Here is a 144179-nt window from a genome sequence, read left to right as displayed (position 1 = left end):
GTGTTCTTGGAAACTGAAGTGCATGAGTTTGAATGTCTGCGGCCCATGACCAGAGGCGAGGTGCTCCCCCATCAGGAAAACAGCTCCCACGGAGCTCTCGGCATGCTGCCCACGAATCCTGAAGAAGGGTCCCCTCGTCCCACACGCCACAGGAATGGAAACCAGATCTGAAAGCGAGCACAGGCCTGCCAGCTGGGTGCCGTTCAGACATCTGCAGGCAATCAGAGGCCTCCTCCTGAGTCTGGTCCTGCTCACGACTGGCTTTGTGCTAAGAAAAGCACATTTCTTCTGTGACCATGGGTCTGTCTAACCCATGAAGTGTGCTCTGGGACTCATGGGGCTACTGCGTGGCTAGGATGGGTGAGGAGAGTGGCCAGGAGGCTTGTCCCCTCACTCAAGCCCCAGGGGATATGAGAGCATGGAGACCACCCACAGTTATTTTCAGGCAAGTCTCCGGAGGAACTCAAGCCCTGATGCCATTGGGCTGTGAACACCACAGAAATTCGGTCACTGGTCAACCTGGGTCACAGAGCTCCTGTTCCTCAGCCGTGAGGCCTCTCATTTAGCTGCTGTAATCTGGCCAGTTCTCAGTACGGCCCAGCAGTGTCCTCTCTCGCCATCAGGAACATAGGAAATTTTCTCTTTGCTTCCACTTTTCCAGGCCAGTGAGATGGTTTTAAAGTGCTTCCTCACCCATCATTTCTCCTCTGCGATAAGGCTGTTCCCGTTAGCCTCCAGAGACTGAATATGCAAAGGGACAGTGGCCAGACCAGAACTAAAAAGAGAACTCTGCGTGCACAGTGTGCCACCTGCCTGGGAAACCACCCCCCTTGTCTACAGCGAACAGCCCAGGAGGCCAGCCTGCTGTACATCAGGCTCGTAGGAAACCAGCTTGCCATCTCTCCTGACAATCCAGAAAGCTGAAGAGTAGCTTCTCTAACAGTCAGCCCCGAGTAGCCAGGACTTGATTAGTAACTTCAGCTTCCCTGATTTTTGTCCCTGCTTTCAACTTAGGACCAGAGAAAACCAAATAGGCACCTTAAACCGATCACACAGGATGCCCCGCTTCGCATTCGCCTGCCGCCGTCTTCCCCGTGCCCTCAGCCTCCGAGCAGGCACACCCGAAGCCGTCCCTTTTCTCCACCAGAAAGCTTTCCCACTCCTCTGCCTGCCTTTGAGTCGCTGGCAAAATGTAAGTGACAGTGGTTCACTCCCCGACTATAGAAAGCTCTGAATAAAGAGCCTTCTGCTTTTTTCACTGGCTTGATTTTTATTTCTGTAGCCATTTATGAATTTTTTCCTTTATAAATTTCCAAAGAAGTAATTTAATAGTACATTTGGACAACTGTAGTGAGTCCTGATGTCATTGTTTAGGTACAAATGAACCTGCTGTAGCAGGTCCCAAAATACTGTGGTAATGTCAATACCGAAGTATGACAGAAATTCATGTCTCCCACATACCATACCTGTCTGCAGTAGGGGGTGGTCAAGGCTTGGGTGGGTAACTCTCTTCCTTGATGCCACTCAGAACCCAGATTCCTTTTTCCTTGCTGCTCTACCATTCCTTGTCCCCTTGGCAGAGGACTTGGTCCCCTGACGTCTGTGTTCTGGGCATAGAAAGGAAGAAAATCTTCCCTTTCAAGGATGTGGTCTGGAAGTTACACACATCACTTTACCTTACAGCTGGCCAGAACGTAGCCACATAGTCACACGTGGCTGTCAGGGAGGCTGGGAAAGATCATCTCTACAGGTGTCTAACACCTGTACGGTGGGAGAAATTGGGTGTCAGAGGACAAGAGACATTCTTGCCCACGTTATGTGGGTGAAAAAGGATACAAAATCAACATAGTTTTTGTCCTCGAAGGTTAGCCAGTAACATTTCATGCGTAGGGTAAAGAATCGATCTTCTAGCCAGGAATTCAAGACTTACCACACTCTGGCTCTCCCCTCTTTCTCCAAAAAATCCTTCTCTCTCTTCCCTCCCATGTGTTCCTGCCAAGGCAGTCATGCCACACCCTGCCATAATAACTACTTTTAAATTCAAATTAATTCCTTTGAACATTTGTTTGATCAAATGGTTCAAAAAGTTTGGAAATCCTGCCCCGATGGCTGGTGAGGGTCAAGGAGAGGGTGGCACAATTTACCCCCAACCCCCCACTGTGCTTGCTGGACTCTCTCGTCATTAACTCTGTCTGCTCTGCTGCGCAGATGGGAATCCAGTCAGGGACCAAGTCCATCTTCTCCATCATTACCTCCCTAGCACCTGACCAGGACCTGGCACACAGAGTTTATGTTGGACAAGTGGACTGGGTCACAGCCCTTACTTCTTAGGTCTCATCGTCTGAGGAATGCACTTCATGGGCTTTACCTGGCTCTACCATTCACCTAGCAGCAACCCCTGTGAATCCAGACCTCACATTAGAGGAATAACAGAGTTTTAAGCTCGATATCATTACTGAGTGATGGTTAATTTTAGGTGGCAATTTGACTGGGCAAAGGGAGCCCCAGATTGTTGGTGTGTCTGGAAGGGTGTTTCTGGAGGAGATTAGCATTTAAATCAGTAGACAGAGTAAAAAAGATAACCCTCGCCAGCACAAGTAGGCACCATCCAATCCATTAAGGGCCTTAATAGAACAGAAAAGCAGAGAAGGGCAAATTTGCTCTCTCTGCTTGAGCTCAGACATCCATCTTGTCCTGCCCTTAGACACTGGTACTCCTGATTCTCAGGCCTTTGGACTCAGACTGATAAGATCTCTGGCTTTTCTGGTTCTCCTGCTTGAAGATGGCAGATCATGGGACTTCTCAGGTTCCAAAACTGCATGAGCCAGTTCCTGTAATAAATCTCATCTCTATCCATCTAATCTGTGGTTGGTTATATCCCTCTGGAGAGCCCTGACTAATACAGTCATAACCTGCTTGAGCAAATACGAACAGCACAACTTGGAGAAGTTGCTTGGAGAACCCATTCACAGGTTAAAGAGCTTGGACTACTTCTCCCCTCTAGGGAGAGGGCAGTTTTCAGGCCCATGTGGTCTGGCCACAGGCAAGTGACTTTGATCTACGAGTCTGTATCCTGGCCCAGCATCTTATGTGGCTCATTTTGACCAGACACAGACAAATCCCCCCCCCACCAGCCCCGATATAGATTAGCAGACATTGCAGGTATCCAACAGGCTCTGCTTTCACTGCATCCACACAGAGCCCAGGCCAGCTGTCTTAGACCTGTGGTGTCCAGAGCCACAGGAAATCATCTCATACTGGTGAAAGGTGTATTCGGTATCTATTTAGAGAAGAGGCTGAAATAGCAGCTTTATGTGGCAGAAGGGCTAATCTAGAGACTTCCTGGTGGCAGCATTCTGCCTCTACTCTATTGGTCTTGGCAATTCAGCTCTGACCCCAACTTGCATGCTCTGCTCAGAGAAACAAAAGCCCTGTGTGACTGGCTCGAACAAGCCCCGTGGTCTCAACACTTATACTGAAGCAGCTCATCTGATGATTCCTTCCAATTCTCTCCCTGGAAAGAGGTCTGGTAAATATAAATTTTTCTGTCCTGTTCCATTTCCAGGAACATTTTAGCCTTCCTTACGAACGGCCACCATGCCCCTAACCCAAATATCATTTACAATAGCACCTCATGTGCCAGGCAGCTCTTCCCATCAGCAACAGCTCAGCCAGTGACCCTTCTGTCTCTCGCACTCCCATCTCCAAGCGAGGATGGGGTGGGCTGCCTCTTCTGTACCATTCTGGGATACTGACAGGGAACAGCATCAAGTCACTGCATTTCATGCCTCCAGGCCTCCAAAGAAGCACATTAAGGTTTTAAAATAAGATGAACTAGGCTTGCGTGGGAGTGGGAAGACCGCCAATTACCATCTCTTAATTCAAGGTTGTTAGCAAAAAGGCTTGAACTATTTCCACTTTTAAACAAAGTGAAACTTTGATGTTAATTCTGACCTAAAAAGGGGGGGGCAGGGATTGGTGGGTGGGGAGAGAGAGAAAGAAAAGAGATGGCTTTCTTCCTCTGATTTCAACCAAGAGGTGTGTTATATCGAGCCCTCAGAGCTGCCGTAGTGGGAGGCCTTTTTCTGTTTGGTGTTGGACTCCAAGCCCCTGTCCGGCTGCCAAACCCAGGTGTGTTCCATTGTTTTCTGCAGCCACCAAAGTCACAGACTTCTTGGCTCAACCTTCCAACAACTTTCCCCAGCTTTATCCACAGGGGGCTCAGAAACTGGGAATAGAAGTTATCTAGTGGTTTCTTTACATTTAAATGATTACATTGTTCATGTTTCAACATCCGCAAATACCTGAAACAGACCCAATCTATTCCAATTATCTGGTCATTAGCATTTTTTGTCTTCCTTCATCTGCTAGTAAGAACGGAGCTGTGGGTTGAGGTAACCCCTTCAGAAAGTAAATTATTTTGTATGCAGTAACCATCCTGGGATTATGGCTATACTCACACAACAGATGCATCAAGATGATGAAGAGAAGCTGCAGACTCTGGGGCACCTGGGTGGCTCAGTGGATTAAAGCCTCTGCCTTCAGTTACGGTCATGATTCCAGGGTCCTGGGATCGAGCCCCACACTGGGCTCTCTGCTCAGCTGGGAGCCTCCTGCCCCTTCTCCCTCTGTCTGCTGCTCTGCCTACTTGTGATCTCTGTCAAATAAATAAATAAATAAATAAAATCTTTAAAAAAAAAAAAGCTGCAGGCTTTGCCACCACAGAAAATAATTTGGGCTTATCCTTGTCTCCAAACAGGTTATACATTCTTTACTATCTGAATTTTAAAAGCAAGGGCCAAGATGGTGGTGAATTTTTTAATGATTTAACGTATTTAGTGTAAGTACCGCTCTGTGAATCATTGTGCCGGTAGAAGCAGGAAGAAGGGAGGGATGGATAAGAGAAAACTAGGGAGTAGGTGGGAGAGAAGAGGAACGTGTGGGCTGTTCCAGACTGTTTCAGGCAAACGCCTGGGATGGGGTTCTTCTCAAACCACCCTGATTTTTCATCACCGTGAATGGTGTTGACAGCTTTTCCCTCTTGCCCACACCCCTCACCACCTCACCCACCAGTCCATGGAGATTTCAGACTTCCTTTGGGATGGGGGTTCCTCTGTCTTCCAACTTGCCAGGAGCTCTTGAAATATTAGACCTTTCAACACCGGTTCTACAGGGGTAGGCACCTTGCAAAGAGGGAAGGCGGGAGGAGTGACTCATCCATGATCAAGTTTTCACAAGTCTAAAGTGATAAGAGAAAAACAAAGATAATTATATACATATATATATAATTATAATCATATGTACGTGAGGGTATAAGATTACTAACTCATTTGGGGGGAAGACTATTCAGTATACTGAAATTATGCTTTTATCACTCAATTAGGCCAGGATGTCCTATGATGAAAAAGGTGTGTCAGAGCCTGCTAGAGTTTTTGTGTTTGGTTTTGGCTCATCTGTCATTTGACCAAATTAAAAGTTGACCAGCCTGTGTAGGTCTCCCACCCTCACACCACTTCTTAAAATTTTACTAATTTGGGAAATTACAGTTCTGAGAGCCCCCTAGCCCCAAGCTCCACGTCTATGAGTCCTGACAAGGATGCCAGCACCCAGATGCCCTCTCCACTGCATCTAGTGCCCCCTCCTCTCTCTGCTTTGCTCATTCTATGTGAAGCCCTTCCTTTGGGTCCTCTCTAGCTCTTTAAGGGTTTCCTCCCAAGCCGGAGACAGCATTAAAAAGTCAGGGAGATCCCTTCTGGGCAAGGGAAATGTTCATGCTCCAGGCCTCCCTCTTCAGGATTGACACCATGTCTAGTCAAGGTTAGAAATCCCTACCTTGGGGACCTGGCAAAGGGTACATATTGGGAGCGCTGTTCTTCCAGCCCCTTCCCCTGTTTCCCCGACATTCCCCTTGCTCTCCCCAGGAATCTACACTGCCCAGTCTGCCCCCAGCCAGGCCTGGCAGGGTTGGCCCTCCAGAGGTCCCTGTGGGGCCACCAGGAGAGTGGCCACGACCACTCTGAAGCTAAACAAGAAGGACTCTCTCAATGATCATGCCCTCAAGAGAGCTGTTTATCAACCTAAAATGGATATTCAGTTTTCAGCACATAATTGTAAACTCAGTCATCAGAAGGCCACTCAATCCCTCCCTTTATTTTGTAGAAGAGAAGCCATTTGGCATTCCTCCCAATGGGGGTTTATTCACAGGATAAACCGAGCTCTAGGGAAGTGGACAGCCCTCGGCCACAAAACCACAGCTGACCCCTCCTACTGCGCATCATGCCAGAGAAAAGTGAAGATTCTGCAATTTCCCTTTCTTGAGCACAGATGGTGAATAAGGATAGGTGTATCAGGGAATTGCTTTTTCTATCTGATCTCCTTGGGGGGCCATCTAAAGTGTTTTATAAGTCAATCAGATGCTTGCCCAAAGAACGCCTCACAGTGACCTACTGCAGATACAGTGATGAATCCATTAACTATTGCCGCCATGCTACTGCCCAACAACCCATCGGGAAATCCCAGGGAGCGTGCAATGTAAGTGTTTACTTAGCTCGGAGTCTGCAGGTAGCTGCTTTAGGCTGCCCTGAAACGGGCAGTTCTGGTCTCTGCTGAGCTTACTCATGTGTCTGGGGTTCAGCTGGCCGGTGGCTGATCCAAGATGGCTTTGACTGAGGTCACTCAGGTCTGATGCCCCTGGGTCATTTTAGTTACTTTGGGCATGTTCTCACAGCACCTGTGGAGGAGCAGGAGGGTGAGCAGGAAGGCACAAACACTTGTTCAGATCTCAGCGGACCCTACATTTGTCAGCGTTCTATTAACGAAAGCAAGCCATGTCACCTAGCCAGAATCATAGGGACAGAAACTGCAAAGTTACCTGCTAGAGGATGCGGATCCAGGAAGGGTGGCCAGTGGGGACTCTGACAATAGCCCACCGCACTGTAGTTGCCAGGTTTCTATTAACAGTGACCCTGAAGATAGAGAAAGAAGAGAAGGAAAGGTGGATGTATCTTTGAAACACCCCTTATCTTGGGGACACCATCGGTTAAGGCATCCCACTCTTGGTTTCAGCTCAGGTCGTGGTCTCAGGGTCGTGAGATGGAGCCCCATGTTGGGCTCACACACAGCACAGAATTTGCTTGAAATTCTCTCTCCCTCTCCCTCTGCCCCTCCCTCTCGTGCTCTCTCTCTCTCTCTCAAATAAATAAATACATCTTAAAAAAACAAAAACACCACCACTCTTCTTTCTTTCATGCCCACACACCTGTGTTCCTCCAACATGTAGACCCATAACCCTTGCATTAGGTGATGGAGGTGTTTGTGGATAATTTTTAATAAATAACAGCAGGCACCTCTCAGGCATCCCTCAGGATGTGGAGGGATGATGTAACCTCATGTTGCCATCTGTATGATTGAAGGTGTGCTTCCCACACTGAAACTCGCCAGGAAGCGTGGACAGACAAACCCCCCTTCAGCAGCCCATGTGTAGTTGGAGGCTTCCACAGCTGTGCTGATGTAGCGGTGAAGTCCTCTCCTGCTTCTACGCCCCTTCCCCTGCCCCCAGGAGGAGTTGAGGGCCTTGAGGCTGGGTGACCCCATTTGTGAATGGAGATGTCACCGCAGTGGTGGAGGGAATAGCACAGAGGGGACAGGCCTAATGGAGAGTGAGTGACTTACATAATGGGGATGTGGGTTTGATCTCCGTTTCTGTCGCTTCCTGGCTTGGGGTCTAGAGACTGCTTGATTTTAAGTCGGCAAAGGCAAGCACAAGCAAGGTTAATGTACAGGGGTGTCACCTGGGATCCAAGAGAGGAGACGGCAGCTGAGCCCCAGGCAGGAAATGCATCAGAAGTTGACAAGGAAGAGCAGATTCACAGTTTGCTTTTCCTCACTGCCTCTCTCTGGGCCTGCTTCACCAGCTCCTGCTCACGAGGCAGGCACGGGGTGGCAGCCTCACAGCCCCTGGGTTTACACATTGGAGGTCCAGCTGTGTGCAGATTGTAACCCTCAGTCCCAAATTCCAAGGGGGGCTGGGTCACTGTCAGCAGGGCTGAGACCCCAAGCATCCTCTAACACTGGCCAAGGATTAGCCTTGGGAGGGCCTGCATCCCTATCTGTAAAACAGAGTTGGGAAAATGGTGTATGTTCATATGTCCCCCAAAATGAAACACCTTTTCATGGACTAAAAACACTATACTATACTAATTTAATGTCTCTCTTAATAAGCTCTTTTACTCATAGTCTTTGAAACTATGGAACATACAAGAATCGACAGGTCTGAGATCAGGCAGGAGTGTGCCGAGGAGCAAGTTGTTTCTAGGCATTGTTTCCCAGGCATCGTCAAAAACAGTGACAGTCCAAAGCTACAGAAGATATTTATTTTTTAAAGATTTTATTTATTTGACAGACAGAGATCACAAGTAGGCAGAGAGGCAGGCAGAGAGAGAGGAGGAAGCAGGCTCCCCACAGAGCAGAGAGCCCGATGTGGGGCTCGATCCCAGATCCCAGGACGCTGGGATCATGACCTGAGCCGAAGGCAGAGGCTTTAACCCACTGAGCCACCCAGGCGCCCCCTACAGAAGATATTTTAAATAATCTTTACTTTTTCTCATTATAGAAAAGCATATTCTTCTTATCAAGCATCCAAATAATATAGAGATATAGTCAGCAATAAGTAAAATATCCCCTGTGATCCACACCCTGAAAAATCCCAATAACACATTGCTATAGTTTGGTATTTATTCTCATAGGTGGTTTTTGTGCATGTTTGCTTGTGCGGGTTTATCCCCCTCCCACCCCCCGCCAACACACACACACTGACTCAGGGTCATTGCTTTTTCCTACAAAATGGAGTCCTCCAATACATGTTCTTTTGAATGTGGGTTTTTTTTTTTTATTAGCCTTTCCTGCATCAGTATATATAGATCTAGTATCTAGAACCGCTCTTAAGTGTCCCAGTACATGGCCATACCACAAAATACCTATTGTCGTGTACTAACAGTGTCTATGTAGATGTGAGAGAACACTGTAGCTAAAAGAAAGTTGATTCTTTTTTTTTTTTTTATCTTTTTATCTCTTTTCTCAGAACATTCTGAAAGCCTTTGGAAAAGACAAAGTGGTAGGAAGCCCAAATAGAGGCAGAGGTAAAAATAGAGGCAGTCCCTCATCTGGCAGGTAGCTGAACCCCGACAAGATGTCTGGCAGTGTTGGTGACCCCACTGGAACCCCAAGGCTAAAGGAATTCATGTTGAAAACATAAATGGCTTTAACTTTATCTTCAGATATAAGAGCTCAAAATAGCACTGAGACATGTTTAAAGACACGGTTCAAATGACTAGCTGGAGGTTTCCACACAGATATCTTTATTCTGATAACCACGAATCCATCCCAAACTCACACTCTGAGTCATACAGGCTTTAGAGAAACACAGTTTCGCACTTAAGGCAGGACGGGGTTTCTCTCCACCTGCCATCTCAGCCTGGAAATGGAGCACTTACTCAGTTTCCTTCTGGTGCCTTATCCTTATCAAACCAAGATAACAGAAGAAGTCATTGGTAAGACCCGTTAAAATGTCCAGTGTGAATTGCCAATCAGCCAAATGTCACCTGAAAAGTTCCCCGTCAGTGTCATTAGCCAGGAGAAGAGCCCAGGCTGGACCTCCCGGATTTATTCACAAAGTTTTCTCTAAGGTCCTTGGCCATTAGAACAAGGGCAACTGAGTTTGAAATACTTGGAGGGGAAAGTGCTTTTCTTTATTCCTATTAATAACTCCTAAGCCTTCTTTTCCTTTTGCCTGCCTGTCTACTTGCCTTCTTCCTCTCTTTCTCTTTTTCTCTCTTCTTTCCTTTCCTATTCTTTTTTTCCCTTTTCTTTTCTTTGCTTTGCTTTCTTTCTTCTGTCACATGCTTGTCAACAAGAGATAAGTGTGTGTGTGTGGTAGCTTAGAAAGAGGATAGGCAATTATTGGGGCAGAATTGAGGCAGACACAGGAATTACCTGTCTAGCCTATGGTTAGTGTAGGTTCCTCTGCTTCCTCCTCAGAAGGATAGACACCCACCCAGATGGTCATGGAACCAAGTCATTGTGTACAGATACAGCCACATTTCTGACAACCTGTATGATGGCGGATCAGGTAAGGAATGGGTGGTAGTTAACCTCAGGTGGTCATTGTGGCTTTTTTGGGATTTAAATCAGCACAAGTGGACAACACAGTGTCCACTTTATAAGCGGCCCCCATGTCCATGATGACTGAGCTCTGATGACATGTCAAGGATGGTGCCAGTTCCGGGATGCCAAAATGAAGGAGACACCATCCTTGTCTTCAAGGAGCTTACAGTCTAGTGGCCCAGACACTAATACAGACGGAATGATGTAAATAAATTATAAGTAAATACTTGGAGAAAAAAGCAGGAAGAGAGGCTGATAGTGAGCCTGCTACATTGTAGCTTTCTTTCACATCGATACACTCACTTAGTAGCATTAACGAAGGAATGTGATCAGCGGTAAGGGACTCCTGCCCTCAGCCAGCCAAGCTGTTACCCATTCAGGGTGTATTCAGTGTTCCACACCATTAACCTAACCTCTGGTTTCCTTCCACCTCTCTCCTCTGAATCAAGTTTCAAGCTCCAACTATTTTATTCTTTGTCTTCATCTTAGGACCATCTTTGGGTGTTAGGTCAAATTAAAGTGTCTGTAGACCAAGTCAGATAAAGGGATGGGTAAGACTTATCAGTTGAGGGTAGAGATCTCCCTCTTACCTGGCGAGAGGAACTTACAAATGGAGTCTTTCCCCCACACTCATCTCACACATTAGCTCTGCATGTCACTCCTGGTCAGGAGGGGTGTGTGGTCAAGGGTGGATGCACTAAGACTCTGCATTCCCATCCTGCCCCCCTCCTTCCTAGCTAACTTGGTCCCTACCCCCTGGATGCCTCTCCTCCCATATTTCCCAGTTCATGCCTTTGCTTGAGTCTGTTTTTAGTTTTAAGTAGCCATGGACTGCCTGCCTCCTTCAGAGCCCCCTCAGAAACAGAGTTTGGTGGGACACAGGTGATGGCACTGCCCTGCCTCATAGACTTGGACCTGTGGCCCTGGGTCAAGTGACATGTGCTGATAAAAACGACCCTCTCCATGGCCCCAGCTGCGCCTGGCACCACAACCTGCCTTTCCGTCCTGGACTTGAAGCTCCTCTGGAAACCTTTCACAAAGGCTCTTCCTTTCACAATGAAGAACTTCTGATTTCATGGTTGTCCTCACAAGAACTCAGCTTTCATTTCTTCATGTGTCATAGGCTCCAACTATCAATATTTTTTTAAAACACTTTTTTCCCAATTTTGAAAAAAATTTTTCTGGGGGGAATCTCTCCCAGAGCCCTCTGAAAACCTGAGCTCCTTGGCCCCCTTTCCCCATAAAGACTGTCAGATGCATGGACTTCCTGGAAACTTCTTGGAATCACCTCTAATCCTCTGATCTCCAAAGAAGAGGGATCCAGCAAGCAATTTCACAGTGCCGTCAGGGAGGCTACAGCCTTGATTAAAGAAAGGTGCCTTTGGGAGAGGCAGAGAAGAGCCCCTAGGATCTCCCACGCTATGGCCATTCTTCTTGTAACCCCTCTACCCATTCCAACCCACCTCACCATTCACCAACCCTCTATCCCATCAGAGCAGGAAGGGTGTACTGTGCCAGGTTTCTGAGGTTCTGTTCATGAGCCATGCCCTGCTGCCTGCTACATAGAGAGCTTACTGAATTTTAGATCTCCTTGGAAATCTTAAACTTGAAAATCGCTTGTAGCCAATTGGCATCCATCTTACCTTCTTGGGGTTACAACACCTTAATTTTCTTTATGGAACTATGTTTCCTTCACAGGGTGTGGTTTAGAAAAACTGTCAGTCAATACCCCCTTATCCGCCTTCCCCAGGGGGTGGGCGGTAAACTGAGTGAAACCACAAAGACTGAATATGAACAAGTGAAATAAAGATGGGAGAGGTGGTCAGAACTCAGGCGCCGGAGAGGCACCCCAACCCCACTGCCTGGTGAGGTCACTTTTTAAATCCTGCCAGTTAGCCCCTGAAGCTGTCCTGGTTCCTGTCATTTTTCAATCTTGGTTCTCTCGTCTTCCCTTCAGTTCTATAAGCTATAAGCTATCCCCATGATAGATCTTCCTTCCCTTCCCTTCCCCTCTTTTCTTTTTTCTCTTCTTTACTTTCTTTTTTATTGCTATTGCTTAAGCAACAGTTTGCTTAAGTTTACTAAAGTTTAAGTAAGTTTTGTTGCTTAAGTTTCCTAAAGTCAGTTTTTGTTGTTTACAACTAAAGCATCTTGACAAAGGATTTACGTGATTCCAACTTTTTTTTTTTTTAAGATTTTATTTATTTGCTAGAGAGAGAGAGAGAGAAAGAGAGAGCAGGCACAGGCAGACAGAATGGCAGGCAGAGGCAGAGGGAGAAGCAGGCTCCCTGCCGAGCAAGGAGCCCGATGTGGGACTCGATCCCAGGATGCTGGAATCATGACCTGAGCTGAAGGCACACGCTTCACCAACTGAGCCACCCAGGCGTCCCTCCAACTCTTTATTTCATGGAGAAAGTGAGGACCAGAGTGAGTCTCGCCTAAAGTCACGCAGCAGAAGGAAACAGAGCCGGACAGAGAGCTCAGGTCCCCTTAGTCCCGCTCCAGGCTCTTCCGACTCCACAGGCTGACCGTGTGTCTTTACCAACTTGGGCACCATGCGGGATGCAGGAGTTTTGCCCCTCTATAACTGGGGGATGCTGGCCCCACAGCTCTGGAAACTCATGTTCTCTGCACCTCTGGTGCGAAAAGCTAAGAAGAATATTTAGTGTCTCTGATATGATCCATTGTCTTCTTGCTGTTCTTTGGGCCTGACTTGCTGCATCCCTGCTAAGAAAATAGCTCCATGTCAGACTCAGGGAGGAGATGAGAGGGTTATAGTGCAGGGGGAAATGCTATGTCAGTACCCAGAGACACAGGACCAACTCCTGGTCCTCAACCTCTGCCCAAGGGGATGCTGTTGGGGAAGCCCGGCTGCCATGATGGCTGGTAGCTCGGGAAGGGATACTTACAGAGTGATCATGACATCCCTTCTCCCCTCCCCTCCGCAAGGTCCTCACTTGTCCCCGCCTCTCCACTCCCAAAGCCACTCTTGGAGTCAGGCTCCTGTCCTTTCTCACCTGGACATGTGTCAACAGCCTTCTACCAGGGGAGAGAGCTGTAAGGGTCTGTCAGGTCACACCACCCTTGCCAACCTCTGTAGCTTCCCACGCCTATGGAAGAACTGAAAGTTGAGAATAGCAGCCAGAATGTAATTTTTACTCAATGAGGCCACATGTGCGCACACACACACACACACACACACACACACGCACTCACACTCAGTCTCCCTCCAGCTGTGCTTCCCAGCCTCCCCTCAGCTGGTCCTTTAGAATTTCTTTTATGTTCACACTTCTCACTTCAAGCACGCCCTGCCCCCGCTCCTCTCCCCAGACTTTTGCCGCTCCCGCTCCCTGCGTGCTCCCCGCGGCAGTTTGCTGCTGCTCCTGTCGTGCATTTCCAGTTTGCTTTGCAGAAGCGTCAGTCATCGGCATGAACTCGCTCACTGGGTTGTCAGTGCCTCCAAGACAGGAACTAAGTATCCCACCCACAGTGCCTCGCACATACCGCTCGGTAAGAATGTGTTGGATTTGTTCATTCAGAAAATATTCCTAGTCATATTCATTGACTATAGAACAGGAAGCATATCAGCCTTGATTGGAACACCAGCTCTGACCAGCCTCTTGACCCTCAAAATAGATTTTTCTCATTTTCTACCAAAAAAGCTCTGGTTCTCCTCTATCCCCCAACTTCCTTCCACCCTATAGATGTACACATCGCCGTCTCTGTGCCGAATCAAATAACATTTTATCACACTTGTTTTCTAGGCCAGGAAGAAGTGAGACATTACAGACACATTACATCTACTGCAATGTCTTCTTTGTTTCCAATTTTATTGGGAAATAATTGGCATATTTCACTGCACATCACCACTGCAAACCAGCATGCTTTGGCTTGTTTCTATTGCGGAATGAGGACCACACTAAGTTTAGGGGGGATCAAATGCCTTCTGAACCCCCTTCTCTTCCATTCTCCCCTTCCCCCCCCAAAGGTGGCCACTTCTCTGAAGTTGGTATTTATGTGCTTTATGTGGATTTCTCCTGTACGTGGTCAGGCCATTGAATTGGAACCTTGAAGAGAGCTGATGATTCAGCAGATAGAGAAAATGTGGGCATCTGTAAGTGTGGTGGGGCAAGAAATTTCTGTACGACCATACGCTGATCCCCAGATTAAAAGGGTATTAAAAGCACTGGGCCCAGAGCTTTCCTCACTCTGTGAGGGCTGTGGAGAGACCATGTCCTCAAGGGCCTGGGGAGAGGCCTCCCTTCTCACCTCCACACAACCTTGACAGTAAACCACCACGGGGGTCATCACAGCCTAAGTCTCCACCCACCAGTCCCACGAGCTGGTCTCCTTCCTTACCGTTCACCCACATCTGCGGATTGCGTTTGCAGTTTCAAATTTTATGTAAATAATGTGCTATGTCATTTGTATCATTCTGCAAATTGCCTTTTCCTTTTTATTTTGGTTTTTTTTTTTTTTTTTGCTCAGCCTTCTGTTTTGAAGGTTTATAACCTTGTTAAATCTCAAGAAAAGTTATGCATATAGCAAAATTTGTATCTTCTTTTTCCTGATGAATAATTACCCAGAATGAAAATTCTGACAGTGCTGCGGTAAACATCCCTGTATGTGTGTCTTTGTTACTATGTGTGTTTCTTCTTTTCTCACTTTGTACTTTATGGGAGTGTGAAGAGCTAGCTCCCTGTGGTCACACTTTGTATTGTTTTGTTACTAGTTGGAGTCCACCTACTGAGTCAGGCATCTATAAACTTCCTCTGTAAAGGGCAGGATAGTAAATATTTGAGGCCATTCATCCTTTATTGCAATACTTAACCTTGCCCTAGTGGCACAGAAAGCAGCCGCAGATGTTCACTCACAAGCTAATGTTCCTGTTCCAATTAAACATTATTTACAAAACTAGGCAGCCAGCCAGGAGGCTGCAGTTTTCTGACCCTTGTTCAGGAGAGGCCCTCTGAAAGATGCAAAGCAGTAGAAAGATAGGCAAGGTCTGAACAGGCGACATACAGAAGATAATGTGCATGTGGCCAATACACAAACAGTTCCATCTCAAGTCACCAGGAAGTCTCTGATCAAATTCCACCCCAACACAGCCCCAGAAAGCCTTCAGGTCTTGTCCTAGGACAGTAGGAGGCAGCCATGCAAAGGAATCCAGTGATGAGAGCATCCTAGGACAGCTGTCGCAGAATGAGGGGGTAGGCCCTGTCCTTTATATACAGTCCCAGTATCCAGGACCCTCCTTGGCACCCTCAGAGGCACGTGAAATGTGTCCTTCTTGCCATTCAGCGAACCGCCTCTGGTGAAATCATTGATGAGAGACAGAGAAAATTTCCAGACCATCCTCCCTGAAGGGTAAATTCTTTTCCTTGTGAAAGAAGAATCTGACAATGGGATAACAGCTGAGGCAAAGAGCTTTCGAGGCCGTTCTGCTTGGTCAGCTGTAATAGGTTTCCTCTGAACATTGCTGATATCATACATTTTAAGTGACTCAAGCTTAACGAGAGTTTACCATTAGAGAAATGTTCCACGACCCTGAAGTGTGATCAGCAGGGAAACAAATAGGTGCAGAGTTTGCAAAACTCTCCATCTTCCTTGGATTCAGTTTGCAACCTGGGAAAACACTGGGAACAGATGGTTCAAGAGCAGATTTTAACAAGCAGAGCCGCGAGGAGCCGCATCTCTGCCTGCGACACGCTAAACGGAGGAAACAACACCCACCCCCCCGCCCAGGGCAGCAGGGAGGACCCCGATATGAGGGTACCAAAGCCAGGGAAGGACCCCGGGGAACAGGGCTTTGAAATGCAGGCCCGTCTCACCAGTTAAGGCCATGGCCACCCTGCATGAACCCATCAGGACGCTCTGACGCCTTCATCCTGTTAAGTGTCAAATAGCTCTCGGCTGAATGACTTGGCAGATGCTCTGGGCCACAGCCGACTTGGTGGCTTAGAAAGGCCTATGTGGCAAACACAGAGCAATATGAACAGAGGCTGCCCCCATTCCCCCAAAGATCCCCAAACCATAGTCCATTCCAGAAGTTACCGCTGAAGGGGGAGTCCTCTCATCAGCACCCACCCACTGCCTGCAAACCAAGCAAGGGGACACAGAGCATGACAAGCATTCGTTGGCTGACACCGCGGCAGAGGCTTTGGGGAGGCTCGTGACTGGCCCAGGACTCCAGCTCTCTGGGTTAGGGCACATCCCATAATTAGCTACTCCAGGCAGAATGTCCCCAGTGCAGAACATCTTCAGGATGATATCCACACAGGGCTCGGAGAAAGGGTAAGAAAAGGGTACGTTTCAGTCCCAACAACTCTCTCTCAATAACTGGCTTTCTCAGAAACTATTTTCTTAAAGCCTGTGTGACCCAAGACGGGCCTCCGAGCACATGAGAATGGAGGAAGAAAGGGTTTGGAGGTACCACTAGTGACTTGGAGTGTACAGGCTCTTGTGCATCTAAATGGTGAGCCCACGTGTAGCACTGGCACATGCCAGGGGTCCCCGCACTCCTACACATTCTGCCAGGACCCCTGGGCAGCAGTGGCCCCTGCTGCATCTGCTGGGAATAAACATGCCCACACACCTGCCTGGACCCTGCCTCGTCCCCAGCGGCGCCTGTTCCTCTCAGGAGGGGTGACTGGCCCATTCTCTGACTCTGTGTCTCCCTTTGCTACTTGTACTAAAGCACTCCCCCTTGCACCCCCATGTCTCACCGAGCCCTTCATAAAATCAACACTTTCAGCTTCTGTCTGGAGCCTTTTTCTCAGTAAAAGCTCAGCTGCCCCCGACGCCACTGGGCCAAGGCATCACGCCATCCTTTCCATCCCTTCCCTCCTCTCATCCTCCGTGGGCTCCCCTGTCTACCCCGGGGCCAAGAACAGAAGCCCTCTGGGCAAACCACCTCACATGAGATGACACCCCCCCATGGCTGACTTCAAGCTCAAAGATACACCCAGGTGTGCTAGAACATCAACTTGAGTTCAAAGCTGAAGACCCTCTTCACTTCAGGAAATGAAACATAGCAAAAGCTCACTGGGGGCTCAGTCAGTTGAGGGTCTGACTCTTGATTTTAGTTCAGATCATGATATCAGGGATATGAGTCGAGCCCCGGTTGGGCTCCACGATCAGCATGGAGCCTGCTTGAGATTCTCCCTCTCCCTCTGCCCCACTTCCCTGCACACGCTCTCTCTCAAGTAAAATACATAAATCAAATTAAATACATACATAAATAAAAAATAAATACATAGATAAATAAAAATAAATACATACATAAATAAATGCATAAATACATAAGTAAATAAAAATACATAAATAAAAATACATAAATAAAAAAATAAGGGGGCACCTGGGTGGCTCAGTGGCTAAAGCCGCTGCCTTCGGCTCAGGTCATGATCTCAGGGTCCTGGGATCGAGTCCCGCATCGGGCTCCCTGCTCAGCAGGGAGCCTGCTTCCCTCTCTCTCTCTGCCTGCCTCTCTGTCTACTGTGATCTTTCTCTGTCAAATAAATAAATAAAATCTTAAAAATAAAATAAAATAAAATAATAAATACATAAATCAAATTAAAAAGCAACTCACTGGACTAAAGGGAAAATTTGTTTGAACGATGAAAAAGCCTACATTTCATAATTCTAAAGAAATCTCTTCACTCGTCTATTCACCAGCAAACATTTACTGCATTTACTGGCCCGAGGCCAGATACTTGACAATCACGCCTTCACGCGCCGCACCCTAGCCCGTAGCAGACATTGCTAGTCAATTAAGTACTTTGCCACAGAATCTCAATGAAGCAGTATCTTTCTCAAAACTGCACTCCAGGAAATCATTACCAATCAATAGGAATTGGCCTGTGACATAAAACCAATTTGCTATTTCTAATTAAGTGCACATTGGTAACATTAGGTCCTGCAGATACCAAAGTGAATTAAAAATTAGATGCTTGGGGGCACCTGAGTGGCTCAATTGGTCAGGTGTCTGCTTTCAGATCAGGTCATGATCCCAGGATCCTGGGATGGAGCTCTGCATCCGGCTCCCGGAGGCTGCTTGCCTCCATCCCCAGCTTGTGCTCTCACTCTCATTGTCTCAAATAAATTTTAAAATCTTTTCTTTTTTTAAAGATTTTACTTATTTATTTGACAGAGAGAGAGATCACAAATAGGCAGAGAGACAGATAGAGAGAGAGAGATGAGGAGAAGCAGGCTCCCTGCTGAGCAGAGAGCCCTATGCGGGACTCGATTCCAGGCCCCTGGGATCATGACCTGAGCCGAAGGTAGAGGCTTAATCCACTGAGCCACCCAGGCGCCCCTAAATTTTAAAATCTTAAAAAAAAAGAAATAAGATACTTGCCTTTGAGCAGCAGCTGGGTCACCAGACACATGACATCTGACTATCAATAGAGACTTTGAGGGAGGAGGGCTGTGGTATTTAGGGGAGGCTGAACCGAGGAGAAGAAGTTCACATAACACACAGGAAAACATCACAGTGGGAAGGAGGAAGTAGGGCAGCACCAGCAGACAGAGCAGCACCATCAAAGACAAGTGGACATAAATGTCCACAGTGTGTTGGGGAATGTCTCAGGGGACGGATTATAGCACACGGAACCGGAGGAGGGAAAAGTATTTTGAAGCCAAACTTTGAAGGGCCTAAGGAGACTGAATGTCAGAGGACAACGAGGAGACAAGTAGAAATTTCTTAAAAGGGTAGTGCTAAGATCAGAACTGAGTTTTAGAAAATTAGTTCTGCTTCCAGAAAATTAGTGGTGGAGATGTGTGGCTGGAACCAGGAGGCCCAGTCAAGAAATTAAGTTGAGGGACACCTGGGTGGCTCAGTCGGTTAAGCTGCTGCCTTTGGCTCAGGTCATGATCCCAGGGTCCTGGGATCGAGTCCCGTATCCGGCTCCTTGCTCAGCAGGGAGCTTGCTTCTCTCTCTGCCTGCCACTCTGCCTGCTTGTGCGTTCACTCGCTCTCTCTCTGACAAATAAATAAATAAATTCCTTTTTAAAAATTATAAAAAAGAAAAGAAAAGAAATTAAGTTGACAGGCCAGTGACTTTCAGTTAGTATTTATTGATTAAATCAATGAATGAATGAAGGAGGCATGGGGTGAAGGGATTCAGCCCGACCCCTCTTGTTTGTAAATTGGACTTCCATACAGATTTTGCTTAAGGATATTTTTCTGAATTAAGGCAGCATCCATGAGAGAAGAGGAATAAAAGGCAGTTGAAGAGAGATTTCCATGAGCATAGGAAGGAGCTGGTGACCAGCACGATATGAATACGGTTTTTGGTTTTGTTGGATTTGCTTTCAAGAACAGAATAACACAAACAACAGAATGCCAAACAAGGTCTAGCCAAATCTGCCTCCAAAATATTTGTGTTTTTAATGGAAATTAATATTTTAACACTATTTTAAAGATCCTATTCCTAGGTAGATCAAAGGTTTCCCTGTGTATTTGTTTGATTGGCGTAGTCACCTCCCCTTTCTACCCCCTGCCCCATGAGCTAGTAGGTCCTAACTGGTTGATTAGTTTCCACCTGAAATATCATGCATTTCTAATTCATCCTAAATAATAAAGTTTGAGGTATTGTTGGCTCATCCAGAATTTTTCTGATAAACCATTAAAGAAAGATTCCTTTGGAATATTTAATGCATGAGTGAGCCATGTGTTCCTAAGCACCAATGGTAAAACAAAAACAAAAATAAAACAAACAAACAAAAAACCAAGGGACCCTTAATTCCCATCTGGTCTTATACTTCCCCTTTGGGTCACCTCTTGCAAAGCCCTAAGTTATGAACACTACAGCAAAAAGCCTTCTACCCACCAGAGAAATGGGAAGGTGTTGAGCAGCAGTTCTCAGAATTGGAGTTCCCCAAACTGTAGAATGCAGCCCTGGGCACTGTCAATGGAGGACTGCCAATATGTTACTTTTCAACAACAAAAAAAAAGAATATTAAGAAAACATGTACCATTGACTACAATCACTTCCAAAATGACAATTTAGCCCCAAAAGGCAAGAAAATTCATCTTAGGCATAAAGGGTGGTTCTTTACATTGAATACACTTTGCTTTGTGGGAGACTTCCCACCCTGCGTGTACATGTTGTATTTCACCTTAGACCAGTGAGACCTTTGCCAGAGACCAGCAACTTCCAAGGGCCAGGTGTGAGAGTGAGCACTTAGCAACTTCTCAGAGTTTGGGGAAGAGTTCCTGCCTCTTCCCCTGACCCCGAGACCCTGGAGTCCCAGGCAACTGCACAGGAAACCACCACCATGGTGATGAAGTCCCAGAACCTAAGTCAGGTTCGGTGGGGTGAGGAGGTTCGGAGCCGACGACTAAAGAAAGAATTCTTAAGACGTCGTTGGTGCAAAAGGTGATTTATTAGAGCACGGGGACAGGGCCCGTGGGCAGGCGGAGATGCGGCTGCCCCGGGTTGTGAGGAGTGGTTGGTTATATACACAGGAGTTGGGTAGGTGAGGACAAAGGGGTGTTCAGAAGGGCTATTGGGGCAAAGAATACTATCAGGATATTGAAGGCTTAGTTGCTATCAAGTAAAGACAATTGGAAGTCTGGTGGAATGTTCCATTCCTGCTATCAAGCATCCTTGTTAATGAGATTTAGGTTTAGAAGAAATTTAACTTTATTTACTTTTCCTTCTACTTCCACCTCCCTCGGTTTTTATGGAGGGGAGGGTAACATTAGGCTTGAGGAACTGAGTTCTGTGTCTTTGGAAATTGGGCTATTGATAAGGTAACTTCTTTGTTGTAATCTCAAGGAAATTTGCAAACCAAGGGAGACTCCTGTCTTGCAGGATTGCGATCTCAGCAAGTTAACTATTTATCATTTTATGGCAGTCAGGGGTGCCTGAGGAATGCTACACATATGGAGGGGAGCGGATGAAAGGGGGGGTGCAAGGCGCCAGCTTTTGCTTTGTCCTCAGCCAGCCTCCTGCTCCCTCATCAATGGGAAAAAGAGGAAGATGTGTTGGAGCCTCCTGAGCTAGAGCTTGGAATTTTTTTTTTCTTTCTATGAATGAAACAGACTTATAAATGGTGTCTTGTAACAGTTGGAAGGTCAGGAATTGTCAGGTACTTCAGGTAAAGTTATGTATTTTATTTTTAAAAATTTTTTTTAAAGATTTTATTTATTAGAGAGAGATCACAAGCAGGCAGAGAGAGGGGGGGAAGCAGGCTCCCTGCTGAGCAGAGAGCCTCATGCAGGGTTTGATCCCCAGACCCAGAGATCATGACCTGAGCCGAAGGCAGAGGCTTAACCCACTGAGCCACCCAGGAGCCCCCAAAGTTATGTATTAAATAAGCTTGTCTAGATGGACCTGGGAATTGAGCCAGTTGTTCCATGTTTCTACCTGGAAGTATATATGGTTTTCAAACTAAGGACTTGGAAGTGAACCTGAAGCACAGTCTGATCAAAGCTAAAAGCAGCCTATACTCTTGTTGGCTTCCTGGTCCCTTTGGATTCTACGTGCAGTGTCATTCTTGTCCCTGGCCCCAGATGCGAGTCTTGATTGGTGTTTCGATGGCATCTCTTCGTTAACGTGCTTAGAGGACTTTCTGGAAATGTGTGCTCTTGGCACCTCTGGGGCATCTGCCTGGATGGAGGCGAGGACTCCAGCTGGGAGCAAGGAGCCTGGGTTCTTACATTAGCTTAAAGCCTTTGAGCAAGGATGAAGGATGGCGCTGTGTACCTCTAAGTTCCTTCCATCGCCAACATTCTATGATTTATGATTTTATGGCAAGTAGATCACAGATGGTGACAGAATCTTTCCATAGCTCCCTTTTCTGGTCCGAATGCAGTGAGAACAGTCCAACTGCTTTATTAGGATGTCTTTTATTTTTATGGCTTTTCCACCAAATACATGGCTTTCTTTCATTGGCCTGGGTTTTGGGGACACAGACTTGGGTATCATGTCCACAAATGCTCTTGACAACACGCAACAGAGGATGTGGGGGCCAGGAGCTTTGGAAGTTCTGTAACTGACAGTTCCTGCTGGGGTTTTGATTTGATGAACCTGCTTCATCTCAATAAGTTGCTGAGGCTTCTCTTTCCTCAGAATCATTATTTGTGCCTTTGTTCCAAAACAGGCCAAAGAATGTGCCCTAGACATTGGCCACTTCCCTGTTTTGAAGGTGAACGATTGCTGGGTGTCCCCCAGAAAAGGAGAGCTTTTCTCTTAGATGTTTCTGTGCTTCCAGGCCTGCAGAGGGATGTGCCTTTGACTTGGCAAAGAAAGTCATCGTTTGAAAAGCTATTTCTAACCCAGCACAGCTGTTCACGGCTTGGGTTCAGCAAATGGCATCGTTTTTTGCAGACTCAGTCCCGATACCCTCAGAGAAATGATGACAACCCAAGTGCATGACTTTGATGAGTGAGCAAAGAGTGACCACGTGTCCAGGGTCTCACAGAAGTCACCCACTGGACATTTGATTATGTCCGCTCTTCTCTTCACTGGCCTAGTGCAGGCTCTGAACTGCAAAAACCCAAAGAGAGTCTAAAACCTTCTGGTTCCTGCCCTGGTTTTTCCGCGAGTGAAATGAAGGGACTGGATGATAATAGCACTAGGAATCATAACGATAACACGAATAGCCACAGCAGCAACTACCATGGATTGGGTCCTCATTGCCTGGCAGCCGATACACTGCGTACTTTCAAAAACCGTTCCGCCCAGTTACAGACGAGGGGGAAAGAGATGTAGTTTGCAAAGAACTCGGTAGCTCAGAAACAGCCTGGAATTTAAGCCCAGATCCATCTAGGAGGAAGGTTTGTCTTATTCTACCGTGGCACATGCATTAAAACGGTGACCTAGAGACACGGGCATGGATATCTGTAACTGCTTGGGCTCCTTCTAGCTTGCAGACCCTTGTTAAGGGTCTTTAACATCTTGTCCTGTGTTCTACTAAAACAGCAGCCACCTCCCCAGTCGGTTCCCGCCTGCATAATGACAGAACCTCCTCCTCGAGCCTTTCCTGTGTCCTGGGAGCCACTGCTGGCTCCTATCTTGTTCCTCTCTGCGGGCCTCTTCATCGACAGTGTGATGCCAACTTCCCATGACCTGAAAAGCTCCAGCCAAAGTCTCATAGACCCTCTTTTCTCCAGGCAGTTCTGGGGCCCTTGCTTGGTGTCTTTGTGGTCCCCGGGGCCTCTCTCTAGCAGAGGGGGGAGGACTCCACCTTCTGTGTCCTGTTCTTCTTCATTCTCCGTGTTTATGGAAGGGGCAGGAAGATGCAGACCCCAAACAGCCTCACCCGGGCCCATACTGGGGTTACAGTTCCATTTCCGCACACCTTCTTCCCACCCAGGGCCTCGAAGTACCCAGGGGCTGCATCAGAATGGTTCACCTAGTGGGTGTTGTGCTCAGCTCATTGGGCCAGAGCTCCTTCTTCGGTTAAAGGAAGATTTTTCTCCCAGGGCCCCGGTCCTTCCCTACAATTGGTGTGCAGTCTGTGTGTGAAGCCATAGGCTTGTAGGACCCTGAAAATCAGTAAACGTGGCTGGAGGGAGTAAGAAGTATTTCCTAACAAACGCGGGGTGTCCGAATCGCATTAGAGCAAGGCAGGAGAGCTGTGTGTTCAGGCTGGATAAGATTTTGAGCTATCTATCATGATTTTATTCATTTGTCCTCCCTTCTTTGCACTCAGGCAGATAATAGCTGACTCGGTTCCTGCCTCACGGAGGCACTGTGTAAGCTCTGGAAACACGGGCCTGCACAGCCATGGGGGTGGCGGTCGTGGGGTGGGATCCCAGGAGGGACTGGGGGTGTGCACATTTTTTTTCTTTGTTGCGTTTTCTGTTGGCTGGAGAAATGAGACCCTGGCATTGGGAAATAAGTTACTATAGAAAGAGAAGACAGCTATTCCTAAACCTTGACCTTACGGACTGGGACTCTTGCCAACTCGCCCATCGCTGCCCCTTTCTGTTCCTCCAGCAGGGGACAGGCTGGGCTGGTGCTCTGACCAGGCATCTGGCAAGACTCAGACCTTTTGTCCTGAACCCCAGAATAGGTAGCCTTGACCACGACTGACTTCATACGGAGCTTTCTTTTCCATTCCAATAATCACCCAGTGAAACAGCTTTAAGTGGAAAGCATTCAGTAAACGGTGCTGAGTTTTTCCAGGACCTGAAACTTGAGAGGGACGTGACCAAATTGTCTGCAGAGAAGTTGAGCGCTTGTAAGGTCAAAAAACAAGAGTCCTTCAAGAAAAGTTCTAATTATATAGGGCAGAGCACTGTATTTCCTGCTTTGTAATTGTGACGCATGGTATGCTTTGGTTTCTAAACAACACCTAATCTTTAAAATGACTCTGCTGAGAAGCCCAGCATTTTTTCCCCAGAATATGTCCACGGTGTATATTAAATTGACTAAACATTCAGAAGAAGGAGTACAAATCAGACCCGGGAGAATGTATTGCTTGAATGTAAGGAGGAGGGAGGGAGATGTTACCGATACTGAAAATACACTAAAATTCTGATGAAAATACCAGATCCAGCCCCATGCAAGTCTCTTAGGAACACTCCAACTGTTGAAAATAAAATGGAAAAAAGCGATTACTTGCTGGCATCAGCATCTAATTGTTTAATGAACATTACACGGCCCGGATCCTATTACTAATGTTTGTCTTCTTCCACGTACGTCCACGGATGAAGGAAAGTTCTTTTTTGGTTGCAAAGTGGCCTTCAGAAGTTGGACACTCTGAGAGATGACAAACAGGCAACATCTTTTTCTTCTTGCTCACAAGTAAATTTCTGGCAGTTTTTGACAGGTCATAAACACACATGAAATGCTAAACTTAGTGAGTTGTTAGATGCTTTTCTTAAAGTTGAAAAACATTTTTAAAATAAATTTTCCTTATGTCTCCTTTTTTCCACATTCTCAACTCTGACATTCAAGTGCACTTCACGAACTGATGTGTAATAACATTTGAAAACCAAATTCAGAAAACCCTCATGAATCCAGACTCCACTCTTGGAGAATTTCTAAGGTTTTAGGCTAGAGGACTAGAAGGAAGTTTATCTTAGCATTCTTAAGGACAGACAGATGAATACTTTAAGTAAGATCATTAAGAACAATGTTTATTTAATTAAGAGAAATTGTCCTGTGTCTTAGATATCCCAGGCAGTGAGTTACTTTGAAGCTGTCCTTGCCTGGGTCTTTTTGTTGGAGCAGTGAAAGTCGTTAGACCCTTCTGAAAGGGGGCTTATCCATTCATGTCCCTGACATCTCTCTTTCCTTGAGTATCTAAATGGCTGTCAGGACACAACTTATCAAATCCTTTTTGTTGGCTCCTTTTCCTCACCTGCTACTTAAAAGGTGGACTTATGGGGACCTGGGTGGCTCAGTGGGTTAAGCCTCTGCCTTCGACTCAGGTCATGATCTCAGGGTCCTGGAATCGAGCCCCACATCCGGCTCTCTGCTCAGCAGGGAGCCTGCTTCCCACCCCCCCCCCCATCTGCCTGCCTCTCTGCCTGCTTGTGATCTCTGTCTGTCAAGTGAATAAATAAAATCTTTAAAAAAAAAAAAAAGTGGAGTTACTTAGGATTCCATCCATGGACCTCTCTGTTCTCACTCTCTGTAAACTGACTGGGTAATAACCCCCAAAGCTTTCCTTGATTCGGTGGAGCTAATGCTTACATTTGTGTCTTGAGCCCTGACTTCTTCTGTGGGCTTCCTCATGTGCCCCCTGCCTGGCGGGTGACCTCACAATCTACTGCTAGCTAAGCCATAAACCTGCACATGTCCTTCCTTCCTCTCTCCCTCATCCATCCTGATTCTATACATGACTTTCCCCATCCACTCTGTCTCTTCCCACAGTTGCCAACTTATTCCTGCTGTCACCATTTCTTGTTTGGATTTCTAGAACAATCTATTAACTGGGACTTCTGCTTCCTGTCTGTTCCCCCGACTGAGGCCACTGGGTCCCTTCTAGAGTACAGATCTGAACATGTCATCCTCTGCTAAAATCCCTTGATCCAAACTCTGTAGACTGACAAGGGCCTTCATGATAGAGACCACATTCACCTCTCAGCGTAATCTTCCCTCCCCATGCACGCAGATGGAAGGTACTACATTTGCATTTTCCGTTCCCTGTGCTTAGAGTACCCTTGTCCCTCACCCCTACCATCTCCTCAATTTCTTAAGCTCTCTTTTGGCCAGGACATCACTTCTGCTAGGAAGCATTCTCTGCCTTCCCAGGACTGCGTGAGGTACCTGTCCCACACGCTATGTATTCCCTGGTAATTTCCATGTCACAGCACTTAACACGCTGAACTGTGACAGCAGATTGACTTATCAGTTTTCTCCAATGAACCATCAATGCCTTTAAGGAGAGATGTGTCCTGTTCACTCTATCCCTAAAGATCAGTTCATTCCAGATACTCTATGAGTATTTGAAGGATGAATGAATATAGCCCTCCCTTAAAGATCTGTTTCTTAGTTTCCTGATTCTAAATTCTGAACAGGGAGAATCTCGGGCCAGTTTCTATCCCTGATCCAATGAGCTGAGTTAGGGGTATGACAGTAGGGATGGACTCTCTTAGAACAGAGTGGGCAGGGGGGAGCAATGGGTAGCATGCTTACTAGAGGGATACAGTGTCCTTCACTGAAACAATAAAACTGCATTTCATTTTAAAAAATCATACATTTTTCACTTATTCATAAGGGCTCCTCCTATTAGCCCATTATAAAGAAGTGAAACTATACTTTCATTATAACACATAAAATAAAATAATGTAATCACTTCTTACTATTAGTCACTCACTCACCCATCCATCCATCCATCTATCCACCTCTCCATCCATTCACAAATATTACTAACTATTAAGGGCTAAGCTCTGGGCTAGGTACTCAGTAGACAGTGGAAAATAAAATGGATCCTTGTTTTCAGGGTGCTTACTTTAAAACACTATAGACACCAATGTCTAATTGTCAATTATGAAATGTACTATAATACAAAAGAATAGGGTGATCTGAGAAGGAGTTATGCGGGGGGAGGGTGATTCTAGCATGGTGGTCAAGGAAGGCTTCTCCAAAAAAGATGAAAACATTTAACTTAAGATCTGGCTTTTGGGGGAAGAATGATGGGCTGGCCAGCTGAGGTGGAGTAGACAAGAGGACAAAAGTAGCATTGGAGAATCTCCAAGGAATTATTATGACAGTCTTGGCCAAAGGCTAGGGCACCCGTGATGGAAAAAGGCAGATGGATTCAGGGTATTTTTGGAAGTAGAATAAATCATACTTCCGATAAGCTGAATGTAGGGGTGAATCAGAGGAAGGTACCAAGAAAAATAGTTGGTATAGAGGTTAAGCACATGGCCCCTGAAGGCAGATGTCTGAGTTTAAATCCCTATTTCACCATTACACCACTGCGTGATCTTGGGCAAATTATTTCACCTTTCTGTGCATCTGTTTCCTCATCTATAAAGTGGATGACAGTAACAGCAGTACCTAACAGATTTGTTAAAAGGATTAAATAGGTTACTAAATGGAAATATTTCAGACAATGCCTGGCATATTCATAGGTTTTCTTACTGAGGAAAAAGAGGTAAATTTCCAGATGTCTGATTTCAGCAATGGAGTAATTTAGGTGACACTGAGGTGGGGAAAACTAGCAGAGGAAGCAGTCTTGGCAGAGCAAGGATCAGAGTTCAGCTTTAGATAAAATTTTGAGATTGCTACAGACCCTTTTTGGCATCTCTGGATAGAAATCGCATCTCAGGAGAGATGCTTGGGCTGGAGACGTCAGTCTGCGAAACTTCAAAATATAGGCAGTATTTATAGACTGGAGAATGGAAAAGACAAGGAAATGTGTGTAAAGTAGGTGTGCAAGGTAAGTGAGTAAAGTGTAAAAAACGGGGCCAGGGATTGAGCCACGAGAGTTCACAAAGCCGAGGAGAAAAAAAAAACCAACAAATGATTTATGCTCAGTGCCGTTATTCATGTACGTTAGACTAGGGGAAATAGAAACATCTAGTATGATTTGAACATAATGAATACTGAAACAAAGGACTTTCCTCCCATTTCTATTTTAGTGGAGCCTGAAGATCTAATTCTGTTTAGTCTTGTTCCGTTGATTTTGTGCCTTCTTCCATTACTCACTGGAGCCTCCTCATCCAAAGACTTAAAAGAAAGCATGGGATAAATCTGGAGATTTCTCTGGTTTTGGTTGCTGGATCTTAAATGGTGAGGACATGAACCAGATGGTGAACATGAACCAGATAATTCAATGTCTTTTAAGTTAAGAAGTGTGGACTTGATAACAAGGGGCCACTAAAAGGTAGTAAGCAAAAATGATGTGTGATCATTTTGCACTTTAGAAAGATCACTCTTGAACAGTATGGAGAATGGAGGGGCACCTGGGTGGCTCAGTGGGTTAAAGTCTCTGCCTTCGGCTCAGGTCATGATCCCAGAGTCCTGGTATTGAGTCCCACATCGGGCTCTCTGCTCCGTAGGGAGCCTGCTTCCTCCTCTCTCTCTCTCTGCCTGCCTCTCTGCCTACTTATGATCTCTGTCAAATAAATAAATAAAATCTTTAAATAAATAAATATATATATATATATATATATATATATATATATATATATATATATGGAGAATGGTTTGGAAGGGAGCAAACCCAGAAGGTCAGAGACCAATGGTGTATCTGCAGCAGCAACCCAGGACAGAAAAGGCCATGGGGCAGCAGAACTATTTAGATTGGAGTGATCATCACGAGGAGGAATGGAGGGGAGTAGGTGCTTGACTAGATACAGTGGTGGAGAGAGAAAATGACACCCAGGCTTCTGGGTTGTTTCCAGACACATCTGTGCCTTTAAAACATTACATTTTTCCTAATATGTACTTCTGCTTCACACAGCATTCTCAGCGCTTTCTGTAGTGATAACCCTTTAATTTTCGACTATGTTCTCCTCCTGTCCCCTGATGAATGCACACAGTCATTAAGTAGCTCACATGGAAAATAAAGATGCAGATTTACTTCATTTGGGCTCAGTTCTCCAGGCCCCAGGCCCAGGTAGAAGAAACAAATTCTACTACCCAAACCACAGAAGCAAAAATCCTCCAAACAAAGAAAATACTCTGGTGACTGACTTCGTCTCTGTATCATCTGGCTTAACTAATACTTGATGTATTAATATGCTAGGCCTTATTTGCAAAAGAAAATAATTGAGGTCATCATTGTGACAAAGAGCCCATGTTTCAAATAACAATATTTTTGTAATGAATAAGAAGTCCCTTGACAAATTCTGTAAACCCCATTTGGATCTCTCTTAATGGGGAAGATCTCTAAATGACCTAGCTCAACACTGCCGGCTGCATGCTGACTTGATGGGACCACAAGGACCCAGAGGAAGGCATTTTTACCGCTAGATGTCTTTCCCAGTCTTGTCATGTCAACACTTTTTACAATGACCATATTCATCATTTGCTTCTTCTCACTCTACCCAGTACCTTTCCTTTTAGTCTCTTTTGAACCTACCCCTATCCAACACCCACCCAAACTGCTCCTCAAGATCATCAATGATTTTTCTAAATTTGGTGGACAAGTCTCGGTCCCCATCTTTTATGACCCATCAGTCACATTCACTGCAATTGCTCCCTCTTCCTTGATACACATTTTTTCATTTGGCTTCGAGGATGCCACATTCTTTTGATGTCCTCCTGTTGCTTCCTTGCTGTTTCTCTCCATGATCTTGTAGTCTTCAGAATGTCCTTGGGTTCTGGTCTCGGTCCTTTTCTCTACAACTTAAACCTATGGTGATTTCATTTAGTCATATGGTTTTAAATAACATCTCTATCCTCTTTGTGACTCTTCAATTTGTAGCTCCTGAACTCCAACTCAACGTCTCCTATTTGGCTGTTAAATAGACATCACAAACTCAACGTGTCAAAACAAGGAACTCCCAGACTCACCTTAAAAGCTGTTCTACTCATAGCCTTCCCCACTCAGTTGCTGGAAACTCAATCCATCCGGTAGTCATGCCAAAAAAAAATCTCAAAGTTGTCCTTGCCTTCTCTTTCTCTTACAGCCCACATCTAATTAGCCAAGCAGTCTGGTGGGTAGTACCCACAGATTGAGTCCAGTCTCTTCTTACTACTTCCACTGTTACCATCCTAATCCATCGGAGCCACCACCACCTCCTGGCTAGGTTACTAGAACATACTCCCAACTTGTCTTCCTGCTTACACACATACCCATCCTCAGTACCACAGCTCAAACAGTACTTTTGAAAAGTAATCAGTGACATCACTTCTTTACTCAAAACCTTGAAATGGCTCATAGTAAAAGCCAAAGGTTTGCAAATGCCTGTCAGCTCTTACCTGGTTTGCTCCTACCCCTCAGTTCACTGACCTCATCTCTTTTACGTTCCACCTTGCTCACTCTGCTCCAGAGACCCTGGCCTTTTTACTATTTCTCAGACACGTTAGACAAGCCCTTCCTTAAAACTGTCACTCCACCCATACTCTATGTCTAAAATGCTCTTTGTCGGGTATCTGGAAGGCCAACCCAACACTCTTTCAAGTCTTTATTCAGATGTCATCTTCACAACGAAGCCTACCCTGACATATTTAATACTGTCATGTGCCCCCAATCCCAGCACTCCCAGCCCCTGTGTCCTGCTTTACTTTTTTCTTTTTCCATAGTGCTTGTCACCCTCTACTATATTATGTAACCTGCTTATTCATCAGATTCATTGCTAATTGTCTCCCCTGCTACAATGTAAGTGACACAAGGGCAGTGTTTCATTCACTGATACATCATAAGTTCCAGGAGCAGTTCCTGGAACAAAGGAGATACTCAGTAAATACTTGGTGAATAAAGAAATGACTATATCCTAGACACCTGTCCTTTCCAGCTTACACCTTCAGCATAAACTCTGCACAGTATTCCGGTCTTGTCCTCAGGATGGAGAATGAATAGACTGAACATTGTCTGCTCAGGGTTTGTCCTCCCTGGAACACTTTGGTTCTCTTCCTCCTCATCTCCATGGGAACCTTGCTCTGACCCAATTCCTCATGCCCTTGAAACTGAAAAAAAATGAGTGGCTCCATTAAAAAAAAAAAAAAAAAAAAAAGGAGATTCTTAAATTAAAAGCCAATCCACCAATAAATCTGATTTAGTTTATTAACACCTAGAGGAAATACGAATGGTGGCTAGACTTTTATAGCAAGAGGGAAGGATAAGGAATAGTAGGAAATCCAAGCAAAGGGCTGGGATCGGAGCTGTATGTTCAGAGCTTAACATAAGGGCACTGGAAGAGAGGAGAGGGGCATGGCTGGTAGGAACAGATTACCTCATGCGGTAGCCACTGTGAGACACTTATGTGCTTACTCTCCAAACGTTCTGTGGTACCCCCTCAATACTGCTGGCAACTAGGATAGCCTGGAGAAAACTGTGCCAAGAATTCTCAGAAAACACCCACTGAGTAAGAAATGCCTGGGGTAGGAATGTAGAAACTGACCGTTCCTACTAGAGCTTTTTGAAGGTTCCAGGATATTTCCATAGTGCTCTCCAATACTGGTAACCCTAACAATAGGATCAACAGAGTTAGGGTGAGCTTTTATTTAAGTACTGAACTTTTTGCATAATTATTCCTCAGAAACTCTTTTATCTCACACAGCACTGAATTGCTTAACCTTGGTCAAAATGAAATCAACACATTCATGCTTTCATTCTCTTTGGGTAAATACCTAACAGTGGAATTACTGGATTATAGGGTAATTCTATTTTTAATTTTTCGAGGAACCTCCATAGGACTGTTTTCTACAGTGGCTATACCAATTAGCATTTCCAAAGAAAACAAAACCACTAATTTGAAAAGATATATGCTCCCCTATGATTACTGCAGCATTCTTTACAATAGCCAAATTATGGAAGCAACTCAAGTGTCCATCCATAAATGAATGGATACAGAAGATAGATAGATACATATACAATGAAATATTACTCGGCCATTAAAAAAAATGAGATTCTTGCCATTTGCAACATGGATAGACCTAGAGGGTACAGTGATGAGTGAAACGAAGTCAGACAGAGAAAGACAAATACCCTGTGATTTCATTCATGTGGAATTTAAGAAACAAAACAAGGGAACAAACAAAGAAAAAGAGAGACAAACCAAAAAACAGACTCATAAATTCAGAGAACAGCTGGTGGCTGCCAGAGGGGTGGTGGCTGGGGGATGGGCGAGAGAGAGAAAGGGCATGAAGAGCACACTTACAGCTACGGTGACGAGCACAGAGTAACATACAGAATAGGGAGGCAGGGGTGGAAGGAAGGAATCAACACAGAAAGTACCAAATCATAGTGCAGGGCACACAGCAGGCATTCAACCACCACTGGTTCTTACCTCCCCCCTTTCTTGTTCTCCTTTGGTACCACCCCCCAGCCTCCTTCGAGAGGACTATTTTCCATGCTTGTCTCTCTCATGGTGTATCTGTATTTCTTCTTATTTGGCCCCACATGTCAGATTGGCTTGCTTACTACAGCCTGAATCATTTGATTTCCTGTCCATGTTCCTAACCTTTCCAGCTCCTTTTGTATCATTTCTCTGTCATTCCTGCTGTTTACAATACCTCTCAATTTAAAGCCATCTGCAAATCTCATCAACAAACCACTGACTCCTTCTCCCCCCAGTCACAGGACATGTTGAATAAAACAGGACCTAACACCGATCTTCTTCCTTGCATTTGAGGCACCACGACACTGGGTTACTTTAAACTGCAACCATTTAAAAATACACTTACATTATTATTACACATTACTCCCAGCCTAGGCAAATCTAATATATGAAAATCAGGATTAATAATTTTTTAAATTTACTATTCACTGTATAAGAAATTTAATTATTTATCCCCTTAGTCTCCTTTCCTAGCCTACTTAAAATATCCTTTTGCTTACAAAAAGAAAAAAAAAATTAGTCAACTTGTCAAGGCTACTTATATCCTTGAATATAATAAGTACTTAGTGTCCAGTAGCCATTTCAGTCTACAAGAAACTTTTGGGTTTTTTTTTTTAAGATTTTATTTATTTATTTGACAGACAGAGATCACAAGTGGGCAGAGAGGCAGGCAGAGAGAGGGGGGGAAGTAGGTGCCCTGCTGAGCAGAGAGACCGACAGGGCTTGATCCCAGGACCCTGGGATCAGGCCCTGAGCCAAAGGCAGAGGCTTTAACCCACTGAGCCACCCAGGTGCCCCAACAAATTGTTTCTTAGTAGAGTTTTAGGAAGAAAACATAAGTTCTTCCATTTTAATAGTAAGCTTCTGAGTAGCCCACCAGTTTTCTCACTGCTGATTCAATGGATCTTGGCTTCAACTTTTCTCACCCGTTTTCCTGATATACTCAAAATGTTTTCAAATTCTATCTATTCTTCCTTCTTCAAAAACTTTTTGAGCTCCTTCTATGTTCCAAGCACTGCTAAGGCACAATGAAGAAAAGAGTCTCCGTCCCCCAGGAGCTCTTAATCCAGGAAAGACCATGAAAGGAAATAACACTGCCGAGCAGCTGACATGGTCAGAATGGGCAATGCGCTATCCCCTTTAGGCCACATGGAAACCCCATCTTACAGCTAAGAAAACAGGGTTTCAGTGAAGTTCACTAATTGGACTTTTATGCAGAGGATGAATGGAGAACTCACAGGGGAAACACAAATGGCCTAGAGACATAAGGGGAAATACTCAACCATAGTAGTTATCAAACACATGTTAAATAGATAAACAGGCTATTTGTTACCTCTCACGTGGTGAAGGCGAAGAGAACCAGAGAAACTGGGGAGGTTGTAGTCATGGAGGCTCCCCCACGTAGGGGGGCACAGGAGATCAAGTGGGGCGAGCTTCCTGAGAAACAGTTTGATAGTATGTAACAAGGACCATTAACAGAGGAATTTACCTTCATGTCCATCGCAAGGGAATGAAATACACAGTGCTACAGACAATGAAATTGCCCACAGCCTTTGAAAATCATGTAGAATAAGGGACGACCTATAAGATTTTCTGAATAGTAAATGAGAAAGCATATTACAGAATGGAACATACTATGGGATTACAATATATACAGGATTGTCTATGTGTATGTATAAAAAACAGAAGACTGAAAACATAGATGCCAATATGTTAACAGATGTTATTCAGAAGAGGTGGAGTTTTGGGGGTAGGTTTCACATTTAATAATAATAATTAAAAGAAACCAAACACATAAAACTCTTCATACACTCAGATCTGGTTTTTCCTCTGCCTTGCCATAAACATCAATGCAGATTAAGAATCCAATGGCTTGCTCAAAATCACCATTCAGTATATTGTGTTAAGCTGGGCTTGCTAACTCTGACATCCATGGTCTTTCTACATTCCCTCCAGCTTCTTCCCCAGAGCCCCAGTGACATCATTTCTAGAGTCCCTTTCTCTTGGGTTCTTTTTCCTCCTCATTTCTGCACCAACTATATCCCTTTACACTGTTTTCGAAACATATTGACTAAACCTATTGACCTGTTTTAGCAGTAGTCACCCTGGGAATTGGCTGTTTTACGTAATACCAACCAAATCGTGTTCACTAAATGCGAAAGGCAATTTCCCCCCTCCTGGAGAAAACTGGGACGCATATCAGACACAAGCTGAGAGTCTTCAGATAAGTCGGTTTGCTCGCGCATTTAACATAAAACTGAAATCTGTTTGGTCTTAACTGTGATATTTGGACAATATCATACTTTCTTCAATCCCAAAAGATTTCCTTTTTCAAAATGTGAACTCTTTAAAGCACCATCTTCCCCAAAGTGGGATCTGAGGAACCAATCCTTCATTGTATTTATAAATGTTAATTTTTTCCTTTTGTTTTCACTTGCTTACTCAAAAAGTAGAATAAATAGAATAGCTGTCTCACTTGGAAAAGAACAACTTTTGGAGCCTCAACTTGGCTGCGTTAAAAATTAGAAATGTCTTTGATGATGCGCAGCTGTCTTCATGTCTTCATCACAGATGTCTCATGCATTCCAGGAGGCTGACTAATGTACCTGGAGAAATAAAGCATGCTTTCTCATTCTTTGTCTTGAAGCTCTTGTCTGACCAAGAAGGGACTAGTTTCTCCTTGCTCTATACCTAGGAACTGAATTACAAACTGCTTTTGAGTAAAGACAAATCCTTATATTCCTCCCCAGCACTCTCCTTCTTGTTGTCATATATGCTTGTCTCCAACACATTTTGCCACACTCGGTGATCTGGCGGGTGCCCCTTTATCTCAATGTTCCTCCTACGGAGAATCACTTAGGATGAGATCCCAAGATGGTGAAACTTCAAAGCTTTCCTAGGGACAGCTGCTATCAGTGCAAAGGAAAAAGAGAGCACAGTTTATATCATAGTCTACCATCCACTGAAGGACATCACACTAAGAGTCCCCAAACAACCCTAAGACCAAAGTCGAATCTCTGAGCTCAGCAACTAAGAAACAAAAGTTCTGGAGATCTCTGTTGTGTGGTTCTCAGCGTTAGAAATCCAAAGAGCGGGCGCCTGGGTGGCTCAGTGGGTTAAGCCACTGCCTTCGGCTCAGGTCATGATCTCAGGGTCCTGGGATCGAGTCCCGCATCGGGCTCTCTGCTCAGCAGGGAGCCTGCTTCCTCCTCTCTCTCTCTCTGCCTGCCTCTCTGCCTACTTGTGATGTCTCTCTGTCAAATAAATAAATAAAATCTTTAAAAAAAAAAAAAAAAAAGAAATCCAAAGAGCTGTCTTTCCTCAAAGGACTTCCATTATCCCACAGTAGCAACTCTTCTTCCCTGCTCTCTGGCAAAAAGCACGCCAGAGCACTACCTCTGCCTCAATTTCCCCAGGAACCTTTCACCTAGAACCCAGAGTTCATATGCAGTTAAGATTTGTGTGCTTTGGGGATAGAAGTATAAATGATGAAGCCAGTTTTTTGTGTGAGAGACTTACATAGCTGACAGCTCTATTTGGAAGATCAATGCATTTTGCTATATGTAAGTTATACTCAATTAAAAAATAATTCTACTGATAAAGACCCTCACCCCCTCAGGGAAGCTGCCCTTACTTGACTCAAGTTATAACAGGATTCTCTATCCCATGTATCCTACCTCACTTATAAAAGGGGGGGGCAGCAAATAAAACATGAATATCTTCCCCATCACATGCACCCCAGCCCCTCACTAAAACTGCATTTTCCTCAGTGTATGCCTTCCATTCAGTTACATGAAATATTGCTGGACTGTCTAGGTGGGCAAAAGGGAAAATTTAAAAGAAATTTATAAGGTCAAAGGGATGAGCCAACTGTAGCCCTGAAAAATTGTGTGAGGTGAGTCATTCGCATACCAGTGCCTGAGCAAGGCGGCCTCTAACCTGCCTCAGCATGGGGTAGAAAGAGCACAAGGGATCTCAACTCACTATAGAAAGAATAAACATTTTCTAAAGAACAGCCTCCTATGGAGTTCACTCCCAGCACCGAATAACCACTTTCAACCACTGAAAAATTCTTCCCAGTGAAAATATTTACCTCAGGGAATAAATAACATTAAAAATGAAATTAATAAATATTCAGGCAATTTGAGATTTTATTGTGAAAATAGCTATTTTGACATTATATCCAGTTTCTCACTTATCAGAATAAATTCTTTACAACATTGATCATCACTACCACTTCTGGGTATTTATACATAATCTCTGAGTAAAATATATTCACACTAGGCATGACCAGAATATTTCAATTATGACCAACATTGCTTTAAGATCTTTACAACAAAACTATAGTATTTGTACACCAGTAGAGATGTTTAAAATATTTACCAAAGATAAGGTTGGCGGAACAAAACCAATATATGTACACATATATTTCTTAATCTTCCTTGTGTTCAATCTTCTAGAAAGCCAAAGTGACATTAGAAACACCTCAAATTTCCATTTCAAGATGCACAGAAAAATGGAAACATGTAATTTCCTATCATACAAACTAAAACATTAAGTCAGAAGAGGAATAAAGCTCATCTTCATGAAATCAACATAAAAGCCTGGGTACAGCCTTCCTTCTCTGATGAAGAGACCCCAGCATAGCAGGCGAAGGAGCCAGCAGTCCGAAGAACGACGGGCGAGGCTGGCCCTCTGTAAAGTGCATGACTTGCTGAGGACTGATGCAAACTCTAGCAAGTCATTTCTCTTGATTTCGAAGAATCCGGGATACGTAAAGTAAATGATGAAAAGGCAATTCTCTGAATTTGCATGAGGAAAACTAAAGAATCACAGCAAAGACCCAACTGCTTTTCACATGGCTAGATGTTCACCATTACACAATGCAAAGACCAAAGGCAAGCTTACCATCAAATACACATCCAAAGTGTGAAGTTCCAATAGGCAACTGTACACTCTGCGGAGAAGAAACAAAGAGCATCCTTATGCCTGATTAGCAATCCAGTTTTATACTTTGAGATGAAATCAAATACACTTAGTCCTCTGAAATTTGGAGGTCTAGTGATGTTTAAAGTTTTTAGGATATCGAAGCCCCTAGAATTTAATGAAAACTGTAAACCCTTATTCTAGAAAATGTACACACAAACATACAATCCTTGTTTAGAACATAGCTTCAGACTAGAATAGAACTTGAAAATATTAAATTTCTTTTGCTTTGTCATTGAAGCAACTGTAAACTTTCTACAATAGTGTGTGCGTCTATATGCGCATATACATGTATATATATTTAAATATGCATAAAAGCAGCAGCTTATATGTGACTTTAATGCTATAAATCCCATCACCTTTTTGGCACTTTTAAAGCACAGCCAAAAATGATCTGAAAATTTGTTCCAGAATTGCAAGTTGGCCCCCACTGTCTCAGAGATTCCTAAATGCTGCTGAGTTCTCTGGAGCCACCTGGTCGTGTCCCTGCACAGCTGTTCCAAGCCAGCTGGGATTCTAGGGAAAGGGACTAACTGACCAGGGGCCTCACAGGAGCCTAAATAACCAAACTGTTTAAACCCATGCTCCCCCTCCCTTCAACTGCATGGTCCAAGGGAGTCCTAACCTATCTTCCCATTTTTAATCACCACTCACTAGAGGGGCACCTGACAACAGGAAACCTTTGCAATTAGCACCAACAAGCAAAACCACTCCAGGGTAGTGCCTCCCTAAGTATATTTCTCAGAATAAAAATCCCAGAAGATACCTATTGTAAACAAAACAAAACAAAACCCACAAAACAAAAAACAAACCATATACAATAAATCAGGGAAACAGCACAGACAAGATAGGCCCTTCTCAGAAACTGAAACCACACAAAGATTCAGAAGAGCCTAGAGTAACCTAACAGAGCATTTCCCAAACTTATTTGGCCACAGAACCTTCTAGTCACATAATAACAATATAATCTGCCAAAACACACCTTCTTCTCCAGGGAAATAAAGATGGTTTTTTAAAAATCTTATGGTATAATTTCACATTAATAATAATCAGGATACAAAACGACTTGCTTTCCTCTCATTTTTTTAACTACTTTGTTTTGCTAAGAATATTCTTCTATCACAACACTCCCCTCTCTACAAATGTCCAGCTCAAAGTTACATTTTCTTATACCATTATTCAAGAATGTTAATTCTCATCCATAATCACTGGCCTCTTCATCTGGAATAAATAATTGCTGCATGCTTTTGATTCTGAGAATACCTCTTCACCTCAATCGCAGTGGTTTTAAGTCTAGGGCTGGTAACCTGGGCTTTTAGCAAACACAACATTCCAGCAAGATTTTGGGCTTCCTAGCAAACCCTACTTAACATCCCAACAGGGGCTAAAATATTTTGAAAACCCTTAAAAAACCCCAAAACTTCATCTTTACTCTCTGTGAAAATCAGCCTTTTGAAGATCTAATGACACTTCAGTTAAACCTTTGAGGGCAGGGGCACCTGGGTGGCTCAGCTGGTTAATTAAGTATCTGCCTTTAGCTCAGGTCATGATCCCAGGGTCCTGGGACTGGGCCCTGTTTCCCCTGCATGGCTCCCTGCTCAGTGGGGAGCCTGCTTCTCCCTCTACTTTTGCCCCTCCCCTTATTTGTGCATGCTTGCTCTGTCTCTCTCAAAGTAAATACATAAAATCTTAAAAAAAAACCTTTGAGGGTAACAGATTACAAATCTTTAGTTCATGTAATTTACAATAAATTTCTTAATAATCCATTTAAGAAATAAGAAAACACCAAAGAGCAAATGTAAATTCCACAGAGCTGAACAAGAAAAAAAGACAAAAGGTAATTCTTAATGCCAACAACATATACAAAAAAGACAATAATCAAAACCCAAATTATTCTCAGCGGCTCTGATCAGGATTTCAATTATAAAAATAACCAAAGCAAGATGAAGTCAATTACTAAATCCCTCTGAGCTTAGAACAAAAACACACAGATGCTGCACCTTCTTCATCAAAGCACGGCCCTAGCGCACACCTCGTCACACTGTGTAATTAGAGAGAACACAGCAAAGCAAAGAACTACCACCCCATGAAGAAAAAGAACTTTTTCTTAATGTATCTTACCCAAAAAGGTAAACCCAGGTACCACAGAAAGAAGATACTACTACAAATATAAAATCATAGGATATTTTATAGGGAATTGGAGTTCTTGGTTTTAGATTGTTGTTTTTTCTTTTCTGGAAGGGCAAAGCAGATCTTTAGATACTCAGTCGTTACAAACCTGAGGTGTTTCTTTCTTTAAACTTAAGAAGGAAGTAAGTTATATTTAATTTATATTATTTATTTGTCTGGAACTGAACACTAAATACTATGTTTGGTTTATGTAGATAATCATAAATTTACTTTTTAAAACCCTTTTGATATACAGACTCATAAGAAGTTCCAAAAATAGTACAGTGACTGTGTATCCATCATTCAGCTTCTTGACTTTATATTTTGGTTTTAAAGGGTTAAGACTTTTGACTGTTTATGGAAAACTGTCAAAAAACCCAATAGGCCTGGTGGATATATATTCTTGGAACAGTCTCATGAAAACATACTCCTGACTTTAAATACCACAATTATCACATGAAGGCACCTTAAAAAATTGGTTTTCTGAGATTGTATCATTGATATGTTTCTGCCTCTTTTGATGTCTAGTTTCTTTCCATTTTTGTAGACTTCTGAAAACTGCAACTTAGCTGTGTTTGAAATAAGCTCCCTGATTCCTTCACATTAATAAATCTAGTAATATTAAATGAATAGAAATTACAAATGCAAATCAAAATGCTTTGGATTTATTATAAAACTCCTGAATTCTCTAGTACTCCCAAAATAATACAAACAACCCTAAGCTGAAATTTGTCGTTGCCAATCTTTGCAGGGGAAAATAACCATGGTGAAGGAATGACAATCCTCAATGCTTTTTAGAGTGTCTTTAGTGTTCAAAGAAACGGTCAATCTTATGGATGATTGGTGGCCGTCCACTGATGGAAGATCTTTATCTTATGGGAATTATCTGACTGGTTTTCTAATCCTATAATACCAACAAATATAAACACACAGTCCCTTTGGTCATATTCCACCATCACGTCCTCAAGAAAGTAGCTTACAGTATTTTGTTAAACACTGTGTACCATTTATCTCAGCAACTGAAACTTTATCCAGAACATATCCTGACAGGCTGGTCACAAGCTCTCTGGCCAATCTGGAAAGTTCTTTCTTTCTAAGAGCTTCTTCGATGCGTGGCTCATCCCTGGAATGCTTTATACTCAGTTATAGCTTCCTGACATCTTGTTGGCTTATCCTCAAAATGCTCAACTAAGAATCCCACTGTATAAATTCTCACTTATCTAAATCACATTTTGCACCTTAGGAAAGGTAGTCTGGAAACATCCTAGCCTATGTACTGCAAGTCTAAAGGCAATTCAAAGCAGGAATGACCAAAAGGAAGTAAATCATTATTACAGCTGTCTTTTGTACTAAAAAATGACAAATACGTATTATTCTAGAATGCTATCTTTCATTAAACTTTCAAAACGTGAAATGTTACAGTATGTTTATTGGTTGAGTTCTGTGATGTAAGAACATGATCTCTACATTCGTATAAAAATTTAAACACACTATCCTTAGCATGGATATTAGTAGTTTTACTCCCAGAAAACTTTACATAAGCCAGTATTATCTTTGTGCCCAGGGAGAAACTTGGGAGTTAAATTTGCCATTTGATTTTAGAATCTGTTAGGGTTGATATAGCTCTTTCTCCCCCAATTTTTCATTTTTCCCAAACCTAATTTTAATTGTCCTGTTTTACGTACATTGACAATTTTAAGCCACTTCAAATGCTTCTTTGAAGGCTTAACATAAATCACAATTGAAAAAGACCAACCCTAACTAAAGTATAAATAGACTGATTAATGTGTTAACCACCCTTCTCCAATATACATCAATCCCAGAGGACGGTAAGTCCTATGGTCATGATTTTTAATATAGAATATTCGTACGTATTTTGGATTGCTGGAATCTAATAGAAAATTAATACAAAGCACACAAACTCATTGCAGAAGTAATGCGAAACTCATTAGTTACTTTCCCTAAATACATCCAAACAGATAAGATTTTGAAGACTACCTTGTTTCTCATTTAATTAAAACTTTCAAGAAAAAATATTTACAATGATTTATAGACTCCTGCATCAAGAGCTACCTAAATACAGAGCAAACTGGGAGGATTTAGGTCAAACACAGCTGAGCTCCATTCAGCTCCAATTAGGCAAGTCTCTTGACTATAGAGCTGTTTTCTTAACATGGGGGTTTCTGCACGACGTGGTAAGATTTGCTGAGCACCATAGTAATCTTTTGAGACACTAATCAAAAACATGATCCTATATTTTAAAAACCCCAGAAGTGGTTTTAGGACAACAGAAGCACCTCAGCCACTAAAATTAGAGAGATTCTGTTATAAGGAAAATCACCTGCACAGCAAATCCTTTAACAGGTCGGCAACCAATAAATAGAAAATACTCTTTAAAAACTACCGCTATTTCCAAATATCCCATTAGATGCTTCAACTGTAGTTCAACTATATGGAAAATAATAAGTTGCCATAAAGCTTTTGACGTGACAGTCGTTTTATGAAAAGAGCAATGGTTCAAGCATGATGAACTTGGACCAAGCGCACAGTAGGTACTTCTGTCACTCTAGCAGAGTAGTATCTGACAGTTGGGCAACTTTCAGTAAGACTTTATAGCCTACCATAATAAATGATGACCAATATACTCAGTTCCCCTGAAATTAATCCAAGAAAGAGAGGACTTGAGTTAAAAATGTACTACAAATACATAGGTCTAAAGCTGCCATTGGTCCAATAAACTAAAAGAATCCTTGCCAACCTTAACTGAACACATCACCAATACCAATGTTCTATTGAAGTGCATACAGTCAGATGAATATTATATGTAACCACCTGTGATACATATATATATCTCAGACATATATATGTGTGTGTGTGTGTGTGTGTGTATAGTACTGATAGCCCAAAAGATTACACTTCTGAGAGCATAATTCAAAAGCACATTCCTTGTTGCTTTTTAAATACAGGCTTTTCTACTGAAGTAAATAGAATATGAGAACATTACATTTTTCCCTAACGTCTAAAATTGGCATCAAAATTTCTAAACAGAAGAAAAAAAAGCCTCAAAGAGCCACATATTAGATATTTAAACTGTTCCAAGAAAACTAAATTAATAATAAATTAACTTGAATAAATAAGAGCACACATTCAGAACAGAATTGTATGTTTTGGTCAGCAACATGTGAACTAAAGGCAAAAATCTGCCAAGATTAAGGCAGGCTGTTGTTGTTGTTTAAATATACAGTACAGTGTGTTTTCTTTTTTCCCCAAGTTCATTTAGCATTTACTCTGATGTTATCTAAAGTGCACTGCCAAGCTAAAATACAAGCTTCCTAATTAAGAAAAACTAGATGTCAGAGAAAGTTTCTTTTTAGAGCCTTCCTTATACCTACTAATGATATTTTCTGTTTGCCATCACATAAGTAGTGTAAGAGATGACTGCAACAATCACATGACTTTGGACACAAAGCATGAGGACTGTCAGGGCGATAGCCGTTGTAAGGAATTACTTTCTTCTTCTGCTGGAGTCAATTTAAGTGTTGGCAGTTTCCGAGGAGGAAGCTGAGGGCTTTGGCGAAGATTGTCATCCATCTGTGGAACATACAAAAGATACATCTAACTAATGGCGGTGGCACCACTTGTGTGGACTGTGGTCTCCCCGTCCAAACCATAGCCTGGAAGAGTACAGAACCATATGGTTCCAGGACTGCCTGAGAAACCTTTTCCTTACAAATACTCAAGAATTCGAAATGTTGCACCCCAAATACCAGCTAACTCAGTGTATGTATAAAAGCTATGTTGCTCGTCTTTGATGCCTTCCAATGGAAAAAAGTATTCCTGGTGAACGCCTTGAATCAATTGTGTTGTCAGGCTTTTTTCTTACAAGAATTAAGTCCCTCAAATATTACTCTTTCTTTTTATAAGCTCTATATTTTCTGTCCAAATGGTGAACAATAGTAGCCAATAGGTTTGTTGTCCTAACACCGGTAGTCAACAGTGAACCACACCGAGAGCAGATGTGAAACGGGTGGACAGCAGAGTGCCTGACTTAGAGTTAGGAAGCTTTCATATATTGATGATGACCCAAGATAGAAGTGTACCAAGTGATACAATTGGGTGCCTCCTGGGTGCCCTTTCCGCACAGGTAGATATCTCGTGGTTCCCTCTACATGGCTGTCATGAATTTGCCACACAGAGAAAATGAAAACTCTACTGGATGGCCCCTATCTAGCAGTTAAGTGTCTAAAACAATCTACATAATCTTTCTATGACCCACATTTAAACAGTCAGCATATTTCCTCTCACGGGATTGACTGAGTTGGGCTAAGAAGATAAACTTGGCGTGTAGTCAGCCCACCTAAACTTTAGTACTGGTCTTTTCCAGTTTTACTGCTCAGTTCTACTCACTACTCATGTTCTAACAACACATGAAATACTGTAAGAAGAAACAGAATGGTCGTGCCAGGGAGAGGCAGAGGTTTCTGGCAACTAGTACTACTCGTACTGGATTCAGAGTTCCAGGTATCTCCTTCATTTGCAGCTGACTAACTACAGAGCCCATGTTGGAATCCAGTCTCCAGAGTTCAAATACCCTCTCTGCTTCTAGCCAGCTGAATGACCTTACGTAGGTGACATATACTACTCTCGAAGTGTCACTGTCCTCATCTGTAATACAGGGCTGATGGAGCAGCTGATGGAGAACACAGAGCTGCTGTGAGGACCAGTGAGACAACTCAAAAGCTCACACAACATGGTGCCGTTACCGAGACCTCAGGAACTGAGGGCCAGTGCTATCAGGCCACAGTGCCTCACTGGTTAGTGAAAAAAGGAAGTATCATTCACTGGTATAAGAAAAAAAGCAAGTTCATCAGACATTTGGGGGAAAATGCGTAAGTCTCTTGGATTTTTTCAACTAGAATCACCTTTGAAATTTCCATTACTGGCTATCTCCCCTATGTACTTCCTCAATATCTCTTATCGAATGAGCAAACCCAAAGTGGCAAAATATGCCCACTGATTAAACACAACAACAAGACCAAAAACCATAAGCGACATTAAGAACAGATAAGGAAAGGAAGGAGAAAAAAATAACACAGTTTAAGTAGAAGAAAGAAAAAGACATCATAGTGCTATTCAGAAAGGACAAGCACAGGTGCTTATAATCTCAAGAAGTGCTATCCTTCAGAGACAGAAACAGACAAGCAAAGAAGTGTTTTAGTTTTGTCTTTTTTTTTTTTTTTTAAGACCGGGCTTCTGGGTCTCCTAATTTGAAAAATCACTAATTATGTGGTAAAAGTAAACCCAATACCACTATCAAAGTAATCAGGTCACTACTGGCTTCAAAACATTGTATTATGTACAACTTCAATAAATGTATATTTGAGCAGCTTTATGGAAAAAAATAAACTCTTAAAAAAAACTAAGAGGGTAAAGTTAATGCATATTAACTTTACAATTAAGTTACAATATTAATTTCAGGAAGGAAAATACTAAACTACTATAAAATAATGATTGAAATAAACTTGACCTTTTCAATCAAGTTGGATTCCTTATTTACAAGCTGTGTGAGTTTCTGCAGATTTGCATCTACCGTTTCTTGTCCAGCAGGAGAGATGCCTAAGAAGCCAGGACAGAAATCAGAAAGACAGAAAATTTTGAAAAGCTGTTTAGACTGAAAGAATTTTGAGTCTCTCCACCCTCCCAAGTATGCCACCCTCCAAAAATAAATAAATAAAACTAGGCAAAATGAAAAACAATTATGGGTTTAAAGGCAAAGTTAAAAGAGATAGTAATGCTCCCAAAACCAAACCCTAAACAAAAAGACTAAATTAGTCTATTAAGTAGACAGCCAAGTGTTATGCAGTTAGCAAGTGTAGTTAGTCAAAGAGCACAGCAGTCCTCATATCCTTCTCAAATTTGAGTTGTACCTTTTCCCCACTCATACCAAATAAGCCTTCAGTCACAACGACTGGGACAGCCTTCTAAGGCAGAGACTCCGATACGGCACCCAACCAGGCATTCACAGTATTTGGAGGGACTTAAAAAAATACAGATTCCTGGGCTCCATGCCTGTGAGATGCTAATTCAGTAAATCTGACAAAGGAGCCAAAATTCTGTATTTGTCCTCTAGCCAGGTTTGCTAATCACTGATCCAGAGTAACAAGGTTGAAAGGTACTTAGTTTGATGACTCTCTAACTGCTAACCCCTCGCTCTCTACCAAACATACAACCCACCCTGAAAAAGAAACTGTCCCTAAGCCAGTTACCCTTGTAACTTCTGTTTCCTTAAAAGAACAGTCTCTGCCAATTCTCCCAATACAAATTTCGTATCCTGATCACTTAAGCACAAGGTCCCACACTCCCAAGGAACCATATCCTAAGTGACGGGTACCCTCTCTTTACAATACCTCCAGTCTGATGCAACCAGTTTTCAAGTAGTGGAAATATGGGAGTGTACCTCCCCCAAATCAATCTGCTGCTGATTCCTGTTCACGCAGGAAAATGCAGGAAGCAACATTTAAAATAATTGCCCATTTGCGTTAGGATAAATGCTATCTTTTAGCAGGGACTCAATAAATACCTGTGGTTAACTTTTAGAAGAAAATGATCCACTTCAAAGGGGCAATTTTTAAAGAAGAACAAGAGGCAAGAAATGTATAAAATCTAGAAGAACAGACAAAAGGCAAACGTCTATTTCTCTATTTAAAGTAGAACTAGCACATGGGAATAAATTTGGAAAAATGCAACTGTTTTAAGTGCTACAATTCAACATTACAGACAATACACAAATTTCTTCAATAAGTCATGAATTTTGCTTATATGTCCATTGGAAAATACGCAGATATTCTACGCAAACACAGATTAGCTGAAGAGGGGCCAGCTTACCTCCAAGACTAAGCCTAAAATAACTGTTTAGGATGTCATCACAGAAACGGCACAGGTTGGAGAGCTGTTTCAGATGTTCTTGTAACTGAACTTTAGGAAAGCGTACTTTATAAAGTGGCGCGAGGAAACCAAATACATAGGCATCCAAGGTAGATGGCCTAAAAATAAATTAAGGATTTTTTGAAAAACACATAGGAAAATACTAATGTGGGATTATGTTAAAAATATTTTTTCTCAAATCCATTTGCCAATTCTGGAGTATATAATATAGCCTTTTAAAAGGTTTACTACATATTTTTGCTTATAAAATGATGCAATGAATGAGGGTTATATTCAGTAGTTTTTTAAATACTGTAACCATTTATTTTATTTAGAAGAAAAGTTATAAAGTAAAGACGTATGTTTACTCACAAGTGTTATGTACAGATAAGAGACAGGGTGGGAATAGCCTTAGATATTTTAAATTCACACAGATAGCATATGGAGTCAATGTTTGATTACCACGGACAGAAAAAGTTCACTAGAGTAATCCATTAAATCTTTTTATTAAAGTAAAAAACTCATAAAGGGGGGCAAGACGACTTGCTTTAGGTAACTGTTTATTGATTACATGCATACAAAACATCAGAATGATTTTGAAGGGAATGCACTCACGTATCTCCAAAGAAAAACTGAGATGTTCCCAATCTGTTTGACAGAAGATTTAGGCACTCCTTGGCATCTCTGTATATCTAATAAGGACAAAATAACAACTCAAAAGTAGGAAGGATGCTCTAGAACTCCTTTTAGGCAGGCATTTAGGTACATTCATCTCTGCTGCCTCTCGTGTTCCTCCTCTGGAGGCCCCTTGCTTTGAAAGTAATCCCAACCATACCTGAGCTTCCACTTCTCGGAGGTGGTAGAGAGGAGGCTCTCCTCTGGTCAGAAGAATTCTATTTAGTGCTCCCTTAGACATCCTTCCAGGCAGAATCAAACTCAAGGGAAAAGGAATTCGTGAAGCAAACCATGGCTTTGTCACAGTAAAGTAATTGTCACTCTCAACCCAGAATGTGTGAAGCTGCAAACCAAACAAAAACAACTAAAAACCAAAACCAAACCAAACAAAAACAAAAAACAAACAACCCCCTCCAATCAAAAAACCAAAATCAAAATCAAAAACAAACCCACTACAAGCATGTTCTTTTATTAAAAGAAAGGTCATCTGATCAAGTGAAAGTTTTTGATAAACATCTTTGTCTAAAGTAGCTTCATCCAACTTTCCCAATTTGAATGACCCAAATATAAAACAAGATTTTAAAAACATGCATCTGTTGATTGCTGTATCCCATGCACCCAGAACAAGGCCTGGCATATATCTGCTCAATAAATACTTGTTGAATGAATGAACTATACTTAGCTGATTTCTATACATGGGAGCACCAAACTCCATCTTCCATAAATAAATTTATTTCCATAATGACATTACCTTTCACTTCATTGTTTCATGTCCTAGTTGAATGTCTAACAATCCAGTTGCACAGTAACACAGAATCAAGATTAATACATAAATGAAACTTCCTCTCTTAAGCCATTTTCACTATGCTCCTTCTAAATAGGCTGAAGGATATTTTTAGTAGGTCACTATAATACCAATGCTTACCACTGCAGGAAGAAGCTTCTCTTCGATGAGAGCAATGTAAGCCAGGGTATCTGCCCCCTGTTTTGCTGAGAGTTCATAATCAGCATTATATTTCTATGAAAAAACATAAAACCAAAATACTTGAGAAGTCAAGGGCATCTCAAAACAGGGAAGCTAAATAATATTATTCCTCAAAAATGGCAAATAAGATATTAAAAGGCAGAACAATAAATACCAAATCAGTGACAAATGCAGCTTGATGCAAATAAAATTCTTAGCACAACATCACACACACGGTAAGGTCAGTAAATACTGGTTTTTTTTGTTGTTGTTGTTAACTGCTATTATTTAATGATTGTTTATGACCTAGTTTTGCTAGTGCTTGCCATATAGTGCAAACTTAATAAACAGAAGCTATTATTTTTAATAATAAGGAAGAAGTTCTAATTAGTTGCATTCTTCCCATGAAAAAAGAAAGACCCCCCCCCCAATTTAAAACAGTTCTAAATTTTGTTGACATAGGACTGACTTTTTTAAGAAAAGTATTGTCAAACCCAATTATAACTTTGGTATTTAAAGAAGTCTTTACATGTTTAAATATTCTGGATACATTATACAAATCTTTACATGCTCGCCCATTTTAGATACATTACTTCATGAAACATTTAATTGCAACTCTCTAGTTAAGTGTTCTTTAAAAATAAAATAGTTGCTAGCTGGTGGGAACTCAGATGTCATATGCAGCAGAAAGTGTGTAGCAGCTTTGTGACTAAATTGACAATCGTTATCAGTAAGTGTATCGTGAAGATGGCTTCATTGAATCTGCTTATGTCTAAACTTAAATCCAGAACAGTATATGAAAATATAAATTGAGTGTACTTCACTATATGACTTTCAAATCACAATACAACTCATGATTCAGAGCAGTAATTCTCAAGTCCATTTTTATATCAAACCTGAGGTATCTCCAATTATCTACTGATTTGGTTAAAAAAAATTAAAAAAAAACTTTACAATGTTTTTATTTTTGTTGTTTTTAAGTAACATGCAGGGAACATGTTAAAAATGAACCACCCACCTGTTTTCTTAAAAAGTTTAGTATTTTTGCAGGCTGAGAAACAATGTTGTCTTCAGTTGTCAAAATTGGTACATCTCCTATAACCAAAAACAGTTCACATACAAGGAAATGTTTCTACTTCCTCTGAGGGGATTCTGATCCCCTAAAAACTACACCAACTGCCATTTGGAGGGGGGAAATGAGTAAGCTCATCTTAGTTTTTTGCAATTTCACAATGCAGTTTTGGAGAACACTGTCATTTCTCGTAATTTCCATTGATCTGGCTTATATTTTAAAGTACTACTCAGAATGATCAAACCATAAGCAACATAAAGCCAAGGTCATGGCAAGAAGAAACTAAACCCCAAGGTATTCCATGGCTGTATGCCTCACAGGTTTAAATTCGGCGAGGAAGGGGGAGTAATTTCAAAAACAGCAGTAAAGTGTATTAAAATGTTTACACTGTACCTCTTGAACCTCTCCAGGTGTTATCTATGACATTGACTTTCAAGGGTGCACCAGAAAATTTGGCGTAAGCCTGAAACAAAGTTTGCAATAAAACATTAGGCTTGAGTACGTAGCGCAAATCTACAGAGCAACTTTACAGCCTGGTCCCCCTAAGGCAGAAACGCCTGACACGCGGGCTGTGTCCCTCTCCGGCTGTCTAGCAGAGGACCCGCGCGTCAGCTGCCCATGTTTCGGGGAATCTGTTCCCCCAAAGGTCTGGGGGATGCAGAGCTGGGCGCGCGTGCACCCAGCTTTGGCTTTTCATTCCACCGCCCAGAAAGCTCTGCAAGGCTGAAAAGACTCGGAGCCAAACGGGAAAGCCATGACTCTTCCGCGAGGCCTTGGCGGGGTCACAGGCCAGGCTGTGACTCCAGAGTAAGGAACCCAGTGCAGTGCAGCGAGAAGCTCCCCGGCCACTCTCGGCCCTGCAGCGCCGCAGGGAACCGCGGCGAGCGACGGAGACCAGACCCAGTCAGCCTCGCGCCTCTGGCCCCGCCCATCTTTCCTGCGCCCTGGCCCGCAAGGCGGCCTCACCATCACCACCAGGGACTCGCTGTGCACCGATGGGAGCCCCCAGCCACCTCCCCAGCAACTGAGCTCCAAGGGGGCCGCCATCTTGCCGGGGCTGACCTTTGCTACACCGGAAGTACTTAGCGGCCCAATTTCCGGCACGTTGAAGCACAGGGAGGGGCGGAGGGAGGGAAAAGTACCTTTGGACTGTGAAGAGGTGTGGCAAGGAGAGGTGGAGGGGTTAAAAGTGCCCTCACCTTAGCTAATTGAATTTAAATTAAAAAAATAATAATAAAATAGATAAAAAATAAAAGCCCACTTAGAATCAGCCTGGCCTAATGGTTAAGAATCCTGGCCCTTAAGATACGTCTGCCAGACAGTCCTCAAATATTTACTGGAAGCCAAGTGTTTGAACATTACTATCTTGGGCCTAAACTAGCCCATTTGTAAAATAGGCAGGATTGTTGTGTTTTTAAAAATTATGACACAGGGAGAAATAAGTTGACATACAATAGGCACTCAATAATTGTTCAACCCCTTACCCCATACACTTGGCTTTTGTCTCATTCCACTCTTAGTCTTAATTATGTCACCCTCATGTTCACTTGCTCCACTCTCCTTAGAGGTAACCCTATTACTGAAACTTGTTAAGTGAATTCTGCCTTTTTCAGACAGGAAAATCTCCTTTCTCTGCCACTGCTCCCTCCAAACAGAGCTTAACTGTCACCTTCTCTGGGATGATTTTACAAAGTTAGGAACTTTGGCATTCCTGCAGACCCTTGTATACACTTAAATTGTGGCTTCTATTCCATGCAAATTTTTTGCCTTTCACTGTACTGAAAATTCTCTGAAGACAGAACAGGGCTGGCTTCATAGATGGGAGACCTGTGTAGTCACACAGGGCCCTGTGCACAGAGCCCAGAACTGCCTTAATGTTCTGCTGCCATTGTCTTGAAATTCTTAACTTTTTAACAAGGGGCTTCCATTTTTATTTTCTCCTGGGCCCTACAGATCATATAGCGACCTAACCTGTGGGCATGAACCAAATGTTTTTTGAAAATCACACTGACAATTTCTCAGAGAAACTGTCAAGGAGGAATAATAGGCCTTCAGAATGCCATGGTCCTATCAGACTTACAGGGTCCTGGAGTTGGAACTTGGGTCCTGGGTCCTTCTTCTAGAAGGTACAACAGTCTTTCTGGGATACCCTCCCAGTCATTTCTCCAAGTTCTTTCCTTAACTCTGCCACACTGAAGTAGTTGGGTCCCCTTAAACAACGGTAATCTCAAAAGAAACCTTTGCAAATTTTCATAAAATTATAATTCAATAAAGAATTGATAGGCATTCCCTAGGGTTAGATGGTTTATTTAGCCATCTAAATTATAGCTTCGATCTGCTAAAGTTTTTTTTTTTTCATGTTTCAAAAGCAAAAGTTCTCAGAAATGGGAAGGATAAAGTATATCAAAGGTGGGAATCCACTGATAATACTTTATAAATGAGAAATGCTTAATAAATGTTCATTGAAGCCAAATATCAAAACATTTATTGAACAGCTACTGTATCCAAGACACTGTAAGGCTCTTGGAGAAACAGAAACAAATAAGACTTGAATTCTATTCCCATGAGTCTATAGTCCACAAAGGAAACATACAACTAAGTGTAAGAAGTCAGATTATCATGAGTAACATTAGAGACATAACTAAAATACTATGTAAGCACAAACCAGGAATGATGCACCTCTCTGGGATTAGCAGAGGCTGTCTGTTCAGTCTTAACTGTAAAGAAAGTAATTCAACTTTCAGATTCAAGAAATAGGACTTTCCTGTCTTGGGGGTTAAAATCCTAAGTCATAAAGCTCAGAGTCTATATACTGCAATCAGGCATTTAAAGTAATCATATGCAGCTTGGGGCACCTGGGTGGCTCAGTCATTTCAGCATCTGACTCTTAATTTTGGCTCAGGTCATGATCTCAGAGCCATGAGACTGATCCCACATCAAGCCCCACATGGGGCTCTGTATTCAGCATGTTCTCCCTCTGTTTCTCCCCTGGCTCGCTCACTCACTCTCTCTTGCTCTAAATAAATAAAGTCTTTAAAATAATCATACACAAAGAATGTGGATTACCTAAGTCTTGTTTGCATGGTGGAGGGGGTGGGTGATAGATGCACATTTTTGTGGATGCCTAATATAATTAGTCAGTTCAGCCTTCTCCCTTATTGCTGCTGTTACATATGACAATTTCTTGTGTTAAAGAGAAATTAAATCTCTCCTCTTAGCATCGAATTGAGACAGAAAATAGCAGGCTATTGCATCTGATGAGAGAATCCTTACACACAGGTTTATTTGTGTCTATTTAATAGCAATCTTTTATTGTCGCAATTCCTCCTGAGAGTCTGCATTTGCTAGATTGAATTTTAAAACCCTAGCACAGCTGATTGCACAACTAGGCTGAATGTTGTTCCAGAGAAGCACATAGAAAGTTGAAACCTTCAGAAATTATGCCCAGTATGGATAGTTGGCACCTGTGCCTTTTTCTGGCTGCTAAAGTGTGTTGTTCAGAGTTCATCAAAATCATAATTTCAGATTCCTACCAGGAAACATATTATCTGCAAAACATTCACATATGTGTGGGATGACTTGAATTGCAGCTTTATAATGAGTATTCCAGACAATGTTTTCTCTTAAAAAGAAATAATATTATTTTTTCAAAAGATGGATATTAAAAATGGCTTCATCTAGTGATAGTCATGTGAACTCAGGGGACCTGACCTTGGCATCTATTTCTATCCCTCCTGTGTTTTCTTTTCTTTTCTTTTTTAAAGATTTTATTTATTTGACAGACAGAGATCACAAGTAGGCAGAGAGGCAGGCAGACAGAGGAGGAAGCAGGCTCTCCGCTGAGCAGAGAGCCCGATGTGGGGCTCGATCCCAGGACCCTGGGACCATGACCTGAGCCGAAGGCAGAGGCTTTAACCCACTGAGCCACCCAGGCGTCCCCCTCCTGTGTTTTCTAACTTGAAAGCCATGGTGCAAGTTCTATTAGGATCTTTTTGTCTGAGTGATTAAGAATCTGTGAAATGGTACTGTCACCAAAGATGAAAGGTTTGTGACAAGTGATCATGCAGTATGGTCATTCATGAGAAAGTTGAAGTAAAGATGCTTGAATGTCCCTTTCAACTCTAAACTTCTATAATTTAGTTCTGTGTTCAGGTATACAATCCTTAGGGAAGAGAAGCAAACACTGGGTAGAAGTCAGAAGAGTTGGTTTCTGAGTTTGCCTCTAATAACCCGTAAGACCAGAGCCAATCATTTTACCTTTATTCCTCAACTCATTCACTTATGAAGTGAAGGTTCTTTTAGCTATGGGACACACACTATCACGCTATGTGTAATAAGCATTTAATAGGGGCGCCTGGGTGGCTCAGTGGTTTAAGCCTCTGCCTTCAGCTCAGGTCATGATCTCAGGGTCCTGGGATCAAGCCCCACATCGGGCTCTCTGTTCAGAGGGGATCCTGCTTCTCCTTCTCTCTCTGCCTGCCTCTCTGCCTACTTGTGATCTCTGTCTATCAAATAAATAAATAAAAATCTTTAAAAATAATAATAATAATAATTTACATTTGTGAACAATTTGTACATGCCAGGAACTGTCTTATGTATCTGACATAAATTATTTGATCCTCATTAGGTAGGTACTGTTACATTCCCCTGTTTTCAGGGAGGTTAGCTAAGGCACAGAGATGTTAATTAACCTTCCCAAGCTAATCTAGCCAATAGATGATAGAAGCAGGATTTGAACCCAGGCCATCTGGGCTTGTACTCTTAATCATTATGTCATACTGCTGGTACTCTTCTAAGTAGTCCATTAAAAAATCCTAGTTTCACTCAAAGTGAAGTTATTAATGCCATGATAGTACTATCATGACCTGTTTCAATAATATTTATTTAGTATTAAGGGATTAAATAAGTTCCTTAAGCCACTTCTGTATGCACAGTATACACTACTGGGCTAATAGGGAATTAAAACTTATGTTCATTGTTCATGATTTCAGAGGGATCATTGACAAGACCTACATAACTGAGGTAACTAGAGTTAATTAGGAGTACCATTTTGTCAAGTAGACCCCAAGTCTAATGTGGTTTTAGACAAAGGACTTTAACGTTGCTTTGCTTGGCAAAGATCTAATCAAGAGGTAGAACTTCAGCTGACCTTGTGGGAAGGCTGGGTACATTGGATTTAGATTGGCACAGGGAAGGGATTCCACATGGGCTATGCTACATTAGTTAAGTTGTAGAGATGGGAATGACTGTGGCAAAGAATGTTAAATAAATGGATGCTGAATCTAATAATAAGCTGGAGACTTATCAGGAAGATTATTGATTAACTAACTTGAGAACCAGAATTGTTGGTATCAGAAGGCATGGAGATACATAGCTTTGAGAAGGTAAAAGTCTAAATACAGTATCAACAGGTGTACCTAGTTAGGGATCAGGGTGCATGGACACCATAGGACAAAGGGTTTTATGAACCCATCAGTTGTCTTAAATGAAGCAAAATGTTGTATAAAATGAATTGAGGAAATGCTGGTGAATATTATTAGAATAAAATCACCTGGAACACTGTACTGAGCATTTTTCATTGAATAAGCTGTTAGAAATCTGATTTCATGGGATTGCTGAAGAGCAGGGTATTAGGAATAGGGGCAAGTATAAGATCATGAGGCATATGGCAGATAAAGGAAAGGAATGGAACAAAAACAGAAGACTCAAGATAAATGTTTTGAAGGAGATGACAAGGTGAATCTACATACATATGAAGACAAAATTGGCTACTAGTGAACAAAGTCTGAAGATGTCAGAGAGAAAAATGCCTAGTATCCTATTCCAAGAGTTCTCAGAATTATCCTAAAAGGGGAGAGGCTGATATCAGGAATATGAGCGGTGGAACTGGCACTGAAAATGAGAGGAGCTTTCTCTCTGACACTAAAGGAAGGTTCAAGGAAAGCATGGGATGCTGAGCTAGCCCAAACCAGTTACCTTCAAATCTCTCTGTTAAACTAGAAAACAAATCAAAAGAGCCTGAGAGAGGGATTGGGAATTTAAACAGAAAGGGAATAATTTGGAGAATGTATCAGGGAGTTCGTAAAAAGTGAATGGAGGGGCACCTGTGTGGCTCAGTCAGTTAAGTGACCAATCATGATTTCAGCTCAAATCAGGATCTCAGTGTTGAGATAGAGCCCCACATCTGCCTCTGTACCCAGCCCAGAATTTACTTGGAATTCTTTCTGTCTTCCTCTCCCTCCCCTGCTCTGTCCCACCCCCCTCCACCACTCATCATAAGCCACATGCTCAAACATGCACAACTCTCTCTCTCTCTCTCTCTCTCTCACACACACAAATAAATAAGTAAATAAATACTCTTTTAAAAGAAAAAGTGAATGGAAACATAGCCAGTAATGAAAAAGGTCAAATTTAAATTAGTATGATGGAGACAAATCAAGTGAGAGCCATGGACAGGCTAATAATTCAGTGCCCTTTCAGTTATTCTTTAAATATTTATTCAACCTTTTTTTAGATTGAAATGAAGTTAACTAGAGAAGGTAACAGGATCAATTTAAATTTTACCAGTTCCATCTATTAGAAGTCCTATATGGAGACCTGGGTTCTAGTACCACTTAAAGTGTGGTCCTGAGGATAGCAGAGAAGAGAGAGAAGATCCTATGAATTGAAAAAAGATAGAACCTATAGTTTCAGCAGTGGGGCTCAGCCATCTTTAAGTCTAATTAGGTTAGTATCATTGTGTGGCTTCCTCCAATGGTATTTTGTTGTCCAGAAGTTTAAATGGGGGGCCATCTTCATTTATTCTTTTGGTGCAGAGGCAACCAGGCTCGTGGTATATACTGAAAGGGATTCATTTTGTTCTTCCAACATAGTGAACCTGATGCCTATGTTTTATATGAAAAAGAATTAAATGAATTAAATGACATAGCAATCAAACAGGAAAATTCTATTTTTTAAATTTTGGGAGGGATCTTTAAAATTTTTTGCCTGAGAAACAGAGAGAGAGAGCACGCACACAAGGAAGAGGAAGGCACAGGGAGAAGGACAAGCAGACTATCTGCTGAACGGGGAGCCCAACATGGGACTTGATCCCAAGGATCTGAGATCATGACCTGAGCTGAAGGCAGAGGCTTAACTAACTGAGCCACCCAGAAGCCCCTGGAAAATTCTATTTTAAAGGTGAGGATGGCTTTAAAAATGGGGGGGGGATCCTAAAAGGAAATAAGGTTTTTATATTTCACTCAAAGTGACAAAGAATCATATACCAGGAGACGGTGGTTGAGTTATATATGTATATTGTAATACCGAGCAACCACTAAGAAGAGTATACAAAGAGATAGGCACAAAACACTAAATAAGGCTAAATAGAAATCTAAAAATGTGAAGACCAAAACTGTGCATAAGTGTTCATAGGAGCTTTACTCATGATTGCCAAAAACTGGAAAAAAAACAAATGTCCTTCCATAGGTAGATAATTAAACAAACTGGCTCATCTTTTACTCGGCAATAAAAAGGAATGAATTATTGATACATACAACTTGGATGAATCCACAGGCAATTATGCTGTGGATATGCTAAAATTCAAAGGGTTAAATAAGGTATCATTCCATGTATATAATATTATTTTTTAATTAATTATTTTTATTAACACATAATGTATTATTTGCCCCAGGGGTAAGGTCTGTGAATCGCCAGGCTTACACACTTCACAGCACTCACCATAGCACATACCCTCCCCAATGTCCATAACCCAACCACCCTCTCATACCCCCCTCCTCCCAGCAACCCTCAGTTTGTCTTGTGGATTAAGAGTCTCTTATTGTCTCCCTCCCGACCCCATCTTGTTTCATTTTTTCCTCGCCCCCACCGCCCCCCCACTCTGACTCTCAAATTCCTCATATCAAGGAGATCGTATGACAGCTGTCTTTCTCTGATTGACTTATTTCAATCAGCATAATACCCTCTAGTTCCATCCCTGTCATTGCAAATGGCAAGATTTCATTTCTTTTGATGGCTGCATAGTATTCCATTGTATATATATATCACCTCTTCTTTATCCATTCATCTGTTAATGGACATCTAGGTTTTTTCCATAGTTTGGCTATTGTGGACATTGCTGCTATAAACATTCAGGTGCACATGCTCCTTCAGATCACTCCATTTGTATCTTTAGGATAAATACCCAGTAGTGTGATTGCTGGGTCATAGGGTAGCTCTATTTTCAACTTTTTGAGGGACCTCCATGCTGTTTTCCAGAGTGGTTGCGCCAGCTTGCATTCCCACCAACAGTGTAGGAGGGTTCTCCTTTTTCTGCATCCTCCCAAACATCTGTCATTTCCTGACTTGTTAATTTTAGCCATTCTGACTGGTGTGAGGTGGTATCTCATTGTGGTTTTGATTTGTATTTCGCTGATGCTGAGTGATGTGGAGTGTTTTTTCATGTGTCTATTGGCCATCTGGATGTCTTCTTTGCAGAAATGTCTGTTCATGTCCTCTGCCCATTTATTGATTGGATTATTTGTTCTCTGGGTGTTGAGTTTGATAAGTTCTTTATAGATTCTGGATACTAGCCCTTTATCTGATAGGTCACCTGAGAATATCTTCACCCATTCTGTCAGTTATCTTTTGGTTTTGCTTACTGTTTCCTTTTCTGTGCAAAAGCTTTTGATCTTCATGAAGTCCCAAAAGTTCATTTTTGTCCTTGCTTCCCTTGTCTTTGATGATGTTTTTAAGAAGAAATTGTTGCAGCTGAGATCGAAGAGGTTGCTGCCTGTGTTCTTCTCAAGGATTTTGATGGATTCCTGTTTCACATTGAGGTCTTTTATCTATTTTTGAGTCTATTTTTGTGTGTGGTATAAGGAAATGGTCCAGTTTCATTTTTCTGCATGAGACTGTCCAATTTTTCCAACACCATTTATTGAAGAGACTGTCTTTTTTCCAGTGGACATTCTTTCCTGTTTTGTCAAAAATTAGTTGACCATGGAGTTGAGGGTCTATTTCTGGGCTCTCTATTCTGTTCCATTGATCTATGTGTCTTTTTTTTGTGCCAGTACCATACTGCCTTGATGATGACAGCTTTGTAATAGAGTTTGAAGTCTGGAATTGTGATGCCACCAACTTTGGCTTTCTTTTTCAACATTCCTCTGGGTGCTCAGGGTCTTTTCTGGTTCCATATAGATTTTAGGATAATTTCTTCCATTTCTTTAAAATATTGATGGTATTTTGATACAGATTGCATTAAATGTGGAGATTGCTTTAGGTAGTGTAGACATTTTCACAATATTTGTTCTTCCAATCCATGAACATGGAACACCTTTCTATTACTTTGTCTTCCTCAACTTCTTTCATGAGTACTTTATACTTTTCTGAGTACAGATTCTTTGCCTCTTTCATTAGATTTATTCCTAGGTATCTTATTGTTTGGGGAGCAATTATAAATGGGATTGACTCCTTAATTTCTCTTTCTTCTGTCTTGCTGTTTGTATATAGAAATGCAACTGATTTCTGAGCATTGATTTAATATCCTGACACTTTACTGAATTCCTGTATGAGTTCTAGCAGTTTTGGAGTGTAGTCTTTTGGGTTTTCCACATAAAGTATCATATCATCTGCAAAGAGTGAGAGTTTGACTTCTTTGCTGATTCGGATGCTTTTATCTCTTTTTGTTGTCTGGTTGCTGAGGCTAGTATTTCTAGTACTATGTTGAATAACAGTGGTGATAGTGGACATCCCTGCCATATTCCTGACCTTAGGGGAAAAGCTCTCAGTTTTTCCCCATTGAGAATGATATTAGTTGTGGGTTTTTCATAGATGGCTTTGGCAGTATTGAGGTGTGTACACTCTATCCCTACACTTTGAAGAGTTTTGATGAAGAAAGGATGCTGTGCTTTGTCAAATGCTTTTTTCAGCATATATGGAGAATATCATATAGTTCTTTTTCTTTCTTTTATTAATGTATTGTATCACATTGATTGATTTGTGGATGTTGAACCAACCTTACAGCCCTGGAATAAATCCCACTTGGTCGTGGTGAATAATTCCTTTTAATCATTGGAACTTCTATATGACCTACAAATAATCCAGCAAACTCTATTTTGGCTAAAGATATATTTTATATATATATTTTTTATTTTATATTTTTGATCAGTGAGCTTGGTCTTAGCTGGATGCTCTTGCTAATCTTCTGGGTGTGGGGCCTGTTGCTGTGATTTTTAAATGTCTTTGCCGGAGGCAGAATTGCCCTGTCCTTGCCAGGGGCCAGGCTCAGTTCCCTGAGCACTTTCCATAGAGTTTTGGAGGACAGATTTGAAAATGGCGCTTCCCAATCTCTGGCTGGGAGGAGCCAAGAGCTCGGGGGCCCAACTCCTCAGTGCGCCCTCAGAGAAAAGTGCTCAATCACTCCCATCTCCTTGGTCTCCAGCTGGGCTCTAAACTCACCTGGCCTGTGACTGAGCATTTTTGTCTCTGGCGCACAGCCCTGTTTGGAGTCTCCAAACCCAGCAGATTCCTGCTTCCAGAGGAGAAAGGTGAGTCTCCCTGGATCTGCCACTTGTGGGGTCCCTGCTCAAAGAGCAGTGGTCCAACTGTGCTGCGGATCACAGTTTAAGGTAACTCTGAGCTGAGAGCTCACTCCTCAGCTCTGTCTCTGTAGTAGCATTCCCTGCTCCAATACCTGGCAGCTCTGCCACACTCAGACAACCCTGATCTTTCAGTGACCCCATGGGTTCTGAGACCATACTGTCCCCACAAGGGCTCCACCCCCCAGTTAGCCTCTAGAGTAAGGTCCCTCAGTGGGGCAGACTTCTAAAAGTTCTGATTTTGTGCTCTGCTGCTCCACCACTTGCCAGGAACCGGCTCCTCCCCCCCACCCCCAGTCTATCTTCCTGTGGCTTCGGATTTATTTCTCTGTAGGTCCTACCTTTCAGAAAGTGGTCGATTTCCTGTTCCTAGAATTGCTGCTCTTCTTCTCTTCTATCTCCTGTTGAGTTTGTAGGTGTTTGGAATGGTTTGATAACTATCTAGCTGAACTCTTATGACCTGATGACATTTCAGTCTGCTACTCCTCCACCATCTTGCCTCCATGTATATAATATTCTTGCAATAACAAGAGATGAAAAACAGATTAGTGGTTACCAGAGGTTAGGGCTGTGGGTAATGATGTGGGTGTGGGCACAAAGTGATAGCTCAAGAGACTTGTAGTGACTAAATAACTTTGTACTTTGATTGTAATGGTGGTCATTCTAATCTGCATGTAATAAAACTACATAGACTATATACACACAGGCATGTGCAAATGAGTGCATGTACAACTAGCAAAATCTGAAGGGCTTCATGGGTTGTACCAATGTAACTTTCTGGGCTTTACATTGTATTATAGTTATGCAAGGTGTTATCATTGGAGAAAACAGCATGAAGTGTATACAGAAGCTCCCTCTACTCTTGTTTTGCAACTTCCTATGGGACTTTGCTTATCTGAAAGTAAAAAGCTTGTTTTTTAAAGATTCACGATGTATGGGGTGGGATGCAAAAATTTGTACATAAAATACCCAGAACCCTCAACCAAATGGCAACTAAAAACATAGACCATCTGCCTTCATGTACCTTTATATTTAAGACATCATTTCATCAGCAGGGCATGCCACTTAAATGTTTTCCCAGAAGTGGTGTTGAGCTATGTTAAGCCAACCACATGGCTCTCCATAATCAATAATGATGAATAAGGATGGACATCTGAGATTAAGGAGCTCTGCATGACACAGGTTCAGCACCAGATGAACTCCCGTATAGCACTGGGATTGAGTACCTTGGAAATCATTGGAACTTCTATATGACCTACAAATAATCCAGAAAACTCTATTTTGGCTAAAGATATATTTTAGAGGTTGTTTTTATTTTTAAGCAATGTGTAAAATTGCATATATTCAATGCAATGGGGGAGTCCTTAGTCCCTTATGGTTCTTCTCCCCCTCTGATTTCCCCCATTTCATTTTTCTCTTCCTTCTCCTAATATCTTCCATGCTATTCCTTATGTTCCTCATATAAGTGAAATGATAGGATACTTGTCTTTCTCTGCTTAACTTTTTTCATTCAGCATAATCTCCTCTAGTCCCGTCCATGTTGATGCAAAAGCTGGGTATTCATTCTTTCTGATGGCTGAGTATTACTCCATTGTATATTACGGACCACATCTTCTTTATCCATTCATCTGTTGACGGGCCTTTTGGCTTTTTCCACAGTTTGGCTATCATGGCCATTGCTGCTATGAACGTTAGGGTACATATGGCCTTTCTTTCACTACATCTGTATCTTTGGGTTAAATACCTGGTAGTGCAATTGCAGGGTCATAGGGTAGCTCTACTTTTAATTATTTGAGGAACATCCACACTGTCTTCCAGAGTGGCTGCACCAACTTCATTCCTACTAACAGTGTAGGAGGGTTCCCCCTTCTCCACATCCTCTCCAACATTTATTGTTTCCTGTCTTGTTCATTTTTGCCATACTAGCTGGTGTAAGGTGGTATCTCAATGTGGCTTTGATTTGAATTTCCCTGATGCCAAGTATTGTTGAACATTTTTTAAAGTGTCTTCCTTGGAGAAGTGTCTGTTATTCAAATTGGCAAGGAAGAAATCAAACTTTCTCTCTTCGCAGATGATATGATACCTTATGTCTCCACCTTCAAGTTACTCCACCTCCAAATTACTAGAACTCATACAGCAATTCAGTAATGTGGCAGGATACACAAAATAATTGTGAATTCTTTTTTTAAAATATTTTCTTTATTTGACAGATGAAGAGACCAGGGAGACAGTGAGAGAGGGAACACAGAAAGGGAAAGGGGCAAAGGGAGAGGGAAAAGGAGGCTCCCCACTGAGCAGGGAGTCCCAATGAGGGGCTCTATCTTAGGACCCTGGGATCATGACCTGATCCAAAGGCAGGCTCTTAACAAATGAGCCACCCAGGCACCCCATAATTGTGAAATTCTTATTAACTTTGTATTATTGTTATTTTATCTACTCACACCATATGGTTGCCCACACACAAAGTTGTACTGATTTTCTACTTCAAATGCAGGGCCTAAGTCTTATATCTCCCACAGCCAACAAACACATCATAGATGCTCATAGTTGATGGAGTTCTCCAAAAGGGGAGAGACAGACACAAAACATGTTCAACTATTAAAATATTAAAAGAACAAATCTTTTAGAAGAGCAGAAATTGCTCCTTTGGTTTCCTATGTTTCAAACTCACTCATTGCATCTCATCACAATGTCCACCTCTTCTTTGTTTTGCGTTTTTTGATTTTGTTTTTGTTTTGTTTTGTTTTTTGTTATTTATTTACATATTTATTGAGGGGAGGGGAGCAGAAGAGCAAGAGAGATTTCTAAGCAGACTTTGTGCTGAGTGTGGAGGCTGGTGTGGGGCTCAATGCAGGGCTTAATCTCACGACCCTAAAATCGTGACCTGAACTGAAATCAGGAGTCACCAAGAGTCCAGACACCCCGATATCCACTCTTCTTTGCAGTGGTTTCTTCTGTTCTGTCTTTCCATTGCATCTTCTCCCCACTTCTGAAAACTTTCCTTCTGCTGACCCCTCTCTCTACAAGACATATCCATCTGTCAGCTTCCCAGTATTTCATGCCTTCTACTAATGCCATCACAGCCTTCCACTCTGCTCCTCTGATTCCATCATGAGAATGAGGCTGTAAGACTACTATGTGAATAAACACAATTTCTGTGCCTTTCCCCCTTTTTGTTGGAGTAGATAATTAAGTTACCTTGAATTCTCATGCAAGACTAACTAAATACTGAAGACCAACAGGATACAGGAAAGTGAGCAAGGTCAGTTGAGAGGGGATTCTCTTGGGTCTATTTTCCAGTGTGGAACAGTGACTCAGTATGAATATCCAGGGTAGTGCTTCCAAGAAAATGTACGTGTGTGCAATAGTGGGTGAAGGAAGTGTTACATGGCAGGAATTGAAGTAGAATCTTCCTCGGGCAAAAGAAATATTCCTAGAGGGTCTCCACTTTGAAGAAAAAATTCTCTTCTCTCTGATCATTTTATGTGTAGATGTATTCATTATGTATGTGAACTTGTTTTTAAAATAGTGTATTTTAAAAATCATTCTTTTAAAAAATAATTTGTACTTGCAGATATGGCCAATGGTTTATAAAAATTAAAAGAGAACAGTTAACTCTCAATTAAACTGCTTATCTGGTTCATAAGTGTCTTCCCTCTACTTGGATTTCATAAGCCAAATTGTGTCTTCAAACTGGCAAATATAGTTGCAATTTTTTTGAACACATTTTTTCATGGAAAATGCTATGAGTACAAAACAACATCTTAGAGGTGCCTGTCAATATATATTTTCCTTACACATACTATATGTATGTTTCTGTGTTTTAGAAATACCTTAGGAGACATTTGAGTAAAAGAATTAGCAATAGCATTCCTGAGTTTCTCCTCACAATAACCCTAGTCATAGTATTATACTCATTTTATAGATATATCCCTTTCAATCCAAGAAACACTTACTGAGTCCACAAAATGCTGGCACAGGTAATACCAAGGTAAATAAAATGGAGTTTTTATTATGGAGTGGCTAACATCAGAGAAGATAAGCATATAACATACATCCTGTGCAGTTTGTGCTCATTGGGATCAATTCAGGATATTATGAGACTATAGAGGAAGGATAATTCACCCATCTGCAGAGGGCTTGGCGATGAAGCAGTGTCAGGCAAACACCTGTTAGAAACAGTTGGCCAGGAAGGAGTTCCCAGCAGAGATAACAGCTCCAGTAAAGACATGGAGTAGAACCTACAGAATGGGAGAAGATATTTGCAAATAACATATCTGATAAAGGGTTCGTATCAAAAATATGTAAAGAACTCACACAACCGAACACCCCCAAAGCAAATAATACAATTAAAAGTGGGCAGAAGACATGAACAGACATTTCTCCGAAGAAGGCAGAGAGATGGCCAAGAGACATGTGCAAAGATGCTCAACACCACTCATCATCAGAGAAATGCAAATCAAAACTGCAAAGAGATACCACCTCACACCTGTCAAAATGGCTGAAATAAAAAATACAAGGAACAAATGTTGGTGAGGATGTGGAGAAATAGGAACCCTGGTGCACCATTGGAAGGAATGCAAACTGGTGCAGCCACTGTGGAAAACAGTATGGAGGTTCCTCAAAAAACTAAAAATCAAGCTATCCTATGATTGAGTAATCACACTGCTGGGTACTAACCCAAAGAATATGAAAACACTAACTCAAAGGGATATACGCACCCCTATGTTCATTGCAGCCCTGTTTATAATAACCAAATTATAGAAGCAACCTAAGTATACACTGATAGATAAATGGATAAAGAAAATACACACACACACACACACAGAGAGAGAGAGAGAGAGAGAGAAAACATTACAGTGGAATATATTTAGCCATAAAAATGAGTGAAATCTTGACATTTGCAACATGGGTGGAGCTAGAGAGTATAATGCTAAGTGAAATGAATCAGAGAAAGACAAATGTCATATGATCTCACTCATTTGTGAAATTTAAGTAATAAAACGAACATGCAAAGGAAGAAGAAGAAAAAAAAAGAACCCAAAGAAAAGGACTCTTAACTATAGAGAATAAACAGAGAATTACCAGAGAGGAGGGGCGGGGGATGGGTGAATAAAATGAAGGGGATTAAGAGCACACTTACCATGATGAGCTCAGAATTGTGTATGGAATTGTTGAATCACTATATTGTACACCTGACATGAATATAACCCTGTATGCTAACTACATTGGCATTAAATTTAAAAAAATAAAATAAAAACACATGGAGTAGGAAGATTCTATGCTGAGGTCTGAGAACTATGTATAATTCAACTTTCTAGGAGAGTGAACTGGGTAGTAGATAATGGTGAGAAATCAGAAGCCTATGTCGCCCGCTAAGGAATTTGGACTTGGAGGCACCAAGGGTAAATATCTTGTCCTGAAAAGTGATCACATTACTTATTATTAAAAATGTGATTTTTACCCAGTTCCATTTGTCTCCAAAGTCTGTGCTTTTTACACTATTGTATATTTACTCCACAGACTTTCTTAAAGTCAACTATTTACCAAAGGTGTAAATAAATTATATTGTAAGTAGAAAAAAATAACATTAATTTGGAAAATACTGGAATAACACTATTTGGAAAATGCATGTTATAATCCTACTTTCAACAGTCTTTGAACTTTGTGTCTATCAATTAGACATCTTACACTCTGCTATTTTATACCATAGCATGCATTCTATTTGTTTTTGTTAACTGTCATTAATATTAAAATGGCAAACTGACCAGGATCTAATACTGGACTTACACTTGGTGGGCACTCCAAAAGAGGCACTCTGCTTTTTGAGCATCCAGCTGTTGCCTTCAGTAGCTACCTGACATAGTTTTGGATCTGAGCCCAGACCTTCACATCAGGGGCATTTCTACCCAGGTACATCTTCTGGGCCTGATGGGAGCAGAGGTCTTGCCCAGTCCTGGCGTAGGGGACTGACATCCCCTCGGTGGAGGTCGGGGGAAGCCTAGTTGCCAAGGATGACTCTGTTGCCCCTAAACCATTAGCGTTTTCCAAAGAGGAACAGAGAGAGCCCCGAGGACCATGCCCCCTGTCATATCTAACAGTTGTACTGCCTTGGGAAGGCTGGGAAGAACCCCTCTGGATGACCTCATGCTCCATCCCAAGGTGAACGGTCTTCATCTATTTTCACCAAATCATTTAAATAGAGAGGGTACCGAGAAAGTCAACTATAATCACTTGGTGCAGAGCAGAGAGCAGAGAGCAGAGAGAGCACATTTTATATTCAAGAATAAATTGTCCAAGCAAAAAATGTCATTCGGGTGAGTTCTGTAATGAGACAGGAGAGAAACCTCGGACAGCTGAGGAAACTCCAGGAGAGAAAAGAAAGCTGAAGAACTGCATGAAAGAGCATTAAGATTAAAGACTTCTGAGCAAAATTGCATTGATGGCACTGGAAAGCTGAACCAGTACAAACCCCTACCATATGGGTGGGTGGAGGAACTATTACTGCAATGGAAGTTCATGTGAAACACTTTGTTTCATCTTTCTCTTTACAAGTTTTATTAAATGCCTGGATTCTTATCATAAGAGCAAAGAACGTATTTTTTTTTCTAGTTAGAACAAGTTTGTTGTTTTAAAAGTCAATATTACAGTCTCTTGCAGATGAATGCACGTTAATACTTAACAATACTTGTGTTTAACTCCTGGGTTGGAGAACGCAGGTGGATATTACCAGGAGAAGGATATTGGAAGGGGCTTCAGTAATTTGCAATAATCAACTTAGCTGAGCAGGGGGGATGGAAGGTTTGTTGCGTGATTCCTTATACCTCTGTCTGTGCCTGAAGCGTTTTATGTTTAGAAGTGAATTGGAGCTTCTGGTAATATTTAGAGAAAAGAGAGAGGGAACAAGAAAGAGATCAGAAGGCCAGGGGATGAAACAAAGAGAGGAAATAAGCAAGAGATAGGAAAAGACAAGAAGGGATGGTTTTGAACCTACAAGAGCTTTTTGACTCTGTGCTGTTTGCTAGTGGTTTGCCCTAGCAACGACTGCCTTGATGAAGTAAGCTCTCTGTTTCCCACCACACAGGAGGCTCAAGCAGCTGCCCATGGCATTCTGATCTCTACAATCCAGACACAAAAGCCGTTCTTCCAAAGGCAAAAAGAGGGGAGGGGGAAAAAAAAAAGACACAAGTACATCTCCTTGGAGAAGAAAAGAAAAAACAACGAACACGTATATATGAACAAACCTAAAGCCGCTCTAACTACTCCCCTTTGGGGACAGAAGCAGATGCCTCAGCCAAGTTCAAAATGAAATCCCAAATCCCTCCAGACCCTTTCCTTGCCCTTACTGCGTAATTTACGGGCACGTTGTCTGCATAGTTAATCTCCTTCTGTAGCATCTGGTATTTATCATCAGAAACAGATTTGGGGGAGATTCTGGAGAAGCTCTTCATCTACGGTGGGTCTTAAACATTTCTCTGCAAGTCTATTTCCTTAAGAGTTAAAGGTGCTGCTGAGCAAAGAGAAATATGTAATAAGAAGTAGGGGACACATGACTAGAGAGGTGAAGATAAAGGGACCTAAATTTTACAGCTAAAAGGACTTTGAAAACCTCCCAGTTCAATTCCCTGAATTTCAACATATGCCCAGTAGCTTTTGTAAGGGGTGAGAGCCACAGTGGCTGAGCTAGAACTAGAAGCTAGGTTTTCGGAAGTGTCATGCAGGGTTGCCCTGAAGGTTTTATTTTTTTTCCGGGCGCCTGGGTGGCTCAGTGGGTTAAACCCTCTGCCTTCGGCTCAGGTCACGATTCCAGTTTCCTGGGATCGAGCCCCACATCGGGCTCTGTGCTCAGCGGGGAGCCTGCTTCCCCCTCTCTCTCTGCCTGCCTCTGCCTACTTGTGATCTCTCTCTCTGTCAAATAAATAAATAAAATCTTTTAAAAAGGGGGGGGGGTTTCTCCCAAGAGAAAATAGAGAAAGCTTTTATGAGATGCCAATTTTAAAGTGAAAACTAAGAATTGTAAATGATATTGTTCAAATTCAGTCCATGGGATCAGCACAGCCTTCAGCTGGCCTGGGGGAATCAGGATTCTGCCTTCTAGGCAGGTGCTTTCAAATGTTGATGATGGAAAATCTCTCTTCATCGGATCTGAGATCCTGCACAGCCTAGCTCTTTGTAGCCCATTGGGTTGGACCCTTTAGATTACCCTTTAGATTCTCACCTATGAGGGTCTTCCCTTCGCTGTGGCCTGTAGATTTGATTTAGAAATTCGGACAAATCTAGAAATAAACAAAGAGATGAACATTTAGAAAAATGTTTGCCCACTGGGGCAAAGCTTCAACTTTTAGCATTCTTTAACTGTGGAAAATGGGAAAAAAAAATCAAGACCAATTTAAAAGGAGAATAATGATTAGAGCACAGAAATGGCAGTAATTACACAAAGTTCATGTGGAACAGTTGCCCTCGATATTTTGGAACAAGGTAGGTTTTCCTTGTTCTTTTTCTTAACTCCTTTTGCATACATTTCTTTTAGAAAATCCAAAAAGTATTGTAAATGCCTTCACTTTTACTGTCATATTCTCCAGCTTTCCCACTACTGGCAAAAGTAATGGATTATGGATTCCTCAAAGCTTAGCAGCTTATAGTTCCATGTGTAATAAAAATAAATGCAGTTAAAGGTTAATTTAATTAGTAAATTTGCAGTTATCTGAATTAACCATCCTTTAAAATTTCATTTACCAGAATGACAATTTTGGGATTAAATGAAGTCATTTCTAATATATTTTAATGTACCTAAATCACGAAGTACCTTAAACTTTGTATAGAGAGAGCCTGGCCTAGAGGATGAACACTAGATGTGAATTCTAGCGAGTAAGAGGTGACCACATGTTGGTCCAAGCAGCTCACCTTACTTCTCTGAGTTCTGGAGTCCTGATTTGTTTGGAGGGGGCAATGGTCACCCTTTTGCTTGGCTGGTGGAGTGTTAGAGATGTTTATAACCCGAACAAGTTCACAAGTATATGTTGTGTTTGTGGCATTGCTCTAAAGTAGAGGGTTTTGTATATGTTTGGCTTTTCCTGGAAAGCAGTGGTTTTCAGAACACTGAAAACTGGGGCAACTTGTTTTTCTCGTAGCTATAAAATATCAAGAGGTCTTGCTTCCACAGGTTGGTCTGTCCCCCTCTGTTCTAGTTCTTCTTGGAATGAGACTTCTTCCCTCAGATGCTTTTGCACTCATGGTCAGATTGGACACTGCTCCCCTCACTGGACCTGATGGCAGAACCCCCAGGAGTGTAAAAGTATGAAGTGGGAATGGCCAAGGAAGGAGTCAAAAGAGCTGGCTGGGAATAAAAGAGGCATGCCAGTCATTCACTCAGTGGGCACCAACTATGTGCTGGGCACTCTACAGGGTGCTTGGGGTACATAAATAAATAAAATGGACAGAAATTCCTTCTCCCATGGCGCTTACATTCCTGACTATGAGGCCAAAGACATCAAAGTCCCAGCAGGATCAGATAGGAGGGCGAGTAGATGATGCCCAGTGAACAACAGAATAATGCCGGGGTGGGGGGAGTTCATCCTCTTTCATAACATCATAGCCCATAAACAGACACACACCCAGATTTGACCATAATGTGACTGAATACTAAAAAAGGAGTAATTAAGCTTATTTTTTCTTTTTCTTTTTTAAGATTTTATATATTTATTTGACAGAGAGAGAGAAAGAGAGAGCACAAGCAGGCAGAGTGGCAGGGAGAGGAAGAAGCAGGCTCCTCACTGAGCAGGGAGCCTGATTTGGGGCTCAATCCCAGGACCCTGGGTTGATGACCCGAGCTGAAGGCAGATGCTTAACCAACTGAGCCACCCAGGTGCCCCATAAGTTTATTTTTTCTTATGATTTTCCCAGGCATATAAAATAACATGGTTAAAAATGACTAAATTAAATTAATGCTAGTAATTTTTTCAAACTTTCTGGTATTTAGTGTCAGTTCTTTCTTTTCCCAGCCATGCCCACTGGTAGGGTTGTGGACCTTGACTGCACAGAGCTGAGTGCAGGGGTATCCTGCATTTCCTGAAATCAGTTTGTACCATGAAGCTAGGTGACTAGTGTTCAAGGTCATTACCCAGATCCTGGTTCTCAGTCCCATTCTACCTCAAGACTGGAATCTTGTCAACTGACACAGCCCTTGACGTCCATTTGCTGCAGGAGCCCAACTTGTCTGTGAATCAAACTGAAGCCCAAGAATTGGTGAGAGCCCCAGAGTGAGCCCAGTAAAAGAACCTCATCCAGAATGCAGGTCTCCTGATACCAGCCCTCAGCCCATACACATATCACATATTTGATGAAAGACAAATACTATTGTTTCAGGTCTTACTGTCACTTTTCTTCCAGTCATATGGATGGTATGTTGAGTTTTGTCTGAGATTAATAGTATCAATTATTCACATTATTCCCAAATCATAACTACTTCATTTTATTTTGAGAGTGAAGAGGGCCATAGATGCTCCTGCAAGGGAAGAAAATATAAGACCCTGATTTGCATATTTGGGGTAAGATCTTATTACAAATTGAACCAGGGTCCAGAATACATGTGGACCATCCTAGCAGAGTTTAGGAGCATTAAAACATTTATTATCACATCACAACTATGCTAACAAAAATCAGATTATTGGTATAATCTTCAGAGAAGAAGCTAAAGATACACTCAAGCTGTGTTCAGAGTAATACAGTCTCTGAAAGATAATTAGCTTGTTTATGTACTATTTAAAAACTTTTCAAAGACCCAGTTAGCATCTTCTAACTAACATCAGTGATTTAAGTTAAGACATAAAAATGGTTCTTCCAGTGAAAAACTAAGGCAAATGTTTCCATCTAAGGTAAGGTTGCCAGGCAAAATATAAGATGCCCAGTTAAATTTGAATTTCATGTGAATAACAAATAATTTTTAGATTGGTAAAAATTTTAACTCAGCTTCCTGTATTTTTATTTGATAAATATGGAAACCATAATCTGAGGGGAAATTTTGGTTTCCAAACACTGCTCCTGTATAAAACCAAAGGATATGATAGCAAATTAATTTGGAAAATAAATACAATTTCAAATCTTACTGAAGGCACTTACATTGGCACTACTGACATTTCAGGCTGGAAAATTCTTTGTCATGGGGGCTGTCCTGTAGAAAGTTTCGCAGCACCCCTGGCCTCTCTCCACTGGGTGCCAATAACATCCCCTCATTGTAACAACCAGAAATGTTTCCAGACATTTCTAAATGTTCCCTGGGACACAAAATTGTCTCTGGCTGAGGAACACTGTTCTGAGGGAAGAAGCTTGTTTGTAAGTAAGTATGGTGCGTGTATTTTTTTAGTAGAAAACTAGCCTGTCCTGTTTTTTTTTTTTTTTTTAAGATTCTATTTATTTATTTGAGAGAGAGAGAGCACAAGATAGGGAAGGGTCAGAAGGCGAGCAGACACCCTGCTGAGCAGGGAGCCCAATGCAGGACTCAATCCTGAGACTTCAGGATCATGACCTGAGCTGAAGGCAGATGCTTAACCAACTGAGCCACCTAGGCGCCCCTGCCTGTCCTTGTCTTGAAGAAAGAAGGGGAAAGCCGTATTTTATACAGTTTTCACTTTTTTTTTAAAAGCATCTTGGGAGACACACCAATGAAGAACTGATGGAAAGGGGTTGAGGAGTTGAAGAGCTGGTAGACATGGGATTGTTTTGCAATCTGAGGCTCTGTGAGAGAAGCTTCTGCTTCCTCTTTGAGAGAAAAAGGCAGCAGAAAGAACTTATGAGAAGTCTCAGTTTCCCAGCATAGCCTTCATCCAGGCTCCGAAAGAACAGTTAGTACTGAGTCTGCTGATTTCTGGAAAAGGAGTGTTGTATTTGGATAACAATAATTGAAATTCCAACCTAGACCACCTAGCTGAATACTCGTGTGTCCGTCCAAAAAAACCAAATTGCTGAGAGATGTGTTGAGAACCAGAGTGGGGAGAACTGTTTACTCTTTGATCTTCAGAAAACAGTTTGAGAGGAAATATTGCTATGGTGTTGTTGCTTCTGTTTTCCCCAAGAAGCATATGAATTTAGTTTGCTGTCTAAACCAAGAAAGTAATGTGGTTATGCATATTATAGAAAATTTTTTAAAGAATTAACCTTTCGAGGCTCTGTGGCTCTAATTACTGTTTTTTGGTCGTACATAGAGAGTCACTAATCATTCCTTCCTCCAAAGATTTTTCAGCATAATCCTATTTTCCACTGAGTTCTACAGGATTGCCAGATTGGAGTGAAAAATCAAATCAACTTCCAGTGAAGAGAGACTCAAGAAAACAGTGGTTTAAACAAAATTCCAAAAAGAAGACATGAACTTCTTATTCTGCCTTTATTAATTTGAAATCTACAGTTTTATATTTTTTGAGCATAGCACAAAAGATGTCTTTTTTTTAAAAGATTTTATTTATTTATTTGACAGACAGAGATCACAAGTAGGCACCGAGGCAAGCAGAGAGAGAGAGAGCGAGAGAGAGAGAGAGAGAGGAGGAAGCAGACTCCCCGGTGAGCGAGAGTCCGATGCGGGGCTCGATCCCAGGACCCTGGGATCACGACCCCAGCTGAAGGCAGAGGCCCTAACCCACTGAGCCACCCAGGTGCCCCCAAAAGATGTCTTTTGATGGAGTCATTCTAACTAAATTTAGGGGTTGAATATCCCTATTAGTGTTCTTCTCTCTCTTTTTTTCATTTCAATTAGCCAAAGTATAGTACATCATTAGTTTTTGATATAGTGTTCAGTGATTCATTAGTTGCATATAACACACTGTGCTCATCACATCACATGCCCTCCTTAATGCCCATCACCCAGTTTCCCCATCCCCCCACCGATCTTCCCTTCTGCAACCCTCAGTTTGTTTCCCGAAGTCAAGAGTCTCATATGGTTTGTCTCCCTCTCTGATTTCTTCCCCTTCAGGTTTCCCTCCCTTCCCCTATTGTCCTCTGCAGTATTCCTTATGTTCCATATATGAGTGAAACCATATAATTGTCTTTCTCTGATTGACTTATTTCATTTAGCATAATACACTTTAGTTTCATCCTTGTCAATGTAAATGGTAGATATTCATCTTTTCTGGTGACTGAGTAATATTCCATTGTATATTATGAACTACATCTTCTTTATCCATTTGTCTGTTGAAAGACATCTTGGCTCTTTCCACAGTTTGGCTATTGTGGACATTGCTGCTATGCACTCTGGGGTGCACGTGCCCCTTCTTTTCACTACATCTGTTTCAATGTTCTTGTGTCAAGGCAATTCTGATCTAAGTGAGAATCCTCTCAATTATTTAGACAAACAACAAACACAATGCCTGAAGAAGCAGCAAAGACCCATTGCCCTTAAGATAAAGTCTTGAATTCATCCTGTGGTCTACAAGGTCAAAAATTATCTGACTGGAGTTGATCACGTTTTCTCCAACTCCTAAGGTATAGGCTAAGCTGCTCTAACATAGAGACCCCAAAGTAGAGTGGCTCAAATAAGATCAAAGTTAGTTACTCTCTCACCTAACAGATTAGAATTAGGCAGGTGTTCAGTGGCCCAGGGTTCGTGGGAAGCTTGCTCCCTGAGGTGATCCAGTTACCAGGGACTCTATCTTGTTGGTGCTCGCCCGTAAGTCATTCTCCTCATCCAAATGGTAAAGCTCACTCAGAAGCACCTCTCTGTGCTCCAGCCATAGAAAGATGGACAGGGTTTCAGGCCAAAAGCTTTCTTTTAAAGATGAGTTGCAGGTGGGTTTCCTAGGAAACAGATTCTGAGATGGGGTTGGTTAGGGAGTGAGTGCTCCTGAGGATCGACCGCTGTAGGAGGAGAGGAAGGAAGCAGAATTGGGCAGGAGAGAAATTAGTCTGCAAGGCTTCAGCTGACCTTCTAGAGACCCCTGAAGCTGAGATGGCCCTTCAGAGGTGGGATGGAACATTGAGCCTTAATGTCCCTGACCAGTTATTAGCTGTGAACCCCTTCAGGTTGGGGCATGACCTTGGAGGAGATGGCTCTTCTCAGCTGAGGCAATGTCTAAAGAGGGCTGTTAGCCAAAAACCATCTGGATGGCTAGGTGGCAGTGCAGCCCAGCAGCCAGGACGCGATGTAACCTGGAATTTGCATAAATCCCTTCTACTTACAGCTTCTTATCTAGAATGTTTAGAATGGCCACCAGAGTTGCAAAAGAGGCTGGGAAATATAGCCTTTAGCTAAGAAGCCTTTTGCCTAGCTCTGACTAAAAGGAAGAAGGGAAGAATGGGTATCGGGGAACAATCACAAGAGGGAAGGAAATAATTGCTTGAGTTTGCTCTGCTTATTGACTATTTTAGATCAAAAGTTACTTCACTGAGGAAGCCACCTGCAAAGCGCAGAGGCAGAAAGAGAGCTAAAAAGGGGCAAGAACAACAGAGGTTGCTTATACCTGGTGACGTACTTTGATGACTCTACACACCTTAGCTGCGTTTTGGAATGAGCCAGGGACTGATTCCCCAGAGTTCAGCAGGAAGAGGTTCCTGAAGGCGCAATTTCAATCTACTTCCCCAAACCGCAAGCTTATAAGCAGTGTCTCCATGAAAGGCCCTACTTGGGCTCTATCTACAGCCACCTATGGGACTAGATGCTTTTCTAAGACCTGCTATATACCAGAACAAGTCGTTTAATGTAGAGGAAAAAGTACATTGAAATATGATTTTGATTCTATAAAGAATATAGTAATTGTTCTGACCCAAATCAGGCACAAATCAGAGAGCAGTAATATAAATTTACCCCTTCTGCTGAAGGTACTTGGATTTTCAACAGAATGGTGTGGAAAGAAAGGAGGCTGAGAAAAGATTAAGTGCTGCCACCCGCTTTCTGCACAAAGCATCCAGACCAGTTCCTGTCGCTGACTGGACCAGGGACTGAACTCTAAAATTAAAGCCACCACTATGGGCTGAACAGAAGGAGACCAGCAACCTCTAAAGAAGTCTGGTAGTAAACTCTTCCCAATAAGAGAACTGTATTAGACAGCATGGAGACTAACCAACCTACTGATCTTCTTGTGCAGTTGGAATAAGACAGGGAAAGAGCCAGGATGCAGTAAGAGGAAAATCACAGCGAAACTACAGAGACCACAGCAGAGGGAGTATGGGGGGCCGTCAGTCTGACTTCAAGATGGCTGATGGTCTCCTAGAGGTATTCCTCTCTCCTCCCCGCTCTGCCCCGATTCCCTTCCTCTCCCACACACCCAGGGCTGGAATTCAGGGCACTTGTTAGCTGCCTGCAGGCAGGTCCATAGGGAACCTCAAAACGGGCCATGTTTCTGCCTTCCCCCACCAAAAAAAAATGTTTCATTTCTTAATTCTAGAGAAGTCTTGCGAGGATTCCACATACTGATATTTTAAGAATAAAGTGATATTGCCATGCAAGGCACTACTTTGAGCCCCATCTATGTCCACCTATGGGATTTAGCCATAACCAAGCACATGTAGTAGGAGATGGTGATGGTTTGCCCTATGTATATTTGTACCAGGCAGTATAGGACAAGCATTAAGAAAGCAGTCTCCAGAATTCCACAGATCTGGGTTTAAACTTTAGCTGTGCCACGTATTAGCTATGTGGCCTTGGAAAATTCACATATCCTCTTTAAGCCTCCATCTCCTTATTTGTAAAATAAGGACATAAGGATAGTATTTGCTTCCCAGGGCCATTGTAAGAATTAAGTGGGGTAAAATTAGCTCTTGGCACAGGGCCTAGAATGTAGTAAGCACTCAAAAAATGACAGCTGTAATAGTAGCTACCCCATAAATAAGACTCCTTGGCAGAAATTTACTTTAAGGTAAGAAGAAAGTCGACCCAGTTTAAAAAAAAAAAAACAAAAACTCAGAAAGAGAGAATATGAATACAGTTTGGAGGTGCCCAGCTCTTAGCCCCATTTCCTGGCCCACCTTCTCAGTAATTCATCATCAAATTCCATGACGAGGTGGGATTATAAGCGAATTATGAAAAGAGCTGTTTCATGAAAAACTCATTAAGGCTTTGGGACACAAGGCAGTGTTGCCTTGGCACCACCACCAATTCCTATAATGTATATATGTTCCACCTACCCGGGGGAGAGGGAAACCCTCAAACTTCCCTTCACCATGCTGCACAGCTTGGAAATCCCACAGGATCCAAAGCAAGAGGTGATACCAAGCAAAGGTGATAGATTTTTCCAGCAAACATGACTTCGGTCCCCAAGCTCATGTGACAGCAGTACTTAATATAGGCATCAATATGGTTCGCAACAGATGTAGCAATGATCTCCAGCAGACATGACAATAGTCCCTGGCAGACATGGTGATATTTCCCATAGAAGCATGAATGGTGCTCCGTGGATGCAACAGGACCCTTGGTGGCCGCAGCAGCGTGAGGCTGGTTGAGACCAAGGGGTGCTGGGGCCCAGGGCTGTGGTACTGGCCAGTGGTTGGAGGAAGAGAGGAAGAAAGTGGCCAACACCAGGGAGGAGTTGCTGGTATTCACTCAGGAGCATGTGTAAGTATAGCCCAAGGTAGAGAAATGTGGGTATGAGGGAAGTGGAGAAGAGACTCTGAGGTGAGCTAGAGTGAAGAAAATAGGCAAGGAGGTATGGCGTATGCCTCTGTTAACTGGGATGTCCATAAGAGTCAAATGAAGACCTTCATTTACAGCACCCTATTTCAGTGAGGAAGTGGAGTGAACGCTGCACCAGGAGCCCGGAGCACTAGGCTTTCATCCCAGCCTACCCTGACTCTTTCTGGAGAAGCACCTTCACCTTTTTGAACCTCAGCTTATCCCTGTACAGAAAGGAGGGAAGAGAGTCACCCTTTCTGTAATAGTTTTATTTCATCACTAGCAGATTCAGATAAAGCCAAGGTCCTTCTAATGCCCTTTTCCAGTTGAAATGTGTTAACTCCCGTGAACTTGGAAATGCCACCATTCTGGTAAGTAATCTTTTCATAGGAATAGCACATCCTTTAACATAATTAACGTTGGGTACTCAACCTTAGAACATTATCCAAATTTAGATGAGAAAAGATGAAGCAAGGGAAAAGGTGCGGCCCTATCATACTTTTTCTTTGGGGCATTCGAATACTCAGTAAGGGGAAAGTTTTAGTTTCTTTAGGCCCAAGTTGGTGGCAGCAAAAGCTAAGTGAGAGTTGACTACGTCAGGTATGGACTTCCCTGAGGTGATCCAGGTATCCAGGCTGCTTCCTTGTCACCAAGGCAAATGATGCCCGTCTGGGGCTGGCATGCTTGGCCACAAGTAAGAGAACTTCGACAGAGGTCTACAATTTTAAAGAGCTAAAGGTGGACTAACCTGAGGGCTGAGGGGTGGGCAACCAATACCTCTGTGAGATTTACTAGGTGAGGTGAAGTCATCTTCTGGAGCTTCTATCTCTATGCCTTCTCGCACATATCCCCCCCTCATTAAGGAACCTCTGATAATCACGTGTTTCACTGGAACAACACCATCCTCGTCATTCGGAAAATGATTGCTGATTGTGGACATTCATGGAGAAGGTGTCTGGGGAGGTCAGGTGTCACAGGGAAGACTGGAAGACAGACTCGCAAGGAGAGTGTTCCTTTCCATGGTGAAATTGCCAGAGCCCAGAATCTGGAATTCAGTCTTAGACATAGAGAAACTCATCTCTTGTCAGTGTGTGAGGGAGGCTGGAGAATAATCAGCACTGTCAGTATTGTCATTAAAAGTCAAGGCGTCTTTTAGGAGGCTGACATTCACATCAGCCTGGCATGCACATTCTTAGACAAACTGCAAGGAAGCCAATTTAACAGAAAGTTGTCTGGCAAGCAGCAAAGGTGCTACTGAATGGGGTCAGCCTGTAATTACCTGACGTATCCATTTCCACCGTGTGGCCTCCCTGCTTCTTGGACCAGAAGGGTTGTGTTCAGGGCCAGGACAGCCCTTCCACGGACAGTACTCATATGTCCACTGCCAACTTTTGCCTCAATGACTCTTCCCGTGCCACCCATTTCCAAACACCAATGTCTGACTGAATCAGTCCTTCCATAAATGTGTTAAGATCTTTCATCAAGACAGGTCATACTCCGAGATATGGCTACACACTGGGTTGCCCCATTACACGTGCTCAGCCGGTGAAAAGCTATTCCCTTTCACAGTCTAACACAGGGGTCACCCCATTGTTGCCCTCCTCCCATGTGACACCTACACTGTAGTCTTAAAATGTTATTTTATTTTATTTCACTTCCCTTTTATTTTCTGTTCTTTTGAATGTCTCCACTGATTTTTTTGAGTGGGATTACTCTGAGAAAGGATGTTATTTTTAGCATAAATCGAATCAAGTGAGATGAAATCTTATAACAAATTCCACTGCCATAATCCACTTCATTATATCAAGGGAGGGCAGTTTCTTTCCCTGCTATAATTTCTCTTTGAGGGACAAAACTATGTTCATAAATAGTGAAATAAAGATACATATATTGTCACATTTAGAATTACTAGCTCTAAAAGTTGGTCAGTAAAGTACTGACAATGTAAAGTAATAGGTTTTTCTTTTTCTTTTTCATAAGACTTGTCTTGTTGGTGTTTTGTAATCACTAGCAGCTACTAAAAACCCTAAGCCTAGATAAACTGCTTGTGATTCCAACCTTAGATGAACAGATTCAAAGAGGGTAGATTAACCCATACTTCACTCCCAGTAACAAAGAATACTAAAAAACAGGCAACATAGTTGCTACTTTCCAGATTTCAAGATTCTATTTGCTTTAATCACTTTTATTTATTGTCCCACTCAATTTTTTAAAAAGATTTTATTTATTTATTTGACAGAGAGAGAGAGATCACAAGTAGGCAGAGGGGCTGGCAGAGAGAGAGAGAGAGGAAGGGAAGCAGGCTCCCTGCTAAGCAGAGAACCCACTGCGGGGCTCCATCCCAGGACCCTGGGATCATGACCTGAGCCAAAGGCAGAGGCTTTAACCCACTGAACCACCCAGACGCCCCTCAAAGTGCTTTTATTGGCATTGAAGTGGAAAGAAAATTTTTATTTACATCTTTATATAAGAAAAACTCAGTAATAGGGATGACACCATCCCGCAATACAGTTTGGTAACACAAAAAACAAAAGAATTTTGTGTTTTTTGAGGGTTTTGTTTTCCTTGTTTTCTTTGTTTTACTAGAGCAATGCATCCTTTGTCTATTCTTCCAGATGTTAGCATACATTTTTTAATATTTAATAACATCTAAGTTTAATCAGTATTTTTACCTGCTTCTGAGAAGTTCAAGGACATTATAAGACTCTCAAATTATTTCCCTCCTAACTTTATAGTTTATGCTAGTTTGGTTCTATCTTGCTTTGTAATTCTACAAATGAAACATCATTGTTGTTGTTTTATATGACCAATGTTTATATTTATTTATTTATGAATGTCTTTGTTTACCATCTCTTCTTGCATTTCAGACTTTCAATCTGAGTTCATTTTCTCTGAATCTGAAGTATATCCTTCAGAATTTCATTTTGTAAGAATTTACTCAGTTTTATTTGCCTTAAATGTCTTTATTTTGCCCTCATTCTTAAAAGAACTTTTCACTAATTGTAGAGTTTGGGATTGATCATTCTTTTCTCAGCACATTAAAGGCAATATTCCTTATCTTCTGGCTTCCACAACGACTGGGAGACAATATTAGAATACAAAGTATATATTAAATGATATTATGGAATTATCATTACTTCTCTTAGGTGAGATAATGATACAGTGATTATATAAGAGGATAACTTTGTTCTAGGAGATGCCTGTTCAAGTATTTAAGGGTAAAGTGTCCTGTGCTTATAACTTCATTTCAGTTGGTTCAAACAAAAACCCCCAGATGGTTATCTAAACACACACACACACACACACACACACACACACACACACAGAGGTATAGGAAAAGAAACTGGTGATTCTAGGAGAACTATTGGTTGTGCTCTTCTCTGGGCTTTTTTGTAGGTTTTTAAACATTCAAACTTTTAAATTTTGTGAGAAAAGGCAAAAACAAATAAACAAAAAAATCACACGAGGGAAGGCTCTAGCCATAAATTTTGAGGCTCTAGCCATAAATTTTTCTCCCCTTCATAAGGGCCAACATGAAGACAGGCAAATCTTGTTCCCCCCTTCTGGACAGAGGGCTTATTTCTAATCTTCTCTTACATGGAGGATGTAACTCCTTGAGGTCTCAGCTTTATCTGGAAGTTGGGGGGGGGGGCGGTCCTGTGTTAGACTCTTTGCCCTAGGAAAGACAAGCTTTTTAAAATCCCTTCAACATAGGAAGCTGATAAAACAGAAGTTCAGTATCCCAGGGTTTATCAGATACTCTCAGGGTAAAAACTGATTTTCCTGCTCATCTACCTTCGAGGATTCATGCTTTAACTTTATATTTGGTCTCTGTGGATTTCTTGCTTTGTTGCAGCTGAGTAATTCATCTAATTTGTAAAATGTTTTCCACCCCAGAGATGCCTGGGTGGCTCAGTCAGTTAAATATCTCCCTTCAGCTCAGGTCAGGATCCCAGGGTCCTGGGATTGAGGTGCCCATTGGGTTCCTTGCTCAGCAGGGAACCTGCTTCTTCCTCTGCCTGCCACTCCCCCTGCTTGTGCTCTCTGTCTCTCTCTCCCTCCCTCTTTCTCTCTGACAAACAGATAAATAAAGTCTTCTAAAAAAAATAAAATATTTTCCACCCCCAAGTTTTAATTGTTTTTACTAGGAGAATCATTTAGGGCTTCTTGCCATATGATACTGGTAGAAATAGAAGTCTACATGCAACAATATTTTAAATGAAAGGTATTTTTTTTCTCAATTCCTGTAAAGATTTAAATAGCAATTAAAGCCATAAGCACATTTTGAAAAAATATGCCTTATCATATCATTATAAAGCCCCTGGCCTTAATACATAAATCCAGTATATTTACCTTTCATCTACCAGTTGGAAACATAGTTGTCTCAAAACAAAAGAGTACTCCATCAAGCCTATCTTTTCCTCTAAGTTATGAAGCTCATTTATTCAATTTATTGTAAATTCATAATTCTACATTCTGTGCCCAAAAATGTATATGTGAAGAGAGGCTGGGTCATGAGAGAACACCTTCTCAGTGAGTCATAACCACCTTTCCTAACAACAGTGGAAACAGCCCTGTTGACAAGAGCAATACAACCCTTCTTTCATGCTTCATTTGTTTGCTTATATGAGGAGCAGGCTACTTAAGCCAATATCCCCCACATTTTCTTTTTAGTGTAGTGGACTTGGGAGCCCTGGACCAAGACACTCCAGGATGTCACACTTCCCTTAACACAAGCCTCCAGTTAAGAACCAGGGTGAACCTCTCCCCTAAATGGCTAAATAAGCTATCACCAGTTCTCTCAGTGGTGTGAACACCAGCCTCAATGGATGAAGGGAAACATTTATTAAAGAAAATAAAAGAAACATTGTTCTGCAACAAGCCAACCTCAGAATCATAACATTCCATGATGTTCCATAGTCCCTGATTATAATAGAATAATTGTTCTCCAAAGTCAGTTACATGGAGGTTGTGGATGGAGGCTCTTTTTATTCTGGGATCTTCCTTGGCCTGAACCAGCCCCCAAACTCTATTTCTCTGATCTGTGTGTTGGCCAACATATCTAGGTGTCCCTGTACGCACAGAGTCACTCAGGAGTAAGATTATTCTGTTTCTGTATATAGTAGCACAACCTCTCTGATAATCCTCCTCCTTGATTTTGGAGCTCCATTTTTGTCCTAGGTTACCAAAACAGCCAAAAGCATTAATTTTGCTTGTAGTCAGGGTAATTAACATTTCCTCTCAAACCTGCTTTCCTTTTCTTCTTTTTACAAGAGGTTTGGGTGCCCTTTCCCTGGGAGGATGTGCTCTGCTGTTTAAAGATTGTCAAGGCAACCTACTGCTTCTCCAATTCCTCTCATTCAGGCTCAGGACAATAATAGATTAACTAACTCAGTGACAAAGGAAAATACCTGAACCTCACCAAAGAAAAAAGAAAAAAGAAAGAAAAGATACTAATGTTAGACTACTGATTTAAAGAGAGAATAAAAGCCAACTCTGTAGATACCTTCAGAGTTTAGTTTTATAATAAAAAACTGTTTGAATAATTAGACCTTTACATTCCTGAAGATAAAATAAACATGTAATATTTTATCTTATTTTGCTCAATAAAATTGTTCAGAAGATCAAAAGTGGTAAAGACAATATAAAATTTAACATTAAAAAGAAAGAAAGAAAGAAAAGATACTAATGAAACAACTATATGCCAGGCACTAGGTCAAATGTTTATTCTTTCACCTAAAAAGTGCCACTGGTATCTCCATTCACCTCACAGCCGGTACCATTAACATCCCTATTTTAGGGTGACACTCCGGTCTCAGAGCAGAGAAACTGAATGGCTGCCCAAGGGCACACGGTGACGGTGATGGAGCCAGGAACAAAACCAGGCAGTGTGGCCACAGAGCCTGCTGCAGTCCTAGCCAGGACACTACCCCTGCTCGTTGGCACCAACTCTGCTCAGAAGTGTTTCAAATTCACATGTCTGGGATGTCCGCTTCAGATCTCGAGAGTCACAGCGCCAACCTAGGAATAAACAACCAGTACTGACTGAAAGCCACAATAGGCCAGCCACCGCCCTAGAGCTGCCTCTCCCACAGCTCTCAAGATCTATGGCATCGCAGTTCCTGCTGAAGAAAAGGAAACCCCACCCCACCCACACAAGAGCCCAAACGAATTCCCAAACCATACCCCTAATAAGTGCTTAGGCCTGTGTGGCTCCTCCAGGCCACTTCCCCAGAGTAGACATAGCATTCCTTCATGGTGCAGGCAAGGTCATCATGTACTGTGCTGCTGACCTCGCCATTTTGGCAATGGTCTTTAAGAAGCATAGAGAAAGAGGGGCACTTGGGTGGCTCAGTGGGTTAAAGCCTCTGCCTTCAGCTCGGGTCATGATCCCAGGGTCCTGGGATCGAGCCCGAGTAGAGAGCCTGTCTCTCTCTCTCTGCCTGCCTCTCTGCCTACTTGAGATCTCTGTCTGTCAAATAAATAAAATAAAATCTTAAAAAAAAAAAAGGCTCAGAAAAAGAAAAAGTAAATACTAGAAAACTGAGTTTTATAGAGCATTTTCATTTATACAGCATTTATTTTCATTTATACAGCATTTTCATGTATAGTTAAATGAACACCAAGAAATTCATTCTTATGGCCTCACTTCACTTAATCTGCCCAGGCAGCAGAGTTTAATGCGTTGGTCAGATATTTCCTGCTCCCTGAGATAGCACCGCAGAGTAGAAGGCTGCTGGGGCTGGGGCTGGGGCTGGGGTCAGAGACCTGAGTGTGACTCCAAGCTCTGGCATTTCCTTGGGAAGGTTATGCAACCTCCCAGACCTTTAGTTTTCTAGCCTTAACAGTGAGAATTATAACCATCCTACCTCTCACACCTCATTGTGAAGATCGAGATCAAATATATGAGCGACTTAATGAGATATTTAAGGTCGATCGCTATGATTATGTGGGGGTACTAAGGCTCTTCCACAGAAAAAAAGAGAGAGATGAGGTGTATGTGTGTGCTCATGCATGTACATGCACAGACACGTGAGCACGAACATGGACACAGTGCGTGTGTAAGTAAGCTGCGTTATGCAGATGAAGGTGAAAAAAAATCGTCATAATGTCTCAGGAGAAGCTCTGATAGATTGCGCTAAGGCAAGCCATGTGCTAAGGCATGCCTGCAGGCCTCTGATTTTAGCTGCTTAACTAGCGGGACAGCAGACAGTGCTGAAAGATTGATGCCGTGACCAAGATAAGAGGAACGACAGTCCTCAAAGGACTGGCACGAAGCCACGCCTCCCGCGGCCCCTTCAGGGAGCTGCCTCGGAACTCCCTAGCTCCCCCTAGAGGGCGCCGCTGGAAATGAGCTCTCAAGTTAGGGGCTGGGGCAGAGGGACGGATGTGGGGCGATGAAAGAGGCAGGTATGATGAAGGACCTGGGACTCTCTGACAGGTGTTTTAAAAGGAATCAGCATGTAGCAACCCCAGACACAATAAGCTTGTCCTTGAGGGAAGCTTTGCTGCCTTCTCGTCTTTCCTTCCCATGCCCTCCTTCTCTTTTCTTGTTCCCCAGTTCCTCTGCTACTTTTGCTCACTTCTGGTGTTTTCTGGCACAGCTTTAACTTTCCTGAATTGGTCAGGTCTATTTTCCTTTCCCGCTGGCCAATTTTTAAATGCAGCGGCCAGAATAATCATCACTAGGAATTAGATCCACACTCAGAACGACTTCTGGGAGGGGACATGCCAGAACCCCACAAGGAAATCTCTTTCCGAGAATTACGTTAAGTTGGAATTTCATTTTTAAATGACATGTAGGATGGAACACATGTTATATATCAATGAAAGTCAATGTTCAAACGGAATAATAAAATAAGTTTACAGTTCACATCTCCCATAAGACAAATCACATTTTCATTACCCATTTTTCAGGTTAGTGACCAAGTCCCTCCCGTTTCTCCTGAAACCGATATAAAGTTTGTCCATTTTGATGCCGCTGGGAAAATACTATATCTAGAAAGAGGAGGGAGAGGAACAGTAGATTTAATGTTTGTTAATTTGTGGTACTAGGCAGCAGGATGTAACTCATGTCATGTCCCTCAACTCCTAGGTCTGAGCAGGATTGTAGAGCAAGGAATAGGGTATCAACAACAGGAGTCCATTAATATTTGCTTCTTCTTCCTTCCCACCCACCCCTCCTTTTTTGTCTCTGCTTAATAATTAAGCCTAACTTAATAGATAGGATTTTTCAGAAAATGTATGATTTAAAACAGAGCTTGGTAACGTTTTCTATAGAGGGCCACGGAGTAAAGACTTGAGGCCTTTGCAGGCCGTAGGTGCTCTGTTGCAACGGCTCATCCTTGCAATGATGTAACAAAAGCAGCCACAGATGAGTGAACACGACTGTGTTCCAATAAAACTTTATTTATAGCTTAAATTTTACATAATTTTCACATTTCAGAAATAATACTTGTTTTTTTTCCTATCCTTTAAAAACTGTAAAAACTCTGTTTGCTGAGACCAGAAGAACAGACAATGGACCAGCTTGCCAATTCCTGGCCCAGAGCTTATTTATTAAGAGTATGCTTCCCATTAGACCTATCAAAGTTGAAGTTATCTTTTTTTCCCCTTCCACTTTTCCCTGCATCAGTTACTTTTTTCCCCACAGCCTCCTTCTTACTCTGATTTACCAATACCTCACTTCTCCTCTAGATTTACTTGTTTTTTACACTATGAACCTCACAAGAGAATAAAGACCATTTGCCAAAGACCCCCCCATACCTGTAAGCACCCAGCACTGTGGTGAGCACTAACAAAATGGTAGACACAGACTCTGTGGCTGACCATGTTGATATCATCAGCTATCTATTGTCCTCTTTCTCTTCCTTCCTGGTACAGTCTACTCCCACAATAGATGCTGGACCCTAGTCATCACTTTCCACCCCTCCTGGTAGATAAGATGTGAGTATATCTGTGATCTACTCCTAGACAATTTTAAACTGGAGAAGTCTATTTGGGTGCTCCTGAGAAAGGTTTTTCCCACTGAAAAAAGAGAGAAAGAGAGAGTGACAGCAAAAGTGAGAGAGACAAGAACAGAAGACTCATCTTCTTGCTTCCTACTTTTGCATCATGTCATGTAAAGATATGATGTTTGGAGCTGCAGCAGCCGTCTTGCAACTGTGAGGAAGGTCCAAAAGCTTTTTGGCACATGTAGAATACCTTCTCATTCTTCATGACCCAAATAGAAAGCCATCTCTTCTAGGAACACTTTTCTAATTCTAACTACAAGTTACTTCAAATATCTCCTTATTTCTTGGGACACGTGTGTATGATAGTCCTTGTCATATTTTTTATATCATCTGCTTCTCTGAGTAGACTATGAGCAGGAGAACAAGAACTGTGTTTTATTCATCTTTGCGTGCCAGTTGTCTAACAGTGCTATGCACATTCTAGAAGACACTAAGTAAATATTTTTTGAGTGAATTAGTGATGGACACATAGTAATTATTTGTTGCTTAACTGATCACATTAATGAGAAGAAACTCTAAGATTTTATATGCAATAGACAAATATTCTTTCCAATTCAACACATTTGTCACTGACTAGATAGCAACACCCACATAATTTTAGAATTTGGAATTGGAAGGGCACCTGCGTGGCTCAGCCTTCCTCTGAGGGTCCAGGATCAAGCCCTGTATCTGGCTTCCTGCTCAGCAGAGAGCCTGCTTCTCCCTGCCCCTCACCCCACTCATTCTCTCTCTCGCTCTTTCTCTCTCAAATAAATAAATAAAATCTTTAAAAAAAGAATTTGGAATTGGAAAAATTGTATGTATCTAGTCCAACTCCTTTATGAACTCATTAATTACCATGAGCCTCATTAAGGCTCACAGTAATTAGCAGTACCAATTTTCCTGTTGACAGTTAACTAAAATCCTTCATATGTTTGTCCTTTAGTTAGGTTAAACATGTACCCAAGGATTCCAGTGATACTATTTATTTGTGTCTAAACCTTTTTTCTGTCCATAGGTAAACGTCAGTTCAGAGCAAATTATCCCTAATCCTAAACTCCTTACATCCAAATGAGTAGCATTTTAACACTTTTTGCAGGTTTGCTTTATATCCTATTATTTTATTGCAATTTGTATCGTATTTTCTTAGCAAATATATTTAGACATCTGGCCCTAAAGTTGGTATTGTCTTGGTACAGTAATCATTGTTATCACTTGACATTGAAGGAACTACCATGCGGATGGATTAATGTATTATCTATTGAAGGAAAGAGTTACTTTAAGAAATGCTAGAGGCAGGATGCTTGGGTGATGCAGTTGGCTAAACATCTAATTCTTGGTTTTAGCTCAGGTCATGATCTCAGGGTTGTGAGATACAGCCCTGCTGATTGCGGAGTCTGCCTGAGACTCTGTCTCCCTCTCTCTTTGTCTCTTCTCACAGTCTCCCCCCCCCCACCCCCACAGTTGCACCTAAGTGCACGCTGTCTCACTCTCCCTCTCTCTCTCAAATAAATAAATCAATAAATCTAAAAAAAGAAGAAGAAGAAATGCTAGTTATCAAAACTCTCTCTGGACTTCAAGTCGGGTAGACATAGTTATTTGTAGTAATGGTCCACACAACTGCATTTTTCTAAGGAATTTTTACACGGTATTTGGTAAAGTATATTAAAGAAGCTTAATGAGAGGTTTTTTTTTTTTTTTAATAATCTACTTATACCCTTAGTGAGATTGAAAATGAGTGATTTTACACATTTGTTTTTTGCTTCACTAATCTTCAGTGCCTAAATTGCTATCTTTTAAGTTCTGGGGGGAAAAAAAAACCTGTTTACTTTTAACTGTACACTAATCTGAAGCCCCCTACTTATCAGTTCCTTATTTGTGCTAACTAGTTTCTAGAGAAGTTATTATCCTGTCAGTGAATCAAGCACCTTCCTTTGTTATTAACATTAAACTGCATTATAGCCCACAGTCTACATTTTCCAGGGCTGTGGCATAAATGTTATCACACATTAGGGTATAAACCATATTCCCTTTAAGCCATCTTTAAATGTTAATAATTATTTTCCATTTCCACTCCCTTCAAGAATTCAAGTGGAAAACTTAACCTAACTCATGATAATCTTATCCAAATATCAATTAACAAATATGTGTAAAACTTCTTAGTTGTGTCAGATAGCAGTATGTAATAATGAGTAACTTCCCCACTACTAAGGAACACAGGAGCAGGAGCAGGATGGGTATCTCCACACTCAAAATGAAATTCGGATGTTTAGACTGATGACAGTGCCACATGTGCAGCAGAAGGGTTTGGAAAAGTTTATTACCCACATAAGAAGGCTTTCTGCCAAGAGCAGGATGGGCTCCCAAGCTGGTGTGAAGATGACTTGGAAGAGCAGGGAAAGGACATTGTTTGGGGGAATTTGTGGTGGTCAGGGGGTGGGCCTGGGGTGAGGATTCCTGGGTGTGGTCTAGGGCTCCCACAGTTGGAACTTCCTGCCAGCACCAAAGGAAAGAGCACCCAGGCTTTCTTGTCAGCTAGCTCCTATGTGGGGCCAATGGGAAGGGGGAATGGTAGAGCTTGAAAGCTGTAAGCAAACATAAAACATGGAGTTATGCTCTGTATAAAACAGTTATAAATGGAAGGATACCTAGTTTATCAGCTACCTATTGCTACAATAATATTACATAACAATCTTAAAATCTTATGACATACAAATTAAACTTTTATTGTTCACACGTCTGGAGTTGGCTACACAGCTCTGCCGATCTTGCCTGAACTCCTTCACCTGTCTGAATCAGCTGTCAGCTGATCTCAGGTGGCTATGCCCAGGGTGACTGTGGTGACGAAGCTTTGCTCTGTGTCTCTCATCCTCCAGCAAGCTAGCACAGCCATGCTTTCACGACAAAGGCAGAAGTGAAAGAGTAAGCAAGCCCAATCACACAAATACTTTTGAAGCTTCTGAATATGGTAATTTTTTTTCTAATATGTGTGGGCCAAGGAAATTACATGGCCAAACCTAGAAGCATAATGTGAAAGCAAAAGATGTATAGATAGAAGAGCAAAGAATTGCGACAATTTTTGCAACCTACCACACAGATTCCTAACATATCACAACCTCTTATCCTACTTGACAGTGCTGAGAGAAGAAAAGTCAATTCAACAAGCTACTCACTAGTACATACTAGGCACCAGGAAATGGGGCTACAAAAAGAAATGAGACAGTGCTAAGAAGGTCACAGTCTGATATTGGAGAAAAATTAAACAATTCATTATTAAATTAAAATTCAGTGAAATAAGTGCAACAACAGATATTTTAATGAGGTGGCATAGACTAGACACTGATTAACTCATTTCCTTTATCATTGATCTCATATCCAGTTTAATGGATTGTATTGTAATCACTGTCATCAAATTTCCTCTTGGTGTTGAAGATATAAAGAAAAAGCTGACTGAGATTCTCCAGTGAATGGCTTCCTCAAAAGTCAGGCTCTTTAGAAGCAAAACTAAATTGTAAGTACGCTAGACTAGCAGAAAGTCACTGGGTTCTCTTATTGATCCTTACACTTATTAGTCACTCAGGTTCAACCAAAATTTATTGTGTGCACCCCTGGGCAAGCTATTTTGCTGGGAATATTCTAAGAATTGGAGTTACCTAACAAAGATGACTAAACAAAAATGTCTTTAAAAATAAGATCTGCGGGGCGCCTGGGTGGCTCAGTGGGTTAAGCCGCTGCCTTCGGCTCAGGTCATGATCTCAGGGTCCTGGGATCGAGCCCTGCGTCGGGCTCTCTGCTCAGCAGGGAGCCTGTTTCCCTTCTTTCTCTCTCTGCCCGCCTCTCCACCTACTTGTGATCTCTGTCTGTCAAATAAATAAATAAAATCTTTAAAAAAAAAAAAAAAAAAGATCTGCCTTCAGATAACTTACAGTTTAGCCCTGCTGACTCTGAAGTCCTCCTTAAAGCAGAAGGTGGGAGCCTGGAGCGCCCTCTAACTCAGGCCATTGTTGGGGACACAGTTTGAAGATTTGAAGATTCTTCACTCATGTCATAGTACACAATCACAAGGCCAGAAACACGTACACTTTGTCTCGACAGCACACTCTCATATGTAGGTAGATGGTGACCCATTCCACAGAGTGACGTCAGTGTAATGGGACATTATATGAAGACAGACTTCAGATAGAAGAGCTATGTTAAGATAGCTCACAAATCCCCAGGTCACTAGTTATGACCGGAATCATAACTGGTGAGGGTTATTCTAGTAGAGTTTGAAAATAAGGTGTTGAGTTAATCTTCCAGCTTGTGGCAGATCAAAGTACAATATGAAGTTCTTTGAGACATGAAGATAGCATAGAAATGCTTTGCTGGATCTTCTCCAATACTCAAGATTTTCCAACAGGGAAACTTTTTGCCATTGTTCTGAAATATTTTTTCTTCTACTTAATCCACGTTATTTCTAGGAGAACTCACCTACCTCTTACTACCCAGCAAAAAGACCAATTCCTTACGTTCCTTCCCTCTCTTTCAGGATGTTCCCTACTCCCATACCTTTCAACTGTCACATGGAATCTTTGGGGAAGACGGAACAAAAGTGGGCAGGCAGAGTGGAAACTAGACTGAAAATAAATTTTCCATAAAGCACCACCGTCCTATCTAGAACAATTCCTTGGGATGTGTTTTATTTCCTTTAAAAACTCAAAGCTTTCAAACGTTCGCTGTTCAGGTCTCAAAACTTGATGGGGAAAAAAATACGCAACGTTTGAAGTACCCAAGAAAAGCTTGAAGAAATAAAAATCAATTGCTCCCTGGACCACTTGAGGAAGCAGGCGTTCCTGGAGAGCCTTCAGGGATCCTTCGCAAGGGAATCTACGACGGGTGTTAAAAAGCCTCTCCAAATCCTGCTCCTTTTAGAAAACAAAAGGAGTAGAGGAGGTGGCGGGACTGACGGTGCCTAACGCTAGCGGGACAGGGTCACTTTGTTCCCCTTTCGCTCCCCTCTTCCTCTCCATCTCTAGCCCGTCCTGTGCGCCTATCGCAGCCCCGGCTTCCCGCTCCTCCAAAGCGCCTCGCCGGGCAGCGGCCGCTGACTGCGCCCAGCCCAAGGTTCCGCTCGGCCGGGTCGGCTTCCCCACCCGGCACCCGGGCCTTTCCCCCCGCCGCCCACGCTCCCCGCTCCGGCCGCCCCCTCTCTTCCCGGCAAACCGGCTTCCCCGCCAAGGGGGCCGCCCCGGCCTCGGCCCTCCCCCGGCCCCGGCCGGCCAGACCATAAAGAGCCGGGCGGCCGCCGCTCAGCAGAGCCGCGAGCGCACTCAGCTCCGCGCGGCGTCCGGACGCGAGCATCGCCCCCGACGGCAGCCCGGGACGCCGCGCCCCGCACACGCCTCGCGCTCCCTCCACCTGCGCCGCCCGCGGGGCCGGACGGAGAACGTACCCCGCAGGGGACAGCGAGGCGCGGCTGAGTTGCCTTCGCCCGCGACCGCCCGCGGCTGCAGGAAGAGCCAACATGCTGGCCCCGCTCGCAGCCGCCTTCCTCCTGCTGCACCTGGCTCTGCCGCCGCGGCTGGGGGCCGGCGCCCAAGCCACCCCCCAGGGTAAGTGGGCTCGCGCCGGGGCGGGGGGCGACCGTCCCCGGGTCCCTCCTTCGCGTTCCGCTTGAACGGCAGGAGGAACCAACTCCGTGCGCGCTGCTCGGCCCCTGGCACCTCACTGTCCCTCTGGGGCCCGAGTCACAGCATTTTGTAACTGGACGCGGTGATTACAGTACAACATCTTCTGAGTCTATTATGCAGCGGTGAGACCAATTCCCTAAACGACAGCTTAGGGGATGCGAAACTTTTCAGTGTGTGGGTTCATTTCCGAGTTTACCGCCGTGCTTTAGACCTCTAACGGGTCCTGTCTGGAGTGGGGTGAAATCCAGGTTCTGTCCCCTGGGGCTCTCTCTGGCGGACCATCCTCTCGCCCTTGGCCCTCTAAATTCTCCTACGCGGGAATAATCTTCCCCCCAGAAAGTCTGAGGGTCATCCCCCAGAAGGGCACAGCGTAGTTCTGTTTGCCCCACCACTCGCTGTTTTCTGCTGTTTTTTGGACCCCAAAGCCTCCTTTGGGAGTTGGCATGATCTGATTCCTGAGATAAATAGAGCAGGAAGGACTGAGAGGTCGGTGTTTCTGTTATAAAGAATAGGAAAATACCCCCAAAAAGACACCTGAATAATCTTCAAACCCCTTATTGAGATTGGGGTGACGATAACTGTTGGGCAGAAGCACTTAAGCTTAAACTGATTTTTTTTTTTTTTTGTAAAGGCCAAAAGGAAGAAATTATTGAAGTGAGAAAAGATCTTAGCACTCTAACTAGGCACTCAGTAATGACCTTCACCTAATGAAATAAAGCTGGAAGAGTCACACAGGTCCAAGTAAACGTTGTTACTCCTCACAAAGCCAGAGTGAAAAATGCCTGTGAGGGAATTCTCAAATTCCTTTCCCTCCCATTGCAGTCGCCCCCCCTTGTAAACTTTGCATTTCCCCCAAATGACCTCTTTTGATTTTTAGACCGGGCAACCAAATAGTGGTTTCAGGGGGTAATGTTCTGCAAACGTTTAGTTTGCCTTGAACTATTTGAAATGCTGTAATTTATCATCATTGTGACCGCTCTTCTAGGAAGGTGAACAATGATTCCGCAGTTGTATACACTGTGAAATGATCACCACCATAAATCAAGTTAACATCTGTCACCATACAGGATTACAAAAAATCATTTTCTTGCAATGAGAACTTTTGAGGTCTTCTCTCTCAGCAACTTCCAAATAGACAATATCATAGTATCGATTATAGTTATCATACTGCACTTCAAATCCCTGTGAGTTATGTATTTTATAACTGCAGTTTCGTTCCTTTTGACGCCTTTCACCCATTGTCCCCATCCCAATCTGTTCTCTATCTATGAGCTTGGGTTGTTGTTGAAGATTCCACTTCTAAAGTAAAGTATTTGTCTTTGTGTGTCTCGCTTATTTCACTTAGCATAATGCCCTCAGGGTCCATCCATGTTGTCACAAATGGTGAGATTTCATTCCTTTTTATGGCTAAATGATATTTCATTATATACATATACCACATCTTCTTTATTCGTTCATTGTTAATGGGCACTTGGGTTGTTTCCATCTCTTGGTGGTTGTAAATAATGCTGCAGTGAACTTGAACCTGCGTATATCTTTTTGAATTAGTGTTTTTGGGGTTTGGGTTTCATTTTGGTTTTTTTTTTTTTTTTTAATAAATACCCATCAGTGGAATTGCTGGATTATATGTAGTTCTATGTTTAGTTTTTTGAGTATCCTCCATAATGTTTTCCATAGTGGCTGCACCAATTTACATTCCCACCAACAGTGCACAAGAAGTCCCTTTGTTCCACATTCTCATCCACATTTGTTGTTTCTCTTTGATAATAGCCTTTCTAACAGGTATGTGGTGATTACTCATTGTGGTTTTAATTTGCATTTCCATGATAATTACTGATGTGGAACACATTCTCTTGTGCCTGTTGGCCACCTGTAGGTCTTCTTTGGATAAATGTCTGTTCAGGTCTTCTGCCCACTTGAAAATCAGATTGTTTGGTTTTTTTACTCTTGAATTGTATCATTTCTTTATATATTTTGGATATTAGTCCCGTATCGCATAGGATTTGTAAGTATTTTCTCTCATTTGTATGTTATCTTTTCATTTTGTCCCAGGTTTCGTCTGCTGTCTGAAGCTTTTTTGATGTAGTCCCACTTAGTTATTGTTGCTTTTGTTGCCTTTGCTTTTTGATGTTAGAAAGGAAGCTTTTTAACGCAATTCAGAAGTTTTCTGGTTGAAGACATTATCTGGCAGTTTTGAATTTATGGCTATAATATTTTGTGTTATATGAATTCTTGACGTTTGAAGACACAACTTCATGGCGTGCTATGGTAGGGATTTTGCTGCTGCTTAGAGATGCCTGTTTAATGGGACTTGTAATCAGGCTATACTACCTAAATTACCCAGTTAATTTAGTTGCTGGAGATTATCAGATTAAGTCAAGTTTCTGATACATTCTTTTATTGAGTTAATTAGTCTTATAATCATCAGCTCAAGTGAATAATTTGTTTATATCCTTTCTCCTCTGAGCTGCCTTGCTCGTCTTATTAGTATGTATTCAATTTTCATACCACGGTGGCTGGGCTGATTGGTAGTAGTAATTTCACCTCTAACACTAGAAGGTTGCTTAGATCCCGGCACTATTACTAAAATGTAATAACATTAATAGAAAATTGTTGTGTCTCATTTCCTTTTCAAAACACTTTCCAAACTCGTTACTGACTAATCCCAACTCTGTCTCTAGAGAGAGCAGCCAATGGATTAGATGAACCTTGCAGATCGAAATAGAGTAAATTTAGCTTGAGCTAAATTATGAACGTAATCATAGATCAAGAATCAGGGATAGGAAGAGTTTAGTTTTGAATGCAATTCACATGCCTTAAACTCACATCTGCAGATTCCTTGTCCTGAATGGAACTTCTAGACATACTGTCTCTTTGTCCTCACTGCCCTGGTGGAAATGTAAAGCTTCCAGTTCTTTGGAAATTAAAAAATTCTGTTTCCCGGGGCACCTGGGTGGCTCAGTGGGTTAAAGCCTCTGCCTTCGCCTCGGGTCGTGGTCTCAGGGTCCTGGGATCGAGCCCCGTATCTGACTCTCTGATTGGCGGGGAACCTGCTTCCTCCTCTCTCTCTCTCTGCCTGCCTCTCTGACTACTTCTGATCTGTCAAATAAATAAATAAAAATCTTTAAAAAAAAAAATTCTGTTTCCCTTTTAGAGTATAGTAGGCAGCAGTATTCAAGTTTTGGGAGAATGTGGAGTACTGGAAGGAACATAATAGATCTTTTGCTTTCCAATACTTCTAGGATCAAATTCATTATTTTCTAAGACCCTACGGACACAGAAAAGAAACAATACAGATCTAGTATAAAGATGGATTGTCTTTTAAAGAGTAAACATTCTTGAGTAGCTAGGTTTTTGCCTCTTTGTTTTATAACTTTTATTTTTTTTCCTACTGCAAACCCAACACCTGTTCATTGTAAAAATAAAAATAAAAAATTGGGTAAGCCAAAGTAAAGTATATAAATGTATACTTATACAATCCAAAGAAAGCTACTATTCACGTTAGCATTCTGTTGTTCTGTCTTTGAAATCTTTTTATTTGCGGGGGTACCTGTGTAGTTCAGTTGGCTAAGTGTTTGCTTTGGGCTCGGGTCATGGTCTCAGGTCCCTGGGATTGAGCCCCACATGGGGCTCCTTGCTCACTGGGGAGTCTGTTTCTCCCTCTGCCTGCTGTTTCCCTAGCAGGGAGGAAAGGTCTGTGAGGTCTCTCTGATAGATAGATAATAAAATCTTTAAAAATTATTAGACAGTTTTATTAGACAGTTGTATGGGTATTTACCCCCCAAATACAGACGTAATGAAGAAAAGGGCCATATGTACCCCAATCTTCACAGCTGCAATGACCACACTCCCCAAACTGTGGAAAGAGCCAAAATGCCCTTCAACAGACGAATGGATAAAGAAGATGTGCTCCATGTATACAATGGAGTATTATGTCTCCATTGGAAAAGATGAATACCCAACTTTTGTATCAACATGGACGGGACTGGAGGAGATTATGCTGAGTGAAATAAATCAAGCAGAGAGAGTTCATTATCACATGGTTTCACTTACTTTTGGAACATAAGGAATAACACGGAGGACATTAGGAGGAGGATAGGAAAAGTGAATTGGGGGAAATTGGAGGGGGAGACGAAGCATGAGAGACTGTGAACTCTGAGAAACAAACTGGGGTTTTGGGGGGGCGTGGGGGATGTGCAAGCCTGGTGGTAGGTACTAAGGAGGGCATGTTTTGCATGGAGCACTGGGTGTGGTGCATAAAAAATGAACCTTGGAACATAAAATAAAAATTATTAGACAGTGTTAGAGGCTAAAGTTCCTGCAGGTTTGGAATTGTTCAAATAATATTTGTATAAACCAACAAATGCTAAGTAACTTCTAGTATTGCCCATTTGGCCTTTGCCTTTAAAATAACTCTGGGGGCACCTGGGTGGCTCAGTGGGTTGGGCCTCTGCCTTCGGCTTGGGTCATGGTCTCAGGGTCCTGGGATCAAGCCCCGCATCCGGCTCTCTGCTGGACAGGGAGCCTGCTTTCTCCCTTCTCTCTCTGCCTGCCTCTCTACCTTCTTGTGATCTCTGTCAAATAAATAAATGAAATCTTAAAAAATAAAATAACTCCGGATGTATACTCTTAGAATTTGCATAAATACAACAAAGCTTGAAAGTACTGCTGTCTTAAAAGCAATTTATATAAACACAAGTTTGGATTCTAGTTTTTGTAGACCACCTCTATCAGGTTACAGTTAAGAAAGAGAAACCCCATTGTTTTGTTTTTATGTCAGGATTTTTTTTTTTTTTTTAAAGTAAGCCCTATGCCCAGCGTGGGGCTCGAACTCACAATGCCAAGATCAGGAGTTGCGTACTTCACTGACTGGGCCAGCAAGGTGCCCCTGCATCAGGAATTTTAACAGGGAAATAATAGAGAACTGTAAATGCATAAAGGGAATCACTTGGGTCTAACAGAGGCAGCAAGTCATTTTGTGGACAGACTGTGTCCTACCACAGCCGTGCTTTCTTCTGCATTCTCTGTATTATTTATCACTGCCCAGGAAAGTACAGTTGTCTCTGGTACACCAGGTACATGAGGGACCCTAAGGCAGACATCCACTTCTTGGGGACATAAGAGAAACTGTGATTTGTGTGTTCTCGCCTGTCCCCTTTGTTCTCTAAGCCAGTAGTAAGCTTTTCCTAGTGGGCATTTTCAGAGCCACTTCTTCAGCCAAATGCAATTTAGAGTTTGCAAATTTAGTCTTCTCCTGGTCTCCTAGTCATGACCTAGTGAGGAGAACTGTGTTGTACTTTTTCTGGTTCACATGTCCAATCACTATAAGAGTGATAAGGAAGAATGGGTGATGTTAGCCCTGTGAAAAAATAACCGTGTTTGTTGACATTACTTAGATCTTGCTGTCAAACCGTGCCCCCTCAAAAAAGCAGATTTGTCTGAAACTTCTTTCACTGATGATCCCCTTCTCCCTGTTCTCCCCAGTCTTTGACCTTCTCCCATCCTCTAGCCAGAGGCTGAACCCAGCTGTTCTGCAGCCAATCCTGACAGACCCCACCCTGAATGAGGTCTACGTGATCGCCACCTTCAAGCTGCACACGAAAAGCTCAGCCACCATCTTTGGCCTTTACTCTTCAACAGACAACAGCAAATACTTGGAATTCACCGTGATGGGACGCTTGAACAAAGGTAAGCACGTTGGCAGAGATCATTTTCTTAAGAATCATCTTTTCCTATTCCAGCATTTGGGGTCGACTTGCCTTAAGATGCTTCTCTCCTACAATTTTATTTTCATCCGTCACTCATTTCAGTTTTCAGTACCAAGTTCTTCTTATTGTACATTGACCTGTTTGGGGAGGGCAAGTTGATATATGGCATGAGAATGAAGAATTGATTAGGGCCAAGATGCCCGTCCACCTGTTGTTGGGGATCCAGTTTGGAAAGGAACAGGACCCAGGACCTTTAGGCCACTGTCTTAGTTCGGGATGTTAGAGTAAATATTATAGACTGGGTGGCTCAGACAGCAGACATTGATTTCTCACAGTACCGGAGTCTGAGAAGTCCAAGATCAAGGTGCTGGCAGATTTTGTTTCTGGAGCAAGCCTGGGTGCTGTCACCTTCCTGCTCTGTCCTCACAGGGCCTTTCCTCCCTGAGCAAGCGAGTGGAGAGAGGGAGCTTCCTTTCCTTATAAGGATACAAATGCCATCCTGAGGGTCCCACCCTCATGACCTAATTTAAACCTAATAACTTCCCAAAGACCCACTTCCTAATACCACCACATGGAAGGTTGGGGCTTCAACACATAAATTGGGAGGGAGGGACGGACACAAACCTGCAGCCTAGAGCAGCCTCCCACCCCAATCTTCTGTTCCCTTGAGAGCATGTGGCTTAGCAGACCTCGCTCCCAGCTCTGCAAGCACTCTCCTGGACATGATGGGGAAAATACACCTGTCAGTGGCACTGAATGAACAGCTCTCCTTTCTACCTGTCTGACACCTGTTTGGTTGCTTGCTGTCAGATGTTCCACTATCAGCATAAGTTACTATGAATACTAAGAAGTGGCTCGCAGAGAGAAAGGTCACTATTTTTTCATCTCTTTCTCCTCCACCCGTGCCCTGAGGACACCACCTGTTCCTGCTTATTGAGGAATGTGACAGATACGTGTTCCTGCTGCCGCGTGCTTTTAATAAAAGAAAGGAAGGAGGACCGGTGCTTCTGGCGAGATTTCATGTTTATTTCAGCTGGCTTCACTTGCGCTGCGTCAGACTATCAGATTCCAATTGTGATTGAACACTCATATTTTCAGGTGTTAGGAGCTGGAAGAAATTCCTCATTCTTAGCTTTCGTGAGACTCCAGAGTTGACAGCAAGAAGGAATGGGATTTTAACCCCTTGGTGTGTCAATCCAACATCCCCCTTCCTTCTCCCCCTCCCCAACTCCAGCTCCTGCTCCGTCTGTACCTCATGCCATCCTGTCTTCTCAGACAGCATTTCCTGAACACATATTTAGAAAACATACCTTTTTTAAAAAGCTTTTATTTATTTATTTGACACACAGACAGAGATCACAAGTAGGCAGAGAGGCAGGCAGAGAGAGAGGTTGAAGCAGGCTCGCTGGTGAGCAGAGAGCCTGATGCGGCCGGATCCCAGGACCCTGAGATCATGACCTGAGCTGAAGGCAGCTTAAACCATGATCCGAGGAAGTCAGGCCAATGCTCTTCAATGCTCAGGCTCCTTCAGGGGCTGTGGTGAGGTCTCCAGTAGTGAAGGGAGTCTGGGAACATGGCTCAGAGATGCTCTAAGCACTCCTGCACCCTTTGCCCCATCCGTAGCCCCAATGGAAGGTGACTTCACTTCTCTCTCTGCCTTGACTCAGCCCCATTTGCCTCTCATCCCTGAAAGACCTGCTTATGTGCCACTAACAGGCTATTCTGTTTGTGGTCTATAAAAACCACCCTTCTTTATCCAAGGGTCAGTAGCTTCTCACAGAACTGTAATTTAGATGCATTGGAAGATTTTCGTTTAGCTCACCCAGCTTAGTGGCCAAAGGGCCCTCCGTAGAGTGAAAAGCCCAGCATCTCGCTGTTCACCCTCAGTGAATCACCCTCTCGGTTTCGAAATGGGCCAGTATGTGTGAGCCTATTGTGGAAGAATCTGTTGTACGGAAAAGCAAGGCAGGAACTTCCCAGAACTGACTTTTTCTGTTTGCTCTGTATGGGCAGAGGTAACGCTAGATGGGAGTAGAGGGGTCAGGGTGTTGGTGTGTCCTTTGGATAACCATCAGTCATAGGATTGGCCTGTAAATACCAGCTAATCCCCATGTTGATGAACACATCTCTACCTTCCAGCCTTGGAAAAGATAAATAGCTTTTAGAATTCTTTTTTTTTTTTTTTCTGTTTTAGTGGATTCAAATTTAATGTCGCTTATAAGTGCATAATAGCTTCTATAAGTCAAACCATAATCATAATTGAAAATTAGAACAGTTGGGTAGAAATATTTCCAGTAATAATGCAAATATTCAAGTGATCTGAATTGTGTATAAGCAATTATATACTAGATACTTATTATCATCAGTATATTCATGCTGATACTATTAATATATAAAATAAAACAATGAACAGCATTTCCTGAACACGTATTTAGAAAACATACTTTTTTTTAAAAGATTTTATTTATTTATTTGACACACAGACAAAGATCACAAGTAGGCAGAGAGGCAGGCAGAGAGAGAGGTTGAAGCAGGCTCGCTGGTGAGCAGAGAGCCCGATGCGGCCGGATCCCAGGACCCTGAGATCATGACCTGAGCTGAAGGCCGAGACTTAACCCACTGAGCCACCCAGTCACCCATAGAAAACAAACTTTTTTAATGAGAAACAAAATCTTGGGGCACCTGGGTGGCTCAGACAGTTAAGTATCCAACTCTTCATCTCTGCTCAGGTTTTGATCTGAAGGTTCTGAGTTCAAGCCCCTTGTTGGTCTCCGTGCTGGACAAAGACTCTTCTCAAAGTAGCCTCTTCTTAACTTCTTCGTGTACATCGCTCTATCAGTCCTCAGGGTAATTGCTTGAGTATTCAGAACGATTCAATAGTCATCTAGCTGTGCTCAAGGGAGGAGCAAGACTTGGGTTCTCCTACCATGTTGGCGTCTTAGCTCCCCTGACCCTGCAGTGTCCTCCCTTGAGAATTAATGGTGAGATGCCAGAAACACATCCAAGTGGATGTGTTTAAACCACGATCCGAGGCAGTCAGGCCAATGCTCTTCAAGCAGGGACCCCACAAGTGGCAGATCTGGGGAGACCCCCTCCTTCCTCCTCTGCAGTGAGCCTTGCGGAAACACACTACAGGAATCTGCTGAGTTTGGAGACTCCAAACAGGGCCATGTGCCAGAGATAGAAATGCTCAGTCACAGGCCCAGTGAGCTCAAGAGTGCAGTGGGCCAGAGACCAGGGAGATGGGAATGATTGCCGGCTTTTCTCTGATGTCATGCTTAGGAGCTCCTTAGGAGCTCCTACAGGACCAGAGACTCGAAGGCCGCCATCTTCATTCCCATCCTCCCTTAGAATTCTTTTTATTTTTTTAAAGACTTTATTTATTTATTTGACAGAGATCACAAGTAAGCAGAGGGGCAGGCAGAGAGAGAGAGGAGGAAGCAGGCTCCCCGCTGAGCAGAGAGCCCAATGCAGGGCTCGATCCCATGACCCTGGGATCATGACCTGAGCCGAAGGCAGAGGCTTTAACCCACTAGGCACCTAGAATTCTTTTTATAAACATTTTCTAACAGAATCCAGTAGTCAAAATCCTCAGAAAACAAAGAGCAATTTATACCAGAGTTTGGAGAGTTGAAGAATTTAACATGGAGAAGCTTCACTGGAGCAATAGGGAAAAATACAAAGATTTGCCAGCACTGGTGAATCTGAAGGTTCTAGGAAGGAGAAGCAGCCTTTCTGATGCGAACAAGGAGAACTCACTGGGGCCGTTAGCTCCCGGAAAGGGTGGGGCATGTGGTTGTGACTCCCCATTGAAGTGTTCATCGGTAAGGGCCTGACATAATTGGAGGGGGGTGGGGGAGAATCCTCCTCCCAGAAGGTGAGCCCCAGTCATCCTCTAGGGCCCTAGATGCGTTCCTATAGTAAACCAAAGTGGATTCCATGAAGACCGGGAAGCACAGGTTTGCTGCTGAGCTCTCTGCTTCTGCTCTCACGCTTCCAAGTCCTCCTTCCCGTGGCTGCCTCAGTACTGTTTATAAGCATAACTTGGAACAAATTATGCCTGACAGCAGAGACGTTTAGTGACTTCCCATTCTAAACTGAATAAGGTACAAATGTCCTTGCTGCTGGGCAGTCACGATTTTCTGCTGCATGACCCCCAACCACCTTTCCAATGTATCCCTCCTTCCAACCCTGCATGTAGGCTGCACTTGAGCCGGGTGTACTAGTTTCCATTCCCTGGGCCTTCCCACGCTGTCTGTCCTTCTCCACCCATTTACCCTCCCCACTAGGGCATTTCCTGCACTGTCTTCAGTTGCCGAATCCTACAGATGCAAGACCCATCTCCTATTCCTTCTGACATCTTTTATCATAGAACTTTGTCCTGTGGAAGGTGCTAACCTTAGCTTGCCTTGTACTTGAATTACCTGTAGGTCTTCTCTCCAGTACGTTGTAAGCTCCGTCAAAGCAGGCGCTGAGCCTCCCTTAGCTCATGTCTGTGTCTGTCACAGCACCTAGCACAGTGCATCGTAGATAGGAGTAGCTCATGGGCAAACTGAATAGAATAAATGGAGGCTGAGAAGAGTAGCCTTGTTTAAGAAGGCATGAGATGAGGTATTGTGCAAATTCCAGAAGCGCACAATGTCTGGCATGTAGTAGGTCTGGCTCGAATTCATTAAGGAATTAATGAATTTTGAAGACATTTAGATGAGGTTATAAAGGAAATACAGTATTTCTGGTACAAATGATCTATCAGTTGTTAGTAATACAGGTGGTAGAATCTTGATAGAAATAAGCATTCTGTAGAAACCACCTGGCTGGACAGAAGATCTGGGTGATGCTTTTCTTGTATCTAGCATAGGGCAACTTTCCAGTTAGTATTTTGAGTTTGAGTCACAGTTAAAAATTTTAACAGCTGTGTCCCCACGGATATGTCTCTAAATTGCTTAGCCCTGGTTTATTGTCTCTAGAGTGGGGGTGATAATAGCTACCTCACAGGTTGATTGCAAGAACTGAATTATATAAAGTATAATTTTTTTTAGACTGCAAAGCCCAATAAAAATTTGAGGTTCTTCCGTAAGTTTCTATAAGGTAGGTAGAAAGAAAGGGGGAGAGAGAAAGATCTCTACTTTTTCAACAACTCTCTTCTCAAGATGATTTGGCAAACTCTTGACTTGCCCTGAAAAGACCTTCACCTTTCAGAAAAAGCAAACGAGGGATGCCTGGGCGGCTCAGTGGGTTAAGCCACTGCCTTCAGCTCAGGTCATGATCCCAGGGTCCTGGGATCAAGTCTTGCATGGGGCTCCCTGCTCAGTTGGGTGTCTTTTTCTCCCTCACTCTCATGCACATGTTCTCTCTCAAGTAAATAAAAACCTTTAAAAAAAAAAAAAAAAAAGAGAGAAAGCAAACAAGAACTGCTTTTTTAGTCTTAATTTGATTGCCACAGAAGAACAACTTGGTGCTGTGGTAAGGAAGGGAACCCCAAGAATTTGCAGTAATGACTGCAGACAGTCAAGCTCCTTGGTCTAAGGATAGGATGTGTCAAATAGACTAATGGTTCACAGGGAAGCCTGTGGGCTAGAGAGAAATACAGTATGAGAGAGAGAGAGAAGGGTTTCAAAATTAGAATTCTGAACCCAGTACAGACGGTGGATAATGAGGTTTGTCAGACATTAATATTTATGGAGCCCTTATAATGTACCAGGACTGTGCTGAAGGCTCAACACTCATTTTCTTTTTAATCTTCACAGTACTCTTGTGAGGTACCCTTGAATTAGCTCAAGTTTAAAGGTCATGTACAGAAAATGGAAAGAGTTTTAGTGAAATTTAGGACAAACTCCTGGAGGGTTATATTATTATCCTTGCATTGGGGGATTACCTGGGAAAGAAAGCTGGGATTATTTGAAGGTAAATGGGTTCGCTAAAAGGCATGCTGAACTTTTTTAAAAGTAAAGATTCTAAGCTGATAGATCACAAAGATGCTGTGAGCATGACGTATCTTGGCATCAGAAAAGAATCTTATGAAGTCATTCATTATACCTTTCTGGATACTATAAAAAAAGAATGAGCTAGATAAATAGTACTGATAGGGGCTGGTAAGTTGTTTTGTAGCAAAGCATCTAGAGTTTTTGACAAGGCTCTATCTTGGTCATTGAACCATTGAACCTATCAGTGACTTAGGTGAAGACATAAAGAGTATTTTATCATGTTTGCAAACAGTACATAGCATAGCTGGAAAAGACGGTGGAACATGTTAGATGCTATCATCAAGATTAACAAGGTCCTACCATTCTGACAAACATGCCACAATCAGTCAGATGAAATTGAATGGGAATAAATGTAAGTCCATCATTTAGGAGTGAAAAATAAAATGCCAAAGTATAATATATAAGACACCTACCCAAGGAGTTCCAGTCAACAACATTAGGAACCAAGTAGTGTTGAGCACACAGCCTAACCTTTAGCAGATGTTTAGAAATGTTCGCTGAATGAATGAATGCAAAGATACAGCGATATGACAGTTTTTTTTAAATCTCCTTAAATTTTAGGCTTCATTAATGCATTTATGTGGCCAGATTAAGGCAGCTAAGGAGTCCCACCTTGTTGCTAAGTGTCCAGGCCACATCTAGAATATTGTCTCATCCTGGACACATTTCACAGGAACATTCTCAACTCCAGAATTGCCTTAAGGAGAGTCACCAAAACAGTAGTCTTCTAGACCCCATTTTTTTTTTTATGACCTCACAAATAAAAATGTTAGAGGATCTGGAGAAATAAAGGAACCAGATAGAAGACATGAAAGAGATGAAAGTTGTCTTCAGATATTTGAAGAATAGCGTTTAGATGAAGGATAAGACTCAATCTGTCTATAGCTCTGAAGAGTATAGTTACAGTATAGTTATAGTTATAGTATAGTTACAGTATAGTTACTGTCTGTTCCCTCTGACTCCACATTGTGGTGGGAGTCAGAGGGAACAGATATTGGCCCTGTATTTGGAAAATCTTGGCGAGTGATCCGAAAGTGAAATGGGTTTCTCTGCAAAGTAATTAGTTCCTTGTTCCTGAAAATGTGCTGGTAGAGGCTATCCTTTCATTGAAAGGATTTGTGAAGTGAGATGCTGAGCTAGATGACTTACAGTCCTCATATTCTGTGGTTCTGCTAAGGCCAGAGAGGTTCCATGGGCGCTTAAGGAATTGCTTGGCAACTCTCTCCTGCAAGCTGACCTTGGGATTTTGTACACAATCACAGCTTTGTCGTCCACCAGAGAGCTGAGGACATGATGAATCTCATAACTTTTCAAAATATAAAGCCCTCTGCAGATGTTTAATATCCTCACTGTGCTTCCTTTCCCTGGATGGTTTCCTTGCACAGGGCGTGTGTGTGTGCACGTGTGTGTGTGTGTGTGTGTGTGTGTGTGTGTGTGTGTAGGTAGGTACACTCTGTGTACTTTACCTTTGTTCAAACTGCTATAAGAAGACTTCAGAACCTCCAGACTGCATCCATCACACCTGGGAGTCACCCAGAGTACTTTCAAGAAACACGATTTGATGATTTACCTTTTATATGTCTTTCCAAAGCACTGAAGTTACAAAGACCCAGTGTATAGGGCATGAAGATAAATAAGCAAAGGCAAACAAGAGTATCCATCACAAGAGACATTAATGGCAAGAAGGCTTTTTTTTAATGTACAATTATTTAAAAAGAAGAGGAAAGGTTGACAGCAGTGGCTTTCATCATATATTTAAAAGTGCCAAAGAGCAAAGCCATTTGCCAAGCAAAGCAGAAAGCCCCAAACTACCTTTGCACGCTCGCTGCCTGCAGGCCAGGTCACTCTGAACTCTTTTCCCCAAGCAGACAAAATATTATCATTTCCAGTCCTTGAAAGCTGGCATCCTCCTTCATTGCTTTGACATTCAGTCCATCATAATATATTTGACTACCAAGTCTACTTTTTCAACAGCACCTTTTGAGAATTCTTTTCCAAGAAAACAGTATGTCCAATCTTCATTGCTGGGGTTTGCACTTTCATCTCCCGCCAGGCCGGGAGATGGTCTTTAATCAGGCTAGGCTCTGCGGTTCTGGTGTCAGGCTGGTATCCAGGCCTGGAAATAGAGCCATAAAATCAGACCCCAAATTGTCCAGTGTGCAAAGACGCGAAGTTTAGAAGGAAAGGATTTTCAAAAAGAAACCAATAGAACCTACCTCCCCCACATTGTTGAAGAGACTGTGGGTAAAAAAATAAAAAAATAAAAAATAAATCAGAGTGGATACATGAGTACTCTGATCTATTTTTCATTCAGTTGATAGTTGTATTTAGTGTTGTCAGATGCTATGGTATATGTATGAGAAAATTAATAAGAAATAGAATCCTAGTCTCAAGTGCTCTAATAGAGAAGATAAGAAATAAACACAACCCACCGTTGTGTAGCAGTTTATAGTTTCTGCATTTTCTTGTTTGGCTACCACTGAAACAATGAAACAGAAAAGCAATTATTATTAGCTCCATTTAATAGTTTAAGAAATGGACCCTTGGAGCACCTGGGTGGCTCAGTGGGCTGGGGCCTCTGCCTTCGGCTTGGGTCATGGTCCCGGGGTCCTGGGATGGAGCCCCGCATTGGGTTCTCTGTTCGGCGGGGAGCCTGCTTCCCTCCCCTACCCCCTTCCGCCTGCCTCTCTGCCTACTTGTGATTTCTGTCAAATAAATAAATAAAATCTTAAAAAAAAAAAAAGAAAGAAAAAGAAATGGACCCTTATCAAAGTGAACAGTCCCAGGGTCACATAAGTTATCAGGAATCTGGGCCATGACCAGACTGTGCATCCTGGGAACGTTGAGCTAGAAAAGCCCAGAGCAGGTGTTATGGGAACAGGAATGAGAACAACTGCCAGGCGTGGGGAGGAAGGAAGACTTCAGGGAGGAGGATGCATTGGAGCTGGATGTTGGCTTCCGCTGTGCAGCAGTGATGGGTCAGGAAAGAGAGGGATAGAGAAGAGAACGTTTCACAGAGAGGGAAGGACGAGGGAAGCCAGAGAAAGCTAGAGAGAGGTGAAAACGTAAGACAGGTTGTTCATGTCGGTGGGCATCAGCAGCACAGAGGGGAATGAAGCCAGGGGGAGGTTGAGCTAGTCCTGGGACGAGGAGTTCAGGTATGACGTATGAACCACTAGAGAGCTATTAAAAGATTTTATTTGCTTGTGGCGTGTGGCTTTGAGAAGGCAATTAACTTGATCAGAAGAGTCCTAAAAGGAGCTCAAGCTGTCAATCCAGAAAAATTGCCACAAGAAAACTTCAGTAGGAAGGTGAGTCAGGAATCTGGGGTCACCTCCAGCGATAGAAGGGCATAGAGGTGGGAGACACCACACGGAGCCCTGCAACCTTGGGTTATAATCAGATGTGCACGGGTCTTTGTACTGGCCCTGAGAGAACCGGGTTGAGAGCCCCAAGAAGCTGATTTCAGCTAGTGGTGAGTGAAGAGAGAGTATGAGAACTCAGCAAGTCTCCGCTGAAGGAACAAAAATGCGCCCAATGACTGTTTTCCCGAGTGGAGTTCTCCTAGAGGTGGTGATGGGCAGAGGTGTGGAGGACCCAGGAGAAGACCACTGCTTCCTGCTTCAGGAGGCCGGCTCTGCACTCCTGCTGGAGGAGGAAATGATTGTGTTCCTGGCGCTGTAGTACTTCCCCTCTGTTTTGCTCTCTGTCCGCGGTGTGTGTGTGTGTGTTGGGCTAAGCTAGGGCTATGTGAACACTGGGAAATGGGACTAGAGAGAAGAAGGCAGCCATGTCTGTTCTCTATGTCTGTTCTCTGCTGTTCCAGTGGTGCTGTCTCTGCAGAAGGTCAGGGACACTTCTACCCAGCAGGCTGCAGGCTCCTGGAGCCAGAGCTTTCAACTGTTTCTGGACTTGCTATGACTGATGTGAAAACATTGAGCTTCCTGAGCAGGTGACTGTCTGCCCTCTGGGGTAGTCTTACTCCTCTGAAGATAAAATAAGTATTAAAGCACTGAAGTAAGGAGTTTGCAATAAAACAGAAAAATGAAAAATGGAAGCCATAAGAGGAATGCAAATGACTGGATCAAATATGAAGAATGGCAAATGTCAACGCACTTGATAATTTTTCTGTGAACAGACACCGTGAAGACGGAAGTTTCCATAATTCTTCTTGTCCTTTTTTTTTTTCTTTTTCTTCTTGCTATTGTCACAAGATCTAATAGCACAAGGAATTTGTCATTTCAGTATTGCATTGCAACACAGAGCAAGGCAGAAGTGTAGAATGCCCTTAAATGACAGCATGAACACGACAGGAGGTTTTGCTGCCTGCAATGGATGTTGAATTGCCACTCTCCAAACTTTCTAATTTATATATGAAATGCTTTCAGTGCCATCGTTGCATTATTCATCGAAAGTGCACATGCACAGTGTTCAGTGGGCACCTGTGACATGCAAAGTATTCCGCTGGGTACTATTTATGAAATTAAACTCGGTGATCCAGTTGTGAAAAGAAATCATGGCCCACATGCCCTGGAAGGCCGGTTAAAAAGCAGACAAGATGCCCATAACAATATGTTTCCTTTGAAATCCACAGAAATACCAGGTTGGGGAAGAAAACCAAGGCCGTTTGTTTTAAGCCACTAGAGGTATCCTCTCCAACATGTTAATATACGGAGTCTGGGGTCGCCTGGGTGGCGCAGTGGGTTAAGCCTCTGCCTTCAGCTCAGGTCCTGGGATCGAGCCCCGCATCGGGCTCTCTGCTCAGCAGGAAGCCTGCTTCTCCCACTCTCTCTGCCTGCCTCTCTGCCTACTTGTGATCTCTCTCTCTGTCAAATAAATAAAAATCTTTAAAAAAAAAAAGATATGAGGAGTCTGGATTGTAGCTGCAAGGAGAATAAGGACGTGTTGACTCTACGTGTCTGTGACCTCAGTGAAGCTCGGTGGTCCCAGTGGCATTTTCATAGGCCTGTAAAAACTCCGGGTACCCCTGGGTGGCTCAGTGGTTTGGGCCGCTGCCTTCAGCTCGGGTCATGATCTCAGGGTCCTGGGATCGGGTCCCGCATCGGGCGCTCTGCTCGGCGGAGAGCCTGCTTCCCTCTCTCTCTCTCTGCCTGCCTCTCCATCTGCTTGTGATTTCTCTCTGTCAAATAAATAAATAAAATCTTTTAAATAAATAAATAAATAAATAAATAAAAAATAAAAGTTGGCGACGCCTGGGTGGCTCTGTTGGTTGGACGACTGCCTTCGGCTCAGGTCGTGATCCCGGAGTCCCCGGATCGAGTCCCACATCGGGCTCCCAGCTCCACGGGGAGTCTGCTTCGCTCTCTGACCTTCTCCTCACTCATGCTCTCTCTCACTGTCTCTCTCTCTCAAATAAATAAGTAAAAAATCTTAAAAAAAAAAAGTGTACAATTTAAAAACAAAAGAGAGAGAGTTTTAAAAGTTGAACTAGTGGGACACCTGGGTGGCTCAGTCGGTTAAGCATCCGACTCTTGGTTTCGGCTCACGTCGTGGTCTTGGGGTCTCAGGGTAGTGGGATCAAGCCCCACGTCTGCTGTCCCTCTCCCTCTACTCTCTCCCTTCTCTCTCTCTCAAATAAATAAAGTCTTTAAAAAGACATGTTTTGGTCCGTTTTCCCCCTTTTGGGTACCATATGGGCCTCCAGTTTCTAGCTATGCAGTTACTATTTAAATTCTCAACAATATTAAATAGAGGGGTAAAAATTCTATGGTATCCTGTATTTACAATATCTCAAGAATTTTTACTCCTCTTTTCTTCCTTCCTGTTCTTTCTTTTCATACCACAGTGATTTATGTCTTATCAGCCCTTTACTTCAGAAAACATAGTACTCTACCATCGTCCTACGAAGGCCTTCTAGCCAGTCTTGTCTTGCCAAGTCTTACCAATTCTTTTCTCTTAGTAAGCAAGCTGTGGTGACCACATAAGCAGAAAAGAAGATCTCCTTACTCCTCCTGGCGTCTCCCTACAGTACAGAACCTAAAGCCATCTGGCCCTCTCCGGCCATGGTCAAATGGAAAAGCAGACCTAGTCTTGTGGGAATAACAACCTAGAAAGTGTAATATATTTGGAGGAAGTCTTCGAGTAAACTCAAAAGTTTCACAGTAGTGATTATTTTCTCTGGCAGTACCACAACATAAACAGGCTGGTGACTCCATGAGGCAGCACCAAGTTGGTACAGAAAAGGTATCTGAGGAAAAATAGTCCAAGTTACTTGCTACAAAGCATACAGCTTGATGGAAACACAGTCTGGGTATAGATGTGTAAGTCATTGCTTCTTTTTTGTGTATTGTATAAGTAATTAATGTTTCTTGTGCAAAAATTAGACAATAAAGATGAGCGAGAGGAAAAATTCATCATCCAAGCAACCAGCAATGACCACATTAATGTTGACATATTTCCTTCTAATTTTCTGTATATTTTTTCTGTATGAGATTACACGGTGACTCAACCCTTTTTTCACTCAGCAAAACACTGGAAACATTTTTGGGTTTTTAGCATGCACCTATTCCATAGTATTCCATTTCATGATTATATCATAATTTAAGTAGCCAGCCCACCCTCTCTTTTTATACATACGTGTTGTGCCAAATTTTTCTTATATATTTCTGAAATGATTGTTTCTGATAATGAACTTGGGTTTGGCAACGGTACCTTTGAACGGATCTGGAGGTGTTCTTGGTAGGCTCACTAAGCCCTTGGAAGCAATTCACTTTGGTCTTTATAGCAAACCTCACCCAATGGGCTTTACTCCCAAAGGCTCAGCAGCCAGGAATAGATTTTTAGCTCAGAGCTCAACAAATTCAAGACCATAATGGAGTAAAACCAGACAGAAAACCAGAATCCTAAAATACGTCTGAATTTTCATTTAACAAAAAAGTGAAAATGCTTGAGCTTAATAAGCTAAGTGAATGGATAGCTACCTACATAGAAAAACAAAACAAAACAAAAAAAAAAAAAAGAGAGAAGATGAGGTGATGGATCCTCTTCTAGTCCTTCTTTTGTGACCATGGGTATCTTCGGTTCTCTGAGCGTTGTTAAACTGAAGATGGGTTGTTGAGGGACAGTATGACAGATTCTGCTCCTTTCGGTATATGCTTACACAGGCCTATCTCCATACATCACCTTCTTTTAGTCATGGAATAAGCCACAGTCAGTTTCAAATTCTGGTCCTGCCACTTAAGACGTCCTTGAGCAAGTGCCTTCCCTTTCCTAAGCTTCACTTTTGTCATCTGGAGTTATTCCAATTTGCTAGTTTGCAATGAATAGAAATTAAATGTTGAAAGCAGCTCAGGGCAGCGCCCAGCCCCCCAGTGTAGTGCTCAGGAAATATTTGGTCAATTAATTTATGCGTTGAAGAGCTTACTTGGATTTCAGTTGACTTTCAATGCGTTCTGCTTGCTCATTGTACTTATTGCTGTCTGAACTAGTGTGTTTTCAGATTTACCACCTATACTGTCTTCGCATGAGCACAAAGCATCCTCAGTAACAGAGTGGCTTACCAGCGCCTAGAACAATGGATGGCACTTAAGATGTTGAATATTTCTGCTTCCAGCTTCCTTGGATTCTTTTCCGTAACCGGGCCTTGTGACCTAGAGGCTCAGCAGAGACCTGCCCCACGCCCCCAGCCCCACTCCCCTTATCTCATCATTGACTGGTATGTGCTTGCTTCCAGCCATCCTCCGTTATCTGAAGAATGACGGGAAGATTCATTTGGTGGTTTTCAACAACCTGCAGCTGGCGGATGGTAGGCGGCACAGGGTCCTCCTGAGACTGAGCAACTTGCAGCAAGGGGCTGGCTCTGTAGAACTCTATGTGGACTGCACCCAAGTGGATTCTGTGCGCCATCTCCCCAGAGCCTTTTCCAGCCCCTCCCAGAGTCCCGAGTCCATTGAATTGAGGACTTTCCAGAGGAAGGCACAGGTAGGAACCCACAAACCATCCTCCAACCTGGAAAGATGGGCTGCCCAGGCTCAGGGAGGGCAGAGGAATGTGCCGAGGTCAGGAGTGGGTCTGACTGCATAATTCTAATCACCTGGGGAACTTAAACTCTTGCTAGAGGGCCCACCCTCAGGATCAAGTGAATCAGAATCTATTGAAATGGTGCCAAGGTGTAGGTATTTTTAAAAATACCGATTCTAATGGGAAGCTAAAATGGAAAGCTTCTGCTTTAGATGCTATATGAAGACCTTTGGACATAATTGCAAAGTTGGAAAGGATTAGCAAAAATTAAAGAAAACAATCTTAAGGGACACCTGGCTGGCTCAGTTGGTAGAACATGTGACTCTTGATCGTAGGGTCATGAGTTCGAGCCCCATGTTGGGCATGGAAATTATTTCAAACAACAAAAAACAAAAACAAAATCTTAGGGCAGTAGGATGATATAATTTTAACCTTTCTATGATGATAGTATTTATTACTTTAACAAAAGTGATAAAGAATGAGTAGAAACTGCCAAGAACTTAGAAACAATATTTTTCAAAGGTCTTATTAGAGCATCCCTAACAAAAGGGACCTCATTGCCAACTTAGTTCCACAAGGCCTTGAAAGTTCCATCATGTCTGTTGTCTGTTTTATGCCATATTGATGGTATTTTTCATTATATCATGGCACCTACTGTAAAAATTGCCGCATGTATTTCTTTTAAAAAATTTGTGTTAGGAGATAGTTTCCTATGAAGAACTAGCATTCTTTGTCCTTTCCATTAATTATAACTATAACTGGTCATAGTTCCTGAATTTTATCTGATATGGAAGTCAATGCCAAAATCAGTAACTGTATTCATCTGTTATGGCCCATAATGTTATTTTCTGTGCCTCAATCCGCACTTTGCATTTATGTTTTATTATTTTATTATACGTGCTTTAGTTACAAGCTGCTCTGAGCCCTTTGTACAAAGGGCTGGGAATAAATAGCAATATCCATTACAACTAGGAATGCTGAGAAGTTTTATATAATAATGTAAAAACTATCAATCTGATACTAGAATTTTGTGCTTGGAAAATAGGAAGCATCTTCAAGCAGAAATTTCAAGAAAGCTAAAATTCAAAGATTTTGTTTTGTTTTTGCAGAAAAAGAGAGAAAGATGTTTACATACTTAGTGTAGATTTCCATAGACAAAAAAATAGTGAAGAGAGAGATATGCTGAACTTTATTTCTGAATCCCTAGGGTAGCCCAAATAATCAGAATGATAGAAATTGTGTCACTGACATTTCAGAAATTCATGTCTACCACCAAATAAGTCAATTTCCAAAAGCCAGGAGTCAGCCGTGACAGGGTCAACAGAAACTATACCTACTGGAATTTTTTCAAAAGTTCTAAATCCTTAGACGATCAGAGACCCTCACACTCTATCTTCACAGTCACCTCATTTATTCAGTGAATTAACAAATAGGTATATTCTAGGCATTAGGGAAAGCATAGGAGGCAAAACAGTCATGGCCCTGCCCCCACAGAGCTCATAGCCTGACGTCCAAAACAATATCCATTATATAACACGTGTTGTACGCATCATAACTCAGCTAAATTAAAAAGTAGAACTCTGAAAATCCTCAGCATCCTCATTTTTAAATTAAAAGGAGATGACTTTACATTGGCAATTCACATAAACTCTTTCTGTCATGAACATATAATGGTCCGATTAAAAGTTACAAGATAAAGCAGTAAGGAAATTGACCTTGGGACTAACAATAAATGATTGACATCAACCCAAAATGTAAACATACGATCCCAGCTACCTAATAACCCTAGAGTATACTGCTTCTTCATTCTCCTAGCCTGGGACAATCAGGGATTTCGCTAAAACTTGGAGCTAAGACATCCTAAAAACAATCATCTTTAAAATTGAGATCAGTATCTTTTTTATTATGGTCTAAGCTCCATAAATAAAGGCCAGACAATTCTTAATAGGCTCCTGACACAAAATAACTTGCTTACCATGAAACTCAAAGCCTTTCCTGGCCTAGGATCCACCTTGATGCACCCTCAGGCCAAGCTGGAGGCTCACATATTCCTAGGCTGTTGGCTCCTTCCATATTTGCTTCAGTCAAGAGGATAGGGCTGGCCGGTTTCAGGAACAAAATCAAACCCACAGAATTATGTCAGATGTCAGAGTCCAAGGATACAGGGCTACTTAGGCTGTTAGGAAAAGTGTGTGAGTATGTGAGCACATTACCTTCAGAGCAGCGGCAGCAGCATGTGGTATGGATGTGATTTCTTCCAGGACTTCTTGGAAGAGCTGAAGCTGGTGGTGAGAGGCTCGCTGTTCCAGGTGGCCAGCCTGCAGGACTGCTTCCTGCAGCAGAGTGAGCCGCTGGCCACGGCAAGCACAGGTGTGGGCTCTGGGGCGGGTGGTACACCTCCATCGGTCCAGATAAAGCCTCAGACCCCAAGGGCCCTGGGTCCCACCCCTGAAAGGGGGACTTCGGCAGAGAACCCCAATAGGATGTGTCTACAGAGATCTCTTGTGCCAAAGTCCAGGACAAGAAAATATGTCCATTGCACTTTTGTTTTTATAGCTCAGGAATCTGGGCTAACAGCCAGTGGCCTCAGTATCATTTTTTAGGTGAATTAGATGAATAAACCCAAGTTAAATTCCTGTACGTTAGGTATTTGTTGTGATGGTTCCCTGGGAAGTTACTGGTTTTCAAGGCACTGGAGGAGCGTCTGCTCACAGCTGAAGGCCCTTTGCTTTTTGCTGTTGCTACAGGAGACTTTAATCGGCAGTTCCTGGGGCAAATGATGCAGCTAAACCAGCTACTGGGAGAGGTGAAGGATCTTCTGAGACAGCAGGTAATGGCAAGGACATCAGAAAACACTGGTCCTGCCGGAGCAGCTCATTGTATGAGCGAGCAGAGCTGCAGAGGCCGCAGAGGCGGGCAGGCGGGCAGGAGGCCAACCTCAGGCGCCCCGTGCACCCAGCTCCCTGGAGGTCTGTTAGGAGGGCTCTGGAAATGGGGGTCGGGTACGTGAGAAACACGGTGGCTCGGAGCAGAGAGGGAGCCCTCAAGGGGTACCTGAGCACTCCTTTAAGAAGCGTTTACTAGATTGCTACCCGGGAATGCTTTCATTCCCAGATTACATTTCAGATCTCCTTTTCCATCTTGTTTTTTCTTCCCCGTTTCTCAAGGTCAAGGAAACCTCATTTTTGCGGAACACTATTGCTGAGTGCCAGGCTTGCGGTAAGTGCTGTTCCAGTAGCTGCTTTGTTCGGAGTTGTTTGGGCAGGGGAGGATGGTTGGAGAGCCTGGGGTGAGGCGACACTGACGGTGGCTTCTGGATGGTTGGCACCAAGTTGGAGGGAAGGGAGAGCTTGTTGGGAAACCAAACTTTGTTTTGTATCAGCTGTGTGTGTTTTGCTGGTGGTCAGTAGGTCTACGGATTATTGCTTTTCTCTAGGTCCACTCAGCTTTCAGTCTCCAACCCCAAACACACTGATGCCCCCGGCGCCCCCCGCACCCCCGACACCCCCGATACCACCCGTGCGTCGCTGTGACTCCAACTCGTGTTTCCGCGGCGTCCGCTGTATGGACACCAGAGACGGCTTCCAGTGTGGGCCCTGCCCTGACGGCTACACAGGAAACGGGGTCACCTGTTCTGATATCGATGAGGTAACAGTTCACCTCGATGGGGTGGGGGCTCCCTAAGTGTCTTGGACACCCTGCAGCCAGGTGGCTGTCCTGGGGTGTCCTCTAGCAAGGTGGAGGACTTGGGGTGTCCTCCAGGTGACATAACAACTACACCCTTGTGAACCCTGAGAGAGCACGAGCGACCACGAGCAGGGGGACATAGTAGGCGTGACGCACCATGGTGGCGGCATGGATCATGTCTCCTTGCTCTGTCTGCAGCTCGTCCCCCAGGCCGTGTTGATACCCTGCAGACATTGGTGCTTCCAACGCTGATTATTTCTGCTGTGCGATCAGCATTACAGTTTTGATTTTTCTACACTTCTACGTATGGGGGCAGGGGAGATCTGTGTTAGGTTGTATTTCAGGGCTTGCAACTAATTTCTTCAGCTTTCCTAAACTGGAAGTGCAGATGGGCATCTCAAACCAACAAGACCTGTTTGAGGAGGTCCTGTAATCTGTGAGTAATCAGAAGTGCTGAAGGACAGAGCCAGAGACACACATACAGCGAATACAGGCTGCTTGGCTGGCTTGCAAAGCCTCTGCAGGAGACTGATTCAAGGGCACAGCTAACCAGTCTTGAGTCCAGTCCCACAGCAGTGTTCACATGTGTAGCAAGGCTACCGTGAGAATATGCCTTTCTCTTCCCACCAGGCTAGAAGGACAAAGAAGGGGCATGCAAGGAGTTTAGGGGTGTGCGTGCGCACACGCACGCACACACACACACACACACACAGCTCTGCAGGCTCATGGTAGGACTGGGCTAATTACCTCCTCGGTAGTAAGCAATTAAGATGGCCTGTAGTAATCCCTCAATTGGAGAATCATTGTGCATGTGTCACAGAACTGCATCTGGTTTCTATCTGTGAGCTGGAATTTTCGTCCTTTTGAAAGTGCAGGAAGTGGTCATGTTTTTTACATTAGTTGAAGTGGTTAGGAAAAAAAAAAACAAAACCAGTCTCCTAGACTCCACAGAGAGCTTTGGAAGAGCTGTGGACTTGAGAGGACATGAAGGCAGGCACAGCCCCAGTAGACCACATCTTACAAAGACACAAGTGCTCTGGCTCTGTCTTCTCTGGATCCCTTCAGTGGAGAAGCTGGCCCAGTAGTCTGTTTGGATTCCTCTAACAGCCAGCTAACAAGTGGTCCCGGAGCACTGTCCTTTCGTGGCAATTTTTCTATTACAAGGTAGAATATCAGGGAATTGACACTGGGAGGTAGACTGGTGATCATGAAGGACCTTTTCACTTGGCCGTGCCATTCTCCCGTGATTCAGCAAAACCCACTGAAATGTAACCCCATCCTGTGTGTGTCTGGGATTCTTTGGGTAACGATGAAATAAGAAGCTTTTATTTCCTTTTACCACTTTGGGCACCAACTAATGGATGGTTAGGCAAAGGAGCACATCCGAGTGGATGGATGAAAGTTTGTGTTTTCCCTGTGACGCTAAAGACTTTGTTTTTTATTTTTGTTTTGTGTTTTGTTTTGTTTATTTATTTTTTTTGTTTGTTTGTTTTCCTTTCCAGTGCAAATACCATCCCTGCTACCCAGGCGTGCGCTGTGTGAACTTGGCTCCCGGCTTCCGGTGTGAGGCCTGCCCGGTGGGCTTCACCGGGCCTGTGGTACAGGGTGTCGGCATCAGTTTCGCCAAGTCAAACAAGCAGGTGGGCTGAAGTGATGGTCTTTCTATTCATTTTTTTAATCTGAATTACCAACTGAAAAACTTTGGTTTGTTCCCACCTCTTTCATTATAACCTCTTTGAACAGTCAGTGCCACGTGGAATGTCACAGGACCCTGCGGGCAAATGAGGACGCTTTCCGCTCATTTCTGAGCAATTATGTTCATCCTGTCTAGTAGGAAGGAAGCTCTTAAGTCAGGATAATAGAGCATCACTAGGAGAACAGTGAGTGACGTAATACTAAACACGTGGCGAGATTTCCAGCCTCTTCTGTTAGCCATTGAACATTTTGTCCCACAGAATAACTTGAGAATCAGGGAAACAAATAAAAGCTTTGAAAAATTAGGTCACTTTTATAGAGTCACTGTGGCTGATAAGAAGCTGTTTCAGAGATGAGAGGAATTCAAGAGTAGAAATAACCCCCTGAGGAAACCCCCTTCTTCTTTATAAGCTATAAATTGCCATAAAGCACTTGAGCACTTTGTGACAGTCTCCATTTATTTCTAAATGTTCTACTATATCGTGGCCGTTATTTAACTGACTGACTGTGAAATTCTTTTTGATGTTTTCAGCCCTTGAAAATGGTTGGTCTATAAATATATTTTACTACCTTAGCGAAATTATTAGATTGAAGAAGGGCAGGGGTTCGTTATTTTCTAGCTGCCTATCAAAGGACGCTAGAGGGCATCGTTTTTTAGACTAGAAAAAGGAGGCAAGCTGGACACGTAGGAGTGACAAGAAGCCGTTAGAGTAATGACCCAGAGTTTTTCTTCCTCTCTTCTAAAGACAAAATCTCCAAGACCAAACCAAGGAAAATAGACAAAACGAAATAGTCAGTGCTTTATGTGCGCTAGTAAGATTTCCAGCAGTGTGGTGGACGGAACTGAAGTAGAAGAGAGTCAGCTCGCCACAGCCTAACAAATTCAAGTTCATGGGACATGGGAGCTGGGTGTCGGCGCCAGGAGTGGGGATCTGGGGTTTGAACATCTATGCACACCTTGGGAAAGTCCTAACGCCCCTGCAGAAAGACACAGCCTCAAAGAGCTACCCTACCTGTTAGAAGGAGATGAGAAAACCGCTAGCCCTCGCAAGTGACAAGGAAGCTGGATGTCATCTCTGGGACATGGTCGACAAAAAGGGAAATTGCCCACAACAAATCGAAGCTTCAGGGTTGTACAGTATACTGCTAGGAGCTTCAAATCTATGTTACACATATAATGTGAGAATAGGAGCCAGAAAATTAACAGAAAAATTAGCCCTGGAGTAGGAAAATCCCCAGGGCCCTGGCTAATGTGAACACCATACTTCTTGTGAAATACCAGATCAGCAGCTATCACTTGAAATTGGGTTAGGTACAGAGTGATACAAACACAAGGAGGTGGCTAAAATGATGCTCCTCTTAGCATTGTACCTGAAATTTCATGCCTTCACACAAATCTATCAAAACAAAGCAAAATTTATTTGCATTTCTGCTTAAACAGAGTATCTCTTTGAACTTTCCTGCACTAGGTCTGCACCGACGTTGATGAGTGTCGAAATGGAGCATGTGTTCTCAATTCTATCTGTATTAACACTTTGGTAAGTATTTTTTCATGGAGGGTGTTATCAAAGCAGACCAGTTATTGAAACAAGTGTATGTTTATAAATCATAACCCCAAAATACACATAGAACAGATGGGCACAATATATCTGATTGGCATATGAAGATAAAAGTTCATATTGAAAAAGAGCTTTCCATGTAAGAATAATCTTATAAGTAATTTCTATATGTAAAAATTTATAATAATTTATATATAAATTTTATATATAATAAATTTTTTATATAAAAAAATTTTTATAAGTGCCAGACTTTAATTGAAGTTGCCATGTTAGGCTTTCAGAAAAAAATTTATTGAGTAAACCATTGATCTTTTATTTTAAAAACGTGAAGATCTTCTGAGTTTATATGGTTCAGAATATGCATTGTATTGGTGATGACACAATCCCCAAAGAGTATTCATTATTTTTAGGAATCTTTTCAAAAGTCATTTGTATTAAAATGCTTAGCCCTTGGGGGGGGTCCAAAATGTATATTCTGGTATATATTCAGAAATATATGTATATTTCTGAAAGTTCTTGTCCACTGATTGCAGGATAGAGGTGTGGCCCAGTAAACTGTCCACAAGAGAGCCACTGAGTCCATGACAAAATGGCGGCTTCCCACTTGAGGTCCATGGGAAAGTTATCCCATCTCTAGGTTCCTAGTTACCTTGTATGTAAAAACATTTTATAAATAACAAATCACATATTTGAATCTTGACAACCATTTTGTCTCTAGGCACTATTATTCCCATTTTAGAGTTGATGTTGCTGAGCTGTGGGAAGGTAATGGGGCCCAGGCCTATCATCTCCTAAGGCTTCCGGTCTGGCCACAGAGCCTGTGTTCTCATCCACACGCTCTGCTGCTGTTGCTTCTGGGCTTCTCCCCTGGGCTGTCTTACCTCGTGTGCCGATATCGATTTGGGAGACCCTGACCTGAAGGGAATCACTCACACCACCTGGGGGAGGGAAACCGGATGGTAGAGCTCTCTAGAAAGTAGAACTCCAGCGAACCTCAGGAAGGGGCAGAGGCAAAAGAGCAGGAGTAAAGAAAAGGGGAGACCTGGCCCCACGGAGCCGTCCCGTGAGGCTGACAGGTCAGGAGGGGCCACCAAAGAGCACCCTTTGGCCGTGGCAAGTGGGAGGCTGCTTGTGACCAGAATCCTTGAGCTATAGACTTTACACGGATGTCATTCATGAAATGTAAATTTGATCTCAGTCAAGCTGTTTTAAAAAACCATGAAGTCATGGCTGGCCTGGGCAGCACCGTTGCCGTGGAGCCGACAGCTAGCTCACTGGCCGCCGGCGCCGCCTCGCTCGTTGAGAATTCTCAGGGCAAGGCCACTGACATTTCTCTGCACTCCTGTTCTCCATCACTCAGTTGTAAAAAAGCCAAAGGAATGGTTAAAAAAAAAAAAACAACCTTTTTCTTCCTCCCTAACCTGCTTTTCAATCAAACCACCTCCCTTGTCCCCAGAATAAATCCTCACTCCACCTCCCAGAGCTTCATGGGCGCCATCAGTCCTTTCCCCTTTTGTCCTCACACTGGAGCTGGCAGGCCAGTGACAGTGGTTCATTCCAGCCTTCCTCCCTCACATCTGCGTGGCTCGCTGCCACTCCCGGGCTGGTGGCATCTTCCTCTGCATTCCCACAATCTTAGGACATGCACGCGGCGAGGCAGGCAGGGGAGGTCGGGTCTTCCCGGCATCATCGAGTACGTGGGAAAACAAACACGATCGCGGTAGCTTTGCTCATGGTTCTGAGCCCGCGGCTCACCGTCTGATCTTTGCTTCCTGCAGGGATCTTACCGCTGTGGGCCCTGCAAACCAGGGTACACGGGTGATCAGACAAGGGGGTGCAAAACCGAAAGGAACTGCCGAAATCCTGAGCTGAATCCTTGCAGCGTGAATGCGCAGTGCATCCAAGAGAGGCACGGCGATGTGACCTGTGTGGTGAGTTGTTTGTCGCCTGCTTGACCAGGTTTTCGTCCTCCATCTTAAATACCTCCCCTGCCCGGGTTCTGCTTGCTTCCCGGAAGAAAGTGCTCAAAAGTGAAAACATTCCCGTGGAGATAAGCACAGACTGTAACCGTCACAGGGTTCGCTGAGCTCCTGGAGAGCAGTCTCAAGTCCATTTCACATCAATTGCCTTTTCTCTCTCTCTCTCTCTCTCTCTCTCTCGGCGGGGGGTCGACACCCTATCCTCCAGCACATCAGCAGGGGAGCCCCCCCCTCCATTTCCAGGCACCCACTGCAATGGGCCAAGAAGGGAGAAGCAAGCTGGGAAGGAACCTCCTCTCCCTCCCTCCCATCTACCCTCTTATTTGTTTGTGTCACTAAGGAGCACGCTGCTATCCTTTCTAACTGTCCTCAGAATTACTCCCGGCAGCAGGGGACAGTGAAGGGGTGAGCTACCAGACACTCTCCGAGGGCCCCTGTCTCCCCTCAGGAAGCAGGAGGGGGCCAACGGCACCACTCCGTGTCCGCCTACACCCGGATTCAGGAATAGCTCAGTGGATGGTCACTCTCTTCCCTCTCTGTTCCCCTGGAGCCCATCTGGGGAGGAGGCGGCTGGGGAGAGAGCGGGACCGTTACAGGCTGATGCTGGTGCCGTGCCAGGCAGGGGTGTGGGGAGCTGTAGGTCAAGAAGCAGGCCTGTGCCTGCCCTCCACTCCCAAATCCCAGGCTCCAGGTCCTCAGGGCTTCAAGGTGCTGAGACAGCAGCCTCTCTCGCTGCTCGCCCTCGCCTGCCTTCCCGCTAGGCCAGGCCCTGGACAGCGGGGCCCTTCCGGTTCTGGGATCTGCAGGTTCCCATTGATCTCCTGACCCTTCTTTCTACCTCGAACACGGGCTGCTTCAGCGTTAGGCTCACAAAATGTTACACAGCAAGCATATTGCTTTTCAAATAGGGAAAATGCGAAGAATCGGGCCGAAGTTAAAGAAAGAAATATAATAATAGCATCTGTTCTCTCTGGTGGCACAGATAGTCTGTGACAACGTCCTGATGAAGGAGCAAGCTGGGTCAGAGGGGAAAACCCCACAGTTTTCCTAATTCCAGTTGCCTGGGCATGTTTATTACCATTGAGAGGCGAGGGTGAATCTATGTGTAAAATCCTAATTTTCTGCGAACAAATTAATGACTTCCCTGGGATGGTGGGTGATGGGGCTCTTAATATGTTTTTGCATTTGTAATAAGGCACAACGACAGATGGGAAAGGATTAATATACTTGGTGTGACTACTAAAATAATTTAATCTGCCAGAAAATGGCTCATTAAAAATGTATTTGTTCCTAGAGGAAATTTTTCCTTCATTAAAATGAGTCAAGGACCCTACCCCTTGGCTGAGCTCTCCAGGCCTTCTGACGGCTGGCTGAAGCAATTGAGCGGAAATAGGGGCCCTATAGGGAGGGGCGTCTTTGGCCTCCTGCCTTCTAAATCCCCGGTTGCAGAAGGAGCGCCTGGATGATGGAGAACAGGCAGCGTGCCGCTCAGGAAGTCCCTGGTCTTCAATCACCGCACTCGGATTAGCAAGGCCAAGAAATTTAACGTTTATTCATGGAACGTTTCTTTTCCCTGGGCCCCGTTTCTGTTCCGCAGACTCTCTGCTTTATCCCCCACCCTGCCTTTCTGGTTCCCTCCCCTTTTCCAGGTCCTCCTCTTCTGTGTTCCTGGGGTCCTGCCTGCCCCCGCCTCCCCCCGCCCCCGCCCCCGCCCCTGCAGGCGCCTATCCTGGTCCTGGGCTGAGTTCCCGGTCCCACCTCATGCCCAGGGCACCGTGGAGGGAACCATTTTTTTTTCTCTCTGGTTTGCCAGTGATCCTTGCCCAAGAGCCTGGCCATCTCTGGTCCAATAGGATCACAGCGACCTTGCAGTGTCATTGTATAGAGTGGACACTATGGTAATACAATCTGATAGAGGAAAACTCTTCATGCCTCTTACGCTGGCAGTGGCTGGTGGTGGCAGGATACTTGGGTAGACTTCTCCAGGGACAAAGAGAACCCAACACTGTTCCTGGGGGAGTCCTTTCCTGTTAAAAGAGCATGAATAGAGGTAAAGCACCTTGGAAAGTTATTTCTGTTGTTGTTGAGAACTAATCTAGAATACTGTTAAGTGCAGAGGTAGGGCTGTAGTTCAAGAATGACAAGGGAAGTGCCACAGAAGCCACACGCATGCGTTTCTGCTGGGAGAGGAAATGAGACAGTCACATGGAGACCATTTCAACAGTAACTCAAAATTACAAAGACCCATTGAACCAGAAATTCCACACTGAGAAACCAGTACAGGCGCGGAAGGACAAATGTACTAGAATTCCTTGTTGTGGCATTGTTGGCAATAGAGAAAAACGTTTTTAAAAACCAAACAGCCACCCGTGGAACGCTGGGTGACTTCATGGAGGCACACGCCTACCACTTTATGCATCCTGCGTCTGTGACCATTAAAAAGAACGGCGTGAGCCTCCGTGGAGTGATACAGAAAGAGCGCCAAGGTACGATGCTAATTTTTTAAAATAAGGTGAAGAACGGTGGATATATGGGCTCTCAATTGCGTCAAAAGATCAAAGACGGAAAAGAATGTCTGTCTGCCTGTCTGCATTGTGTTATCTCTTACGGTATATGGAAGAATGGATTGCCTAAGCCAAGGGAACAGGAATGGGAAGGAGTTTTCACTCTATGTCCTTTGTACCTTCTGATTCATTAGACTATTTGAAAAATAATAATTTTAGGATCCTACCCAGCAGCGCTATATTGCTCTGGGCCCTCCCTCTGGGGCTGTGCACTGGGGAGCAAGGATTCCCAGGTTCAGAGCAGTGGCCTTTGTCAGCCCCCCCCCGACACACACACACACACACACACCTCAGCTCCCCGAGCATGTGCTGGCCTTTACCTTCACAGTGTGGCGTCGGCTGGGCTGGTGATGGCTATATCTGCGGGAAGGACGTGGACATCGACAGTTACCCTGACGAAGAACTGCCGTGCTCTGCCAGGAACTGCAAGAAGGTAAGGGAGACACACGGGAGAAAAACTGCACCCACCATGGCCTCCAGGGCCCTGTCTTCTCTGGGGGAGAGATGCTATGGGTTCCACTGAAAATGGCATTTTTCACGTAGCTGCCTCTCACACATCCCAAGGCAGCCATCCAGGTGAAGTCAGGTGGGTGCTGTCAGTATTGAGGTTGGAAATCCTTTCGGACCTAAGACAGAGGTAGATGAGGGTGGGGGAAATAGGGAGAAGTTGGTAAAAGGGTAAAGACTTTCAGTGATCAGATGAATAAGGTCTGAGGCTGTCGTGTGTAACATGGTGACTTTCATTGACAACACTGCACTAATTGAAGTTCACTGGAAGGGCAGAACTTAAACGTTCTCAAGGGGAGAAAAGGTCAGTGTGTGAGGGGCGGGACATGTTAACTCCACGGTGGGAATCATTTCACAATATAAATGTATGTTAAATAATCACCGTGCGCTTCACATATATTAGAGTTTTTTCACGTATGCATCAATAAAATTGAAAAATCGAGTCGGATGTAGATGTCTCTCTGAGCCCTGTTTCTTCTCCCTAGGACAACTGCAAGTATGTGCCAAACTCTGGCCAGGAAGACGCAGATAGAGATGGCATTGGGGACGCTTGTGACGAGGACGCTGATGGAGATGGGATCCTCAACGAGCAGGTACGTGCTCGTCGGGAGGGTCAGGGAAGTGCCACATGCCAGGGACGGTGGAAGAAAGCCCGTGAAATCACCTGTTTACACGGGTCATCCCAAGCATTGGTTTCCACGCCTGTGACCCTGTGGCATTGTGACTTTCTGTCCTGAGCGCTGACCGTGCAGGACCACAGGGACGGAGGCTGGCTGACCCGCCTCTACCACAGGACCAGCGACTTGGGAGGGACTCTGTAGAATCCGAGTGTTTGGTCTTCTGACCCTTTAGGATAACTGTGTGCTGACTCACAACGTGGACCAAAGGAACAGTGACAAAGATATCTTTGGGGACGCCTGTGATAACTGCCGGACTGTCCTGAATAATGACCAGAAAGACACTGATGGGGATGGAAAAGGAGATGCCTGTGATGATGACATGGATGGAGACGGTGGGCCTGGCTTGCTTTGTCTCTTATTTGGGACTCCTTTGTCCTCTTACCCTTGTTCTCTATTAGGAGCAGAAATAGAATTGCTAACTCGGAAGGCCTCCCACACCGAGTGGTTCCCCGTGATCTGTGTCTGGCCCACCTGTTTACTTTTTTTTTTTTTTTTTCCTTGAGAGGGAGAGGTGGGGACAGGCAGAGGGAGAGGGAGAATGTTTAAGCAGGCTTCATGCCCAGTGCAGAGCCGGACACGGGGCTCAATCTCACAAGCCGGAGATCATGACCTGAGCTGAAATTGAGATTCATATACTTAACCGACTAAGCAGCCCGCATGCCGCTGGACCCCTTGTTTCAATAAAGGAGGCTCCATAACCCACTCCCCTATTTATTAACTCTGAGTGTTTCTGGAACGCTACATCATTGCCAGAAGCTTTGTAGGAATTACTTTAAGCAGTGTCTTGTCAGGGCTGGGTCTTTGTAGGGCCTCTGTCCTCCCAGAAAAAGTATATCTCCCCCACCACCTCCTCCAGCATCCTCGCCACGCCCGAGAGCCCTGGAAGTGGAGCGTGGAATGAGGGGGCCTCGAGCAGGGTCGCAGGCTTCAGCTGGGTCTGGCTGCTCCTGCGGAGAGTCGGGCGTCTCCTGGGAGATGCGTCCATGTCCTGCCTATTCCGGGAAGAAGGTGGGGGCAGGAGAGCTGCAGTGCCCAGCTCCTGGCTCCACTGAAGGGGCCTTCACGAGTGTGGGCTGTGTGAACGGCACCCCGGGGAGCCCAGCGTGAGCACTAAAGCCTCTCTGGATGTGAAGAAGGACATGTTTGGGGTTTTTTTTTTTTCTTTTTTAAGATTTATTTATTTATTTGAAAAAGGAGAGTGCAGGGGGTGGGAAGGGGGAGAGAAAGAATCTCAAGCAGACTCCCTGCTGAGCTCCACAAGGGGCTTTGATCTCAAGACCCTGAAATCGAGACCTGAGCTGAAATCAAGAGGCAGCCGTTTCACCAACTGAGCCACCAGGGTGCCCCAAAGGACATTTGTTCCCATATCATTTGCATAACACATAGATGACTGTCATTCAAGTATAGACTGGATTTCATCGTTTCTGAAAAACATTTCACATGACAAGGGCCTTGAAGGAAAATCTTTCCAGAAATATACCCCATTCCCTCCACCCACCCAGCCACCACACACCCCCCACTCCAGAATACCTACGCCTCCCTGAAACATGACTTCATCTTCTATAAGCCTGACTGATGGCCAGATCCAGTGGTATGTGGCAAACCAGCTCAACAAAACAAAAAAGCCCCAAGTTGCAGCATTTGCCAGTTTCCGTGACAGAAATACCACTCCTGCCGTGACTAATGACAGGCTGCTGATATGAAAGGACGCGGTGAGACAAAAGCTGAGAAGAGGGGGACACGGTGGGCCTGGCTCTGGTATGCCGCCGCCCCTGCCCTCAGGTCTCTGTCTTTGCTCACACCCCAACAAGGCCCCTCTCCAGGGTGAGACTTACCCAGGAGGCCTCAGCGCCCCCGTAGCAGTCTTCCTAGAACCTCCAGGCCAGAAGTATGCAAAAGCCCTTGCCCTCATGACCTCCTCATCTGGTTGCAGTGATAGCCCTTGACATCTTGGACAACTTAAAACTCCACGGGGAAAGGCCTCAGGTCACCCTCATTGTTAAGTCTCTCAGAATCCATCCTTTGATGTTACTTGCCGATAACTGCTGAGAAATGTAGTGGCTCTGGGATGATGGCCCAGGCACAAGTCACTCCCCGAGTGCCTGGGTATAGGCCTGCTCTCTTAGCACCTAGAAGTCCATGTTCTAAGACTCTCTGCAATATTCACTTGACTCAGGGAAGTGTTCTTTTTTTGCAGGAATAAAGAATATTCTGGACAACTGCCCAAGAGTTCCCAACCGTGACCAGCAGGACAGGGATGCAGACGGTGTGGGTGATGCCTGTGACAGCTGTCCTGATGTCAGCAACCCTAACCAGGTGAGTAGCTTTTGGGGGATTCAGACTCCAGACTGAGCTGCCCTGTGCAAAGAGTCTTTAAGACACTCTTAAAGATCCCAGCTCAGCTCCTTGCTGTTGCCATGTGCCTCCTGGAGCAGAGGTGGTGGGATTGTATACTTCTGGCCTAGAGGCTCTAGGAAGACTGCCACGGGGGTACTGAGGCCTCCTGGGCAGGTCTCACAGGTTGCAGACTGCCCGTGAGGTGAGAAGGAGTTGAGTGATGCCCCAAACCTATGGGTTTGTTGAGAGGAACATGCAACATGGCGGCTAACCACTGGGAGCCTTGTGTCCTTTTAGACCCCAAAGCCCTACAGGACCCATGTATGGATGCCTCAGATGCAGTTCAATCAGCGACGTGTTGTTTCCCTTCTCACTCCTCCTTCCTGTCTAGATAATTGGATAGGATGTGTCATGTATTTTTAAAGCTCTGCGAGAGGGGCGTCATTGTTGCCCTCTGTGACTCACTCCCACTCTGGCTCAATTCCAACATGCCGAAGCAAAGCAAAATCAGTTTGCCTTGTCCCCAGGCCTTTGGCCGGCTCCCCTCCGACCCGTGCCAGAGTCGCACGTCTCCACCTGCCAGCGTCCTGCCCCGGCGCCCTCTCCAATCAGCTCATCTGGTGTGTAGGCAGCCCCGCCATGTGGCTTGATATTTTGGAAGGCTTTCTTGACAATTCAGCATTGTGCCTACACCAATATGGTGTTGTCCTTTTACAGTTCTACACCAACCCAATTCCAGAGAAATAATTCCTGAGATGCGGGGATGAAGGGCCAGGTCTGCCTTCTCTGGAACATTCTGTCCATGAAGGCCCAGGGGTAAATAACATGTTCTGTTCTCTTTGCAGTCTGATGTGGATAACGATCTGGTTGGGGACTCCTGTGACACCAATCAGGACAGGTAGGACCCTTTTTCCCCAGCTGCATCAGGGCCAGATGAGAAATTCGAGACCATTTTAGCCTTCAGAGCTTGCTGCTGCTGCCTGGCTTTGGGATCTCTCTGAATAGACTGAGAGAGATTGAGCCACTGATGGGACAGTAGCCCTGCCTCTGGTCAGGGTCACCACACCTCTTTGAAAGTTCTCCATAGCAGGGTGACAGGGTCAGGAGGGGCCTCGGGGCACTCCAGCGAGTGAGACTGTATTACAGGAGAGGCCGTGGGCCATCGTGCTTCAGAGCTGGGGTCTGGAGGACTTGCTAGATGCACACCCCAGGCCCTTCACTTACAAATGGGCTAGGCTTAAGCAAGTCACTGGTCTCTGTGCCCCAGAAAGCTTACCGGAAAAATGGGGATGACAGTGACATGTAGCTCATAGGTCTTTTGTGAAGACTGAGTTAATGGACAGAGTGCACATTACAGTTTCCCTTACATAGAAGCATTTGATAGGGTTAGCTGTTTTATTATTGTACTCTTTCAGCTCAGGAAGGCTTCCCCATGATCCCAGAATAGACAGTTGGCTGAGGGAGCACCAGGATTTCATTGTCCTTGGAATTTGCTCATTCTGTATCTGTTATTTGGGGGGTAGTGTTCTGGGCAAGCGAGTTTTGTCAACCCTCCTAGCCCCACATGGAGACAGTCCTGTATTAAGACACGGGGCTGGATCAGATCCAGGATCTGATCGTCACCAGGAACGTTACCAGGAACGTAGACAAGAGCACGTCGGCCTTGAGGGCGCCTGCAGTCAGAAGGGCTCTGTCCCCTCTCATCTGTAGCTGGAACGCTGAGGGAGGTGGCAGGACAGGGATGTGAGAGGTAAGGGATTTGGGAAGGCAGGGCAGGAAGAAGGAGGGATTCCCTTCCTAACCTCCTCTCCGAGGGTGCCCTACAGACAGTGGTTCCCGAGCCCAACCCTATGAAAGGACAGCTCCTAGCAAGCCCCACCTCGGTCCTCGCGCTCAGGGTCCTTGAGGCCGAGTCTACGCGAGCCAAGTGAACTTAAAATGCGCTTCTCAAGTGCACTCTCAATTTCTTCCTCTGCAAAGTAGAGAGAATGAAATGTGCCTTGCTGCCTTGGATAAAAACGAACGAGAAAGTAGGTAAAGCTCCCAGCAGAAGGCTGGCCCTCGGGTGACCAGCAACAAGCCGTAGCTGTGTTACTGTTACCGTGGCGTGAGGAGAGGCAAGTCAGCACCAGAGTCTGACATGGGAGGTCACCATTGTTGCGAAGGTGGTGGGACTGGTACCCTGAAATCCCCCTAAGTGGTGGACATCAAGAATTTTCCCTGGGGCGGGTCCTCTTGCCCTGACTGCCATCCAAGGAATCTCCAAGGGATCCTACCCTGTCAGCCTCTAGATATTTGTCTAAAACAACTGACTCATTCTGCTCCCTTTTAATTCCCACAAACTTGAACCTTGGGGAGGAGGACAGGAACTGCTTGTTTTTGCAAAAAAATGTTCAAGGCTCTATAGAATGGCTTCTAATGGAAATAGCTCAATCTTCCTTAAAAAACAGCCCTGCTATAGGCACAGGCATTCCACTGTTGGAGCCGCGTCATTCTCTGCTTATCCAGGTGGGCCTCCTTTTCTCTGGGACCCATCTGGGAAACGGGGCCTGAGGGGCATGGACTCATCTCTAGCTTCCCTCCCCCTTGCCTGGGAGAGGCCACAGGAAGAGCGGGGTGAAGGGAGCATCCGCTCTGATTCAGAGCAGCCGCCTCCATTAACCCAGGGAAGCCTCTGGGGACAGGGCAGTCTCATCCTTGGGTGGCCGTTAGGCCTGGAGAACAAACAGTTGTCACGTGGGCAGAGAACAAGAGTTCTGAGAAGTGCTCTAGAGGAGTGAGCCCCGCCTCCACGTTCCCCTCTCCGGGAGGGGTGGCCTTCTTCTCTCTGTCATTCTCCCTGTGGCATTCAGGTCTGAACCGCCTTGGGTCTGCTGGGCAGGGAACGGGAAGAGGACTAGAAAACACCGCAGGGCTTTCCAGGAGCCAGCACATAGAAATGCTTCGTCATAGATTCAAATGTAACATGAAAAATTCTTACCACATAAGCATTTAATCTTCGTAACAACCCTACGAGGTAGGCTCGGTTATGCCCGTTTTACAGATGAGGACACTGAGCCACAGTGGGGTCACACACTGGTAAGTGGCTGAGCCAGGATTCACACTGTACGTTCTCCGGGTTGGGGGAGGGTGGCAGTGATCAGAGTCCCCAGGGACTGAGAGGAGCATCTGGTCACAACATCAGGAATCACCCTTTAACTTAAGTAGGATATGATCTACTTGTTTTAACAAGATGGGGAAGCAGAAAACGGATCTCTGAGGCCCAGAGGCCAGGCTTGTCTAAAGACAAACGGGTTTAACAAAAGACAAGCCCCCAAACACCCTTTGTTTCTTATCCCTGTTGTCTGCTCACCGGTGCCACACGTCCCCTCTTCTTTCTCCCACAGTGATGGAGATGGGCACCAGGACAGCACAGACAACTGTCCCACGGTCATCAACAGTGCCCAGCTGGACACTGATAAGGATGGCATCGGGGACGAGTGTGATGACGACGATGACAATGATGGCATCCCAGACCTGGTGCCCCCTGGACCGGACAACTGCCGGCTGGTCCCTAACCCAGCCCAGGAGGACAGCAACAGTAAGTGAGCCCAGCCCAGGATGGTGTGGGACCCCCCCCAGGCTCCCCTTAGGCACACGGTCAGGCCTCTCCCAGAGCTTCTCCAAGCAGCTACAGCTTGTGTGCACAGTGGATGGCCAGTAGACACCATTCTCTAACTCTTCAGAGAAGAGCTGCTTTGCGGCTTCAGAGCAGCTCTGGGATGCGGTCACATGGGACAGGGAAGCAGCCACATGCTCCCACTCAAGGGGCCTGGGCAACTGCTCCACCATCTTGCCTGCTGCTTTCCCCCAGGAGTCACAGAGAAGGAGCAGGACAGAGAGAAGAGCATGGCAGCAACTGGCTTAGACCGGCTCCCAGAGAGTGCTGCAGGGCTGGCCTGATAGGGAAAAGCATGTGCAAAGCCAGAGACAGGACACAGCAGTGAGGACCATAGTGAGCTGGTGAGGGCATGTCCACCCACAGCTGGACAGTATTTAATTCACGTATTTTAATACCATTTCAGCTGAACAAAACATACCACAAGCCAGATTCATCCCAAGGATCAGTAGAAATCATGGTCTAGAAATCATGGTCTTAGAGGCACTCTGGTGACAATAATTCCCCTGTTATTCATATGCTCTAGAGAAAGTGCTACGGGCACTTGCTTATGTAAGGTCAGCCTTAAGACCCACCAGTCCGTGAACACCGGTCTCCTCAGAGAACCTGCAGGGTTTCTTATCAGCTTTGAACAGTCGCCTTCCACTCTGCCCCCAGAAAGTTCTTTTGGTCACACACAGTGGGGTTCACCAGCCCACCATATAGACCCCAGGGTGGGGCCCAGGGCCACCACGGACGTAGCTGATTCTGGGCTCTTCTGCCCGCACTGAAAACCGTCAGCTGGGTGGGGCCTGGGTTCCCTTCAGCTCCTGGCCCAGCCCCGTCTCTGTCAAGGAGCCGCGGGGTGTGTGGGTGGCAGCCGGCTCCCGTCCTCCTCCCCCACCCCACTCAGGCGACGGCGTGGGAGACATCTGCGAGACAGACTTTGACCAGGACCAGGTTATCGATCGGATCGACGTCTGCCCGGAGAATGCAGAGGTCACCCTGACTGACTTCAGAGCCTACCAGACTGTGGTCCTGGACCCCGAAGGGGATGCCCAGATCGATCCCAACTGGGTGGTCCTGAACCAGGTACGCCACGCGGTGGTGCCTCTCAGCACAGCCCTTCTGCGAGGGACAGGTAACCGTGGGAGGGGGCCCCGACCCGGGCTGCAGGGACTCCTCACCGTAGCCCTGTGACCGAGCACGGCCACTAGCCCCGGCTCACATGGGAGACAGAGCCGCACCTGTCTGCGATGCCAGCTCAGGGGAGCACCGCAGGGTGTGGTGGAGCACGCTGGGATGGGGCTCCAGGCGGGCCCTAGAGCTGTGCTTGTGCACTCTCCCAAAGACCACCGCCCCCACACACATCCTCCTTGTCAGACTGCAGCAGGCTAGCAGGCTAGCACAGAGAGGCTGAGACATTTTAGTGTCACTGAGCCAGTCACATTCATCAGAAGTGTATGTTCTCCCCAAATGAAGCGGATCCAGCAGACCCTTCATTACAGTTCTAGCAAAATTCTTTCTGTTCTGCATTTTCTTTTCCCCTCACAAGTCTGTGCTTTCTTGGAGCACAGAACGAGGTAGAGCAGTTGCTCAGATAATGCATCTTTGTGTAGAGGTCAGAGCTCACTGACCACTCCCCAGCGCGCCGGAGGCCCTGGGCTTCCTCGAGCTTCTCCAGCCTCTGCGGTGGCCCTTAACTCCTTCCACTGTCTCTGCAGGGCATGGAGATTGTGCAGACCATGAACAGCGACCCCGGCCTGGCAGTGGGTAGGTCCAGGTCCTCTGCACCCTGTGGCTAGAATCCAGTCTTTGCAGCTCCTTCCGGGGCTGGTCTGCTCTTCTGACCTGCTTCTGATCCCTCCAGGGTACACGGCATTTAACGGAGTTGACTTTGAAGGGACCTTCCATGTGAACACCCAGACAGACGACGACTATGCCGGCTTCATCTTCGGTTACCAAGACAGCTCCAGCTTCTATGTGGTCATGTGGAAGCAGACAGAGCAGACGTACTGGCAAGCTACGCCATTCCGGGCTGTCGCCGAGCCTGGCATCCAGCTTAAGGTAGCCACAGTTCTCAGTCAGTCATCTCCCCTCGGAGCCCTTCACCCTCCTTTTAAGTCCTGTTCTCCCATAGGGCATTTAGTTCATCTGTGAAACTGAGGTGTTTATGCTTGAGTTCAGGGCAGGGCCCACCCAGAGCCTTGCCTTCATTCCTTCATACAAGCCACATCCTAACCTCTGGGTGACTGACGGGGAGTTGGGGGGACTCTGGGGACATGTCAGCAGGTGCACACTGCCAGAAACTGGCTCGTCTGTTCCTGCGCTAGGGCCAGCTCGGTCTAGAGACGCTACCTCTGTCACTCCTGCTGGGAGAAAAGGCAGCCTTTTGAGCACTCATTGGACAGATGTGGGGAGCAAGGGATTCACAGCAGGAAAAACATGGAATGGGTTAATGGGGTGTCAGCCAGTGTTGATGACTCAAGGACTAAGGGTGACCTCAGTAGAAAGGGCATTTAAGTGTTTATGCTTTTATCCAGATCCAAGGCAGCCAGATCATAACCATGAAGTCAGCACCCCAGGGACCCAGGATGGGTGGGCTGTGCCTTCTGTTCTAGAACCTTGCCTATATCCTTTTCAGGCTGTGAAGTCTAAGACGGGCCCCGGGGAGCATCTCCGCAACTCCCTGTGGCACACGGGGGACACCAGTGACCAGGTCCGGCTGCTATGGAAGGACTCAAGGAACGTGGGCTGGAAGGATAAGGTCTCCTACCGCTGGTTCCTGCAGCACAGGCCCCAGGTGGGCTACATCAGGTACGTGCAGGACACAGCTCCTCACCAGGCAGAGGAAGCAAAGCTCCCCCCCCCCCCACCCAACTCCTGCATCACAGGGCTGACCCAGGATGGCCTCCAGGACTGCCGAGACATCTGGCTACAGCTCCTAGCAAAGAAGTGGGAAGGAGACACCCAAGCCCAGACCAACCACATGGACATTAGGGCCAAGCTGAGGGTAGAGGGACCTTCTCCACAGCAGGGTAGGGGCAGGGGACTCAGCATTGGAGGATGGAGGTGCCCAACTGATGCTCCCATTTCTGCCATGCCGACCAGTGTGGGGGAGATGGGGTTCAGCCTCCCCTCCGCCCCTGCCCTGGACGGCAGCTTATTCATGAAGAGGTCACAGTGCACTGCCGTGAGTCCCTATGGTCCTTCCCTGCTGGACTAGAAACACCATGAAGGCCATGCCTGGATCTCATTTTACCTCGTTCTCCTCGCTGCCAGGCCTTCCCACATGGGGCAGGAACTGATCTTCCTGGGAGCCCACACAATCTGCCTCCTTTCCCTCTAGAACGATTGAAAAACACTCAAAACTATTCTCAGCAGCCGTGGATGGCTTAGGCTGCATCCTTGAAACTGAGACCATGTACTTACTCTCAGTCCTCAGACTTGCAGATCAACACGGAGGCCTCTGACGTAGCACACTGAGGAAGGAGTACTCATCATGGTCTCCTGACCAGGGCAGGAAGGCAGCCTCGTGGAAAAACAATCAGGACGGCTAGTTCATGTTTTCTTCTTCTGTGAGACATTAAGTCTGATGTACTGTTTGTCACACAGGAAGGTAGATGATCGTGATCTCAGCCCTGTGAAGGCTAGTGCCTCCTTTTCTGTCCCAGAATGAAACTGTAGAAAATACAATCTGATCCCTAACCCTTATAACAGACAAATAAGAATGTATAACAAAATCACGCCAGTGCCTAGACACCACGACTCCATGACATGAAATGGAGGCAGCGACATTCTAATGCAAATTGTTCTGCTGGTCACTTAAGGTCTAAAAGGGAGAACTGCTCTTTTTACGCAAAACAAAGTGCTCCATCATTTCTCAATTTACCCCAGAAAATTCAGTATATATTAAAGCAGTGCAGAAAATACTTGATGTTCACAAGTAAAAGGAAGTTAGGTTCTAGGTCCAGATAATTATAAACAGGCTCTTCACCTACGCAAGTGTCTGGAGGAGCTCTCCAAATGCATACAGCTTGCAAGACAAGCTCTTGTTCTCTCCAGGGCCTAGTAAGCCCTTCAGCATCCCTGGCTTCTATCATAAAGTGCCAAAGAAACAGCCAGAAATGTCCCCACAAATTTCTAAAACCCGTTTTTAGGGACCACTACTGCCCGCCGACCGGGATCACTATTCTGAGATTCCAGCAGATTCTGTCATTCAGAACAAAGGAAAAGCAGTGGTTGTGAAGCATGATGTCTAGACAAGGTAACCCAAAGGACAGTGAGGTCACCAAGACCCTTGGTCCTAGGTTGTAGTGTGGTGTAACTCTGCAGCAGGTACCCATTGAGTTTATGTGCCCAACATCATGTTGGGCCTTTGGAGACCAAGAATTTTGGCGGGCATGAACATACAGGGCTTGACCATGTGGAGCTCCCAGTCTAGTAGGGAAGGGGCAACAGCTAGAGCACAATTGAGGCCTGTGAAATTGGATTATGAAGCAGCAAAGAAGTAGGTCTGACCTTGACCTCAGTGTGAGTTTCCTGGTGACTGGCTTGGGCTGTGTTGTCTGCAGAGTGCGATTTTATGAAGGCTCCGAGTTGGTGGCTGACTCTGGGGTCACCATAGACACCACCATGCGTGGAGGCCGGCTTGGCGTGTTCTGCTTCTCCCAAGAAAACATCATTTGGTCCAACCTCAAGTATCGCTGCAATGGTAACGTACATTCTCGTTACTATACAATATCAGAATTAGAATCCATCAAGTAACACCACCTTATGTTTATAGCACATTTTCCTCCCAGAAGCCCAAAGCCCGTGCCCTGTATTCATTAACATGTAACCATCTCTGTGTAACTGAAGTAAATGATAGATTTTTTTTTTCCTATTTGATAGATGAGGAAATTGAGACCCATAGAATTTAACTGCTTGGCTTAGGATTTGGGGGTTCAGTGAGAAATTCAGTCAGATTTAATTTACAGGCAGCCTTTATTTTCTTATGGCTCAAACATAATCACACTCAAAATCCATTCTGCCTGCTAATTTCCTTTAGGCCTGTGAATGAGCACTCCTGGGCTTTAAGCCAACAATTTGCAAAGCAGCCCGAGGTAGAAAATGGCTGTGGAGCCTTCTGGGGCCTGTTGCTCGGGCTAACAGCGACCCCTACAGGACGCTTGCACAGCACGAGATGGACCAGGATCCCGGTGGAAGGAGCCTTCCTAACCCTCTGTGCCTGTTCTTGTTTGCAGACACCATCCCAGAGGACTTCCAAGAGTTTCAAACCCAGAATTTCGATCGCCTGGATAATTAAACCAAGGAGGCAGTTCGTAATTGCTTTTCCAAACACTAAAGCTCTATATTTTTTAACTTCCTACAACTTTTTTTTATATACACCGTGGCTTTCTTTTTACCAGTCCAGATATGTAAAACTTTTTATATGAATGTGGCAATAAAGAAGAGATAATTTCTAAAAACCATGTTACTCAGATATTGCTTACGTGTGGCTCAGGCTTTGAGGGTGTGTGTGTTGTTCTCGGAGGGATGCATGTTGAACTTGAAGGGACATCTTTTTCGTTGTTCAGACCGGGTCAGTCCTTGAGACTGAGCAAGTGTGTGAGTCAGAAGTCTCACACCAGAGATCTCTGTGGTCACCCCAGCTTCCCTTCACAGGAAAGGCTAACAGTGCCATCAGCAGCTTCCCTTTTCTGGGGAAGGAGCCTCAAAAACACCTGCTCAGGTGAGCCTTCCCCAAGAAGACTTTTTCTGACCAATCCTGGAGCAAATTTGTTCAATCTTTTCTGACGCCCTCCCCCAGCGCCTGTTATGCTTGTAGATTTGGCTCCCCCTAGTGGAAGGCAAACTTACTGAGCTAAAGGACCCAGTCTTACTGTCATCCATATCCCCCACGCCCAGCTTAGTACCTGGATGTAGTAAATACCCAATACGCGTTTGCTGGCTGGTGGGCTGGCCGCCTCTTAAGTTATGAGACAGCAGTGCAGATGGAACCTGTAATCCCTCCTACAACTCAAACAGCTCCTCGCAATATGTGCTCCAACTATGATGGTCTCCCTGACATCCCATGAGTGTGGTACAGAGATGTGCCTCATCTCTACACTAGCCTTCTACCATTCCGTTTGTAAGGCAAAGATCCTGCAAGTTTTTACAAATTCCCTAAGAACTCTCCTTCAAAGAATATTGCTGGGTATTAAACGATCCCTCTATTCCCCAATTCCCGGAGGTCTCGTGAATCCTAAATAAAGGAGAGACACCACAGTTGGAGCATGATTTCAGTAGGCAGAAAATACAAGGGCAGACCCATGACCAATGAGAGATACAGAGGGTTTCACAGTATCTACCCACACATGTAAACCCAACAGACAGATGTTGCCTCATAATGCAGAACATTTGATCTCCCACATCAAGGTTTTCAGTGAGTGGCCCGAATTCAGGCCTACCAACCGTTCCCTCCACGGACACTGTCTAGTCTCCCAAGGGGATTCTGCTCCAGGACCTGCCTTCCAAGGATTTCTGTGCCATGTTGCTCTCAAGGGTTTTTCCCAGTCTGTGGTTCTATATCTACAAGTCTTTCCCAATTCCAAAAAACCATAGGAGGACAAGTTCACTTGGTTGGAAATCTCTTTCGATCTTCTCCTTTTCCTCAATTTTTGTATCTCCCTGGAAGGTTATTTCTGAGCGCTTAGGGACTCTAGGAGCTCTTCCACCCACTGTATCAATAGTACCATTAGGTTAGACCTTTGTAGCCATTTTAATGCCCTTTTACTGTACAGCATATATAATAATGCTTTTGGCAGCATATATAATAATGCCCTTTCACTGAGTCTCTGGCACTTTCCTAAGCAGTCTGATGAAAACCACAGATCTACTTCTTGAGAGATTTCATTCTCATCATTGAAGTACATACCAGATCCTGGGCCGGAAATATGTTCATCTCTAGGGGGAGGTTGTGTTGATCAGCTCTGGATGTGAATCTGAGATGAATTCTTACAGTATCTTCATCTGACATGCAGTGAGCCTGGTTTCCTTATCGAAACCATCCTATGGCTCCCATGTTCGCTCCTTCCTGAGGCTGGTGGAAAGAGGAGGCAGCCTTTCTGTGCCCTCCCCACCCTCAAGTCTCCCCACCATGAGCTCTGCCATTGCTCTGAGAAAGCAGCATATCCAAAGGAAAGTTTCCTTAATCCTGCTAGTATCATCAGCCTGCTGGAGATCAAGAATCTAATTGCATCCCTTAGGGAGATTATTACATTGTTGGGAGGACAAAAGTCATTACATGCAGAGAGCAGACAGATCCAGTGACATGCTGAAGCCCGCACTTACAGCTCATGAGAGCCAGCCATCAAGTTTTGAGGAATTTTTTGAGCTAGTTGTCAAGCTGTTGGTAGCCTGAAATTAGCCATGGTAAAAATATTTACACCACAGAAATTGGCAAACACTACAAAGCAGGGCACCAGAGAGCTGATCGTCAAACATTTACCAACACACAACTGGGTGGGTACACTATCTTGTCTTCTAGTCATCCCTCCTCAATATCTTGGAAATTGGTGTAGAAAGTTTGAAACTTTCAGAAAACGTTTTATTTAAATGGAGAATTACTGGGGCAACTGGGTGACTCCATTGGTCAAGTGGCCAACTCTTGATTTCAGCTCAGGTCATGATCTCAGGGTCTTGAAATCCCAGCCCCACAACGAACAGGTGACAGGCCCCTAGCTCAGCAGGGAGTCTGCTACACCTCTCCCTCTGTTCCCATACATACACTCTCTCTAAAATAAATAAATCTTTTTAAAAGATTTAAAATGGGGAAGTATCAGAAAAAAATATACAGAAAAAGCTTCTTGACAGTGGTCTTGGCAATGATTTTTTTAATATGACGCCAAGAGCACAAACAGCAAAAGCAAAAGTCAGCAACAGAACTACCTGAATCTCAAAAACTTTTGCACAGGAAAAGAAACTGAATGAAAAGACAACGTACAGAACGAGAGAAAAATTCTGCAGACCGTACATTAGATAAGGGGTTAATATTCAATACATATAAAGAATCATACTACTCAATAACTTTAAAAATCTGATTTTAAAGTGGACAAAAGAACTAAAGAGTTTTCCAAAGAGGACATCAAAATGGCCAATAGGCCCATGAAAGACCCTTAGGCAACTTCACCAAGGGTGATAAGAATCAGCAGGGGCTGATGAGGATCTGATGAAAAGGGAACCCTTTTACACTGTTGGCGAGAAAGTAAACTGGTCCAATCACTATGAAAACCAATATCAAGTTTCCTCAAAAAATTAAAAATAGGTCCACCATACCATCCAAGCATTTCTGCTTCCGGGCATATACCCAAAGGAAAGGAAAACAGGAACCCAAGCTGGTATCTGCGCCCCCATGTTTACCACAGCATTAGTCACAGTGGCCAAGATATGGAAACAACCTGAATGCCCATCAATGGATGAGAGGATGGAAAGGGTGTGGTACATATCCACAATGGAATATCGTTCAGCTTCGAGAAAGGAGAAAATCCTGCCATTTGCCACAATATGACGGACCTTGAGCACAATATTCTAAGCGAGATAAGTCAGAGAAAGAGAAGAACTTACATATGATATCACTTATATGCGGAACCTAAAAACATCAAACTCCCAAAACACAGAGTAAAATGGTACTTCCCAGAGGATGGGGGTGGGGGAGATAAGACTGATGGTGTTTAAGAGTACAAACTTGCAATGAGTAGTAAATAAGTCACAGAGATCTGAAGTATAGTATAATGAGTATAGACAGTATTGTGCTACAATCATCAAACTACTAAGGGACTAAAACTTAATTATCCCAACTGCCAAAGGGAAAGAATAATTACATAACATGATAGAAGTGCTAAATATCACTACGATGGCAATCTTCTATTACAAAGGTCTCCAATTAACAAGTCGTAACGCTTAAATGTACACATTACATGTCAAATAGACTAAATTTAAAAAGGGGGGAGAAGTGGAAAATTTTGTGAGAATCAGGAAACACTTGAGAAAGTCTAGCCCGATACCAGCCACACAGTATGAGAACAGACTGGCCTGTGTGGGCCCCTCTCCCCCACCCTGAAACCAGGACTTTTCAATGTTTATACCCAACCCTAGCGCAGAAACTCAAGTTTCTCTGAGTTCTATTCATGTTATTAAGGTCTTCATTTGAATCTTATTAAGAGTTGGAGCAACCCTCACTCACCAACTAGGATTAACTCATTCTATTGCCTATCTTCCTCCTGACTGTTCATTGAGACCAAGGGTCCTGAGGGAGGGAGGGGTGATGGGGAAAACAAGAAGGATATCGCTGTGAGGCAAGACCATACCAGGATAGACTCCCACAGGATGTGGGGAGAACTCCTGGGGCAGGAGGAGGGCACTGATGCCATGAGGAGGAGGCCCAGGGGCAGGGAAGCAGGGGCAGAGAGAAAAAAGGAGCACATTTTGCCTTCATCCAACAAAAGGGAAGCTCTTCCTCCTCTTCTTCCAGGTTATTATTTCTCTATCTGAGAATTATTACAGGCGACTGTCCTCAGATTAATTTTAATGCTGGGCTATGGAATGAAAGAGAATGAGAGAGATACAGAATCCAGTCACCCATTATTTAAGTATCTATAAGCATCCTTTATGACCCAGACTAGAACGATAACTTGGAATAAATATACTGATACAGCTAAAAAGAATCTGGTCTGGAAGAAACTAGAGAACTAGGTCATTGATGATACGAATCAAGGGGAGTAAGGTGTGAGGTACTCTTGTTAAAGGCCATATACTTAGGGTCCCTAAAATCACTGGGTTTATGAGCAGTCAGCCTTCCTTTCAAAGTTATGAACAAAATCCCCTGCAGTGTCCCCAGCTCCATATCCTACATCCTTGCCTACATCTTTGGCTAATAAATAATCTTAGTCTACTGAGAAGCTTACCCTAAATTTCTTGAGACAATAGTTTCCTTAATGGGTCAGGGTTTTTTTACTCCTGAGAGTAAAAAAAAAACCCACTATCCTAGTATTGTTGTGTAGTGTTTAGGAATTGTCTTTGAATATATGGTGTGTATTTTTTTTTAATTTTTATTTATTATAGAGAGTATGAGAGTGAGTGAATGCATGTTGTGGGGGGCAGAGGGAGAGAATCTCAAGCAGACCCTCTGCTGAGCATGGGAGGGGAAGATGGGGCTCCATCTCTCAACCCATGAGATCATGACCTGAGCTGAAACCAACTCAGGTCATTTAACCAACCAAGCCACCCAAGCACCCCTGAATATGTGATATTTAAAATACTGAAGGGGCACCTGGCTGGCTCAGTTGGAAGAGCACATGACTCTTGATCTCATAGTTGTGAGTTTGAGTCCCATGTTGGGTATAGAGATTACTTAAATAAATACATTTTTTATTTTTATTTATTTTTTAAAAGATTTTATTTATTTATTAGACAGAGATCATAAGTAGGCAGAGAGGCAGGTGGAGAGAGAGAGAGGAGGAAGCAGGCTCCCTGTGGAGAAGAGAGGCTGATGTGGGGCTCAATCCCAGGACCCTGAGATCATGACCTAAGCCGAAGGCAGAGGCTTTAACCCACTAAGCCACCCAGGCACCCCAATAAATAAAATCTTTATTAAAAGATCTAAAAAAACAGCAGCCATCCAAAAAAAAAAAAAAAGAAATCTTTTTTTTGCAACGAAGTGGATGGAACTAGAGGGTATTATGCTAAGCGAAGTAAATCCATCAGAGAAAGACAATTATCATATGAACTCTCTGATATGAGGAATGTAAGAAACAAGACAGAGGATCGCAGGGGAAGAGAGGTTAAAGTGAAACAAGACAAAACAAGAGAGGGAGACAAACCATAAAAGAATCTTGATCACAGGAAACAAACTGACTGGATGCTGGAGGGGAGGTGGAGTAGGGGATGGGGTAACTGGGTGATGGCGCTGACTCACACATGCTGAATTGCGCTCTGAGGGAGTAAGCTCAGAGCCCACCCCACCCCCACCCCTGCCTGAAGCCTGAATGCAAGCGTCATCAGGGAACAGGAACTATGAAAGGGAAATGGGGTCAGTGTCTTAAGGAGCTACCCCACCAGGGTCTGAACCACCTCAAATGTAGATGATCTAAAGTGTAGGATCCTCTCTGGGTTTCTGGGACCTACAGAAAAGGAAAAGGAGAAAAACAGCTACCAAGAATACTGTTTGGACAAGTTAGACTTATGGGATGAAATCAGAGTTGCTCAAAAGGCAGCGGGGGCGGGGGCGGGGGGGGGGGCGGGATGTGGCAGAAGAAGAAGGAAAAGGGATTTCCCCGAGGCTGGAGGAGCAGAAGGGTGGTGGGGGCCCAGAGTGGCCTTGTCTGCCGCACCCCTATGTGGTGTGAGAAAACGTGAGAAGCCTCTCAGGGGGTACCTGCTCCTGACTGTGGCCTGGGCACCCGGCCTACACCCCGCAGCACTGCCCAGGGAGCCGCGCTCGGGAGGACAGGCAGGCCCATCGTGAGGAGCGCCGAGGTAGACAACCCGAATAAATGGACCACCTTCTCTCCCCTTGCCCCGTAAGTCCAGGGAACCCACGGATGGGTCGAGGAAGGAGTCCCATTAGGAACTGAATGCAGGCTGATGGAGTGAGAGAGCAGGGGGATGGAGCAAGAGCAGGGAGCGGGGCTCTGTTTAGCCCTAACAGACGGGAGCTGACAGAAGAAAAGTTAAGGAAGGGAGGACATGAGGGCCAGGGCCAAACCACCTGTGTTCCGGGGAAGGAAGGAGGCCACAGGGAGAACCAGGACCACCTCCAGGCCCCATACTCCCAACTCCAAAAGGTGTTTCTGGTGATACTGTCCCTTCAACCCTGTCACCAGAGGCCAAAGCAGGCAGACTTGGACCCTCTTTTCTGCAGAAAGAGGGAGTCTGCCAAGCATATCCACTATTCTAAAACTCCTGTACCTCTGTAGTTTCTAGAAGAAGAAATGGAATAGAATCAAAGTTAAGAAAGTATCAAGGAAACCAATCAACAGTTTAAACTGATTCAGCAGAATACTAGCTAAGAGAAGTATGGGTGATTAGATGATATAAATGGGAAAAAATAAAATGGAAGTCAGACAACCTCAGCTTTACCTCCTAATTCACATCACCAAGGTTGGACCACAGCTCAGTTTCTTGAGCCCCTACAAACTGACCTGGATGAGTCAGCTTCTACTATTGGATTTGTTTCTAAAACTGAAAGATGCCTGTGTTTAGGGAATAGAAGATATTTGCAAATGATACTACAGGCAAAAGGCTGATATCCAAGATCTATAAAGAACTCCTCAAGCTCAACACTCAAAAAACAAAATAATCACGTCAAAAAATGGGCAGAAGACATGAACAGACACTTCTCCAAAGAAGACATACAAATGGCTAACAGACACATGAAAAAAATGTTCATCGTCATTAGCAATCAGGAAGATTCAAATCAAAACCACATTGAGATACCACCTTACACCAGTTTGAATGGCCAAAATTAATAAGACAGGAAACAACAAGTGTTAGAGAGGATGTGGAGAAAGGGGAACCCTCTTACACAGTTGGTGGGAATGCAAGTTGGTGCAGCCACTTTGGAAAACAGTGTGGAGATTCCTTAAGAAATTAAAAATAGAGCTACCCTATGACCCTGCGATTGCACTACTGGATATGTACCCCAAAGATATAAAAGTAGTGAAAAGAAGGGCCATCTGTACTCCAGTGTTTATAGCAGCAATGGCCACAGTTGCCAAACTGTGGAAAGAGCCAAGATGCCCTTCAACAGATGAATGGATAAGGAAGATGTGGTCCATATCTACAATGGAGTATTACACCTCCATCAGAAAGGATGAATACCCAACTTTTGTATCAACATGGACAGGACTGGAGGAGATTATGCTGAGTGAAATAAGTCAAGCAGAGACAGTCAATTCTCATATGGTTTCACTTACTTGTGGAGCATAAGGAATAACAGGGGGGACATTGGAAGATGGAGAGGAGAAGTGAGTTGGAGGAAATGGGGCGAGGGTGGGGGAGATGAACCATGAGACACTGTGGACTCTGAGAAACAAACTGAGGGTCTTGGAGGGGCCTGGGGTGAGGGATGGGTGACCAGGTGGTGGGTATTAAGGAGGGCACGTATTGCATGGAGCACTAGGTGTGGTGCATAAACAATGAATGCTGGAACACTGAAAAAATAAAATAAAAATTTTTTTAAATGCCTGTGTTTGGACCAAGCCATGTTCTGCACCTAGAAATTCCACAAACAGCCACTGAGCAGAGTGATCCATGTTGGTGGCGGAACACAGGTCTTGACCCCACCCTTGAGGGGCAACTCTTAGAAGTCACAGCTTCGGTTCCAAGTACCCTGAAGAAAAGATTCATTTCAAATCTTTACCCAAGCTATGATCTAGCACACAAGTCTCCCTTCACTAAGTTTACCTTGTTAAGTAGTATCAGAATTTTTTTAAGATTTTATTTATTTATTTATTTATTTATTTGAGAGAGAGAGAGAAGACGAGCATGAAATGGGTAAGGTCAGAGAGAGAAGCAGGCTCCCCGCTGCTCAGGGAGCAGGATGCCGAACTTGATCCCAGGACTCCAGGATCATGACCTGAGTGGAAGGCAGACGCTTCACCAAATGAGCCACCCAGGCACCCTAAGTAGTATCAGATTTATACATTATAAAACACAATAGGAAATCACTGTCGGGAACATATGTCTCAACAACAAAAAAAGTTTCCTAACTAAGTGTGAATATCTCTTACCATATCTGGGGGCGGGGGGGTGGGGGGAGCGGTTCTTCTAAATAGCTGTGGTCTTTTCATAGAATGCAGTAGAAAAACAATGGAGGTCTAATGTCAAAGAAAAATTTATGGAAGGAAAATTCTCATTAAAAATGTTCTCCAGGGGCAGCTGGGTGGCTCAATCAGTTAACTGTCTGCCTTCAGCTGGGGTTGTGATCCCAGGGTCCTGGTATAGAATCCTACATTGGGCTCCCTGCTCAGTGGGGACCCTACTTCTCCCTCTGTCCCTCCTCCAACCTCACACTGTTCTCTCTCTCTCTCTCATTCAAATTAATAAACAAAATATTTTTTTAAAAAAGAAGGAAAGAAAAAGAAAACGTTCTCCATTAGTTTATTTTTAATGCATTATCCTCCCAAGAAGCCCATCTCACTCCCACTCCTCTTCCAACACACTTCTGAGGAACAGGGGTTGAGAACTAACATCTCAAAAGTCCCTTCCAGCCTGTGGTTTCTGTGAGCTACTGGAGGATGAGTACTGTGCAGTATTTATCTCTGCACCCTGCCTTCGGCCCCTCAATAAAGCATGAGCCGAATCAGAAAAGCCAGTCGCCTCAATCAAGCCCCCAAAAGGCTTCAAATTCTTGTCTTTCTCCATAGAATCCACGAGGGGGCAGCAATCCTCCAAAAATAGGCCTCGTCTTGGCAAGCTGCTCTTTTCTGGCTTAAAACAACTCCTGAGGTTCATTAAAAATAAAGTAACAACTACAACTGATTAAATACTTACTTTATTCTAGTATCAGCACTGTTAATGGTCCTGTACTTCAGATCCCTTATTTACCCAAACATTCAACTAAATAAAAACCAACAACCACACATGAAAACAAAGGAAATTTGAATTCTTGCAAATTCAGCA

The 144179-nt window shown here is 43.8% G+C and overlaps 2 protein-coding genes across 7 annotated transcripts; one reads left to right on the top strand and one right to left on the bottom strand.

Annotated features, from left to right (window-relative positions):
* Positions 1-33351: 33351 nt before the first annotated feature.
* MTX3 (metaxin 3) lies at positions 33352-50430 on the bottom strand. Of its 6 annotated transcripts, none has more exons than XM_032335867.1 (9): positions 50335-50430; positions 49762-49831; positions 49315-49391; positions 48258-48350; positions 47493-47675; positions 47273-47349; positions 46619-46776; positions 45261-45349; positions 36702-37535 (listed from the first exon to the last, which is right to left on the bottom strand). In XM_032335867.1, exons 1-9 carry the CDS (start codon positions 50413-50415, stop codon positions 37455-37457), a joined length of 909 nt encoding a protein of 302 aa, XP_032191758.1. In that variant the 5' UTR covers positions 50416-50430; the 3' UTR covers positions 36702-37454. The 6 variants fall into 6 exon arrangements, with proteins under 6 accessions (XP_032191761.1, XP_032191759.1, XP_032191758.1 ...); XM_032335866.1 differs by lacking the exon at positions 36702-37535 and adding an exon at positions 39192-43324; XM_032335870.1 differs by lacking the exons at positions 36702-37535; positions 45261-45349 and adding an exon at positions 33352-35276.
* A 40346-nt stretch (positions 50431-90776) lies between these two features.
* On the top strand, positions 90777-134986 carry THBS4 (thrombospondin 4). Its single transcript, XM_032335865.1, has 22 exons — positions 90777-91120; positions 96683-96886; positions 110584-110831; positions 113132-113240; positions 113618-113700; positions 114038-114089; positions 114307-114518; positions 116060-116197; positions 117722-117790; positions 119590-119742; positions 122683-122787; positions 123347-123454; positions 123714-123873; positions 125739-125857; positions 126724-126776; positions 129265-129458; positions 130429-130607; positions 131240-131288; positions 131386-131582; positions 132160-132332; positions 134090-134229; positions 134762-134986. Exons 1-22 carry the CDS (start codon positions 91033-91035, stop codon positions 134821-134823), a joined length of 2895 nt encoding a protein of 964 aa, XP_032191756.1. The 5' UTR covers positions 90777-91032; the 3' UTR covers positions 134824-134986.
* Positions 134987-144179: the final 9193 nt, after the last annotated feature.

This window comes from Mustela erminea, chromosome 3 (assembly GCF_009829155.1).
Source record: "Mustela erminea isolate mMusErm1 chromosome 3, mMusErm1.Pri, whole genome shotgun sequence".
In the NCBI taxonomy this organism is placed as follows: Eukaryota; Metazoa; Chordata; class Mammalia; order Carnivora; family Mustelidae; genus Mustela; species Mustela erminea.
The sequence above is the reverse complement of the archived record's forward strand: the minus strand, read 5'-3'. Positions and strand labels throughout refer to the sequence as shown.

Excerpts from the sequence above, each read along its gene's own strand:
- MTX3 (XM_032335866.1), bottom strand. The coding sequence starts at position 50,415 with ATGGCGGCCCCCTTGGAGCTCAGTTGCTGGGGAGGTGGCTGGGGGCTC. Across the intron at positions 47,350-47,492 it reads TCCGAGAAGTGGAAGCTCAG|ATATACAGAGATGCCAAGGA; the intron begins GTATGGTTGGGA and ends TGTCCTTATTAG. Across the intron at positions 45,350-46,618 it reads TTTTAGGCTTAGTCTTGGAG|GCATCTCTCCTGCTGGACAA; the intron begins GTAAGCTGGCCC and ends CTGGCTTCTTAG.
- THBS4 (XM_032335865.1), top strand. The coding sequence starts at position 91,033 with ATGCTGGCCCCGCTCGCAGCCGCCTTCCTCCTGCTGCACCTGGCTCTG. Across the intron at positions 96,887-110,583 it reads GATGGGACGCTTGAACAAAG|CCATCCTCCGTTATCTGAAG; the intron begins GTAAGCACGTTG and ends GCTTGCTTCCAG. Across the intron at positions 110,832-113,131 it reads CTTTCCAGAGGAAGGCACAG|GACTTCTTGGAAGAGCTGAA; the intron begins GTAGGAACCCAC and ends GATTTCTTCCAG.